Here is a 120345-nt window from a genome sequence, read left to right as displayed (position 1 = left end):
TTTAGAAGTGTACAGAAGTATTAAAAACTCAGTGTGCACCTACAGCATGGGTGGCTCCCTGGAACCCACCGGCGGTACACAAAAATATCCCATTGCATTGCCCAACACAGCTGAGGTAACGTCAGCTGTAATGCAGGTGGGCTAAAAATTAATTTGATTACACTGTAGGCGAGGGCCCACAAAAATTGCTGTATCAACAGTACTAATGTACATCCCAAAAATTGGCCATGGCCAGCCAAGAGGGCAGGTGAAACCCATTAATCGCTTTGGTTAATGTGGCTTAAGTGGTAACTAGGCCTGGAGGCAGCCCAGTGTAACGAAAAATTGGTTCAAGTTAAAGTTCCAATGCTTTTAAGCGCATTGAAACTTATAAAAATTGTTCAGAAAAATTATTTGAGTGAGCCTTGTGGCCCTAAGAAAAATTGCCCGTTCAGCGTGATTACGTGAGGTTTCACGAGGAGGAACAGGAGGAGGAGGAGGAGGAATATTAGACACAGATTGATGAAGCACAAATGTCCCCGTTTTGGATGGTGAGAGAGAACGTAGCTTCCATCCGCGGGTGCAGCCTACGTATTGCTTACGTATCGCTGCTGTCCGCTGGTGGAGAACAGAAGTCTGGCGAAATCCAGCCTTTGTTCATCTTGATGAGTGTTAGCCTGTCGGCACTGTCGGTTGACAAGCGGCTACGCTTATCGGTGATGATTCCCCCAGCCGCACTAAACACCCTCTCCGACAACACGCTAGCCGCAGGACAAGCAAGCACCTCAAGGGCATACAGGGCTAGTTCAGGCCACGTGTCCAGCTTCGACACCCAGTAGTTGTAGGGGGCAGAGGCGTCACCAAGGATGGTCGTGCGATCCGCTACGTACTCCCTCACCATCCTTTTGCAGTGCTCCCGCCGACTCAGCCGTGACTGGGGAGCGGTGACACAGTCTTGGTGGGGAGCCATAAAGCTGGCCAGGCCCTTAAAGACTGTTGCACTGCCTGGGATGTACATGCTGCTCGATCTACGCACATCCCCTGCAACATGGCCCTCGGAACTGCGCCTTCTGCCACTAGCGCTGTCGGCTGGGAATTTTACCATCAGCTTGTCCGCAAGGGTCCTGTGGTATAGCAACACTCTCGAACCCCTTTCCTCTTCGGGAATCAGAGTGGGCAGGTTCTCCTTATACCGTGGATCGAGCAGTGTGTACACCCAGTAATCCGTAGTGGCCAGAATGCGTGCAACGCGAGGGTCACGAGAAAGGCATCCTAACATGAAGTCAGCCATGTGTGCCAGGGTACCTGTACGCAACACATGGCTGTCTTCACTAGGAAGATCACTTTCAGGATCCTCCTCCTCCTCCTCCTCCTCAGGCCATACACGCTGAAAGGATGACAGGCAATCAGCCGGTGTACCGTCAGCAGCGGGCCAAGCTGTCTCTTCCCCCTCCTCCTCATCCTCCTCATGCTCCTCCTCCTCCTCCTGTACGCGCTGAGAAATAGACAGGAGGGTGCCCTGACTATCCAGCGGCATACTGTCTTCCCCCGCCCCCGTTTCCGAGCGCAAAGCAGCTGCCTTTATGGTTTGCAGGGAATTTCTCAAGATGCATAGCAGAGGAATGGTGACGCTAATGATTGTAGCATCGCCGCTCACCACCTGGGTAGACTCCTCAAAATTACCAAGGACATGGCAGATGTCTGCCAACCAGGCCCACTCTTCTGAAAGGAATTGAGGAGGCTGACTCCCACTGCGCCGCCCATGTTGGAGTTGGTATTCGACTATAGCTCTACGCTGTTCATAGAGCCTGGCCAACATGTGGAGCGTAGAGTTCCACCGTGTGGGCACGTCGCACAGCAGTCGGTGCACTGGCAGCTTAAAGTGATGTTGCAGGGTGCGCAGGGTGGCAGCGTCCGTGTGGGACTTGCGGAAATGTGCGCAGAGCCGGCGCGCCTTTACGAGCAGGTCTGACAAGCGTGGGTAGCTTTTCAGAAACCGCTGAACCACCAAATTAAAGACGTGGGCCAGGCATGGCACGTGCGTGAGGCTGCCGAGCTGCAGAGCCGCCACCAGGTTACGGCCGTTGTCACACACGACCATGCCCGGTTGGAGGCTCAGCGGCGCAAGCCAGCGGTCGGTCTGCTGTGTCAGACCCTGCAGCAGTTCGTGGGCCGTGTGCCTCTTATCGCCTAAGCTGAGTAGTTTCAGCACGGCCTGCTGACGCTTGCCCACCGCTGTGCTGCCACACCGCGCGACACCGACTGCTGGCGACATGCTGCTGCTAACACATCTTGATTGTGAGACAGAGGAGGAGGAGGAGGAGGAGGAGGGTGCTTTAGTGGAGGAAGCATACACCTCCGCAGATACCACCACCGAGCTGGGGCCCGCAATTCTGGGGGTGGGTAGGACGTGAGCGGTCCCAGGCTCTGACTCTGTCCCAGCCTCCACTAAATTCACCCAATGTGCCGTCAGGGAGATGTAGTGGCCCTGCCCGCCTGTGCTTGTCCACGTGTCCGTAGTTAAGTGGACCGTGGCAGTAACCGCGTTGGTGAGGGCGCGCACAATGTTGCGGGAGACGTGGTCGTGCAGGGCTGGGACGGCACATCGGGAAAAGTAGTGGCGACTGGGAACTGAGTAGCGCGGGGCCGCCGCCTCCATGATACTTTTGAAGGACTCCGTTTCCACAACCCTATACGGCAGCATCTCAAGGCTGATGAATTTTGCGATGCGGACGGTTAACGTTTGAGCGTGCGGGTGCGTGGCGGCGTACTTGCGCTTGCGCTCGAACACTTGCGCAAGCGACGGCTGAACGGTGCGCTGAACTACACTGCTGGATGGGGCCGAGGACAGCGGAGATGAGGGTGTGGGTGCAGGCCATGAGGCGGTAGTGCCTGTGTCCTGAGAGGGGGGTTGCATCTCAGTGGCAGGTTGGGGCACAGGGGGAGAGGCAGGGGTGCAAACCGGAGGCGGTGAACGGCCTTTGTCCCACCTTGCGGGGTGCTTGGCCATCATATGTCTGCGCATGGTGGTGGTGGTGAGGCTGTTGGTGTTGGCTCCCCGGCTGAGCTTTGCGCGACAAAGGTTGCACACCACTGTTCGTCGGTCGTCAGGCGTCTCTGTGAAAAACTGCCAGACCTTAGAGCACCTCGGCCTCCGCAGGGTGGCATGGCGCGAGGGGGCGCTTTGGGAAACACTTGGTGGATTATTCGGTCTGGCCCTGCCTCTACCCCTGGCCACTGCACTGCCTCTTGCAACCTGCCCTGCTGATGCCCTTGACTCCCCCTCTGAAGACCTGTCCTCCTGAGTAAGCGTTGCACACCAGGTGGGGTCAGTCACCTCATCGTCCTGCTGCTCTTCCTCCGAATCCTCTGTGCGCTGCTCCCTGGGACTTACTGCCCTTACTACTACCTCACTGCAAGACAACTGTGTCTGATCGTCATCGTCCTCCTCACCCACAGAAAGTTGTTGAGACAGTTGGCGGAAGTCCCCAGCCTCTTCCCCCGGACCCCGGGAACTTTCGAATGGTTGGGCATCAGTGACGATAAACTCCTCTGGTGGGAGAGGAACCGCTGCTGCCCAATCTAAGCAGGGGCCCGAGAACAGTTCCTGGGAGTGTTCCCGCTCCTGAGCAGGTGTCATTGTAGTGGAGTGAGGAGGCTGGGAGGAAGGAGGAGCAGCAGACAGAGGATTCGGATTGGCAGCAGTGGACGGCGCAGAACTGCGGGTAGACGATAGGTTGCTCGAAGCACTTTCTGCCATCCAGGACAGGACCTGCTCACACTGCTCATTTTCTAATAACCGTCTCCCACGTGGACCCATTAATTGGGCGATGAATGTGGGGACGCCAGAAACGTGCCTCTCTCCTAATCGCGCAGCAGACAGCTGCGACACACCTGGATCAGGAGCTTGGCCTGTGCCCACACCCTCACTTGGCCCTCCGCGTCCTCGGCCACGTCCACGTCCACGTCCTCTAGGCTTACCCCTACCCCTCAGCATGCTGTATTACCAGTGATTAGATTTCCCAGGCAGGAAATAAATTGGCGCAAGACTGCAGGGCAAATATAATTTTTGCCCTTTTTGGAAAACGAAAGGCCCCACTGCCTCTAGTGAATGAATTATCTAAGTTTAATAACTGTGCTGTGTCCCTGCTTATGTGTCACAGAACGTGAGGGTAGCAGAGTTATTATAACTCTTGGAGAGCAGGTATTTTTTTTCCCAATTAAGGAAAGCAAATGGCGAAGCCAGCAGTAAAGCGTAGCTGGCTGCGTATGATTTAGCAATGTTTTTCACACAGCTCACACGTGTCCACCGCCCGTAAGGACGGACAGAGGCTGGACAAATAGATTTGTTTTCAGTTTTTTCCCACCAACAGGCAGCACTGCGTATATTCTATGAACCTGAGAAGTTTAATAACTGTGCTGTGTCCCTGCTTATGTGTCACAGAACGTGAGGGTAGCAGAGTTATTATAACTCTTGGAGAGCAGGTATTTTTTTTCCCAATTAAGGAAAGCAAATGGCGAAGCCAGCAGTAAAGCGTAGCTGGCTGCGTATGATTTAGCAATGTTTTTCACGCAGCTCACACGTCTCCACAGGCGTAAGGACGGATACAGGCTGGACAAATAGATTTCTTTTCAGTTTTTTCCCACCAACAGGCAGCACTGCGTATATTCAATGAACCTGAGAAGTTTAATAACTGTGCTGTGTCCCTGCTTATGTGTCACAGAACGTGAGGGTAGCAGAGTTATTATAACTCTTGGAGAGCAGGTATTTTTTTTCCCAATTAAGGAAAGCAAATGGCGAACCTAGCAGTAAAGCGTAGCTGGCTGCGTATGATTTAGCAATGTTTTTCACGCAGCTCACACGTCTCCACAGGCGTAAGGACGGACACAGGCTGGACAAATAGATTTGTTTTCAGTTTTTTCCCACCAACAGGCAGCACTGCGTATATTCAATGAACCTGCGAAGTTTAATAACTGCGCTGTGTCCCTGCTTATGTGTCACAGAACGTGAGGGTAGCAGAGTTATTATAACTCTTGGAGAGCAGGTATTTTTTTTCCCAATTAAGGAAAGCAAATGGCGAACCCAGCAGTAAAGCGTAGCTGGCTGCGTATGATTTAGCAATGTTTTTCACGCAGCTCACACGTGTCCACCGCCCGTAAGGACGGACAGAGGCTGGACAAATAGATTTGTTTTCAGTTTTTTCCCACCAACAGGCAGCACTGCGTATATTCTATGAATAATAACGGTGTTGTGGCCCTGCCTATACAATTCTTTCCCTGCAGTATCAATGGAGGGTGCAATGCTCTGCAGAGGCGATTTTGAGAAGCCCAAAAAAAATGCAGCACAGCCAACAGCAGCCTGGACAGTACTGCACACGGATAAATATGGCCCTAGAAAGGACCGTTGAGGTTCTTGAAGGCTACACTCACTCCTAACACTCTCCCTGCCTATGCAGCACTTCTGTCCCTAATGCCAGGTGCAACGGTCTGCAGAGGCGATTTTGAGAAAAAAAAAATCCCACTGCTAACAGCAGCCAACACACAGCTATCAGTGGCCCTAATAAGGACCTTTGGGGGGTCTTGAAGCCTACACTAACTACCAATTCTTTCCCTACAGCAGCTCCGGTATAAACAGCACTGTCCCTCATCTAACTCACACCGCATCTGAGGCGAACCGCGGGAGGGGCCGACTTTTATATTAGGCGAACACCTGATCTCGCCAGCCACTCACAGCAGGGGGGTGGTATAGGGCTTAAACGTTGCAGGGGGAAGTTGTAATGCCTTCCCTGTCTTTCAATTGGCCAGAAAAGCGCGCTAACGTCTCAGGGAAGGAAGTGAAAGTAACCAGAACACCGCATGGTGTTCGTCACGAATAACGAACATCCCGAACACCCTAATATTCGCACGAATATCAAGCTCGGACGAACGCGTTCGCTCATCTCTACTAGCGATGCTAGCATAACAATAAGGGCTGCCGATAAGGGTGGGGCAGTTGTTGTAATGAATACTGTACAGTATGTAGAAGAGATTGAAAGTCAATTGGCCCAAACAGATGTATATGAAAAATTGGATGTAAATCCTACAGTGCGCTTCCAAAGAGAATTAAGGGTCATGTACAATGACGCCCTTTTGGAAGGGACTGTAGATGAAGCATTGGTGAAATTTCTTAATATTGAATTCCCTAAAGTCCCTATTCTGTATACGTTACCAAAAATTCATAAAAATCTGAGCCGCCGCCCAATTGTTTCCGGTTGTGATTCGCTGTTTTCAAATGCCTCAAAGTTCCTAGATAGGGTGTTACGGGAATTTGCTGTGGGTTCCACATCTTATATTAGGGATACGAGCCACTTTTTGGAGAGACTGAGAGGAGTTCAGATAACGCACAGCACCATGTTGGCGACATTTGATATCGTGGCTTTATATACATCAATTAAGCACTCCAGAGGTTTGGAGGCGGTTGAGCGTTATCTGAGTGGTTCGGATATCTCCACGCGATGTGTAGTGTTTGCCCTGTCGCTGCTGGAGTACATCCTCACCAACAATTATTTTTTGTTTGGGGGGGATGTACTACCGGCAGCGACAGGGCACCGCTATGGGGGCGCACATGGCTCCGACATACGCAAACACGTTCATGAGGGCGTTCGAGGAAGATCATGTATACACCTCTGGACATTGGCAGTTTGTGAAATCATGGTGGCGCTTCATTGATGATATTTTTGTTCTGTGGGAGGGCACTGTTGAGGAGCTGAGCTGTTTTCAGGGGGCCCTGAATTGCGTTTCACCTTAACGTGGTTGCATACGCGGATTCAATTTTTGGATGTGCTGGTAAGCAAAATAGGAGACACTTTGAACACAGACATCTATAGGAAGCCCACCGATTGGAACAATCTGCTAAGATATGAGAGCTTTCACCCCAAACCCATGATTGCATCCTTACCGGGCAGCCAACTCTTGAGAGTAAAAAGGATTGCGAATGAAGGGGTAGTGGAGGAAAGGTTGCAACAAATGTGTGACAGGTTCCGCCGGAGAGGTTATCCGGAATTGCTGCTGAGAAAAGCCAAAGTAAAGATGGAAGAGGCTGTAGTGACAGTCGCTCGGAAGGGTGAGAGAACTAACAACAGAATCCCCTGTGTTATGTCTTACAGCGACATGAGTTGCAAAATAGCGAATACACTAAAGAGACATTGGGATATACTACAAAGAGGCTGCAGTGAGATTTGTGAGCTTCGCTCTCCCCCTGTCATGGCATACAGGAGGGGGAGGAACCTCAAGGATATGCTTGTACGGACATTAATAGAGAAGAAGGGGAGTCCCGAGCAGGGATTGTTGCAGCCTTTTAGGCCTGGCAATTTTCCCTGCTTGGGATGCGCATGTTGCGGAAACTTAGTAAAAGGCAATTCATTTAGGCATCCATACACGGGTAGGGAATTTAAAATCAAGGGGAGGTTCACTTGCACCTCCTGATTTGTGGTGTACCTTATAACCTGCCCGTGTGGGCTGGGTTATATAGGGGAGACCACGCAAGAAGTAAAGCAGAGGATTTTCCAACACAAAAGTACTATCCGTACAAAGAAAAAAGAGTTGCCTATCCCCAAACATTTTTTAGAGACTTTAGGTTGGACGCCGGTACCCTTATAGATTGGTGGGTTTAGTAACCATAGTAATCTAGGGGCAATTTTAAGCTAGCCAGGTTAGAAACTACGTGGCATCAGGACAGATCGTTGTTGGAATTCTAAAAAAGCCCTAGATTGATCTCCGGCAGCACTTGTGACTGTTTAGAAACAAACACAAGCGTTTGTGCAGCACAACTGTAACCAATTGGGATGATATTCACCCGGTTACATAGTGTCACGAACTCGTAATTCACTATTGAGTGTGCAGACGTTAGCCAATCTATTGATCTGATGCATTCCGTACAATTAATCCCACTGGTCAGCAAAGAACCTAGGGGATTATAGTACGTATGAACCGAGAATCACGGATTTTGGCTGCATCTTTTGGTTCTATGCGTGTTGTAACATTGCTCCTGATGATTCGCGAGAGCGAAGAAACGCGTTGAGCAGAGCACGGCATTTGAGCACGGCATGTATATGGAACAGAACCAAAAAAGGAGATTATACGTCTCTCTTTTGTTCAAAATTTTAATATTTTCTCAAAGGACCATACCTTTTGATATTATATCTCTGTATATCCATAAACCAGCGTGAAAAAGACGCACAAACATCACTTAGTGTCTTCTTCACAAAAGCTGGCGAGAAACTATCCAGAGATCCAACAAAGAATCTGCAAATACTTCATAGCAGATGATCTCTAAAGACGCCTCATGAGATATACAGAGGGCAATATAACATATCCCTGTATATCCACACAACCAGCATAAAAACAGACGTATAAACTTCATCGAGTGCGCCTTTTTTACACAAGCTGGTGTGAAATCATCTTGAGATCTAACAAAGAATCTGTAGACAGTCCATAGTAGATTGTCTTGAAGGTGCCTTACGAGACATACAGAGATTAAAGGGGTTGTCTCGCGAAATCAAGTGGGGTTATACACTTCTGTATGGCCATATTAATGCACTTTGTAATATACATCGTGCATTAAATATGAGCCATACAGAAGTTATTCACTTACCTGCTCCGTTGCTAGCGTCCCCGTCGCCATGGTTCCGGCTAATTTTGGTGTCTTCTTGCATTTTTAGACGCGCTTGCGCAGATCCGTCTTCTCCCTTCGGCTCGGCTCGGCACCATCGGCGTTTTGGCTCCGCCCCCTTGTACGCGTCATCGCGTTGCTCCGCCCCATCACGTGCCGATTCCATCCAATCAGGAGGCTGGAACCGTCACACGTCATGGGGCGGAGCTACGTGATGACGCGTACAAGGGGCGGAGCCAAAACGCCGATGCTGCCAAGCCGAGCCGAAGGGAGAAGACGGATCTGCGCAAGAGCATTTAAAAAAGCAAGAAGACACAGAAATTAGACGGAACCATGGCGACGGGGACGCTAGCAACGGAGCAGGTAAGTGAATAACTTCTGTATGGCTCATATTTAATGCACGATGTATATTACAAAGTGCATTAATATGGCCATACAGAAGTGCTGAACCCCACTTGATTTCGCGAGACAACCCCTTTAATAAAAAGCATCACCTGTATATGTAATAAAAAGTTCTTTTATTAAAGCCTCCCCTTCCGTTTAGGATTTTAGGATATAATATTTAATTAAAAGTTACGTTTTATAAAAATAGAAATAAAACTAGGATTACAATGAATGAAGATTTTCACCCCAAAATGGATCCCCCTGTTTGTCTTATACTCAGAAACATACCCTGTTGAGGCCCTAGTCTTCTGTCTCTATGCACAACGGGGCCCAAACCTAAAGGAGCAGCCGGTGGCTTTCAGAACAGACATTTTGGTTGAAGGTGTTTTAGGCCCCACTGCCCACTTGCAGAGTTCTTGAGCGACCAAAACAATAGAGAATCCCCACAAATGACCCCATAATAAAAACTAGATCCCCCTGTTTGTCCTATATTCAGAAACGTACCCCATTGTGGCCCTAGTCTTCTGTCTCCATGCACAGCGGGGCCCAAACCGAAAGGAACAGCTGGTGGTTTTCAGATCAGGCATTCTGCTTGAAGGCGTTTTAGGCCCGATTGCCCACTTGTAGAGCCCTTGAGCGGCCAAAACAATGGAGAACCCTCACAAATGACCACATTTTGGAAACAAGACCCCTTAACAAATTTATTTAGGGGTGTACTGCATATTTTGACCCCACAGTTTTTGAATGAATCTAAGCAAAGCAGAAGGAAAAAAAGTATAATTTTTTTTTTTAGCAATTATGTCATTTTAAAAATAATTTTTTTTGTACACCAGATACATTATTGAAGACTTTCACCCCAAAATGGATCCCCCTTTTTGTCCTATATACAGAAACATACCCTGTTGTGGCCCTAGTCTTCTGTCTCCATGCACAACAGGGCCCAAACAGAAAGGAGCAGTGGGTGGTTTTCAGAACAGACATTTTGGTTGAAGGTGTTTTAGGCCCCACTGCCCACTTGCAGAGTTCTTGAGCGACCAAAACAATAGAGAATCCCCACAAATGACCCCATAATAAAAACTAGATCCCTTAACAAATTAATCTAGCGGTGTACTGCGTATTTTGACCCCATCGTTTTTGAATGAATTGAAGCAAAGCAGAAGGAAAAAATTATGATTTTTGTTTTTTTGGCAATTGTGTCATTTTAAAAATAGTTTTTTTTTGTATAGCATACATAGAAATGAAAGCTTTCACACCAAAATGGATACCCCAATTTGTCCTGTGTTCAGAAACATACCCATTGTGGCCCTAATCTTCTGTTTGGATGCACAACTGGGCCCAAACTGAACGGAGCATCAAACTTTAACTGTCTCCATTGGATAATGGCAATCACATGACCAAGGAACACTCACCACAGCCCCCCGTGACATCTTCAAGCTTTCAGCTACCTTTAGTAGCCAGGAGCAAGGAGATTTTAAATTTCCTCTTGCCCTGCCTAGCTTCTGCGCTTGCATCCATTTTGCGCCAAAGCTAGGAAAGGTCCACGGATAAGGATCCCATCAGGGTACATCACCGTTGGCTTTGGTTAAGTAATTTCACCTCCCCTCACGGATTGGATAGGTGAAACGTTAGCTTTTTAATTTTTACATGGCGATCACGTGACTGGGAACTGCGTACCGTGGCACCCTGTGAAATCTCCAGGCTCTTGGCTACATTTAGCTTTGGCGACAGGCGCGTGCACAGAAGCCCGGGTAAAGTCTGCGGATAAATCCGGGGGCCTTAGGCACCTAATTTCATCTGCCCTCATGGATGTGATCCATGAGATGAAACAAAGGTTTTTTCTTTTTTTTTTACATTTTTTTAAACTTCTTAAAACTTTATCCATACAACGACTCCCGGGGACAGCTCTCTGCTCTCGGCTAGTATGAGGCCTCCTGGCCCTCTGCGCATGCGCGTGACATAATGCGTTTGACACACATGCACACACGCCTACAGCAGGTCTGGGGAGGACAAGGAAGACGCTGGACATCGCGGAGGACGGGGAGGCTATTCATGCAGCATGGAGCTGTCACGTCCAGAGTCTGCATTCACAGAGGAAGCATGTTTTTACGTCCTCTGGGAATTAAGCCCAGCAGGCAAGGATGTAAAAAGGCAATTGGCTGGTCACTAAGGGGTTAAAGTGACACAGGTCAGATTTCCAAAATTTGTTTTGGTCATTAAGGCACACACAGGCTTTGTCATTAAGGGATTAAAAACCTCAGAAATTTCTTACATTTGATACATTTTGTACAAGTGTTTTTTATTGTGCCAATTTTATTGTCACATATTTTTACGTGTGTTCTTTTCAGGCATTTTTTCTGATAGAGAACTCTAAAGGCCCATTTACACCAGACTATTATCGCTAAAAAAAATCGCTAATCGGAGATCGTTTTAGCAATAATCGGTGCGTGTAAATGTGCGCCGATTGTCTGCTTTTCAGCTGATCGTTAAATTTTGTCCAACCTAAAAATCGTCACTCCCTTTTATCAGTAGTTCTCCACGGGGAGTGCTAATAGCATTGTTTCCCCATGGAAAACAAGGGATCTGAGCTCAGATAATAGCCTGGGCTATTTGCTGCTTTCAAGGAAGGCTTCATTTGCATACATAATTGGTATTTAGGTAGCTGAGTAGCTACTTAAATACCAATTAATTTTTATGCAAAATGATCGCTCATAGCTATCACACTGTCTTTTGAGCGATCTTTGAGCAATTATCTGCTGGTGTAAATGGGCCTTAATGCTGGTTTCACACGGCCCAGAACATAGTATGAAATTTGTGCATTGCATGACACACAAATCTCGTAAAAATATGAACCCCATTCATACACATCAGTGATGTTTTTCTGCATGGCACCGTGATACGATGCTATGCATTAAACACATTGCAGAACGTTCTATCTTCCTGCGATATCGCCCATTGTTTTCATTGGGGCCAGCGGCAGCAGCGCTGGTGTCGTTGAAAACAATGGGAAAACTCTGCGATCCTCTGCTGTGGTAGTGACAGCTGCAGTGGGGATGAAGGGAATCCCGTAAGTGATGCGAGGCTGTTTTCACATGAAAACGCCTCGCATCAGCGTGATATAGGGCTGTGACTCATAGTCCAATATCGCCCTCACTTGTGTGAATCTAGCCTAAGGAAAAATGCTTGCAGAAAATGGCATACCCAGATAATGTGTTTTGAAAAATGCACCAAAAGTTAGAAAAAACACCACAAACAACAACGCACTTTGGAAATTTACTAAGCTAATTGCGCCATAATTCTGTCTCAGTTTGCGCCATAAAAAAAAAAGAAGTATATGCCTTGCTAGACATTTATTGTGTTTTAGTTTCTGCAACCTGTCAGCCAAGGAGGCATAGCTTTTCAGGAAAAAGTTGTGGCTTAACTGCAACATTGATTCCAAAAGTGTGCCAAAAGTTTGGCAAACAATTTTGATACAAAATAAACCAACTAATAGGACCACCACTTTTATCATCCAACATGAGTCACTATGATAAATGGGTCCCCTTTTTACACTGTCTATCTGCCCCAGTTGTTTGTAGAGCATTTCAGCTAAAATCTGGTCATGATCATTTTTAAATACTACTACTACCACCAAAGAAGAGATGGCAAGAAACACAAGAAAAAAAAATGACAAATGGGAAAATAAAACACCCAATTAGTGCCGAATCATGTTATTAAAAGTCAACTGCTATTCCGTCCATGAAAGCAAGATATTGGTGAGAGAAAGTTCCAAAAGACCTGTGTTGCAGCTGTTCTGGGATTTTCGCCTTGCTTTCAGGCCGGACCAAGTGTTAGCAGTACCTCTGCCTTTCCTAGGGGTAAGGGGCGTGGTGTTGGGTGAGTGATGTCAGTTCTCACCTGTCTCTAGTTGCCCTGCCCTATATAATCTAACTTAGATCTGACTTTGGGGCTGGTCAAACTGTTACATCCTGAGAGGACCTGAGGGGTAAATAAACGCAAAGAAACACCACCATGCGACTAACGAAACAAAACCTAAGCTCAACCACGCAAAGCAGACATAGGACCAAATAAAGCCCATATATAAATACCACAGAAGCCACACAGTAGAGAACAGAAAAGGAAACCAAAAGGGAAAATCTATCCCTAAACAAAACCCCTTACCCAGGATAAAGCACAACCTAGTCAGCAAGGCCGATCGCCCTGATAAAGAGTGGACCCTCACGCGAACCTCGGCCACTACGAAGTCCCTACTAAGAAACACAGAAAGAAATAATAACCATGGCAAAGAATAACAACAACGGTACTTAGCTCCACAGCAGTTCACAGAAAGGAACAAAAGCTCCAACAATCAGCTGAGCACCTCAGCAGTTCTAGGAGGATACTAAAAGTTGACCTGCACTGAAGTCAGATCTAAGTTAGATTATATAGGGCAGGGCAACTAGAGACAGGTAAGCATTGACATCACTCACCCAACGCCACACCCATCAGCTCCAGGAATAGCAGAGATACTGCTAAAACCTGATCCGGCCTGAAAACAAGGTGAAAATCCCAGAATAGCTGCAGCAACTTCTGTGCCTTGACTGGAAGTTACAGAATTTTTCCTCCATATTGTCAATTTGTCTAATTGTTCATGACTTGAATGAATTGATTCATCTGTTTTGCCAGATTTCCTGGTCTATAAAATGATACAGGACTTTCTATTTACCGATTATTTTCATAAATTTATTCAGAAGGGTATATGCGCATTGTGACAGAGAAACTCAGGCACAACTCACAACAGACAGCACAAAAACACCCGCCTATGTGTTTTTTGATCTGCATGGACAGTGCAAATTCTATGTTCTATTCTCATCCATGAAAATGGAGGGTAATAGGAGATGCAGCGTTTTTTCTACCTGGACCATGTATGTATAGACCTATAGGCTATAATTGATTTCTGTGCTGTCTGTGGAATACACAAACACCATACAGACCGAAATTACACCTGTTTGAATGGGCCCTTACTATCACAAGTCCTGCAATGCATGTTAATGACTGGGAGATCAGGTGAAGTGGCGAAATTTCAATTGAACAAATTTATTAATTTCTATTCAGGATTTGCCAGCTATTAGAAAATAATGTATTAATGAATTTGGTAAGTTCAAAATTCTATTTTCTCGACTTTAGAGAATATATGTGGGTAATAGATGAATTTTGCTCTTCCATTGTACTCTATGGCCAATAAATTGTGAATCATTTGTCGAATCAAGGACCAAAAATAACATCTCCATCAAAAGAGCAAAGTGATGACTTTTGTCATCCAAGATGAGAAGTAAGGGAGCGGCCAATGAACATATAATGTACTTGTATTGCTGATTTCTCACTGATATTTACGTGAAATAAACTATTATTTAATTTCATTGATTTCAAACAAGAACTAAAAAAACAGAAGCTACTAGACAGCAAATTTAAGGAAACATAATGTGCGATTATTTCACTGATAATAGCAGAAGGTAAGCTGTGAAGATTCTGTTACCTTCTGTGTAAAACTAGACCTCCCTTCAGGCAGGGCAAACAGGTGTTTTCTTAAATGGAAGAGAACGTGCCCAGCAGTACTGGCACAGATGCTGCCGGGATACATGTTGTCATATGATAAGCCTGCTAGTTTGAAGCTGACCTTAGACAGAGTCCCTCTTATAAGCATTATCGGCACATATGGATATTGGAACATGACTTTGTGGCCTTCTTTGGCTGCCATATTAGTCATTGATGTCAGAAATGCGTACTTTCTGTGTTAAGGCCCATTTACACGGAACGATGAGTGACAGTTTGGGTGACAGCTTTGAGCGATCATCTTTGCAGAACTCTAAGTAGCTAATTAGCTACTTAAGAGTTAATGCAGGCCAGACGGGATAACGCTGCGATAGCTCAGAGAACAAAGCAGCTGTTTTGTATATGCAAACAGCTGCATTGTTCTCAGCGCTTTCAGCTGGTGTCCCGCTGAGAACTGCTAGTGGGATACGAACTGAAAGAATACTATCAGCATCGCCCGCTGAAAAAAAATCAGCGTGCAGCGCTGATAAGAGTCATCAGTGATTTCTAGCTTGCTAGAAATCACCAATAAATGAGTAGGGCATGATGGCCGCGCATTTAGACGCAGCGAATATTGATCAAAAGATGGCTTTTTAGCTAATTTTGATTGATAATCGTTGTGCTTAAATGAGCCTTTAATAATACACCTTGTTGTAAAATAACATGGGAGATGCCGAGATTTTTTTTCTTGCTCCTTTTCACTCTAAAACCTCTCTAGCCCTGGTCATGGTGAATTAATGTTTGAGGAGGCCTCTGGGCAAAATATTTTGTTGAGGACCCCATCCTTTCCCTGGAAGCTATAACCAAGTTGACTACCTATAACTGCCATATATAAGATAGAAACTCACATATGTGTGGCCCACTCCACTGAATTCAGTTGTAGTTGTGGGATCCAAACCAGCAGCTATCTTGCACTACTGAACAGGAAGCCACACACATGCATGGTCACCTCTTCTCAGCTGAACAGGATGCCTCAGTGATCATCAGAGGAACCTCGTTTACCTTATAGATTAGGGGCCCAGAGTTGAGCAGTATATTCACTACTACTTACATTTATGACTCAACCATACGTTGCGTCTACAGTCTCCTGCCAGATATCTCTGCCTGTTTACTTTTGCAGCACAGTTCCACCTTCCATAGTAAAACAAACTTCAAGTTCCACAAAGATAATAAACCCTAGAATATTAGTGCCAGTCACATGGTTATGCTCTAAAAATTGTGTGCTGCTTTGGTTAGAAACTTCATTTCAATATTTTTTGTCTCCAAGCCTATGTTCACCTCTGCACATCCATTCGGAGCCTCCAGCACAGACCTGGCATGCAATCCCGGATGAAGCAGCGCAGCATGCTGTTATTTCGTCTGGGAAAGTTTCTGCAGGTATGCCACAAGCCAGATGGAACCCCATTATAGTCAATGGGGTCGGTCTGGGGCTGTCTGAGTCTGACACTTCCAGTTTTTCTATTTGGCTCCTGGTCAGAGCCGAACAATACTTGTCTAAATAAACTTTGTGGTTACAAACATCTACAATGGGGGTACAGTTCTTTAATCATCAACAGATGAAGCAGGCTTTAGTACTGATGGTGGCTATATTCTTCACCTCTGTACTGCACTACTGTGAATATTTCATCACGATCCTGGAGTTTCTAGCCAGTAATGCTAATTCCTGCTATCCACCTCAATCCTGAACCAGCATGGCCTGGACTTATACTACTCAGAAGTAGACCTCAACACCGGTTTTCATTTGGCCATGAAGAGAGCAGGAAAGTTACAGTTGCTGAACCATGTGCCTGGCTTTATATAACGTTAACTCCTCTCACTAGGCTAGCTTTGATTGGCTGTGTGTGTGGCCAAAAATTGGCTTATTAATGCCTAGGGCTCATTCATGCGGGTGTATTTTCTCTCCATATACAAACTGAATACGGACAGCACATGCAGCCATTAAAGTAAATTTGTGTATTCACACAGGCTTGTTATGCAGATCGATGTTGTGCATTAAAAGAAAATCGCCGCTAATCATGGACCAGAATCACCAATTAATGTCTATGGGTGCATAAAAAATTCATGGTGAACATGCATTAGTATCTGTATTCACTGTGGGGTTTTCTGTGCACCCTGTTCTCTGTGGGTTGTGACAAAACTGACATCACTTGGAGTTTCCTGCTGTTTTCTTGTGCACGTGAAAAGAAAGATGACACACATGCACATAAAAAAAGGCGCATATGCACCAAAAGCACACTATAATACATCATACTAACAGGAGGACACTTCTGTGGTACTACAGTCCAATTCCCGGATACCACATATGCAATCAATCAGGGGTGTAACTGTAGGGGATGCAGCTGCACCCGGGCCCAGGAGCCTTAGGGGGTCCATAAGGCCTCTCTTCTCTGTATAGTAAGCCTAGCAGTATGAATGCATAAGGAAAAAGGATTCAAAAACAAGTCGGCTTCTTCAACCAAAACTTCCTCTTTATTATTCCAAGGTTATAAATGAACAGACATCCCGCTGCGTGATACGTGTTCATTTTTAACCTTGGAATGATAAAGAGGAAGTTTTGGTTGAAGAAGCCAACTTGTTTTTGGATCCTTTTCTCCTATACCTTCTTAAACCGTTTGAAGCTGGCGGATTATCAGGTCAGAGCTCCAACCACTCCTGCCACACTGCTGGGACATTGCTTGAGTAGGTGAGCCATACACATTGTTTGCTTTACTAGTACTATGACTAAAGCATTATAGTTGGGGGCCCTGCTACAGAATTTGCATTGGGGCCCAGGAGCTTCAAGTTACGCCTCTGCCATCAATGATTAACAAATAAGGATCCAGCAGTGTAGAAATATGAAGCGCACCAGCAATTGGTGGATATAAATTCAGATATAATGATGTATGTAGAAAAAACGAAGATCAGGACTTTGATTTAGAAAATCAGACAACAGACAAATAAGACTGGAAAATAGCATTGACCCTGAATTATAGTCTTCATGCAGATTTTTGAGACAGAAAGAAAATGATCAAGTCAACACTTCAACCAGTCAAGCCCAACCTTCAACATCGAGAAAAACTGACCAGCCTGAATCTATCTAAAGCTGACTATTCCCATCAGAGCAAAGTCATCTGTTCCCGTCAACTATCTTATGTATACTGGGGAGTAACAACTCTCCAATAATGGCATATATTGAGGCCAAGAAGGATTAGGCATGATAGATTTGAACATGCCCCATTCTTTGTTGTCATGGGAAATATACCTCTTTTTTTATTCGGACTCTTGATCCATTTAGGAGAACCTTGAATCTTTCTTTTTATTATTAGATTGACCCAATGTTCACTATGCGAACATAACATGTTTCAAAAGTGTTAGTTGTGAACTTCTAAATCTATTTGGTTAGGAGATTGTTTAGAGGGTCACTTTGTATTTGGAGCAGATATCTAATATAAAAAAGCCTACAGGTCTCTCTCTGTCTGTCTGTCTCTGTCTTTCTCTCAGTCTCTTTCTATCTGTCTCTCATTCTGTCTCTTTCTCTATGTTTGTCTGTCTTTCTGTCTGTCTATTACTCTCTCTGTCTCTCTATCACTCTTCTTCTGTCTATCGCTCTCTCTGTCTCTCTATCTATCATTTTCTCTCTGTCTGTCTGCCTCTGTCTTTCTCTCAGTCTCTTTCTATCTGTCTCTCACTCTGTCTCTTTCTCTATGTTTGTCTGTCTTTCTGTCTGTCTCTCTCTGTCTGTCTCTCTATTCCTCTCTCTCTGTCTCACTATCTCTCTTTTTCTGTCTATCACTCTGTCATTGTCTCTCTGTCTATTGCTCTCTCTATCTCTGTCACTATCTCACTCCGTCTCTCTATTGCTCTCTCTGTCTATCTGTCTCTCTATCACTCACTCTCTCACTGTCCATCGCTCTCTGTCTCTATTGCTATCTCACTCTGTCTCTCTATCACTCTTTCTCTCACTGTCTCTCTCTCTATCGCTCTCTCTGTCTCTATTGCTCTCTCACTCTGTCTCTTTATTAGTCTCTCTCACTGTCGCTCTCTCTCTATTGCTGTCTCTTACTTTTTCTATCACTGTCTCTCTATTGCTCTCTCTGTCTATCTGTCTCTCTATCACTCTTTCTCTTACTGTCTCTCTCTGTCCATCGCTCTCTGTCTCTATTGCTATCTCACTCTGTCTCTCTATCACTCTTTCTCTCTGTCTGTCTCTCTATCGCTCTCTTTGTCTCTATCGCTCTCTCACTCTGTCTCTCTATCGCTGTCTCTCTCTCTGCCTCTCTATCACTCTTGGTTGGGCAGTGTATGGTGCAGCTTAGCAGTGTTTGCTGTGTGTCTTAGCAACACTTCACTCATTCCAGCACATGCCTGAAGGGCAGCAGCGCCGCCCATAGACTTAACATTGTAACTTTCAACTTGCCTGACAGGTTCCTGAATGTATTAAACTCACATTTGATGATTTTACGGCACCGGTGAGCATGTGTGTCATCTAATGACACCAACATTATACAGCAAAGGGGTCAAAGTGTGGTGCAAGAAAAAGCATGTAAGGTTTATTTATATTAGATAAGTCTCTGAACGTTTGACTTATTTACGTCTAAGGGTGGTGTCACAAGAGCGTGTGCATACATAGGTGCGTACATATGTGTGCACCCTTGTACACGCAAAAACACACAGGTATGCACTGTCTTCAATGGAGCCGCGGCTGATGCACACATGTCCTATTGTTGCAGGCGCACGCCTGTAAAGCACAAACATGTGAACACACCATAGGGAATGCATTGGTTCTAATAGACGCGTGTTTTGTGCGTGCGTATGCCCGCACAAAAACACACTCGTGTGAAGCCACCCTTACAGTGAGCCATATCTGAAGTGCTACATCTATGGCACTTAGTATATCCATCTAGGAATGGAAATTTGTCCGATTAGCTGATTAGGGAATGCTGGGTACGTTGAATTGTGAATTCTCTTTCGTAATCCTGGGAATAATATCAGATATTCTTTATTATGCAAATAGATATCATTAGAGACTAGTCTGTATAGGCAATATAGTGGATCAAAGCATTGGAATCCAGCACTATTTCTTGCCTATGCAGCGAAGTATTCTTTATGGGGACTGCTATAACCCAATAGTTGTTGTTACTTTCCTCGTTTTGCATATAGGGATTACGATTCTATTCTGTTATCCTAATTATCCAGTATGTATACTCTTTAGATCCTCTCATTATCTATCCCTTAGAGCAGTGGTTCCCAATGCTGTGGGAGTATGTCAGCAAGAAAAAAATTTGAGGGTGCTCGAGATGTAAATGGCGGTCCACGTGAGCGGACCCCATTAAGGCAGGTCATCATCAACATTTAGATGTTCTGTAAGTGACATAATGCACCTTACATAGATTGTGTACATAATACTTATAATAGATATAGACATTACTTACCTCTTTCATATTTCATAAAATTGTTTATGTAGAGTTCACGCAAAACTCCTTGGGCTCTGGCGTCAGACAAAACAGACCCGCACAGTAGCTAATTTACCTATAAGGTTTCTACTTCACAACGTTTTCATGTGATCCTCCAGAGCCCAAGAAGTTTTGCGCAAGCTATACCTATCTGCTTTGTGGTAGGCTTTGTTCATGTGCAAGTTTTTACATGTTTTCATACCAGCAGCAACGCATTGCTGTTGCTTATCCTGCATTATTGAATATCGCAAGAAAGTGCATGAAAGCTTTTCCATCTTCATACCCCGTTGGAAGGGGTTTTAGCGTCAATCTTCTTACGAAAAAAGAAATCGATTGCAAATTACTGGAGGTGGAGATCTGAGAATACACCTCACTAATGTGAAGCCAAATATTGAACAGTTGCTATCAGAGCATCAGGCTCTGCATTAACAGCATTATCTGTGTATTCATTTTATGTAAGAATTTTATTATTTGTTTCGTCTCAAATCCAATTATTTACCTGCATTTTGTGTCTTTTCAATAAAGATCTGAATAAAAATTGTACGTTTTTCTTTTTTTTTTTACAGTTGTCCATGCTACAAAAACCCTATCTAAGTGAGCAGCACTGTGTCAGCTGGGAAAAACCCATTTGACTTTAATAAATTAAAGAAAATTTTACATTAGGCCAGATGCACACAGCCGGATTTGCATTGCAGAATCCAGAGTGGGCGCCTGCCTCTGGATTCCGCAGCAAATACCGCCCATAACACGCTTTTTCCTGCACACAACTGGAAATCAATTGCAATTCGTGGAGAAAAAAATCATAGCATATTGTATTTTTAAACAGATTCTGCAAGGATGGCTTCCATTGAAGTCAAAAGAAACCGTCCAACCCGCAGCCCTTCCAGAAATAACGTTTCAGAAGGGTCGCGGATTCCACGTCATCGCTAGGTGATAATGCAGGAAAAGCTGGGGTGTTAAGGTTTTGCATCTGGGACCTGTAGTTCTACAGGTTTCCTTGTGCACACCTTCACAGGTAGGGGTTAATGGAGCTGGCTGGGTCTGGTATTCTCCACCAGCCAATCCCCCTTGTCTGCAGCAGATAAATACCAGCAAACTCTTGTGAGAGATTGCTGGTCAATTTGTGCTTCCCTGTATCTTTGTGTAATCCCACTCAGAGCTGGTGTGCATGCTTGTCTGTAGTGTCCCTCTCTCCACCCCTGAAGACGGTCTGGACACCTACTGTCCCTCCTCACCTTGCATTCTGGGGTGCGTGCATTGTGTAGTGTGTGGTACAGTGACCACACAAGTGCAGGCGGCTCGCAGGTTTTCCCTTTCCCTGATTAGTAAGGGACAGGAGTCCTTCCATCATTGCCTGGAGAGGTAGAATTAGTCAGAGAAAATACTATATAAGTGTGTTTGCGGGTTTTAAATGGAAACGCATGCGTCCGTTCGTAGGAGTGGTGCTTTAGTGCATCCAGCAGACATAACATAATGAGCAGCCTTACCATTTGCTGCAGACCCCTGTGCGGTATGTACCAGTATTATTATTCCTTTCTTCTGCTGACTGCCTGGTGTCTGCACTAGACCCATACGGATAAGTCCTGTGTACGCTGTCAGCAGGAGGGGCTTCCATCCTTTTTTCCTCTGGGCTGTGCACTCTTTCTGCAGACGTCTGTGACTGAGGTTGGTTGTGAAAGGTGCAGAGGTTCTGCTTAGACTTGTACATTAATTTACTCTGTCCCATTTTTCCCTTATTTGCCTTGGTGTCAGGACATTTATAGATAAATCCTATACACGTGTGTGGTTTGGAGTAATTGGGAACAATTTTTATGCCCAAAGGGTCCAGAGGCCCTTTTTTGAAAGGGGAGATACTGTAAAGGTTGTGCATCTAGGACCTGTGGTTCTACAGGTTTTCTTGTGCACACATTCACAGGTAGGGGTAATGGAGCTGTCTGGGTGTGGTATTCTCCACCAGCTAATCCCCCTGGTCTGTGGCAGGTAATTACCAGCAAACTCTTGGGAGAGATTGCTGGTCATTTTAGTGCTTGATGTATGCTTGTCTTTGTGTCCCTCTCTCCTCCCCTGAAGATGGTCTGGGCACCTGCTGTCCCTCCGTCCTTGCTTTCTGGGGTGCGTGCGTTGAGTAGTGTGTGGTACGGTGACCACACAGGTTTCTCCCTATCCCTGGGCAGCTGCGGCCTCCAGACATCTTTTGTCTTGTGTGTGTGTCAGATGGGTGATGCCTGACACTGTTCCCTATGTCAGCACAGTGGCTGACTCTCTATTTCCCTGGTGTGAATACACTTGGACTGGCTATGGTTTTCCATCTGTATGCATGTGAGCTCTGGGTGGGGTTCCTGTTCACACCAACACAACCATGTGTGTTGGTGTGAACAGCAACGTGTTATGTCTGTGCAACTGGCCAGACATATTCTCTATGTGCAGTCCTGTTCTTTGTTCAGTGAGTATGAACAGTATCATGTCCTGATTGTTTTGGTGCATCTCTCCAGGTACCTGATCAGGGATAGCTAGGTCCCAGATGAAGACAGTGGGGCCAACCTTATCAGGACGATTACCCTGCTTTTAGGCAGGGGTGCCCCACTTTCCCTGATTAGTAAGGGACAGGGGTCCTTCCATCTTGTCAGTAGAGGTGCAATTGGTCTATGCAACAAATGATGAGAGTTGTTGCGGTTTTAAATGGGCACGTTTGCGTCCGTCCTGAGGGGGGTGCCTTAGTGTGGCCAGCGGACTTAACATGGGGTTTAAGAAAAAAGAACCCGGACTGTGCAGTACAGAAAAGAAGAAGAAATTACATGCTTGTACAGATGCTGGCAGGGTACAGCGTCAGATTCCGTTGAGGGCTCCCACATGCGGAATCCGACCCGGTCGTGTGCACCCGGCTTAGGCAGGTAGGGGGTCTATGGAAAACAAAAATATCGGCAAGTGGTCTATGGGGCAAAAAAGTTTGGGAACCTCTGCCTTTGGCTGCCTGTCCATGGTCGATATGTCACTGCGTTATCCACGGCGATAATCTGACCATGGGTAACACAGTGAATGCTTTCCATAGGCTAACTATGGAAAGCACAGCTCAACGCCCATGAGCAGAGAATCATAGCGATTCACCACTTGTAGGATCAAAATCGCGGCATGCTGCAATTTGCCACGATTCTCCGTGGTGAGCCTATCTATTAGATAGGCTCATTGCAGAGACCTGTCAGTGCTTCCCCCTCCTTCCCCGTGGCAGAATATCGCTAGCGATATTCCATCACAGCCGTTGACAGGCAGCCTTAGAAGATCGCTTCTCATTTGGATTGTGGGGATAGTCACTAGTCATTTATTTGTTAGTCCTAGCTCTTATTGTTTTTATATTTACATTAATAAAAGTTACATTTTGTATCATAGGGTTCTTTTTCTGTGAAGGGCATTTATACTTGTTAGATCCTTCTGCCTCTGTGATTTCTGAGCTAAAGTAAAAGGATTTTTTTTAAATAACATACCTATATAAAGTTTGGAAAATGCCTCAATAATTAGACTAATCACAGAAACGTATTTACACATTCTTTATTATTCACATCTATCAGGCTAACACATTTGTGGAGCCCCCACTAAATATCAGCATTTGTCTTCCCTACGTTTGGCACCATTACATTTTGCTAACGTTAGGTTTAATTAGGGAAGAACCAAGCATTACATTCCTCCCTGGCCTTACACAAATCTATTGTAGGTTTCCTTAACAAACGTGACATAAATGACTTTGTTGTGAAAAATATCTACACATATACAGTATTTGAACAGTGAAGCGCCTCGGGGGATTCGTAAATGTCACTTCTGTTTCTGAAAGCACTCTGCAAATGTTGACCAGAGGTACATGCATTTTTTATGTATTGTAATCTAAAACTTATTTTTACAAGAATTGCTAACGGTTATACTATCCCGCTGTGAAAGCCAATACAACAGGAACATCTAATTAGCCAGCTACCTGATAGCCTTGCCTATGGACAAAGGCATGCATCTTCAAGAAGTCGGAGTCTTAGAGATGGCCACATGGACAAACGATAGCCTTCCAAAATGCAAACAACTGACGAATATTGTCTGTCTGAATTAAATCCACTAAAACATATGGAAGCAAGCTATAATTAATATAAAAAACATGAAGAACTTATCAGAGAGCTGCTATTCAATCTATCAAGTTGGACTGGTCTGTCTTCAAATACTGAACTACTACTTTTAATTATTATACTATTATGAAATGATAAGTCTTGACAAGTCTGATTACACTAATACATGAGGAATGGTTCATGTACAGAAAGTATACCAGACCATGGAAGTTAATCCATTTGCAAAGAGGGTGTCATTTAGCGGGATCACTAGGGCATTATCATGCATCACATCCAAGATTTTGTTAAAATGCCAGACATTTGAATGCTCCCCTTCCCCAGTTTTGTCCTTCCTGGTCAGACCCATTTTTCAAATCTGATGCATCACTTTAAGTGGTAATAACATTGGAATGCTTTTACTTATGCAAGTGATTCTGAGGGTGTTTTTGTGACACAATGTACTTTATGCTATTGGTGAATTTGTGTGAAAACATTTTTGTGGTTATTTTGTAAAACAAATCCTGAATTCACAAAATGTTTGAAAAAAATTGCAATTTTTAGAACTTTAACTCTTACCAATCCAATGTCGGGCCTGCCCCGCCATGATCATTTTCCTCCACAGCTCCGATGTCAGGACAGGCCCGACACTGCAGTGCAGCCACATCGGGTGCAGATACACTCCTGCACTGGTCCTCATTGAGGACCCCCCGAGGAGAAGGCAGAAAGGGTTTTTAACTAGAGATGAGCGAACGTACTCGTTTAGGGCTATCTCGCAATCGAGCATCGCTTTTTTCGAGTAACTGCCTACTCGGGTGAAAAGATTCGGGAGGCCGGGGGGCAGCGTAGTGGAGCGGAGGGTAGCAGTGGGGAACAGGGAGGAGCTCTCTCTCTAACCCCCCCCCCCACTCCCCTCTGCAACCCCCCGCTCACCCCCGGCGCCCCCCGAATCTTTTCACCCGAGTAAGCAGTTACTCGAAAAAAGCAATGCTCGATTGCAAAATAGCCCTAAACGAGTATGTTCGCTCATCTCTATTTTTAACCCTTTCTGCCGCCTTCTTTACACATTAGATAGTGCTCAATTAGCACTATGTAATACACAGAGATTCTGGCCGGCGATCATGTGACCGCCGGTGTCACCTGACCCCCAGCGGTCACATGAACGCTAAGCCGGGAGGCTGAAGGGAGAATGCGGAAGTAATACTTCCGCATTCCGCCCAGCGATCATGTGGCCGCTCGGTGTCACCTGACCCCAGCTGTCACATGATCGCCGAGCCGGGAGGCAGAAAGGAGAATCACCTCCAATGGTGATGTGACCGCCGGCACCCTCCTGAACTCTGTCAGATCAGGAGGGTGAAGGGAAAATGTATTTTTTCTCCTCCATTCTCCCCAGCTCCAATTTATTTGGAGCTGGGGAGAACGGATGAGAAAAAAATAAATGGATTGGAAAGGGTTAAATGTTTCCACTTGTGACATGGAATCATGCCATGCAAATAACCTTTTCCATAAGTGGACTGTATGCTGGTACCATTTTGAAAGTGTGTGAGTATATAATTGTGATTTTTTAATTGCGTATTTTAGGAGCTGAGGTGTACAGTAAACTGTGACTCTAAAATTGCTTTTTATTTTCTTTACATGCCGTTGGCCTTGTGGTATAAATGATGTTATCATTATTATGTGGGCCATACAGAATCCAGTGATAGCAAATTTATACTGTTTTTTTTTTTAGATTTTACTACTTTAGGACAATAAAAGCATTTTTCATAGAGATTCTTTTTTTGCATCTCCAGGCAGACACGGGTGTCACTCTGCTCCTTCTGTATGAATGTACTCTTTTCTTCAATTTTCTATCAGCACTGCACTAGTTAACCTTGCTCAGTGTTTACAGCCTACCTGCAGCTTAATTGGTAAGCAACTCCCTATTTTTCAATCAATGCTCACTACAATTCGAGCTGTTGTCTCACCAGTTTTCTACTGACTGCGCTAAAGTGACTTTTATGATGTCTCACCTCTCCATACAGGCATTGGCCTGGGTGAACACTGTCTGAGACAGAGACGATCCTATGGTTAATGACCTAAGTATAATTGTGGAGATATTTCGGAGGGTGGTTGATGAGCCTGGTCATACTATTTTGGCTTCCTCCTCCCTGCTACGTCTACCTCAGGGTAGTGTCACCGTGGGGCAATACGCCATTAAGTTTAGAACCCTGGCCTCGGATTTGGGTTGGAACAATGAGGCCATGGTAGTAGCATTCTGGGAGGGCTTGGAAGGTTGCACCAAAGATGAATTGGCTGGCCAGGAGATTCCGACTTCCCTGGATGCCTTGATCTCCCTGGCCATGAGAATTGATCTTCCGTTCCAGGAGAGGACCAAGGAGTCTACCCAGGAGAAGAGGTCGATCTGCCTGGCACCCAAGTACAAGAGAACGCTTTTTGCCCCGCCTACTACCTTCTTGTCTAGTGACCCTGAGCCCATACAGGTTGATCGGCTCAAATTAACTGAGAAGGGGCGCATACACAGACACTCTAAAAAGCTGTGCATCTACTGCGGATTTCAGGTCATCATGTCGGTATCTGTCCTAGGTACAGACCAGTCCTCTCCAAGACTTTATCTACTTGTGATGTTGTCCATCTCCAGCATGCAGTTCTTTGTGTCTGCCTGTCTGGATTGGCATGAAATTTCATGCATCAGACCTTGGTGAACCACTACCAGATTCCTACCCGATGGCTGGAGATACCTCTGGTGGTGATAACTGTGAGTGGAGGTAACCTTTACGAGACCATTCAGTTTTTCACAGTGCCACTGGATCTGAAAGAAGGCACTCTCCAAGAGAATATTTCCTTGCTAGTTCTTCTGAGATCCATCAGTACCCTGTTACCAGGCCTGCAAAATCCCACCTTGAATTGGAGCTCTGGGAGTGTGTTACATTGGGAGTTATCCTGCTTTTCTAAGTGCCTGCTTCCAATACAACCTGTTTGTCACCCCTCGGTGCCTCAGAACCTCCAGGGTCTGCCAGAGATTTCTTTGTCATTACAGTATCCTGCAAAGGTGACACAGAAACCCCTGGTCAGCCACGACAATGCTTTTTCTCCTCTCCGCTAACCGAAAAGAAAGCAACGACTTGACGATGTCAAGCATTGATAGAGTTGTGGATGGCTTGGCTCTAGACGGGGTTCTGTCTTTAGGTGGACATTTCAAAGCCAGTTACGTTAGTTCTTAACAACAAGCCGTGAACCTTCTCCAGAATAGGTCCACTGTAGAGAATAGTAGCATTGAGCTTCTTCAAGATCTTACTTCATACTCAGAGTACGCAATTTCTGATGATATTTGTAAATCCATAGCCCCAGGAGATGAAGCCAGAGCTCATGGATCCAGGGGCAGGAGGTGGTGTTAGGTCTGCTACCTGTGTCTGCCGCCCTCTTGCTGTTCCAGGCAGACGCGTGGGTCACTTTGCTTCTTCTATATGAATGTACTCTTTTCTTCCACTTTCTATCAGCACTGCACTAGTTAACCCCGCTCAGTGCTTACAGCCCAGCTGCAGCTTAATTGGTAATTACCTCCATATTTAGCTGAGCTGGGAATCCTCCATCTTTGCCTTAGTATTGCTGTGTGTTTGTCTCAGACACCCAGCACATCGATATTATTGTATCTTGACTCCACCAAGAAGTACTGGTGATGCCCCCTGTATGTAATTGGCTAGACAGCTGGCTGGGCTGCAGGTCATGGCAGCTTAGTAACATTGAGCTCAGAGCTGCATTTATTTTAAATGCAGACAGCGGCCCCAGCTGAAGTCGCACATCCGCCAGTGCAAGCGCCTTCCCCGCTTCCGCTGCCCCAGAAGGCGGCACCCCCCTCTGTGTTTACGCACAGAGTGAGGTCAGCAGCAGGGAGGCCACGCCGCCGTGAAGAATCTTTCCAGCGGCGGCCGACAAGCTGCCCCCACCCCACATGTAAGTTTAACATCGACGGCAGCACCAGGGAGTCCACAGCGCAGGGAAGACAGTGACAGCCGCCGACCCGCAGACTGCAGGACCACTGCAGGGAGACCTCTGTGGCGCTGGACACATATGCTGACATGCGTACCCCATACACTGCAGTAGGACAGCAGGGAGGCAACAGCGACTGGGGACTGTCAGTAATAGGCAGCGTCCGCAGACATCAGGAGGACAGCAGGGAGGGCACAGTGCCAGGGGATAGGCGGGTAGCACTTGCTAACATGCCACGGCACTTCAGGCAGAAATCCACTGTGGCAGCTTCTAGGACCTTCAGCTATTCAGCCAATCAGAAGCTAGGGGTGTGCAGGGGCTTTCCTCTATGAAAGCCCTGTCAAACCCCTAACTTCCGGTGGTGTCAAGATACAGTAATACCCAGCACATCCAGGTCACCTGTCTCAGACTGTTTTGTCTGTTTGATCCTGTATCTGTTTTATCTGTATGTTATTTGCCTTGTGCTTTACCCTGTGTACGTTTCTCCATTTCCTTCCAGTCTGTGCATTGTTCCCATCTCTGTGGTAAGTCGGTCCTGTGTGCCCTGTGTTTAGCACATCATCCCTGGGTCCTGTCAGGCATAGTTAGCCCTGAGGTTTCAGCACGGGGCTGTTCTTCCTAGGATGCCTACCCTGCTTTTAGGCAGGGGTCTTTCCATCCTCCTCATCAGTTAAGAGCAAGATTCCCCTCTGAGATTGCTTTGCAGCATTACTTCTGACCTCTGGGGTCAGCTGCCAGCCACACCAGGTGACCGATGTATATGCTTATACTCACATTTTTGTTTTCCTTATTCAAATTTTGCCAAAGCTGAATAAAAACTGTGTTTCAAAAAAACAAAACAAAGACAGGCTGATTGGTTAGCTCAGTGGGTCCACTTTCGCTATCCGTAATGGTGTTCATTTGTACCATCTTGAGGTGCATACAACTTTTTGATCGCTTTTTATTTCATTTTTTGTGAGGCAGGATGATCAAAATCAGCAATTCTTTTAAGCGGCATTAGCCATATAGGATAAAGAACATATGTTATAGTACCAATCATTACAAATGTGTCTATACCAAATTAGCATTTTTTTTATTTGCATTTTTCTAATAGTGTTTTATTGGAAAAATTGCGTTCTTCAGATTTATTTTTCCAGGGGACGGGTTTACACATGAACAATTTTTTACCGTTTCTTTTTTTTTTTTTAGGACGTTTTGGACTTGAAGATGCGATCCTTTTTATTACCAAGGTCATATACTAAAATATTTATGTAGTGCAGGGCATTATCTGACATTATCACGTTCAGCACTTACAGCAAGTTCTATTACTGTCAGTGAAAACAGTGACCCTCACCGGTATATAGGAGACCCAGAGGACATGATTCATTCTCTGCTTGCGATGGCAACTGATTGGTACTCTGTAATCGGATCAAAGAAATACCAATGGGGTAAAGTAGGGGGCTCTCTTCAAACCCTCTAGATACCACTCTTTGCATTGATATCAGCATCCAAAGGCTTAAATTGCTGGGATTGGAGCTAACTGCATTCCGGTGGTTGTAGTGGGACTGTAACTGTAAGTTACAGCCACGATCCCACTCCAGTTACTGGATGCTCACTTTCTGAGGTCTGTGGTAGTCAGTGTCGTAAATGTACAACATGATGTAGGAACTATAGGACCACTGGGCCGAACATGTAGGGTGCAGGTCAGGAAAGGGTTATAGTTAAACCTCCACATTGCCCACATAAACATATAAAAATTGAGCAGTATAATAGGGTGACCTGACAAACTGCACACCTGTTCCCAGGCCAACTACTCTCTGCAAATGACCAGGTAAATTAAACACTTGCTACTAGATTCTCGGCAGATTATTGCTCATTATTTGCAGTTCCATTGGTGGGATACCACCATGTGATTGACTAATTTTTGGGAGAGCCTACTAACCAAAAAGAGATTGTATGAAGCAGACAACTTCTTTAAATAGGGTTGACTCATCAGAAACAACCCCCATTCAGCTTAGAGATGCCCTTTAACGTTATCAACTGGGACAATGTCATCAAAAAAAAGTACAGACAGAAAATGGGAACTAAAAAGGTTAGGAATAGGAGAAAACCAGTGTGGCTCAATAAATATGTAAATTGGGCAATAAAGAACAAACAGAAAGTATTTAATTACAAAACAGGAAGGCAGGAAAAATCTAGAAAGAAAAAAAATATTTAAAAAAGCAAATAAGAGCAGCAAAAGTAAAGACAGAGGAACTCATTGCCAAGGAGAGTAAATAACCTTAAGCTGTTCTTCAACTACATAAATAGTAAAAAGATTAAAACTGAAAATGTTGACCCTTTAAAAAATAATGTTGGGAAAATTGTAGTGGGTGAGGAGGAGAAAGCAAATCTAGTAAATAGTATTTTCTCAAGTGAAAATGACATATCAGGTGAAATGCAGTGTTATAAAGTAAACTCTCCAGTATAACCAAGGAGGAAGTGCAGAGCCGGCTTAAAAAGATTAAACTAGAGAAATCGCTAGGTCCTAATAGCATACAACCCCAGGTTCTACGGGAGTTAAAGGGGTTGTCCCGAGAAAGCAAGTGGGGGGTAAGCACTTCTGTATGGCCATATTAATGCACTTTGTAATATACATCGTGCATTAAATATGAGCCATACAGAAGTTATTCACTTACCTGCTCCGTTGCTGGCGTCCCCGTCTCCATGGTGCCATCTAATTTCAGCGTCTAATCTCCCGATTAGACGCGCTTGCGCAGAAGGGTCTTCTCCCTTCTCTTGGGTCTCGGCACGAGCAGCGTTCTGGCTCCGCCCCCTTCTACGCGTCATCGTGTAGCTCCGCCCCGTCACGTGTGCTGATTCCAGCCAATCAGGAGGCTGGAATCGGCAATGGACCGCACAGAGCCCACGGTGCACCATGGGAGAAGACCCGCGGTGCATCGTGGGTGAAGATCCCGGCGGCCATCTTGGTAAGGTAAGTAAGAAGTCGCCGCAGAGCGGGGATTCGGGTAAGTACTAAACTTTTTTTTTTTTTTAACCCATCCCTTGTGTTGGTCTCGCGCCGAACGGGGGGCCTATTGAAAAAAAAAAAAAAAGCCGTTTCGGCGCGGGACAACCCCTTTAAGTAATGTGATAAACACACCATTGTTTCGTATATTCAAGGACTCTATAGTGACAGAATCTGTTCCAATGCATTGGCGCATAGCAAATATGGTGCGAATATTCAAATGCTGAGATCAATAGATTTCTAATAGATGTGCCAGACTTCCCCCTCTCCAATCCATGCTGCAGCCGAGCTCTTTTTCTTGGCCGCTACTTGGAAGCTTCTGCCCTATTCCAGTCATTGCATTGGCTGCCCATCAAATACAGAATCCAATTCAAACTCACTACCCTCATTCACAAAGCTCTCCATAGCACTGCGCCACCCTATATTGCATCCCTCATCTCAATTCACCACCCAGCCTGCACCCTCTGTTCTGCTTACGAAATTAGATTAAGCGCCCCTTTAATTCTAACCTCTCTTTCCCGCCTCCAAGACTTCTCCAGAGCAGCAACAGTCCTCTGTAACGCACTACCCCAAACTATCCATGTAATCCCTGACGCACATAATTTCAGGCGTGCTCTTCAGGGAGGCATATCATCTCCTAAACCAAGCCTCTTTGTACTCCCCCTGATAACATGCTCCCTGTGCTACCGATTACAATCCCTGCTAGCCGCCATCAACCACCCAGCTATCATATTGATTTGGCCACTATATGGCTGAATTTGAGCATTGTCTATATGTATAGCATCCCTCACTCTCCATCTCGCCTTACCGTGCACATCTCCAACCATTTACCTTCTGTATCACCCCATTATTTGTAGTATGTAAGCTCGTTGGAGCAGGTCTCTCACCCCTACTGTCTCCATCAGCTGATTACTACATGTAACTGTGGTCTTGTTTCTGTTGCCCCTGTTTTGTAAGCGCTGTGGAATATGTTTGCACTATATAAAGATTATTATTATAGATGCTATCCTGGAGTACCTTAATGAAAATAGCTGTAGAACTCCATATCAGTATGTTTTTTTTTCCGTTTTTTAGGGGTTGCCTCTGACAAACCAATTTGATCAGATTGTATGTGAAGGTAACTTCTAGACTGGACTGGGGACAGTCATTCGTTCTTATATGTCTTGACTTTTCCCAAAAGTGTTTTATACTGTACAACATAAAAGGTTGGTATATAAAATGACAATGCCTGGTCTGGGTGAGAATGTGCGTATGTGGGCAACTAAGTGGTCCAGTGATAGAACCAATTAGGTTCAGATAGGTGGTTATTAATGGTACATATTCTGATTGGGTCACCATTACTAATTGGGTAACACAGGGGTCAGTTTTAGCCCCTATTCTTTTAAATATATTAATGACCCTGTAGAAGGATTGCATGGTGCAGTATCAATATTTGCAGATGATACAAAACTATGTTAAGTAATTACAAGACAGGACACTATATGGTTGCAAATGCACCTAGATAAGTTGGGAACTTGGGCAAAAAAGTAGCACATGTGGTTTAACATTGATAAATGTAAGATTATGTACATTGGTAGAGGAAATACATAAATATATGTCACCATTACACACTAAATGGGAAATCACTGGGTACAACTGACAAGAGATTTTAGTTAACTGTAAGCTTAACTGGAAAAACCAGTGTCAGGCAGCTGCTGCCAAGGCAAATAGGATCATGGGGTGTATCAAAAGAGGGTTAGGGTCACATGATGAGAACATTGTTCTTCCTCTTTACAAGTCTTTACAAAAGTGGGCAACTAAATTAATAAATGGAATGGGCAGACAATACACAGAGAGGTTATTATATACGTTAGAAAAACCGTCTGAGGGGCGATCTAGTAACTAGTATGTATAAATATATCAGGGGACAATACAGAGATTCCTCCCACCATCTATTTATACCAAGGACTGTGACAGTAACAAGGCAGCATACTCTACGTCTAGAGGAAAGTTTCTACACAGACACAGAAGGGGTTCTTTACTGTAAGTGCAGCCAGACTATGAAACTCTCTGCCTTGGGATCTAGTGATGGCGAATTTGATGAGTTTAACCCCTTAAGGACCAAGCATTGTAAATTCATGGCGCTTGGTCCTCGGCTTTAATTCCGTCCAATAGCAAAATGCGGCGCAGGATTAAAGCCTTTTCTTCTGCAATCAAGCAGGAACAGGTCAGGTCCTCAGCTGTCAGACACAGCTGAGGACTCAGAGGAGAAAGTAGAAACTGTTTTTAACTAGTTTTGCTTTCTCCTTTCCAGGCTACATAGCACTCGAGGAGCACTATGTACTACAAAGTGAAACAGTGCAGTCACAGCTTTCTTCCAACCAGGTCTCAATTCTTGTCACTATGTCATATTTTTACTTAGGTATTATTACTTAGCTTGTCAACTTTATTGGTCAGACGTTTAAGCATATGTTGCATGCAATTTAGAGGCTTTTGGTTATTTTCTGCCAGTTTTAACTGTACCAACCCCTCCCATTACTCCACCCCATTTTCATTACTTAGTACCAGATCACTGTTTACTCCATCTTCCCCTCTATCTCTGTGATTGCCCTCCCCTCTAGTCTAAACACTTTTTGGATCCCTGACTTGGCTTTTGCATTTCTTCTGTCCTGCCCAGTTTGGGTTTCCTCTGGTGCTTCTGGTATAACTTTTTGTATTTTTATTGAGCCCCAACAGCTACTGATATCTAAAGTACAAATGTATATTTTAGTTTGTTTTTTTGCTGTTTTTTTTTTAAAACTCCATAGAATAAAATGAATTTACGTGAATATTTTGGAAGTATTTTTATTTTGAAAATAATAAATATGTTATTTATAGAATTAACCTATTACAGAACTAACAACAAAGTAGGCTCAAAAAAAGAAGTAAATAACACTATTTCAACCTATGCAGTGTAAAACACTAAACACTCCAGCATTCTGTACACATTTATATAACAAGTTCAAAAGCAAATTGATATACAAGATGTGGAATAATGAGCACTCTCATAAGTAGGGGGTTCAAAAACAAAAACCCCTCCAAACCCCAACTCATCCAGCTGATGCGGCTGGTTGTGCAAAACATTTCATATTAAGAAAATGCTAAACCTTATAAAGGCTTATAGCTTGTACACTAAATATGTATATGGAAGAAATAACTACACCAAACTGGGTTGTGTGTATGCGATATTTACACACATATACATACACACATCCTTTTATCAGCCTGTGGAGCATTGTGTTATAGGTTGTCCAACAAAACAGTGAATCAAAATAGAACAATTCTAGTTGTGAACAAATCCTGAACATTCTAATGAAAAATTGCTTACAACATATATATATCGGACCATAGTACTTTCCATATTACCAGTTCAAAGTGAACAGTACAAAGATTTACAAAATGGGGCAAAATGTCTTCCTTTTCAGTTCCTTTGGTGTCTCCTTGCTGCTCAAGATTAGTGCTGACATGGGCGAGGAAAAAGGCAGATGCAAGGCACTGAAAAACATTTCACAATGCATCACAAGCATACAGAACTGACACATGTACACAGGGCATAGGAAGCATTAGGGGACGTTTCAGCTCTCAATTGGCATTACACTAACACATTACGGCTAGGAACATTTCATCTGGAAAACAGGAATTTGCTGCTGCACAGTACCTCAACTTTAGCTTATTGTAACCTTGGCTTAAGGGAGCACCAAAATAAAAGAATCCCATGGCTGGTAAGTTATATCACCATTAAGGTGCTAACATTTTATCAGATACTGTAAAACTATCATATACTGGAAATAGCAATATATATCATTGAAGATAGTTCTATACTTTTCCTTGCCTATGGACACACTTAACATTTTCATTAGCTCACTTTGGTCCTTTACAGTCATGGCTGTCAGATTGTACGGTCTTCACTCAAAAGGAAAACTCTACTCAAGTGACATTTTACGCTACGCCATGTTTTAAAGCTACGTAAAAAATAAAGTAAATTTGTAAGTTTGCTTTACTCATCATGTAACACTTTATTACAGGAGGTTTCAGTTGCTGCTCAGAGAGTATGGTAAATCCTTCTGGAAGGAAGAGCAGTGCATCATTGGCACTTAGATGACCATTACACACTTAAAAGGGGTACCCCCATCTTGGCTTTTCATGGCAGAGATGAGAAAACCTGGCCACTCGGTTCTTACCACCAAGTGCTTAGCGCAATGCTGTTTCCACAGCGCTCATTGAAGTGAATGAGAGCTATGGAAACGGTGTAGCACAGAGCGCTTTGCTGTTTCCGGAACTCGAGTTAAGGAAACAGCGTAGCGAGCTGTGCTAAGTGGTTTCTGCAGCTGACAGTCAGCGCTCAGCTCTTTCCATAGACTCTGGCAGGGTGACTGGTAGCCACCGCAGCGCTTTTCCATCTCGACCACGAAAAGCCAAAATAGGAATACCCCTTTAAGCTGGCCACACAACTTAGATAGCAGCTGAATGCTGATTCAGCCAACATCTATTCTTCCAAAGCCCACCCCCCATATAGAAGCATGTTTTGCTTGGCTGAGCATCCATGTATTCTCAATAAGCAGAGGGGAGTAAGCTACTGCCAGTTACATCTAGTGGCGGCTTTTCTCCTGTGAGAACGAAGAAACGGGCATATTAAAATCCAACATGGACAATCCCTCTTAGTACAGTTGGGACACTACTATGCTCATTAAATGGTTGGCTGGGTTTGACAGATATTAATCTAATGTGTACGGGCACCATGCTGTTAGGTCACATGTCTTCACTTGTCTCGTCCAAATGAAATCTGCATGTTTTTTAATGGGTATTGAAAGCAGCAATGTATGTGAATAGAGAAAATAGCAGGCAATGAATCCAAACAAACACAGGGAAGCAAAGCATTTTTAAAGTTACTCAATTCTAAAATATAAAATATGGCACAGACTTGGTACTCCAGTAGGGGAACAGAAACCCAGCAGCAAGGTGTTAACCGTGAAGCAGCAAGGTTTAAGTCACTGAAAGCTTTAAAAGATGTCTTTCCATTGAACTTTACTACCTTTAAGATCTACTCATGGCTAAACATATCAAGAACTACATCACGCCGCTCCAGCAGAGCAGATCACTCTAGTCTCTTGTGCAGCCGCTCATCATTGTGGTCGATCAGAACTATCCCGTGAACCTCTGGCCCAAATTTAATCCATCACTGTTGCTAGGCACAAGAATAGATTAGTACCCATGTCACATTACAAACAGTGGCATCTCTAGTTGCTTACCGACAGGCTAAATTCACTGCATACAAAATGGCTGCCTTTGTGTATAAATATTGGGTGGACAGGGCAATGTCACTTGAGGCAAAAGAGGACAGCATGAACTAGGAATAATATACTAATAAATTATTAAAGAAGGGAGGCAAAATGTAATGAGAGATGTGAAAAACACAGACCTCTTATTGCATAATTTAGTGTATAAAACACATGAGAAACCACCTCTACATCATTTTATCACAACTTACATCTAGAAGCAGCTGTCCTTCAGCTACAAAAACAAAACGTTAAAGGGCCACTCCAGCAAAAAAAAGTTTTTCCATCTCTGCCCCCTCACCCGATTGCCTGTCACACTCTATTGATCTCTTCTGTGTATTCCAGCCACTTCCCTGCAGTGCAGCCCCCATATCAGCCATCAAATTAATGCTGAAAAACTTCACATATATCCCATGATGCATCAGCACAGCTATACCATTTCTTTCTGCAGAGGAGATGGTGAAATTTGATTACCATTAATGGTCTTCTAAACAAGCTAAAGCCCATAGGTACACAGTCAAGAAGATGAGCTGTGATCTCTATCATAACTGTGTGATCATCATCAGTAACTGTGACAGGAATGACTGTGCTCCCTGCAGCGAGTTCCAGTGTAACGGCATCACAAAGATTGAGAAATTGACTAGAAAAGGAACACATAACAGATCTGAGCTGGGTAGAACTGAGATCACAAGTAAAAAGCATAACACTTATATATTGGGGGACATCTACATACTAAAATGAATTAAATCACTGGAGTTGCCCTTTAAAAAAAAAAAAAAAAAACAACTTCATTCAATTCATGTCAGTAACTGAAAACGTATGAGCAAAAATGCTGAAAACTAAACTGCTTAAAGGGGTTGTCCAGTACTAGAAAACGAAAACCAAGATGAGACAGGCATGGCGTTGTTTTTTTTCTCTAAGTGACAAAGTGGAGAAACCAGTTAACGGGCAGGTGAAACTCTCAAATATCAGCTGACCGCATACATGTGAGCGCAGATAGAAACATACATCTGTCAATTATTGCAAGAAAACTGCATACTGAATAACAATACACATTAAAATGTGAGCCTATAAATATTTTCTTTTTATTTGAAGTGTCATTTGATTTGTTTGAAGTTACTGTTAAGAGAATGACAAACACTTCTTAAGAATGAGACGAAAAAAATCATAAATACTGAAAAGAAATGGCCTCATTACTGTATATACAGTCCTGTAAGTTAGCCGGCAATCAGTCATTCTGGTGACGTGTACACTAGCTCGCTCTCATATTCACAAACAGACTGAGCAGTGACGGGATCAGCTGCCCAAACATCTAAGTACAGCAAATTTTAAAACAAGTCTGCTTTGCTTTTGTGATGGCAGAGTAGCATGCTTTGCATGAAATATTCATACGCTTCAAAATCTCTGATAAACTACTCTGTTCCCTCCTGTGGAGAGGGCTGCGTTATGCCAAGGTCCCTCTGTCCCTTCTTGTCTTTGCTTTGAAGTTCCTGCAAACTAAGGATAAGATTCCGGATTTCTTCACGCTTTGTCTTCATTCTTTGTTGAGGAAACCAATCCGTCAAGTTCATAGGAAGATCAAAACTCTGAATAGGGTTCTAAAATGGATTGAAATGTGACAGAGAAAAAAAATAAAGTAAGACTCCAGAATGTGCAGTAACTATTTAAGGATGTAAGACACACGATGTGTCACACCAAAATGTCTGTGTCAACATACAGTAATCCATTTTTAATGGTACACAGGCAGCGCAAATATTTAGTTATCACCGATGAATATGAGCAAGTTTGTGAAAACGGTCTAAAAAGAAAATCTGTCTTTGCTGCCCATAGCAACCAATCACAAGTCTGCTTTCATTTCCTAAAGTGTTCTTGAAAAATCAAAGCTGGGCACTGATTGGTTGCTATGAGCAACAAAGGCACGTTCTTTTAGTTTGATTTTTAGAAATCTGCTCCTATAAGCTTAGAGCGGACTGGTCAGATGTTCCAGATTCCTAAATCTAAGAGACAGCACTAAGGGGAGTAGTCCGTTGAGCCTTGGCTATGTATAGGTTTACAACACTTTTAAGTAGAAGGTTAAACAAACAAGTAACTACATCTTAGAGCACAGAGTGATCCTGTATGTCCAGCTTCCTCCACAGCATTTTCTCAATACACAAGGAGAATTAAAACGTTGACACATCACTCCAGGTGGGCACAGGAAGCCCCATTCATAGGCCAGTTTCACACAAGTGTATTATGGGTGCACTTCTGTCCTGGTCCTGGTCCAACCACAAGTCTCCTGATCTGAACTCAGAGCATCACAGAAATAAATAGTGTTCTGAGTTTGGGTCAAGATACCGGCAGTCAGGCCAAAACACCTTTTCATATGACAAGCACATAAATGCACCCGTAAGCACACTTATATGAATCCAGCCATAAGCTAACTTTGTGAAGCTAAGCAGCATTCTCTGGTACAGCCACCAATCAGTAGAGTGATAGGGGCAGTGCCGCTTGTAAAAACAGACAGAATGTTATATCCTGAGAAACCTCTTTAGGCCAGTTTCATATAAGCATATTACGGGTATATTTACGTGTCCATAATATAGACTAGTGTCCCGGCCTGATCACAGGTCTCCTGACTCAAACCCCGAGCATCACAGAATACCCACATAAATGTGACAGGAATATACTAGCCTCGAGGAAAATATATAAATTGTAATTGCCTATTATACACTTATTAAGAAATCAGTTCTGGTCTATGGCAATGCTTCGAAAACTGAGTATGTAATTGCCTAAAAGGGATTGTCTTCTTCTTACTAATTTAGTTACAGAATAGGAAAATATACAATTTTCTAATAGTCATGTAAAAAGAAAGTATTTAAACTACTAAAACAAAAAGAAGCATTAAAAAGCTTAAAAGGAAACAAATTATGTAAAAAGCAAATAAAGGCAGCAAAGTTGGAGGCAGAGAGAGTGAAAATAATCCCAAACTGATCAGCTGTGTAAACAGTAAAACATTTAGCCTGGGTTCACACAGGGCGGATTTGCTGCGGTTCTGCCGCGGTTTGCCGTTACATATCCGCACTGCGGCAAAACCGCTGCGTTCGCAGTGCAAATGTATTTGAGCAAAAAGCTGTTCTCACAGGACAGATTTTTTCCGTACTGCCGCAGTGCGGAAATGCAATTGCGGTGCGGTTTTTCAAGACGCAGCATTCTTTTGACTTTTCCACAGCGCTTTTTTGTCCATAGACCTTTATGGACACAGCAAAATCCGCACCAAGATACGCTGCAAAAGTAAAAAAAAAGCGCTGCGGGAAAAACCGCTTGCGTATTTTCCACGCGGAAAATACACAAGAAAACACGCAAGACAAAAATAACCTTTGAAGTGGTTTTGCCGCAGAAGTAGTTCTTCTGCGGCAAAACCGCAACGGAAAAACGCAGCAAACCCGCAACAAATCCGCCCTGTGTGAACCCAGCCTAAAACAGAAAGTGTTGCCTTTTTAAAAACAGATGAGGGAAAAAAAGTGTAGAGAAGGTGAGAAGAAAGCAAAGGTGTTAAATAGTTTTTTGCTCCAGTGTATTCACTCAGGAAAATGAAATATCTGGTGAAATGCAGAGTGATAAAGTAAACTCTCCACTAAATGTCATCAGTCTAACGGCTTTTACATGGAAAGATTATCTTTCAAATGGGCGATAATGATGCAGTCTAAACGCAGTCAACGACGGGTAATAACCGTTCACTTTTCGTTCGTAGTTCATTTTATGCAGACATAAAAATTATCGTTGCCTCTGACTTATCATTCAGTTTAAATAGCAATTGTTCAGTCGTTCTCATTCACTATGCAGTGAATGTGAACAACTGAATGATTTCTCGTTTGAAAGAGCCAATGATGTATCTGCCTGCATAAACAGGCTGCCCGAACGAACTATCTAACTTGGACCTCATTGGCTTGTTCAAACGAGAATTCAGCTTGTCTAAAGGGACCCTAAGAAGAAGTGCGGAGCTGCTCTAAAAAGATTAAAATGGACAAATAGTCAGGTTCTGATGGCATACACCTTCGGGTTCTAAGGTAATTAATGTAATAGACCATTGTTTCTCATATATGAGGACTCTATAGGGACGAGGTCTGTTCCACTGGATTGGTGCATACTAAATGTGGTGGATATTCAAAAAGGAGTCAAAAAAAGAACCTGGAAAGCACAGGCAGGTAAGTTTAACGTCTATTGTTAGTAAAATGGTTGAAGGGTTTCTAAGAGATGCTATCCTGGAGTACCTCAATGAAAACAGCTGTATAACTTCATATCAGCACGGGTTTATGAGAGATCGTTCCTGTCAAATCAACCTGATCAGCTTCTACGAAAAGGTAAGTTCTAGACTGAACCGGGGAGGGTCATTGGATCTTGTATATCTTGATTCTTCCAAAGTGTTTGATACTGTGCCACATAAATGGTTGGTCTATAAAATAAGAACACTTGGTCTGGGTGATAAAATCTTGCTGAAAAGTGTCTGTGCTTTATCGTCCAAAGGCAGGAGGGGTTTGATAGATACAGAGACCCCTGACTAATGCCTTAACCCCTTGAGTGGCGGGTTTCCTACCACCCTGTCGTGCCCACCAGGGCAGGTTTTTTAAAATGGTCTAATCATTGAATTTCAACAAATTTTGCAGTTGCGTCTCAAGAGCCATAACTTTCTCATTTTTCCATTGACATGGCCATATAAGGGCTTGCTTTTTGCGGGACAAGTTGTGATTTTGTTTAAACAGGGGGGAGGAAAAACAGAAATGGGGAAAAAAGAAAAAAAGGGGCCATGTCATTAAGGGGTTAAATAATGTATTAACTTCCTTCTCTGGGTCATTACGACGCATGGATACCACATGTGTGATTGTATTTTTGATTTTTTACAAAGTAAAGGGAGACAAGTGTTTTTATTTTTTTAATAATTTTTAACCATTTTTTATTTTTTTTTTATTTTTATTTATTTATTTTTTTTGTCCCTTTAGGGGACTTCCACAGGGACCCATCAGGACCCCCTGATCACATTCCGGGGGTCCGATGGTGACAGCCCTTTACATGCTGCAGTGACAGCCCTTTACATGCTGCAGTCACATAGACTGCCGCATGTAAAGGGTTAACACAGCAGAGATCGGAGGTTTTCTCTGATCTCTGCTGTAAGAGCAGGTACCTAGCTGTCCTCTGACAGACAAGCACCAAGCTCTCCCTGCCACAGAGACAATCGGCTTGCTTCTGACAAGCCGATGGTCTCTATGGCAACCTGTAAACAAAGCAGGAGATTGCCGGCATATCTTCTGCTGGTTTTTCAAAGCCCTTGCTTTGTTCTTTGTGGGTCTGTGCAGGCAGAGCACACTGTCACAGCTTGTGGCATTGTGCTCTGCAGCTCCCATAGTGATACATAGCCCGGAAATCTTCCGGGCTATGTCACTATGAGCAGTGGAGCTCGTCCTGGAAAATTTCCGGGCGTGCCACTCAAGGGGTTAAAGGGGTTGTCCCACGACAGCAAGTGGGGTTATGCACTTCGGTATGGCCATATTAATGCACTTTGTAATATACATCGTGCATTAAATATTGGCCATACAGAAGTTATACACTTACCTCCTCCGGTGCTGGCGTCACCGTCTCCATGGCGACGATCAAACTTCTTCTCTGGTCGCACGAACAGTCGGGCTTGCACAGACAGGAATCCCCTTCTGGAAGGTCCTTGCTCACGAGCTGCGTCCTGGCTCCTCCCCCTTCTCAGCGTCATTGCGTAGCTCCGAACCCGTCACACGGTGCCGATCAGCCAATGGAGAAGAACATCCACGGTGCACCATGGGAGAAGATCCTCAGTGCACCATGGGAGAAGACGGCGGCCATCTTGGAAGAGGAATTTTTATAACTTCATGAAACGATCTAACGGTGAGTAGAATCTCTCTGTAAAATCACTTTCCATGGGTAGATTATCATGTTTGCTTTAGGAGGGGGACTGGGCAGAGAAAAAATTTACAATTTTGCCACGGGACAACCCCTTTAATGATCCGGTAGTGTGGGATACAGCACACTGCTTGATCATAAAGAGAAATCTGCAGCCATACATAGCCTGGCTGCATAGTTCTTCCTCTCCCTTTCTGATCAGTCCCCCCAGCAGATTACTCACATATTTTCCCTGGGGTTCAGATCCATTTCTGTTCAAACTAGGACAGATAGTAGCAAAGATAAAAGTTCTTGCAGTAGCAGCAGGACCTCTGATGATGCTAGAAGCCTGTGATCAGGAAGCGGTTTTGGGGGGGGGAGGCTGTATTCATACATCTGTAGCAGAGCTGTAGGAGCTGTGTGCATGCACATGTAGCAGAGCTGGATGTGTGTAAGTCAATACTTCAGAGCTGTGTGGGCTGCAGAGCTGAGTGTGTGCTGTGCGCATGTACAATTTGCATGCCGTAGTGCTGTGTATAATTCGAATTTATGTGCTTGCACCACTGTTTGAATGGACGCACTAGATTTAATAGGAGCTGACCGTTAACCATTAACCCCAATTTCTATACTAGAGCACCAGAGTTTATGACGGTAGCTCCTTCACTTTGTTAGGCTCCCAGAGACATTTAAATTAGTATGAAATATTTTTTTCTGTTTTCTGCTGTCTAAACCTGGGGTGCATTTTACAGCCAGGTCCATCTTATTAGTCGGAAAATCTGGTATATGAATTTGGTATCGCTCTAGTCATACTGGCCCACAGGATAAAGACAACATGTCTCTTTTATGAACGTAGTAAAAATAAACACCCACTTTCCCCAAAAATATGGTGAAATGGTGTTTCCCCCGTACTCACTGCACTCCACTTCCAATACGTTATATGGTACCATTGAAAAACAGAACTCATCCTGAAAAAAGAAACAAGCCTTCATGTAGAGGTCACACGAAAAAAGGCGCATCAATGACCCTGGGTCATAAAAGGATTAAGGGACACCTAAACACAACATATTACTATAATCATAGGAAATTCCAAAATGCTCAGTCTTCACATTGTGCTGCGGAATCCCACATTGTTTTGCCACTCCGGTTGTAAAGAAATTTTGGATTACAAGGAATAAAGTGTATAAACAAAGTACTTGTTCATCAATCACTTGGAGCTGCTTCCAATGTCAGTGCACCTATATTTGTGACTGAACCATTTACTGAAAAGCCTAGCTCACCTCAAAAAAGCTCTCCACGTACTGCAGTACATACACTCCACAATCACTGAAGTTGTTCTGCTGAGGCACTCGGGGGTTGGAACCCTTCATGTAGTCTTTGGAAAAGCTTCTCTTCTTGCCTTTTTTAACTTCCCATTCTACTTCTAGGTATCTAAGAAAGAGATTTAATGTTTCATCAGAAAATTACTTCGTGTTTAAATCAAGCTTTTATGTTGTTATAAAGGTTTTTAATTTTACCATTATTTATGTTTAAAAAAATCCTTGCAGTTTTCACTTTGACCACTGAGCCTACTGATAGTCTGACACTTCCTGTTCTGCAGAGAGCACTTCACAGTAGTTACCTCATCATCATCACAGACAAAGGTATGGTACTTTTACAGGGGGCGACTGTTGGGTGCTTTAATGCCCGACAACAGTCCCAGTAATTATCAATCCTGTGCTTTTGCACAAAAACAATAATTGCCCACTGAATGGAGGCGGAGCGAGTGTAGGTCACTTGCCCTGACAGGTCCTGTTTTTACATGGGACAATAGTTGCCAGTAATCGCTCTTTTGAAGGATACCTCACACAACTGTCAGCTCGTGTAAAAGTACCCCAACAATGAAAGCTAAAACAGGATCTACCATTCAAAATAGGTGATCACCCGTTCCCTAACCTCTACACTGGTCAATGAGCATGCCAACAGATCTCTCCCATAGAAGTCAGTGAATTGGGTCCTGCCCATTGCCTCCTATGGCTGCCATAATGCATCTTTCCACATGCTTTTAACTGCTGCTCAGACTACATGGCAGCCCCCCTTAGTCATGCACAGAAATCGAATAAAAAATATACCATCAAAAAAATAAGAACAGATTAGAAAAATAATATGTATCAGTATCTGGGTTTAATTAGTAAAAAAAGATGATGCATTCCCTTTAAATGGGTTGCCCAATATGCAGGTTTTTTTTTTTTAGATGGCAGGAAAAGTTATGAAAAAAAGAGGCTGTACTCACCAGTTCCATCCACCATGTAGCAAATCACTGGCATCAGTGGTGTACAGCATGAGATAGCGGAGGCCAGTGACTGGCTGCAGAGGTTATATGGGCATGTCACCACTGCCGTAAACAACGCCCGTGGAGATGGAACCAGGTAATATAGCTCCTTTCTTTACTATTTTTCATCCCTTTAGGGACAACCCCTTTCAGCTAATTATTAGTCAGAATATGGACAACAAGCACTCACAATTAGCAAAAAGAAAAACGCACACAAAAAAGGACTTACTCTCGTAAGGTTTTTACCACAGTGGATCGAGAAGGGCCTCTTAGAGAATCCATGAGCAGTATACATGGTCTGAGGGGGAAAAAATAGCAGAAGTTGAACAAATAATTCTCAGCACTTTTTCAGGTCAGTTATTTTAGTAAAGTATTTTCTCAGCAATCGGTAGGCTGCCCCACTTTGTCGGGAACAGGGGTTCAGCCTCCTTTATTCTTGGGATCACCGAAGGTCCTAGAAATCATCCACAAACCTGACAACATACAACTAATTTCTTAGCGATAGACAATGTATATTCACAGTAGGGCTGGGCGATTAGTCAAGTTAATTTGTTTAATTCACTCGTTAAGAGCTCCAGAATTCAGAATTTTGTCTGAATCAGAAAAATGATTTTGTGAGTGGCACCTTGTGCTGTAGATAGAAGTGGGATCTGCTAAACTCTGCAGAAGAGCAAGTTTAGCCAGGCTCTCCACACTATTCCATGGACTGCTGGCAGGGAGCAGTAATGTCGCTGCACTAGCCATCCACAGGAGCTTCAGACTGCCTTTATGCTGGTCCGCCCCCCGGCTTGTAGGGAGCCCGCTACAAAAATGTGGCTACAAGCAGTGAAAGCAAGCAGTTCATTGCAGTCACTGTAGTACAGGCCAACGCTGTGCTGCTCTCTTGCACTTGGAGTACTTTACTTACAGCATGGGGGAGAAGTTGGGTGACGCAGAGAGCAGCGCAGCATTAGCCTATACTAAAGGAAGAGTGATAAGCTGCTTCTACTGCCTGTAACTACGAAATACACAAAAGGACAAGGCCATGGAAAGGGATACTATTACCCATCATGTGGGCACAGCAGGGGATACTATTACCCATCATGTGGGCAAAGCAGGGGATACTATTACCCATCATATGGGCAAAGCAGGGGATACTATTACCCATTATGTGGGCAAAGCAGGGGATACTATTACCCATCATGTGGACACAGCGGGGGATACTATTACCCATCATGTGGGCACAGCGGGGGATACTATTACCCATCATGTGGGCACAGCAGGGGATACTTACCAAGATAGGGTCCTGTCCTTAAGAGTGACTTTTAGCCTAAGGCCTCATGTCCACGGGCAAAAGAAGAATTAAAATCCACAGCGGATTTTAACTCTTCTCCCGCCCGTGGATCCGCATCCCATAGGGATGCATTGACCACCCGCGAATAGATAAATACCCGCGGATGGTCAATAAAAGTGATTTAAAAAAAAAAAAAAAAAAAAAGGAGCATGAAAAAATCTGGACCATGCTCCATTTTCGTGCGGGTCTCCCGCAGGAGACCTAAAATAAGCATATACTCACCTGCTCCAGATCTTCCCTTCGCCGCGGCTTCATCTTCTCTCCGTCGCGGACGGATCTTTTTTCTTCGGGCCGGCGCATGCAACCGACGTGCCATGCACATCCGCCGGGCCGAAGAAAGAAGATGCGGTCACGACGGAGAGAAGATGAAGCCGCGGCGAAGGGAAGATCCGGAGCGTACGAGAGGTGAGTTAATTCTTATTTTAAGTGCTCATGTCCACGGGGCAGGAGGGACCCGCTACAGATTCTACATGGAGAATCCGTAGTGGGCCCGATTTTCCCCATGGACATGAGGCCTGAGGGAATATTCACAGTGTCGTGTACTGCACTGTCAAAAACCATGTGGCAAAATTGCATGCCTTTGATTGTGAACTGCCACAGGTCTGCAATGCGGTTATTTGCTGCATGGGTCTTACAGGTGGGAAAAAAACATGCTTTACAGTTGCTTTACCTGTAAAAGCCACGTGGCAAACAGCAGCATCATATGTGTAGTTTGGGTGCTGGATTTTTGTTTCTTTGTTACTGTGCAGCACACTACCCATACAAGTGCTCCTGGCCATCTGATAAGTGGGGGTGCCCTGCTAAAAATTGAGAAAATTATATTGTATAACAAGCCCCATTCCTTAACCCCCTAATGCCACAGGACGTAAGTTTACATCCTGGCTGTGGGGTACTTAACACAACAAGACGTAACCTTACGTCACGTGCATAGAGTAGGATCAGAAGCTAAACCCGTGCCATACAGCAGCGTGAGCTGGCTGTTACCGATAGCCAGCCTCCTGCTGCAACAGCAGGGGTACAAAAGTACAGCTATCCCCGCTGTTAACCCCCTACATTCCGTGATGTATGTAGAGGCTTCACAGAGGGAGACGCACTCCTTATGTGAGGGCATCGGACCCCGCAATTTAAGTGCGGAGGGACGATAGGTTGCCATGGCAATAGGATGGCAACCCTGCCATCCTAGCTTGTTACCCATGATCGCTATTGTAAGCAATAAGGCATAGCAGTACAGAAGAATTATAGCAATCATAACTGTTATGGTTCAAGTTCCCTACAAGGACATTTAAAAAAAGTGTTAAAAAACAAAAACCCTTTTTTTATTGAGTATTTTTCCCTATTTGTATAAAAAAAAAATAACCCCACATATTTGGTATCATCATGTCTAACTACCTGTACAATAAATTGAACACACGGCAAAAACCCCTAAGAAAAACCACCCAAATGCTTAAGTGTACCAACCCACAGAAAAAAAACGTATCATTTCATTCATGCTGTATGATTAACGCTTAAAAAAAAAAGGCAGAATTGAGGTTCCCTTTCCTTGCTTTCAAAAAATAAATATATAAAAAAGTTGTACAATACATTACATGCACCCAAAAATGGTACTAATGAAAACTGCAGTTCGCCACTCACAAAATGAGCCCTTATGTGGCCGTGTCGACAGAAAATATTTTAAAAAAAAGTTATGGCTTTTAAAAAGTGGAGATGAAAGAAAAAAAAAAATTGTTGCATCCTCATGGCCAAAGTAGGCCATGCCCTGAGGGCTTAAAGGCAACCTGTCACACCATTAATTATGTAGTCAATTCTATTTATCATAATTGTCCCTTTTTAAAAAGGAGGGTGATCATAAATGTAAGCTAAAGACGCATAAACATGTACCGATCAGCACTCAAAATTCATTCAAATGAACAAATTTGAGTGATAATTGTTCATTATGAATGCAAAGAGAAAAAAAACCCGCTCACTTGTCATAAGTGGTTGTCTAAGATGACTTTTCAGTCCACTTGAAAAAACTTTGTTAGCTTCTCGTCCCGTATAAATTCTCCCCGCTCAGCACTTCCCATAGAAGGTGAAGCGCTGAGCGAGAAATGGATGAGAAGACCGCAAGCCCTCGGCAAGTCTTTCAGTATAAATGCTCTGCACAAGCGCTGATGACCTTCGCGGTGATGTTAGCACTCATGCAGTAGTTTAAAAGACTGTCGGCCCGTGTAAAAGGGCCTTTAGGGACAATGCTGATAATCTGTATATATTATGGACCAGCTGTGCATACAATGCCCTTTTATAAATTAATAAAAAAAAAAAAAAAGATTAAGGGTGCATTCAGACAACCATATATCGGCGTCTCTCTCTTCAGGGGGAGGAGGCTGGAAGAGCCGAGAGCAGTGCTCTGAGCTCCCGCCCCCTCTCCACCCCCCCCTGCTCAATTTTCAATGAGGAGAGGCAGGACGGGGGTGGAGCTAATCCCCGAAATTTAGCCCCGCCTCCTCTCATTGCAAATAGTGCAGAGGGGCGGAGAGGAGGCAGAGAGGGGGCGGGAGCTCAGAGCACTGCTCCTGGCTCTTCCAACCTCCTTACCCTGCAGAGAGAGACGCCTTATATCGGCCAGCGTGAATACCTGGCCGATATACGGTCGTCTGAATGCACCCTAAAGTTGAAAAATCGTCCACCCCTAATTAACAGTTATAGAAAACCTATATGCAATTATAGTTCCTCTTACCAACATGTATGAAAAAGGTAAATAGCTACAGAGTCAATTCTTTACAAAAGAAATTAAAAAATATGTCTGTACAAAATGAGCCAGCATCACCTCTTTCTTCTATCCATAAAGGGTTACCACAAGATTACTTCCCCCCACTTTCCTTAGCCAACAAGCGTCACCTGCCCTCATCTGTTAGAATCATCAGCTGCAATATAAGCACTTTAAGCAAGGCAGTTGCCAGGCCGGAGGAAAAGCTGCGCCTCTCTAAGGACCAAGTGACAATATACTTCAGGGACTGGTTGCAGATTGTCAACAGTCGAAAAAAAATACACAACAACAGTGGTTACATCAAAAACATTTTCAATTAGGCTGGGCTCACACGACTGGATCGGATCCTGGCAGCGGGAGGCCCGCAGCAGATTCCAGCCGTGAGTCCGGCAGGTGATCCTGCGTACTGCAGTAGCCTGTATGCATATGGCCACCTAGGCTTGCAGGTGGTCATGCGCAGTCCTTTTTTTTGTTTGTTTGTATATCCCGTACCGTTGCTTAGCGAGCCCATAGGCAATGTTAACTGCGTATGGGCTGCAGGTCGGATGGCCTCCACTGACATCAATGGAGGCTGTCAGCATGAATTCAATGGCAAAATACGCAATTCTTATCCACGAGTGTGAATGAAAAAAAAAAATCGAAAGTCCCATATAGTCTCTTATTGGACACATTTTTCTGTAAGTGTAAGGCTGTATAACACTTTAGTCTAGATGGAGCTAGTTTGGGGCAACAGGTGCACAATCCTTAGAACAACAGGGTGAAGGTCTTAGAAAAAGATTTAATGAACTCTTATCACAAAAAAGTGATCATCTTTACTGTAAGGGAACCATATGATGTGAAGAGACCCACGCCAGGCAAGAGTTCCTGTCTGTTAGCTCCACAGTGCACTTCTTGACATCTTATTGGCCATGTCCCAAGTCCCATCATTTCCTCCATATAGGCCAAGTTTCTTGTAATTTTTACATTATATTTTGTACTTTCACATTCTTGTTCTTTTCTATGATAAATCTTTCCGTTATCTTGTAAATGACTCGACTTGAGGCACTGAACTGTTCGTCAGGATCATTAGGTTCCCGTGCAGTGTAACACTGCACCCTGTCTAGGGGTCCAAGTACACCCTCAAAAAGAAATAAAATAAAACACAGATTTTCTGGTGGACCTTACGTTTTGCTCATAAAGGATTAAGCACCGAAGAGGATCATGTGGCACATGTGGTCTGTGAATCCTGTTTCCTAGGAGTCATAAAATATTCCAATACAATATTTTTCAAAGCCGCTGAATGGCTGAGAGAGATCATGCAGTACCATGTGACTGCACAGAACCAGTAAGTGTAGCTTTACTCACTAGCATAACACTACGAGGGCATTACACCAACGCTCCACATTAAAACAGATTTGCTATAGCGATGCAGGGGGTGGGGGAAATTGGTACAATCCCATTCTACACTATGTTGACATAAGCATTGGTACACACATAAAGGGTGATGAAATCTGATCTTATTCACCTTTTTCAATACAGAGTTGGACCATCTTTGGCCTCAGTGACTGGAGTAGACCTCTAAGGCTACCTTCTACCAAATCCCGATACATGTGTGGAGAAATTTCCCCCCATTCCTTGAGGAGGGCTTCAGATATTGATGCGAGGGATGATGTGCGTGCATGGATACGACATTCTAGTTCATCTCAAGGATGCTCCATAGGATTGGGATCTGGATTTTGGGCTGGCCAATAAAGTGTGCAAACATTCTGTTCCTCAAACCAGGCATCAACACTGTATGACATAGTGCTTGGTCATGTTGGTAGAGACACAGAACTGTACCAAAGAATTGCTACAGGGTAGGTAATGCCACATTGTCCAGAATGTTTCTGTACCCATTGGTGTTGCGGGTGGACTTCACTATAACCAATGACCCTAGTTCTTCCCAGCAGGAACACCCCCACACCATGACAGAACTTCCTCCAAACTTCACTGTTGGGGTGATGCAGTTGTGCCCAAATCACTCTCCATGCAAACACTACACCCAAGTGCGGCCATCTGATCGGAAGATCGTGTACTGCAATTCAGCTGCCACAACACTTGCTTCCACTTTACAGTCCAAGACTGATGCTCCAAAAGCCATCACAGACACCTCTGTGCATTCACTGCTGTGATGTCAGTATTGTGTGAAGCCGCTCATCCATGGTAACCCTTCGTATGCAGTTTCCTACAGATGTTTTTGGTGTTAATAGATGCTCCAATGGTCTGCAAGTTTTCCTGAGTGAGTGTTTCTGCAGATGAGGTGGGTGATGCCTTCACAGCTCGTACAAGGCTTCATTGTCCAAGCTCTGTCAGTTTACAAGGCTGTACGGTGCACACGCCAGAGGTTTTCCATTTCCAAATAACACTGAAAGCAGTGGACTTTGGAAGGTGCAAAAATACTGTAATGTCCCATTCTGATTGGTTGCTTAGATGACATCCCGCACTGGAAGTCTGTCACCTCTACACGTCATGGCATTCTGATGGTTTCTGTAATGGGATACGCCTGAGTGATACTCTCCTTCATACCTCATGCTTACACATCCGATTTACATATCTCCTTCCTAATGACAACACAGGATTGGTGGGGGATCCCAATATTTTTGTCAACACACTGTAAGAACAGCAAGTCCAAACCCCTATCTTTTGGTGCTGCGCTGATTATTCTGCTAGGCTCACATTTACAAGCTGAGTGTCTCTACTAAGTGAGGGGGACGGGCGGGGGGAATTGATGCTTTTACATCATAATTATAATTTTGCTTGGCAGTAGTAGAAATCGCCCTTGGTCTATGGTGCGCTCCATTTCTCTGCTTTTTCCTTTCTTCGGGCTCTGAATACTTTGGATACACAAATTAGATGCTTATGTGCCTATAGCAATGAAATGCCCAACTGCTTGTTTGAAAGTGTGGCATCTCAATACAACTTTTCCCCCAGTTTAAATTAAAGCAGTCAGTCTTCACGCAGAATGCATTATTTATGAGTGATGCCAGGAACAGCAAATCTCTACCTTTATTAGCAAATGCAAGAGTGGGGAGTAGCTGAAGTCCCAGAGATGCATATGTACAATGCGTCTTAATATGCTGTACTGATAACAAGAGTAGGTGCTCTCGGAGCCACAGGGACTACAGAAACATTTACTTTAGTAGAGTGAAAAATGCTGCCTGCATAAGATGCTCGACTATGTCATCTTATTAGTCCATAATTCAGATGAACACCAGAAAAGGGAATACATGTTTGTTAACAAACAAATGAAAAAGAAATGACTAGACTACCTGCAACTCAATTTATAAAATACCTGGAGTCAAAATATGGAAATTCAACTAAGCCTATGGTTTCTTAAGTCTCCTAGTTATTGTGTCTTACAATGCAGAAGTCTACAAAGATCTGTAAGCCTGCCAGTCTGCAAATCCTAACACTACGTCCTGCAGAGTTATATTATGGCACCACTCCTTTCCTGAGAGGTAATGGGATCCAGTGTGCAGTGGCAAGGAAGAACCACAGAGATTTCTATATAATGGGTGTCATATTTGTCTTGTAACATTCTCCTTCATATATAGGAAATCAAATTCCCAGTGGATTACCTGCAAATCCCAGCTGCAGTGTACAGAGAAAAGCCTGCTGAGGATCAAAGCTTGATTATTGTTTGAATGACCCCTTTATATGAGTGGTGGACTTTCACAAATCTGCTTTTGGAACCTAGAATGTCCAACTATGCCTTAGAATAATACAATCATAGAAAAATGCATATTTAAATGTACATTGATGAGGTTCTGTATTGACTTCCTTCTACGTCTCCTGTAGGGAAAAAAAAGAAAGAGAAGACAACCCCCCCCCCCCCCCAAAAAAAAACTTGTTTCCATTACTGGTCGAGGAACAAGAAGATGTCCCAACTCCTAGAAGCAGCTGTTAAAGTGGTATAATTATTCAGCTGACATTCACACTTCATATACAGAATTGAACATTTATGAAAATCATCCCAACAACATTCCAGCCATTATTCACCATCTCTCAAGCACAATTCTGCTATAATTCCAGCTGTATAGTGTTTAAAACACCTACTGTTTGCAGAGGGAGGGTTTGAGATGCCATTTTCCTGCTTCTGAAGTGAAATTGTCATCGAGGCCGCCATCATCGCTGCTTTCATCCTACAGAAAGAGGTCCATAAAATACTCAGTATAGGGACCATCACTGGAGCATAGTGCTCCTCACAATACACTTTAACAGTTGCTAATGTAAAGCCCTCAAAGGTAAATACAAAAGCATAGTCATAGCATACCAACCTATAAAAGAAAGCAGAGTCACAAACAAGTAATGAAAAGACAACTCAGCCCAATACAGAACTGAACAAAAATAAAAACTCAACATTCAGAGAGAGAAGACAAAGGCATTTTACAATGTATCCATTTCTAAAAGTACCTTAGCACAACAATGACCTGAACATATTCTATGTACTATGAAGTAAAAACTCCAACTGAAATGGAACCAAAAAGGCATTTAGGATGTTCTAATATAGGAAGACAACATAAGTAATTCTGAGCAGTCTTGCACTCCACAAGGATCTATTAATGGAGTTTAGATTGCTCCTATTCCCTGCCAGATGAAGAAATAACAGAAAGATATGTCAGAGAAGGTGTCATTCCTACCAGATTATCCTGATCATCAGAAAAATCTATGAATTCCTCATCACCTTTCTTCTGCTCATCTGGAGAGTCACTGTAGCTTATCTGTATTCTATGCAAACCATCTATGCGGGATGAGAAAAAAAACATTTATGGTTAGAGAGATTACACTGTAGATGATAGATTTAAAGAAAACAAAAGAAACAAAAAACTAAGGAACAGATTTATATACAGAGACCAGTCAAACCTTTCTGATGACAGGACACAGAAGGGACATGTTACAAGTAGGGGCTTCGCATGTCTCATCTTCCAAACCTGGTCGTGCTCTCAAAAGTGGTTTCTGTAATGCAGGCTGGTATTCCCATCTCAACCATTTTTGGCTGAAATGGGAAAATCCCTCTAAAAAGAACCACGTATATTTACTTTCCAGTTGCATGGGCCCTAATAAATTGAAGGGGTAATATTATATAAGATCCCTTGGACCTTCACATGTTCCTCGTCCAATGTTGTGTACCTGACCCTGTTCAGTAAATGTCCTGTTGCGGCCCTTTACGTTGGAGAAACAGGACAAAAACTGAAAGCGTGGATGAGATCGCATAGCCACACGATTAAAGAGAGAAAGACAGAATTACTTGTGGCCGAGCTTTTTTCTAGTCACGGACACAATATACAACATATGAAAGTTATTATACTTAAAGGCAATTTTAAGCCCCAACGTCACAGAAGAACTTGGGAATATAAGTTTAACACCACTTTTGGTACCATCAGATATGGTATGAATCTGAGGTCTTTTTCCATATCAGTGGAGATTATGAGATATGAGAAACCCAGAGCAGAGGTGACACGTTGGCCTGTTAATACCCTAACATCAATTTAGAGACTATAAACTTTCCCATTCCTTGTCACTGGACTAATTATTTACTGTTATGCTCAACCCTCCCTGGTATTTACCTAAGTGTAATTAAACCCACCATGTTTATGCCCTCCTATGTGAACATGTGTATATGTTTTAAAATAACTACATCTTTAGATCTGTTCCATTATGCCTGAGGAAGAATTCTGAGGTTGGAAAACTCGCTAGAGCATGTATTTTTTGTTAGCTATTAAAAGGTATCATATCTATAGGATCACTTGGTTTCTCTTACTAAGAATCATACTTTATTATGTATTATACACACAGCTACGTTGTTTTGTCAGGAAACACTACGTTATATAGGAGACTTAGAGCTCTGAATCAGGACAACTCGGCTTCAACACTTAGAATATAAATATATCTTAAGATGAAACCAGCACAAAATGTTGGACATACTTAGATAAATCATATGCTCAACCTTGATTTCCTGTTTTATTGCTTCCCAACCTGATGCCTCATTAGAAATATATGTAATCAGCCTAATCTGTGGCTGTTGCCAAGATAAAGTGATGTGCAAATGTGCATGTTAACTACTCAACTAACTGGAACATTTCTAACTAAGCAAGCGCAGACCAGGAAATTACTCCCTCTGCTGGTTATCTGACATAACTACACCTTAGATACTTGGAACAAACATGTATGGGATCATCTGAGACACAAACATTCACAGCCTATGAGTTTACACTATCTAGAGGCTCGTCTACAGCAAATGTGGAGCAATATGCTGCAGGATACCATACAGAACCCGCATGCCTCCATGCTCACCCGTATTACATCTTGTATCCAAGCAGAAGGTAGTACAACAGGGTACTAGAGTCTCCATGCCCGCCCGTATCACATCTCGTATCAAAGCTAGAAGTGGCCCAACAGGGTACTAGAGCCTCCATGCTCACCCGTATTACATCTTGTATGCACGCTAGAGGCAGTAGAACAGGGTACTAGAGCCTCTATGCCCATCCATATCACATCTATACGCTTGCAAATAAAACACACAGCTTTTTTTGTGCGACCAATATGCATGTGCAAAAACCACATGTGACCGAATCCATTAAAATCAATGGGTTCTATTCACTGTCAAATCACTCACTTCACACAAACATATTTAAGCATAAAAAAGAACGCAGCAGATTCTATTTTATGGTGTATTTCACTCGTACAGCCCTATTGTGCTCTATGGGTGCATATGAAATGCTATACATTGCGTATAGTACACAAAGCTGTTAAAGGGGTTGTCCCGTGAAACAAAGTGGGGGTATACACTTCTGTATGGCCATATTAATGCACTTTGTAATGTACATTGTGCATTAATTATGAGCCATACAGAAGTTATTCACTTACCTGTTCCGTTGCTAGCGTCCTCGTCTCCATAGTGCCGTCTAATTTCAGCGTCTAACCGCCGGATTAGACGCGCTTGCGCAGTCCGGTCTTCTTCTTTTCTGAATGGGGCCGCTCGTGCCGGAGAGCGGCTCCTCGTAGCTCCGCCCCGTCACGTGCCAATTCCAGCCAATCAGGAGGCTGGAATCGGCAATGGACCGCACAGAAGACCTGCGGTCCACCGAGGGTGAAGATCCCGGCGGCCATCTTCACAAGGTAAGTCAGAAGTCGCCGGAGCGCGGGGATTCGGGTAAGTACTGGAGGTTTGGTTTTTTTATGCCTGCATCGGGTTTGTCTCGCGCCGAACGGGGGGGCTATTGAAAAAAAAAAAACCCCGTTTCGGCGCGGGACAACCCCTTTAAGAGACAGAGCGGTGAATAAAAAAAAAAAACTAGTTATCCCGCGCATGACTGTGTACATGATATACGTGGTCATGCATAGTGCACAATCTCTGCCCTACACAGCGATATCCGGCTCATTCAGAGGTAAAACACTGTGTAATCCAAGAATGCAGCCGTCTGAATGAGCCCGAAGGATGACAGTAGTTGCACTGCTAAAGCCATTAGGAGAGTCAAATAAAATGGTGAAAGCACACTTGACTTTTGAGAAATACAAGACCACTTTGAAGTGCTATTGGAAGCCTAAGAATGTGCGTGAAATACGATAATGGTGAGTTTGGATCTGAACTACCAAGGACCCCTAGAAAATCTTCACATTCATGTGGACCAAGTAGTCAATCAGCTGGGGCTCAATGTCTGGTTTAATTGTACCATTCTTTTTTTTGAAGACCCGGTAATTGGCGTAGTGTACCTCGACACGCTTTGCCACGTATTTTACCGGCCATTTGTACACTTTGTATTACTGATGAGCAATTTTGCTTCAAGCAAGATGACGCATCACCACAGAGCAATGGGAGCAGCTCTTAATGACACTCAACTGGGACATTGGATAGGACCAAAGAGCGTTGTTGAAATACCTCCTCACTCCCCTGACTTAATACCCCATAACTTCTACCTGTGGGGAACCCTAAAGGTTGTGCTATACCATAGAAAACCAGCCAGAACGGCTGCAATGCAGGAAGAAACTGAAATGTTGTGCAGAACAACCCCTGCAGATAATGGAACCAATGCAGTTAATGCAGTAGCTCCCCGAAATCAGAAGAGATTGCAGAAGTCAAACATGACCTACAACAGGACGCAGAAGGTTCTTCAGCTGAGAATGCTAGCAAATGGAGCAATTTTTTCTTTAAAAAAATGAAAAATACAAATACGCTAAAGCTTTTTTTTTTTTTTTTTTGCAACCAAAGCCACAAGTGCATCCAGCAGATGGGAGAAGTCCTTCCATTATATTTCCAGCATATATTTGAAGCCATGTCTGGCTCTGGCCTTAAAAGAAGAAAAAAAAAATGCGGTGTTTTAACAACAGTGTGTGTGATAGTGGCCTAACCCTCCTCTCTCTATAGACTTCAATGGGCAGCATGTTAGAGAGATTATTCAGCACAAAAAGGTCATTTGGGGTAAATAAAGTGAATCACAGTTTTGCTAGTTATCTATTATATGAAGCACTAGTTGTCTCGCAGTGCAGTAACCATTTTATGTTGTTTCCCAGCTCTAAGCTATTATGATGTATATATCCTCATGATAGATAATCAATAGCTGAATGGTGCGGGTCCTTTACCCAAATAACCTATCCTAAGGTTCAGGAGAGAAGCATCTTATTAAGAAGCTGAACACTAGAATAAGGTATGCAACGTATGCATTAACGCCACTTAAATTGGCCAAAGGCAAATCCATACATGGCTTGGCTGTCTCCACAGATATTGGTGGGAGTTGTGGTCACACATCTGCACTGCTGCTTCATTCAATAAGGGTGGCTTTACACAGAACCACCACCTGAATAGTCACTCAATAGAGTTCAAACGACTGAATTTGAGCGATAATCGTTACATGTAAACGTGGGCATCCTGCACTGTTCGTTTGCACAATGATTTTAAGGTGAACTTAAAATCCATCGTTCAGCTGCTGGATCCATCGTTCAGTTTGCTTTAACTGTCAGTAAACTTCAGGCTGCTATCTCCGCGGGGAGTTGGTAGTTAACATTGTATTCTGCTGACAGCTGCAATGAGAACAATGCAGCTGTGTGCGCAGCTGGGCATGTGAATAATCACAAGCTGGGCTCTACAAACAGCTCCTGAAGTACCATTTACATGCAAATGAAGATGATAAAGTGTTAATGGCCATCAGTGGCTATTAACACTTTATGCAAAAAGATCCCTAAAACTTTCAATCATTTGAAAGATCTTTGCGTGAAAATGGGCCTTAAGTGATGGCTGTTCCATATAAACACAGTCATCAACTGGGTGCCGAGTGAGAATTCATTCACCTAATAGTCGCTGGCTGGTGTATTATCGTCCGGTGTAGACAGGCAATAGTCTTTCAACAACTAAATTCCACTCTCTCAATTGATCAAAACAGTCTAAATGCAGATACAGCATAATCATTAGTGCACCAACAACTAGCTGTAGCCACTATTTTGAGCAAATGTATCTGTATGATAGTTGTCCCGTGTAAAGTCACCTTGGAGGAGACTTGCTGGACTGTTCCCATAATCCCTGGGGGGTCCAGTATTCGGACCCCAAGCGACCAGATGCTTATTACCTATCCTGTGCCCTGGCGATAAAGTATACGTCCTTTAGGAAGAAACCTGTTTTTAACCTCCCTTGGCTTCCTGCATGAATACAATGTTTCTCTACATACAAGCAAAGGGAAGGAGGGGGGAGAGAATAAAAGTGCTATTTTCTTCTATAAACTCTGGATTAACCCGGCACTAAATACTCACCAACATGCTTTAATGGAGTTTTACATTCGTTTGCTATTCCATTTACATTTGAAGCACTAGAGTCCGTTTGTGGAAGTGAAGATTTCAGAGAGGCATTAGATTCCTGAAGTCCTTGATCGCTTTTTCTGAGGTTGTGCCTTCCTACACAATGGCTCCTACTATTCCCTGGGGTGTCACTGTCGTCTGTCCCGGAGCTTGTGTCACCTGAAGCAAGAGTTTGTTTTTTACTGGGCAATTTCTTAAGCGGTGACTTAGCAGATGAGCCCCCTTGCAAACAAGTTTCTGATTCAGCAGTGGGGACAGAGGTCTGCTCATCAGCTGCTTGTGCCATGCCTGCAGACAGACTACTAGTGTCTTGGTAGTACCGGTTAGGAAAATGCACCGATTCTTCCAGGCCGGGAAAACAAATTACAGCCAAAAACCAATGAGCACTGGAAGATAAAAAAAAGGTTACATGATACATTGATTTTTTTTTTCTCCAAACTTCATTTCATTTCTTCTAGTAAATCACTCGCTCTCGTCATTCTGCCAACAGGTTACAGGCTGCAGTTACAAGCCTATGGTTTATCAAGCAGCTTCACTAGAACGTTATGCTTATATAAGAAAATGGTAAAAGACAGTTCAGTAAGTATTTTTCAGCATTTACGTACGCTTCGTTAAGTGGGACAAATATGAAGTCCTTCTGAAAAATATCCACGTGTCTGGTCCATGTTTTTACTCTTCCGTGCCTTCTTTGTTGCAGTCTAAGAAGGAAAAACACCTCAGTATCTGCATTGTGATTGAATGTTACACCTAGTGCACACACGCTTCATGAATCAGTGCAGGATTATTTCATCCTTATGGACACAGTCTAGTTTGGTACTTAAAAGGAATGTAGAAAACAGGTCTTAGGAAGGGAGAATTCATAATCTCCGGGGATGCACAATGCTACACTGGTTGTAACATTGTAACTTTAGGCTCTGCCCCCTGCCTGCGGCTCCAGTTCTTCCCCCTCCAGTCATTAGAATTCATATGCATACCAGGGCGGGTGAAGAGGGCAGAGCCTAACACTACACTACCTACTACATGTACCACTGCTCCTTTCCTCCTCCGATCTGCACAGGATATCTCCCACCCTAGGATGATTTTCCACATGCTCTACTGACAGCAACCATTTTTTAGCATTCCTGGGTAACCCCCTTTAACCCTTTGCAATCCAATTTAAGATTCAGGGTTTTCTTGGGGGCTTTCTCTTGCTGCCATTATACAATGGCGCCATCTGCTGGCTAGAGCCAGTACTACAATATGTGACATGCTGAAGCAGCCCCCGACAACACAGAGGCCAGTAATTTACAGTAATACCCTGCCGGATGTCTTCCGACATCGGAGCTGTACAGCCTTCAATCAGAATGTCTTTAGACGTCAGACAGTGGATTGGGAAGGGTTAATGACAGATTTTTTCAGCTGACTTAGCTGCTTGAGGGCCTGTTTTTTACCAGCATTGTCTCAGGGTACATATAATGCATTTTTAAATTTAAAAAATGAGACCACTCTCCAGGAAATAAGCACAGAGGTAAACAAAGACCAATAAAACTGGAATGGTGTGGGCAGCCCAGCAAACTGTCAGGCTGTCACACATCTGCTTCAGAGAGGTGGATTTAAACCCTCTTGTCACAGGGACATCACAGAGGAAGAGCGTAATAGGAATCAGCCAAGGACTATGGAAACCTTGGTCAGAAAAGCAGAGTGTGCAAAAGAAAATTAAATCCAGCACTGTGCAGGCTAAGGGTCAAAGTGTGCATACAATAATAATTAGGACAAGAGTGTATTTCCTTCTGTGGGGGGTCCAGGAACCCAACCCCCAGTATGCAGGTACACCAAAAAGGGGATGGTGTCCACCCATATCATGAGTCTTGAATTGGGTAAAGTGAAATTATGTATTGAATTATTTAATAATCATTTTTAAGTGGTACGATGTATTTCAGAGATGGCACTCTCCTTTATCAAGAAAAATTCAGATAAAGATACAGCATGAGGAACAATTTATACTATATGTTACCTTGCACTAGTGGTTGTGGGTGGGGGGTATAGAGGGTGCACCACAAATTAGGAAAGGTTTTAGGTGAAAGAGCGTGATTTCATTCTCTATGGGGATCTCTCTCCTTCCATGATGAATATTAGAACGTTTACAGTACCCTATTCCGCATTTAACCTTTTCTAATACACTGTCTGACACCTTCTAACATTGAAGCTGTACAAGCTTCAATCAGAATGTAGGAAGACATCCGACAGGGTACTCTTACCGTCTATTGCCAGCCACTCCGCTGTCGGAGCCTCTCTGGCGCACGCACACTAGCTTTAGCCAGCAGATGGCACTGTTGTATAACAGCAAAAAGAGAAAGCCTTTTAGGAAAGCCTGAATCCAAAATTGGATTTGAAAGGGTTAAAAGAACCCCTTAAAAATTAGGCCATGGGGACCCTCATAAGGTAAAAAGGTACTGATACTGGGGCTAAAATATATTTTAAGGTTTTAATCTTATAAAATCTACCTTTAGGTGTTCCAGGAGCTCGTTTATAAGAAAGGGTTTCTACCTCAAAATCTCTCAATGTTTAGATTTTAAGTATGAACCTTGAATGCCATCTCCGGAATGTGTAGTACTACTTTATGTATATAATAATAAAATACCGTATATACTTGAGTATTAGCCGACCCGAGTATAAGCCGAGTCAATAAGCTTTACCACAAAAAACTGGTGAAACTTATTGACTCGAGTATAAGCCTAGGTGTGTGTAGGTAATATTTATATATATATATATATATATATATATATATATATATATATATATATATATATATATATATATATATATATATATATATATACATACATACATACATATACATATATATATATACATACACACACACACATACACATATATATATACATATATACATACATATATACACATATATATATATATATACACACACACACATACATACATCCACATACATACATACATACATACATACACACATACACACACACACACACTGTACAGTGTAGTATACAGACATATATCCACATATATGCACACATACATAGTATACAGACATATATACAACCATATTCCCCCTATATGAACAGATTACACATATATACACACATACATATTATACAGGCATATACCCTTAAATGGACAGACTATATACATACAGTAGGAGCTCCGGGGCTGCAGAGCCGCTCACCATTATCTCCTCGGGCCCGGCAGCAGCGCCTACCGGGGGATGGGGACTCCCGGCAGCGTAGAGGAGGAGAAGACTTCCCGGCTACTCCGTGGCTGTGCGGCAGGAGAAGGAGCCAGCGCTGTGACATTACTGAATGGCCGTGATTGGCTTATTGGGCGCCGGCTGTGATTGGCCGGCGTTCGATCCAATCACAGCGCCGACGGCGAGGGAATTGATCAAGCTGGGGAGAAGACTGAAGTAGCTTGCCGCACCGCTGGGTAGAGCATCGCGCCGGGGACAGCAACGCTGGCTGAGAGGCGAGTATTGCGGTTTTTTGTGTGTTTTTTTTAACATCTCACTCGAGTATAAGCCGACGGGGGCTTTTTCAGCACATTTTTCTGTGTTGAAAAACTTGGCTTATACTCGAGTATATACTGTGCTTTTAATTTCACATCACCCAATCAAGACTCCTGATACTAGCAGGTATTACATCCTTGTTGGTGTACCTGGATACTAGGGGAGTGGGTTCCTGGACCCTGCATAGAACTATTCTACTGTACTAAATTCAGTATTATATGCACATTTTGAGCGCTGGATTTCATTTTCCTTTGCATCGTGGGCCGAGGGACATAGCATGGGGGAGGAGTGGTTGGGTTGACAGAGTCCTCTCCCTCTGACTCCAGCATCTCAGGGGTTAAACAGCTGGGGTGAGCGTTAATCTCCTATCGCAGTCAGCAGCCACAAGTGATTGGTGGGCACGGTTCCTGTGCCTGCCGTACCACTATTGCATGATGGCTCTTGAGAAGTATAGATACTGCGAAGTACTAGAATGGTTTCTAAGTGGGGAGGGGTTAAGACCACTGGTGGGATTATGTTATTTTGGCCTTCATATTCAGTCCCCATTGCTTATTTAACATACTTTACAGTTTTATTACAATCTCTGTACAACGCTGCAAAGTCTAAACACGAATTAACAGTTGGGTTATAGTACTAAATATTACTAAAAAATGTAAAATCTACAGTAAAATATTGCTAGCATCTACTTCAATGAATCGAAAAAACATTGTCATTTTTCCTTACGTTAAGTTTGCAGTATCTTGAAGATTTCTCCTCTCCCTCTGATTAAGTCGCTTATAGAAAAAAGAACTAAAGATATGGATTTTGTCCGCTTTTTCTCTAAGTTTCTCCAGGACTAAATACCTAGTTCAAAAGAAAACAGAAATGTTAAAGAGACTGTAGAAGTTTACCATTATTATGCAAAACCTCCTTTAAAATACGACAGCACACAGACTGACTTGTATACAGAGAAGGGCGATTTTGCTAAAAATTAAAATCTCAATTTTTTTAAACTTCTGCACGATTCTTGACTTTAATCTTGCTTTTTTTTTTCTTACATGACTTCTGAACACACAGACAGCAGCTCTATTTAGCATAAGCAGAATTCACTACGAGTGCGCCGTTTAAGTCATAAAGTCTCACAACCTGCTTGTGATTTTTCAGTTGTTGTGCACTGTACCTTATAGACCTCACATTTCTGAACCTGTCTTGTAGGGCTGGCTAAATGTGCCGGGCAGCTGATACATCAGTTGATTTCTTACACTTAATATAAGAAATCAACAGCTGCCCATCATTACAGCACATTTACACCAGTACCGGGTGGCTGCCATACATGTTGATTTCTTGCATAACGCTCTTTGATCAGCATCCACTATCTTGTGTCTCCCCAAAAGAAATCAAGCAGATGTGGTGTTCGCGGCGGGGTTGATCAGCAGAACTGTGGCGGCAGCAAATAGGCTACCTTCTTTGGTAGTCAGGGGGTGGGCCATACATGCAGGAAGTTGAAAGTAACCAATCAATGGCACTGAAGATGCAATGTCCTAACTCTGCTGGAGGCGGAGTCAGCAGGGCGGAGATTCTCCACTCTGCTTTATGAATTGCGGCACTGACCCTGGGATTCTAATACATGATTTTTGTTATTTAACTTATAATCCATTTCTCGTCTGTGTCATTGCGGGACACAGCAAACCTTGGGTATAGCTACTGCTACTAGGAGGTGGACAATAAGCAAAGAAAGACAGACTTGATCCTCAAGGGTCTGAATAACAGGCAAGAAAGGCAAAAGAGGAAAGTACTGTGTGTTCTCCAGTTTGCTACTCAGAATTGACTGGGAAATATGCAGGAGAGTGATCGTATCACACCATTCATGGTAGCCAAAGGAAAGAGTTCCCACTTCAATTTGGAGCTTGGTGGGCCTTATTGGAGGGTTCCCAGTGGACAGGTACACCATATCTGTTGCTTGGCACAGAGATGTGCTAAAGGAAGAAGAGATAATGCCAATAACCTAGAGACCCATGCTGTCCCTAGTACTGGACAATCCACTGCTAGAGTATTATTTCCAAAAGTTAATATGAAGGCGTATGATGTCCATTATACCCTGGGGACATCAGAGGCGGAGGAGAATCTAGTTGCACACTAAGTGAAGTACTCAGACATGCTTAGAGTGGCCACCAATGGCTGGGGGCTATGCCCGTGGTGGGACAGTGCAGAACACCCAAGAGCCAAGCCTACCTTGTTGAATCATTTCGGGGGGAAAAGGGAGGGACCTTGAGCTGGATGCGGCTGACAGCCTATTGCTGAACTTCTGCTCTGGACCAGGTAGGCTTGGCTCTTGGGTGTTCTGCCCTGTCCCACCACGGGAATGGCCCCCAGCCATTGGTGGCCACTCTAAGCATGTCTGAGTACTTCCTCTAGCGTGCAACTAGATAGGAAGTCTGGCCTACCGCAGCTGCCTGTATAGGCCCAGAAGCTGGTACCTCAAGTAGGAGCACTGACCCGGCCTGAAGAAACCCTGCCCACATCAGTGTGCCTAGTAGAAACAGAGCCCACACAGGTGTGATTATCGTAAGATATGCCTGCACCATTGTGACCAGAGGAAGTCCCGCCTCCTGCCCTCAGCCTGTGAAGGCCAGAAGTTGGGGGTCTAAACTTGAAGCGCTGGCCCAGCAGAGTTATCAGGAACAGCGCTAAGCTAACAGAGGGACTTCGGAAGAGAAAATTGTTAGGAGGTCAGAAGTCCTCACCCCCAGTACAGGTGTGTGCTGATGGATGGGGGAGCGGAGGATCACAGGCCAAATGCATCCAGGTACTAGAGTTAGTGCGGTGGGCAGCAGAGAAAAGCCAGAAAAAAACTAAACAATTCGAGCACGCTTGCTTGGCTGTTTATTTAACTTATATAGTAGTGAATGGTAAAAGGTGTGCACATGCGATGCCACCTCTTCGTTCTATCTTTGCCTGATGAAGAAAGATGGGGTTGGGAGAAAGTATTTCAGTGTGTCAAACATTCCTTGTTTAAAGAAAGGTTAAAACTGCACACATTAAAAAAATAAATAAAGCAATAAATACATCTTACTTTAAATAGAAATCAATAATAACGTCATTTAAAAATTCTCCTTCGTTTAGGCAATGGAGATCTTCATTAGTCACAGAGATCCCACCTTTTGCAGGAGGCGGAGGATAAACAATCAATCTGAAAGGAAAAACATACAGTATGTGACAAACGTTCTTACAATGTTCCAGCTTCTTAAAGGGCTAGTAATCAAATAGAAAATACCCATAACACTCTGCTATAGAAGATTTGCAAATAGGGACAAGTTTATCAGAACTGGACTGGCTTGGAATAAGGTTGTGATTATGGATATCATATCACAAACGTGGCAGCTGACAAACAACTGTTTGAACAGTCTTACGCTATTAGCATAGCAAAGCTCTTCTCATTCCAGGTGAATGAGCGTTCCACTATGCAAAGTGGATGTGCACAATAGTGAAAGGGGGTGCGTCATCAGAAATGGCCTATTGTATAAATCAAGTTTTTAACCCCTGAGTGATAGAGTTTTTTTTGCATTTTCGTTTTTTTCTTCCTCCCTTTTAAGAAATTGTAACTCCTTTATTTATCCTTTGATGTAGCTGTATGAGGGCTTGTGTTTTGCAGGACGTGTTGTATTTTTCAACGGTGATATTCATTGTACCATATAATGTACTGAAAAACTTTTACAAATTTCTAAATGGAGAGAAGTGGGGAAAAAACAACATTCCGCCATCTTTCAGTGCATCTTGTTTCATCTTGTGAATCACACCAACTGCAAAAAAATTACATGATAACTTTATTCTAGGTGTCAGTACGATTACTACGCTACCAAAACTTGTATAGTGTTTTTTGTATTATTTGTACTATTTGTAATTTTTTTTAAAGATATTTAATTTTTTAAAACTATTTTCCATTTCCTGCGCACAATAACTTTTATTTTTCTGTCAACATAGTTGTAAGAGGGCTCATTTTGTGCGGTACTTTCTGTCCTTTCCGTTGGTACCATTTTTTGAATACAAAACAACTTTTTGATCGGTTTTTAATACATTTTTTCTTGGAGATAGGATGACCACAAAAAAGTGCATTTCTGGAGTTCTTTATATATTTTTTTTCAGATGACATTCACCGTGCGGGGTAGATCATGCATTACTTTGATAGATCAGACTTTTACGGACGCAGCGATACAAAATACGTATTTTTGCTTTTTTATTTAGATTATTTTATTGCAAATGTGGGTAAAGGTTTTTTTTTAATTAACTTTTATAACTTTTTTTTTTAATAATTAGTAAAACGTTACTATTTTTAACACTTTCTTTTAGTCCCTAAGGGGGACCACAACCAGAGATGCTTTGATCGCTCCTGAAGAATGATGCAATTCCATAGCATTACATCATACTGTATTCTGACAGGCAGCCTACTAAGCCACCCTATGGGGACGGCTTAATGGGCAGTCTGCCAAGACAGCCATGGGGCCTTTCAGAAGGCCCCCGGCTGCCATGACACCCGCACGGCTCCCTTAATTTCACCGCAGGGGAGCTGTACGGGACCCCCGAACATTAGTCAGGGGATTTAAATGCCGCTGTCAGAACTGACAGCGGCATTTAAAGGATTAATAGCCGTGATCGTCCGTGCGACCGATTGCAGCTATTGGCCGCGGGTGTCAGCTGTACTCAACAGCTGATGCCGGCGCTGTATGCAGGAAGATAGCGGTGCTATCTTTCTCCATACCAGTCTTGCAATGGCAGGAAATAAAAACACTATGGGGCCGTCACTAAGGGGTTAAATACAAATATAATTTACAGGCATTCTCCAGGAATCGACACAAAAAACGTATCAAGTCCCGGCCCAGGCTTTGCAGCTGTGGTCATGTGCTGTACCTTGTGCACATGACCACTCAGTCAGTCACAGGCTTCAGCGCTGTTTCTGCCATGATATAGGTGATGGTCACAGCTTATCTATTTCCCCTCCCTGCACAATGACCTCTGTACAAATCAGAGTATGTCTAGAACATTCTCCTATGGGGATTAAAAAGGCCCCTCCAGTCCACTGTTTCTATGGTCCAAAAGGCTTCTGTACAGTATAGGAATTATCATTAGACTGAGTGGCCAGAGTGAAAACTGAAAAATATGTTTTGTTTTTTTGGATTAAATATATACACAGTGATATGGAATATTAAAAACACCAGCATTCTTCTGATGACACATTCCCTTTAATAGAACAAGGCACGCCTGTTATGTATGTGGCTTTTACATCTGTACTACTGTAAAACACAGTAGAAGCAAAGGACAATCAAGAAGGGAGCGAAGAAACGCAATGAGGCCTCGCAGACTTTCAGGCACTGTCCTATTTACATGCGTTTTAGTGCTTTTTAATGCACTTCATCACCCATCACAATGATGGGGTGCGTTAAAAAGTGCTGTCAAAGGCTGTGACATACGTTAAAAAACAGCACTCAAAATTGCAGCAAAAAAGTTTTCTGAACGCATGTGTGAGAGTGGCCTTACACAGGAGAGGAGCAGTAAGCTCTTCTGTTACCTGCTGGGAATTTAAGTGGTGATCCGCTGGGAGAGTGGCTCTCAAGTGCAAGCAGCGCAGACGCAATCACTTACAGCCACTGTCATTATGTCATTAGCGCTGTAAGAGGGAGGAAAGCATAATGTTCTATGGTAAAGTGTTGAAAGAGTATTCTAGGTCATTTTTGTAGACAGTAATACTACTCTGACAGTGCACCCACTAGATGATCTATATCTATCTATCTACTAGCTGATATACCCGGCTTCGCCCCAGTTAATTTGATACAGGTGTTTACGTGGTGTTTGCACAGAAAATGTTATGAAGTCAAGGTTACTTTAGAGTAACCGAAGAAAAATATATGCATACATATAGAGGAATGTTAGATTCTCTTCAGGCTGCGTGTACCAAGGTCCCTCTGCAGAATGTGCCACCCCTCCCACTCTTCTCATTTAAAACCTAAAGAATGCTCGCAACAAATTTCACGCTTGTAAGACACCGAGAAGTTACATTACATAGCGGTGCACTTACTTTTGCAATTAGCATTGAATAATCGAGTTGTGACCCCTTTGATTTTCCTATTTAGGACCTAAAGAATGGTCATGCCAAATTTCATGTTTGTATGACACCAGGAAGTTAGAGAATTAGTAGGAATAGAACAGATCTCTATATTTTATAAAATATAAAATATAGAGATCTGTTCTATTCCTACTACCTAAAGAGCATCAAAACCACAATTGTGTTTAAGTGCTGCATGCCTTGAAACGCTGTGCTTAAGAAAGCTATGGATCTATGTTTATTAATTCTACATATTTAATTTGTTAGTCAGACCACACAGAATTTGAGATGACGGGAACATTGCAGCCTATAAACTACGGCCTTGTCTTAAATTTTAATTTGTAGTGAAGCTAATAAATTCCGTGGTTCTATTTTCAATATTTGAGCAGCATTTGCATTTCTCCTTTATCGGCATTTTGGATTAAACACAAATTAACTACTCCTCAAACTTTCCTGAGAATCCAGATAGATTCAACACTTTCCCTTCCTTCCTCCCTTATCTTGCTGTTTTTGGTGTAGCACGTCCCCAGCAAATACTGAGGAAGGGGCGCCCTAACCACAAAACACATTTACTTATGCTGGTTTTAAGAAAAGAGAGGGATTGAACTAATACCCTGGTTTTCTGTGTTTCTCTGAGAAGGTTGAGCCTACACCCATTTTTTTTTTTATATTTACTGACCGCATTATACATGCGTCCTCCAAGAAGATTGGGATGATCTTTGGGTGGTTACATCTGCTACAAATGTAGTGACCAAGAAGGTTCCTACACAGCGCTCTCTATATTAAGGTAGCTCAAACATTTACCCAGGGATTGAAATGGTTAACTATAGGTTAATCTGCCCAGTAAGGGAGTTAAGTATAATCTACATGACAACCAGCCTCTTTCCCATTGGTTACTGGCAGTTCTAACTCTCATTGGCCAGTTTGCCTTATAAGAAGGACTCATGGATTGGCTGAGAGACTGTAAGAGGGAGCCTGTGATTAAAGGAGAGAAACACTTACTGCTCTACCCTTTTCTCTTTTTGCTACTATCTTTTGACATATTCCTGAAAGTGTTCACTTCTGAAGGTAACTTTTCATATCCTCTTACAACATACAGCATAATGCCGGGCTCACCCAGTGTTTTACTGCCGCGGAGCTGCCAGTGATCTGGCCTATCACCGTGTATGTCAGCGAAATTGTACTGCACATCTCATGCACACTGTCATGCGCAGTCCACCAGCATTTTAAATTTATGCTTACCACGCCACTGTGCATGGATGTGCATGGACTCAGAGAATAATGAGCTCTCTCGCGCATAACACACCACAAAATAGAACACGCATTCTTTTTGGCATTCGCATATTACGCAATTGCTACACGTTAATGTGATCGGAACTGCATATCACAGTGTATTTGATTGCCTGCGAATTACTGCGTGTCACACAAGTGCACAGTGCATGCAGTAATTTTACGTTCGTGTGAGCCTGGTATTATAGTTTTTTTCTCTTGGGGGGAGAGGTGGGGTGCTGTTGGGTTACTTTTTATTATTTTTCTGTATAATGAATATACTAGGCAGGTATATATAATACTGGTTTTTGCTGTCATGAAATATATGCTTACTTTTCAATAGGGCCAATGAAGACATTGTGCGTTTCACCTTCTTCTTCATCATCATCAAAGAACTTCAAGTGAGCTGTGGAATTCCGCAACTTCATTCGAGTCTCTGATGTAACCTGTATGCAAGACAGAGTAAAATGAAACACAAATAGATAGAAATTTGGGACTGGAACACATGACATTTGTTAAATTTGCTGTTTTACAGACTGCTTATCCTGTTCACCTCTTTAGAACAATCCATTTAAATTCAGGAATCCTAAGCAGATATCCTATCCATAGGCTAGGGAATAAGTGTCAGAATCATGAGGGGGATGACTGCTGGGACCCTTTTTGATCATAACTATTGGCATCCTGTGTTTTCCTCACTATGAATGGGCGGTAGACAAGCATGTGCACTACAGCTCAATAGATTTCCATGGGATACAATATTTGCTGGTGATAGCGGAGCGCTGTACTCCATACATCTTTGTGGAACTGCCGAAGAGGAACAGAGTGGCTGTGCCGATAGGGAAGGGGTTTAAATCTTGGAACAGTCTCCCTTTAAAACACAACGGTCACTTCTTGATGCCTCCCTCATACCCTTTTAGGTTGGACACCAGCTGAAGTACAGTCACCAAACTCTGGTTCTAGTTGATCAAAACACCCCGATGTAACCCTTTATACAAGAGCATCTATCAGATCCCCGATAAAGTGCCCGTCTCATGAAAGGGAGACCTCGGTTTTCTTTGAATTTATATTGTAGATTGTGCTTTTGGGGTCTAAAAGAGCAGACAAAGGTTATTCAGTACCGATTTAAAGGTTTTCCTATAAAGGTAAGCACATCTTGAATACTTATGGCATATCAACAAGGACCTGCACCTATACCTGGAACGAGAGGCATTCAAACACATCCTGCCTCACCTCCCTGCTTGGTCACGACATTCAGGCTCAGATAGGTGTCTCTGTGTAATGGAAACAGCCACGGACCCTGTGCTACACTATTCCATTAACTCCCATAGAAGCAAATAGTAGTTACATTAATAGTAGCATAGCACGCTTTGTCCACATCTCACAAGTTCCACGAACAATGCATCATACTTTTTAAGCAACTCCCATTCCCTTCTATGAGAGTCATGGAAACTGAGTAGCTCAGGCTGCTCGGCTATTTCCATAAAACCCAGCCACCTCTCAGGACTTGGTTGCTGAGACAAGCAAAAAGGTGAAGTGACATTTGGAAGGGGAGGGTTGGTGGTTGGGTCAGAGGGCCCCTAGGTCTAGAGAGAAACAGCCTGTTAATATGCAATATATATCTGGGCAGGAATATCCCTTTAACCCCTTTGGACAGATCTGATGTTAATGTTGGACTGTGTAGAGTTAGGATGGATTGGGTTTGGGAGCTGAGCTGCCTGCTTAATATGTGGCGGGTGCAGGCTCTCAAATACAGCTGACATACAGGTACAGCAGCTGGGATTGGAGGTAGGTCAGGTTGTAATCTCTAACCCCTTTAGATGCTGCGGTTCGTGCTGACTGAAACATTTAAATGGCTTGACAGAGGGAAAATACTGTTCAGCTGCCATGGCAGCTTGGGGATTGTATGCTGTGGATTTTGCGCTAAATATCTAATATATTGCAATACAAAAGTATTGCACTATATTTTACAAGCGATTAAACGTTCACAAGTTGAAGTCCATTACTAGGACCAAAAACAAAAAGGTTATAAAAAGAACACAATTGATTAAAAAAATTTTATTTATATTATATATAGATATATATTTCATCTCCAAAAAAATTGGAAGTGATCGAAAGTTTTAATTTTCTTTAACAAAACTTCTTTTTTTAAAGTAGTAGAACATAAAAACCTGTAAATGTGGTGTAACTATAATCAGAATATATTTAACCTAGCATTTATACTGCATTGGTAACGCTGTAAAAACAAAAATGACCCTTAAAAAAATAAAGCACAATCATGTTTTATTCCGTTTCTCACCACTAAGAAATTTTTTAAGTATTTCAATGCATTTTATGAAAAAATACAACTCGTCTCATGAAAAACAAGCCCTCGTTACAGATTAAAATTTTTTAAATGTGAAGAGGAAAAAACTAAAAATGTCTGGTCTTGAAATAGTTAAAGGGGTTGTCCCGCGAAAGCAAGTGGGGGTATACACTTCTGTATGGCCATATTAATGCACTTTGTAATGTACATCGTGCATTAATTATGAGCCATACAGATGTCATTCACTTACCTGTTCCGTTGCTAGCGTCCCCGTCTCCATGGTGCCGTCTAATTTTCAGCGTCTAATCTCCCGACTAGACGCGCTTGCGCAGTCTGGTCTTCTGTGTTGAATGGGGCGCTCATGCTGGAGAGCTGCACCTCGTAGCTCCGCCCCGTCACGTGTGCCGATTCCAGCCAATCAGGAGGCTGGAATCGGCAATGGAACGTACAGAAGACCTGCGGTCCACTGAGGGTGAAGATCCCGGCGGCCATCTTCACAAGGTAAGTAAGAAGTCACCGGAGCGCGGGGATTCGGGTAAGTACTACCCGTTTTTTTTTTTTAATCCCTGCATCGGGTTTGTCTCGCGCCGAACGGGGGGGGCTATTGAAAAAAAAAAAAAAACGTTTCGGTGCGGGACAACCCCTTTAATGGCTGTATCCTATTTCTTTCTTAAACCAGAGAAATCGTTTTGCTGTCCATTTGCTACAGATTTTCCGTCTATACAACAATTTGTAACAGTAATTTCTCCGTAGCACTATAACATACAAACTTTATAAAGAAAGAAAGTGTCTGGATGTAATGCGTATGTCATAACATTAGGATTGCTGGGGGCCGATTTCTGGAAACCCAGGTGATCCCTAGAACAAAAAGGGCAGAAGCCCACTTGGGTCATTTCAGAAGAGTCAGAGTTTCAACTGTCATCTAAATGCATACTTTTCTCCCACAATTATGCATTATTGTTAATACGCAGCCTTTTTTTTACTCTCTCCTCTTTCCCCTTATTATGCAAACTGCCTAGCCACATAAAAAAAAACCTTGTTTGCAATTTGTTAGTCTTCTGTCAAATTTCCCTTTCGGCTCATTCACACAGGCGTATTGTCAGAGCGTATTACGCAAGCATATATCCCGTGTGTAACACGTAGTGAATGGAGGCATTAGGCTTTCTTTCTTCCATGCGTTGTGGACACAGCGTATCAACGCGCAGGAGAAATAAATCGCAGCGTGCTCTAGCTAGTTCTCTGTGCATTATAAGCAGCTCTTGTATGGGCTGAGGATGAAACGCTGTCTATACCAGCATGCATTGCGGAGGGCAGCATTCCCATATGCATCTACGCTATGAACAGAGCAGGGAATAAAAATAAATAAAATAATAATTAAAAATAAATAAATCACAATGCGCAGGTCTACGTCATTCTTAGGCATGTGCAGTGCCATACGTGGTCTCTCATGGCAGAGCGTATGGGCTGTAATGTGTACAGCGCTGTGGGAGATTTGCAGTGCTGTACACATATGCCCGTGTGAGAAGCCATTGTCTTACAAAGGGCTCATTCAAACTTCCAATCACTCTGCATACAGAATATAATGAACAACAAAACAAAAAAAACAAAAAAAGAATAAAAACATTTACACTTCTGGTTACGTGGTCCTTTGGAGTCGAAGGGGATTCCTGTGCATGATTGGTAAACGCAACAAGTCGCTTATTAGCTTCATCAAACACAATTCTTGATAGAAAGTTTGGAATTGAGTGTCTTTTTCCAACTTCAGATAGTAGGTTTTCAAAACAAATAACTTCGTGTCCAATCAAGGGTTTTTCAAAGATCATCACAATGTATTGTTCTTCTATACCTACAAAAGAAGAGATGGCAAACATTTATCAACAAAGGGCCCATTTAGAAGGTGTCTTCTGAGCGATAATCGTGGTGTGCATTTACATGGCAAGATGATCGCTCAAATGGCAGTTTGAGTGACAGTTTTGAGCGATCACTTTGAATATGTGTGTAAATGAAGGCTCACGCTGTATGCAGAAGACAAGCGGGACCGCTGTCTTCTGTATACTCCTGCTGTGTTCTCGGAGCGCTCAGCTGTATACCAGCTGAGTGTTCGTAACGGGGTATGCAGAACACAGCTGGAGTGCTGTCTTCTATATAATCCTGCTGTGTTCATGGACCGCTTAGCTGGTATATAGCTGAGCGCTCCGAGCGAGGTATGCAGAAGACAAGCTGGCACGCTTGTCTTCTGTATACAGCTGTTGTCTTCTCGAAACGCTCAGCTGGTACACTGCTGAGCGCTCCGAGCGGGGTATACAGAAGACAGCTGGACCGCTTGTCTTCTGCATACTCCTGCTGTGTTCATGGAGCGTTCAGCTAGTATGCAGCTGCGAGCTCTGAGCGGGATATGCAGAACACAGCTGAAGCACTGTCTTCTGTATACCCCTGTGTTCACGGAGCGCTCAGCTGGTATACACAGCTGAACGCTCTGAGTGGGGTATACAGAAGACAACTGGACCACTTGTCTTCTACATACTCCTGCTGTGTTCTACGAGTGGGATGCGAGCTGAAACAATATCAGCGGTATCCCGCTGAGAACTCAGCCCGCGGCACTGATAAGGCTCACCGTTGTCTTTCAGCTTGCTACAAGACAGCGATGAGCAAATCCTTAACGAAATCGGCACGAGGGCTGCGCGTTAGTCACAATGATTCTCGCTCAAAAGACAGCTTTTGAGCGATAATCGTTGTGTCTAAATGGACCTCAACACTACTATCATCACACCCACAATGAGGTCCAGTTGTAAACTATTGAGGACCTATTCTGAGGATAAGCAATAGTAGATTGGTGGGGTTCCATTGCCAGGAACCTTGCTGATCAGCTGTTTGCTGGGCCAATGTACTTGTGCACGGAGCCAATTTCTGCATGAAGCAAAGAGCTCCATTCATACGACAATGGTCAGACTTGGCATTACATGCTAAGTTCCCATTCACTTCTAAGCCATCATTAGTTTATAGCTGGAGAACCACTTTAAGAACTTATTCACATAACTGATATTGTACCATTAGTGTTTACCTCTGGTTTGTACATACACAACATCAACTATTACAACTTTCGGTGACCAAGAAGAAGTAGTAGGAATTCAAGCGAGAATCAAGTTCTCTGTGGTTTTCTCGAATGTCACTTGACAAACTACAGGTTGTTTAAAAGGCATTTTGCAGAAATCGTCCATTGTCAGAGCCACGATACACAGGGGTCGGAGGGGACGTCACTGCTCTGACTCCTGTGTAGTGGCCGGCGCTTGTAATTGCAGGAATAGCTTCCAATGATTTCAATGACAGCTGAACCTTCAATTACGAGTGCCCGCCACTACACAGGGGTTGGAGCAGTGGCCCTGACAGCAGGTACTACTTGGAAAACCCCTTTAATATGTTCTATGGTTTGTCTATGGGGCACATACTGTAGTGTAGGCAAAAAAATCTGTAACCTGTTGATGGGCTGAAGGAAATTTGATTTCCCAGCAGCTCACCTGATCTAAATAAAGAGAATAGGTGACTTCAAATAAAGCAGTTTGCACTTCTTACCATCGTGCTGCAAGCATCTATTCATTCAACAGAAGAGTAGTGTGTAAGATCTGCAGGAGCCTGCAACACAGCCTATATTGATATTCAGCAGTCTGTGCTGCTAGATCTGGAGTACAGGACATTATCTACAATGATTTCTATTATGCATTTTTTTAAAGTTTCACTTAAGGAACACTTTAGGGACTGCTCACATCTGTTTTCTTGTTTATGTTCAGCTTATGCGTTAAAATGGAGGCTGTGATCACCCACAGGCAATGATGGTATCAGTTTAATGGATTCATCATAAAAGGCTATAAAAAAGTTAATGGCATATCCATTAACCAGATGTCATGATAGTCAATAAATGTTAGATGCCATTGCTAAGCATTTGTTTAACTGATCCACCACCTATCTTCATTAACGTGGAAGGCCGACACCACTTGAAGCAGTAAGAAGGGCTCGTGATGCAGGACAACCTTGTCTCAATGGAAAACTGTGGACGACAAGGCCGCAAGTTCAGAAACCTGATGGATGGACATGATCGCCACCAAAATGACCATTTTCCATGACAGAAGACGAGCTGGGATGTCACGCAAGGGCTCAAAGGGGGGAGACTGAAGCACATCCAGTACCAGATTGAGGTCCCAAAAAGGTATAGGAGAATGTTAAGATGAAACAGGGTGCGACATGAGAGACCAACCTGCAGAAAGGTACGGAAGGTCAAAAATCATGGACCTTGCAGGGAACTGAGTGTCAAACCCATGTACAGATCCTCCTGGCAGAAACGTAGCGAAAAACACAGAGTGGAAGCTGCGTTGTTACCACTAAAGTAAGAAGCCTTTTTAGACACAATAGTAGATCTTCATCATGGTTTAATTGATGGATTCTGCAAATCCACAGGCACTTAGGACCGTAGCTTCAATCGTCATGTTGTTAAACTAAACGTGGACAAACTCACGTGGAAGAGGGGGTCCCTGTAAGAGATCTTTCTAAAGGAGGTAGGAGCCATGGAGTATCGATGAGTAGGTCTGCAGGATCTTCGCAGCATGTGCGGCCAGGCCAGTTCAAAGCGATAAGAATCACTGGAAGGCCTTTCATTTTGATCTTCTTGTGAAGATTTGGGATGAGTCAGAAGATATATGGAAAATGGAAGTCACGTCAAGGGAATTATGAGGGCATCCACTGCTCGGGCCAGGAGGTCCTGAGATGTGGACACAAAGGCTGATTTTGGACACAATCAGATCGACGTCCAGGTGACCCCATCTTCGACAAAGAGCTTGAAGGATGTTGGAATGCATTTCCCATTTACCGGGGTTGACCTTATCCCTGCTAAGAAAGGTCTGTTATCCAGTTGTTCACACCCAGTATGTGGGCAGTCGAGAGAGAAGCTTCTGCCATGACCGTGGTGCTGCAGGCCTCTCCTTGACGATTTATGTATGCAACAGCCAAACTGGGATGCCTATTATCTAAGATACGAAGTGTTCAAGTGATAGAAGGATGGCCTGAAGGTCTAACACGTTTATCAAAAGGGCAGACGCCTTTACAATTAGAGTGCCCTGGGCCATAAGTTTCTGCAGTGTACCTCCCTCAGCCTAGAAGGTTGGTGCCCATGGAGAGTACCTGACAGTGTAGAGTCAGAAAGAAGAGTCCCAGATGGATCTAAGGAGAGGCCAACCACCAAAGAAGTGAGCATTGAAGCTGCTGTGAAAGGCGAATTTCTTCGTCGAGAGAGTGCATGGATTTGTCCCACCGAGACTGAATGGCTCACTGGAGAGGCAGAGTGCGAAATTTGCCAAATGGAATCACCGTGAAGGAGGAGACCATCAGCCCCAGTACTTGTATGCAGTGGGAATGGTCATAGGGGGCTGTGTTAGTAAAGAGCGCACCTGTCTCTGGAGAAGATGCGGTTTCTGCAAGGATAAAGTACATGGGCCCATGCAGTGTCAAAGGAGAGGCCTAGAAAATACAGGCGTTGTAACGGTGAGAGGGAGGACTTGAGGAGGTTGATGATCCACCTGAACCGGAACAGTGTGTCTAGCATGAGGTGGAGACTCTTTAGTTTGTCTTAGTTGGAGCCTTCACCAAGAGGTCGTCCAGATAGAGGATGGTTGCTTTCCCCCTTGGAGTCGAGTCGAGTCATCATAAATGACAGAATCTTTGTGTTTACTCTCGGGACCCTGGCCAACCCGAATGAAAAGGCCATGAACTGGTAGTTTGAGGACTTGATAGCAAAGCCGAGGAATTGCTGACAGGCCTGACAAATGGTAATATGAAGATACACATTCTTGATGTCAATGGATGACAGAAACTTCCCCTGCTTCCATGGACGCAGTAACAGATTTTAGCAACTCCATGCAGAAGTGTCGAACCTTGACATACTGGTTCAACCTCTTCAATTCCAGAACAGATTTGACAGTGCCAACCTACTTGGGGACCACAAAGATTGGAATACAATACATTGAAGTGTTCTGAGGTGGGCAGCCACGCTTACTCTCAATGGACAGCGTGTGTATCGTATGAGCTAAAGTATTGGCTTTTAAAGGAGACCTGAAGGGTGTGTCAAGAACTCTATGGCGTAGCACAAGGAAACAACCTCCTAAACCTAGGCGTCTAGGATATGAGCAACCCAGGTCTCCTTGAATAGGGAAAGTCATCATTCCATCCTGGATGGCTTGGGTGGGAGCTGCTCGTCAAGTGAAGGATTTGGTAGAGGCACACTTGGAGGATTGTGGCTGGGGCCCCCTGGAAAGATGTAGTTTGTAGGAATGCCTTCGGCTTTGTTCCTGCGAAGATTTCTTGGCATCAGAAACCCGGGAGCAGGAGCGATAAAAGGAGCAAAACTGAGGTCTTTTCTTTTGTATAGATCTTGCACGGCTGGATCTATTCTGTGATAGATGAGACCAGTGTTCTCAGAGATAATCCCGTCCAGCCTGGTGCTGAAGAGGTGCGATCCAGAAGGGAAGATCTGTTAAGGATCTCTTAGAGGCAGCAACTGCAGCCCAGGACTTGAGAACACAGAGTTCGGTGTATGGCTACTGAAGCTACCAAGGCACATCAAGAATCTGACTGCATCAAGGGAGACTTCACAGAAATATTTTAACACCTGTCCTATCTGATGCTCAATGTCTGCCCATTCTCCCAGAAGAGAACCAGCAAGAACGCTTCTGCATAATTGGTTAGCCCATTCAATAGTGAAACTACTGATGTGGGTAAAAGCAAAAACAGGCTGAAGTGCCAAACCTACTGTCTCAAAAGAAGTCTTGGCCAGCGATTCCAACTTTTTGTCACACACATCCTGAAAAGACAAAGTGTCCATCATCGAAAGGGTAGTGTTTTGATTAACGAAATGCTGCAGGACCTGTGACTGGTGAATGTGACCGCTACTTGACTAAATCATCTGGGAATGGGATACATTCGCTTTGGTTTGGTGAAGCATTTGTCAGGAATGTTCCATCCCCTGGCTAAGATGTCTTCAAACTCCTACAAGGGGGCGATTCCTTCGGAGAATGTTTTGGGCGTCTGAAGGAACATATTTCTATGGATATTGTAGGTGTCCGATCCATCACCTGAAGGCTGTCCTTCGTAATGACTACCAGGCTATCAACCATATTGGAGATTTTAGATGCCGGCTCTTCGCCTAGGTCAGAATCAGTTTGCACAGAACAACAAGCCCGCAATCCAGCAGTGGTTTTTATGCTGACTGAAAGTCAGTGATTAGAACTTGTCAACGAATAGTGAGCGATAATCGTCCCAAGTAAATGGCCCATAACTTGCGGTGTGGAAGGGTCTATGACAGTGCAAGTGCTTTTATATACTGTACATACACAAACTATATGCAAATACTAATTAGTGGGTCACGTCAAGCAGAAAACGTGCTATTCTTAAGACAAACTAGTTTTGAATCCTGTTACTCGACATGTTCCTACATTACTTGTGCCAGTATGGACTGTAGTCTCAAACATGGGAAAACACATAACATAAGGGATTCAAGTGTAGGGGGTCCCTCTGCATACCCAGCCTCAAAACACAGCATAGAAGAAATAATCTGAAGAACAGACTTACTTGTAGCCTTGCAGTCATACCATCCAGGTCCATTTTGTCTGCTCATGTTAAACTGTAACCGCAGCTTATGACAGAGAGCCGGTGTACTTTGAAAAAACACTACGGAAAGTTTTCTTGCACAGCACCATTCACACTTTGTAAGCTCTGATGTTTTCAGTATTAGTTCTTCAGAACCACTTTCTACATGAGGCGCTATGAACAAGAAATACATACTTTTCAAAACTTGGATTATAAATTCTATACTTACTTTTTTGTTTTCAGTATTATACAGTACTTAGTGCAAGTGTCTAAGTCTAAAGACACCGAACTACTGACTACACCATTAGACTTTCCAAAAGCAAATTTATAAAAATGCCCCTATTGTGTAGATTAAAAATCTAACACTAAAATGTTTTAAATCTAAAAGTGACTATAAAGAAAAAATATATAGAAGTGCTGAAAGTTATTGCCTCTGCAGACCCATAATTACGTGTGAACCTTCTTCCCACAAAAATTAGACAGTGGGATCTGGCATGAATTATCTAATGTGCATTGCTATCTTAAAGGGTTTTTTGTCATTAAAACAAAACCCTGCCCCCCCCCCAGCTGGGCCCCACCTAAAACAACAAACAACTTACCTCTCCTGGGGCCCCGGGACGCAGTTGACAGCTGGCACTAGCATTGGCGGTGACTTCCAGGTAGACAGGATGGGCAAAAGCATGCGACCAATAAGAGGCCACAGAGTCACAGTTGGCGTTCCTGGAATCAGCACTTATATCTTGGCTGCCATGATGCCAGGAGTTTGGGGATGTGGCGCTGCGGCCTTTGATTGGCCACAGGCGTTACGTGTTACCACCCAGCTGGCCTACTCGGAAGTTACAGCCAATGCCGGCTGTCAGCTGCGTCTTGGGGTCCCAGGAAAGGCAAGTATACCCCTCATTTGTTAGTTTAGGCTGGACCCAGCTGGAGGATGGGGTTTTGTTTTAATAAAACCCCTTTAAAGTTACAAATACGTGAGGCGGCACTACTTAGAAAGTCTCTTTCAGACTTAGTGTTGTCACGCAGACTGTGAGTGAGCTCACATCACTCTCACTCAAGCCATTTAGGCTATAGATGCTGATATGAAAATAGATATCACATAATTACTGCCTGTCAATTTCAGACTGCCATTTTTTCTTCCTTTTTTTAGTGAGGGTGTTAAAGGGAGTATTGTTAAAAATGTGCTTCCATCCTACCCTTTCTCCCTTTTGCAGGCTGTATGCACTGTGATTGTTAATTAAAAACATGACATCTACACTCTTGGAGATTACGTGCTATAGATTCTCAAAGCCCTTTGTGGCATGAAGTTTGTGTTGACACATTTCATCGCAGAACCAGGTCAGCATACACCGTGCTGTTTGGAGAGCTTATGTGCAAAATAAGCAGGAAGCAAGCTTCCCTTTTTGCAAAGCCCTTCAAACATAGGACAGATTTACTATTGTAATGGCACTACTTTTCTCAAGCAAATTGTACCAGAAAATTGCACCACAATTATGATGTGCTTTAGACAATTTCACACAGTTATTTGGGTTTGTGGAAGGGAAGTAAGTATTTTTGCAAGAAAATAGGCATGGCTTCCCAGGAAAAGGTACATGGCCTATATGCACCAAAAAAAACATTAGAAACTAAGCCATCTAATAAGTGGTATAACGAAAGACAGAAGTGTCAAAAGATGCGCCAGATTTTTCATTCAGCATGAGTCACTATGATAAATCTGGTGCATTTTAAGACGGTCTATACTCGCACTATTACATAGTATTAGTAATTCTGTCCAACTATTGTGTGCAGCAGGATAAAGTACACAAAGTAGAGATCAGAAAAAAAGGGAGAGGTAAGTGCATATTGCAAAAGTTTATCTATTTGGCGTAAGTACTGATGAAATTGTTTAAGTTCTAATTCTAAAAATTTTTTCGGAAAATAACTATTGAGGACCTATCCTCTGGGCAGGTCATAAATAGTTACATCACCAGGGACCCACTGCTTGAGATCCCTGACGATGAGCTGAGCATCCAACCAACTGTCAATGCAGCAGGTCAGAAGTGAGTTTTAGGGCAATGAAATCAATAGGAGCTAAAGCCGGCCATTACACTTCCAGCTCTGATACAGGAATGGATGCAGAAGTGTAATAGCTGCTTCAGCTCCCGTTGATTTCGATGGGAGTGAAGCCAACTAGGGTACTTCAGCTCCAATCCCCTATAACACACGTCTAGCCCTCTGCACTGACAGCAGGCGGGGTGATTAGCTCATCAACGGGGATCCCAAGCGGTGGGTCTTCCGCAATTAATAGTTTTTTCCCAGGAAAACCCCTTTAAACGCCAATGGATGATCACATATAGATTTCCATATTAACTAAACTACATCTATGCGAAGGCTGATAAAACAAAGTGAATTGCTTACATTTGACTCTTATCCTTACGTAGTCTATGCAGAACTGGAAAAGAAAAAGTGTATTATTTAGACAATACTTATATTTATAAACAGTACACTTTTTTAACCTTTTGAACTTATTGTAGTACAAAACACAGTAGACTTTATGAATAAGTTGGATAACCAGAGCACCCAATTTACTTTACTTAGTGGACAGGCTATAAGAACATTTAACTATCAATAGAAATCAACTCAAAACATTAGGTGCCAGCAGCAAAATGTTAATGCCCTGGGCAGGAGAAAGAACTGAGATACATCACTTGCATCTATCTATCCCTCCACCACATTCAGTTGAATTTCGGTTTTTTTCCCCCAGACTTCATCATGGACATCATTAGAGATGAGCAAGTATACTCGCTAAAGGCACATTACTCGAGCGAGTAGTGCCTTAGCCGAGTATCTCCCCGCCTGTCTCTAAAGATTCGGGGGCCGGCGGGGAGGAACGGAGGGGAGATCCCTCTCTCCCAGCCGCAACTCACTGCCCCCCCGAATCTTTAGAGACGAGCGGGGAGATACTCGGCTAAGGCACTACTCGCTCGAGTAATGTGCTCTAGACATCATGTTAGGTAAGAGGAAGGGGCTGTCTTGACAGGATCAGCTCCCCTGAACTCACACAGCTCTTAGATCTGCAGTCAGTGTGTACACAATCTCCGACTCTCCTGACCCTCTATTTACTCAATCTGGTATGTACACTTATTTTATATTGTAGGCAAAGCATTATAATTCTAATTGGATTGATCTTAATTAACCGCTTTACTAAGTCTCACTTTTTCGGTGATAGAATAAATAGGTTAAAGAACTAGACTTGCACAGTGACTACTTTACTAAGTCTTGTGCATTTGCATGGTCGCAACATATATGGAGCTGGTATAGAGATCCTTCTAGGGTTTCAAAATGAAAGGCACGTGGGCAAAAATGGGCAAGGTGTCCCTGGTCTGAGCAGCATGAAATTGTTGATTGCATATGGTCAGCTTGCAGAGAGGATGTTGCGTACCGATTAACCCTACCCATTTAAAATGAAGACAAAAACATTACACAATAACCATGTAGGATCAAAATGAATGACAACTTTTTGAATTACAACAGAAACGTTCAGTTCATTTTTTGACATACAAGAAAAACGTGTTGCCATGTCTCTTCTCAGAATATGGGTCGCTTTACACTCACCACAACAGACTCCGTGATCACTCGATAAAGGGTCCCTATACGCAGATTCCGACAATCGAGGATCATGCTTTCGCAAGGTTTTACAGGAGATTGTGACATGTTGGTTGGTTCACTAGGCAACTCCAATTGGGAAACTTTACGACGCTTTACAGGAGTTGTAGAAACCGGATTGCCAAACTGTGAATTAAATTAAGACAATTAGTCCTGACAAGAATGTAACCAAGTAAAAGCTAGATGTTGCATCAGCATGCCTACAATCCTTCACTAGATACAATACACAAGCTCATGGCTTAATAAACAAACCTTGAGAATTAAACCGAAACGTTACATCTAATAAAAAAAGGATAGAAGACATGCCGATGTCACATTTGGTTTCCACTTGGAAATCTATTCACAGGATAGGTCAATCAATCACTCAACAGGTCTACACCTGGGAGGCAACTAGTGCTGCAAAAAGATAACAGAACACCATCTCATTCAAATGCTAGGTACACAAAATTAATTCTAGACCTAATAGAAAAAAAAAATAGAAATTCGGAGGAGAATATAAAAGTGCTACAGTACCTGATCCTTCATTCGTGCTTTCCTTGGGATGATGACTGGTTGGTCAGGCTCAGCTGGACTACTGTATTTGTTATCGACTAAACTATTTTCTCTCAGAGCAGCTTCTACTTTCCCAGAAGATGGAACAGGAGAGGAACAAGCTGAATCTGCAGGCCGGGGAGAGATGCTCTCTATCCTGCTTGTGCTTCCAGTGCTAATATTATCTTCATCATCACTAGACAGGATAACTGATGTAGAATGATTAAGACAATGTATTAAGTAGAACAAACAAATGAAACTTCATGCAAAAAACAAGATTAGGTCAGGGTCGGATTCCGACAGCAAAATCTCGCAGACCCACTGCTGGCCAGAGACCCTATACTCACCTGTCCGGATCCGCGGTGCTTCGGCCGGCGCCTATACGCAGTGCAAGGCATGAGGCTGCCGCCGCGCCGGCGATGACACGAATTCGTGGCGATTTCAAAATTGACATTTTGGAATCGCCGCAGATCAGTCGGCTTCCATTGACTCAGAGTCTAATTAAAGTAGGCGCAATTTCCACAGGAAACAAAAAAAATTCTGCTCTTTTTTTGTAACCCCTTAGAAATGGAAGATCACTATACAAGACATGACTTGGTTTCTGGAGGATGGGAGTGGACAGGCAGACTGTTTTCCTACTCTCCAACTATGGTTTCTAATTTTTCTTTACGTTTTTTCAACCCCACTTTTCAAGACATAGCTGTTGACATAGCTGAATGAGGACTTGTTTACTGTGAGAGGAGTTGTACTTTTTTCCCCCACTGGTACTATTTAATGTAATATACACTTTATTGAAAAGATTACATTTTTTAAGTGGGGTGGAGAAAAAAAAAAAAAACCAACTGTGCGGTTTTAATTTTTAAACAGCGTTCGTAGTGCAGTAAAACCAAAACGTGTTAACTTTGTTCTGCATATTTGTACCAATGCAGTAATAAAACCAAAAACAAATTAAAAGACTATAAAATTAAACGGGTTCTGTCATTAAAAAACAATACTTACTTATTCCTTCCCCGTCAATCTTCTTACCGCATCTTCTCCTGTATCCTGCAGTCCCGCAGGTCATCTCACCTCCAGTAATCCGATTCTTCTTCTTCCGGTGAAGTTACGTCCATTCCCAGGCAATCCTCCTTCCTGCAGGTCAATCAATGTACGTAGCGCTGTCTCGTGGCAATAGTATTTGAACACTCGCAGCGAGACAGTGTGCACGCATGGTCGCAGCAATAGCCCAACATTCCATGTTAGACAGTGAACATTACGTCACTAGTGACCTGTCAGAAGGAGAATGCAGAGAAATGGGCACTCCAAAACAGGAGGAAGATGATCAGGCCGGCTGGAGGTGAGGTGTCCTGCGGGACTGGAGGAGCCAGAAGATCAGTGAGGAGAGATGCGGTAAGAAGACTGCCAGGATTTTTTTTTTCTAATGCCAAAACCCTTTAAGTAAAAAAAACTAGAAAATAGCTATTCACACCATATTCTGAGACCCAAAACATTAAATTTTTCCCATTGATGGAGCACTGTGAGGGCTTGTTTTTTGTGGGGCCACCTGTAATTCTTGGTACCATATTGGGGTATATAGGGCTTTTGATCACTTTCTATTTATTTATTTTTTTAAAACTTAGCTTTGCACCAATCCTTTGTTAATCCTCCTGCATATATGTGAAAAAAGTGATGTATTCCCATTCCCCATAACAATAGTCTGTAACCCTACACAGTCTGATACGGTCAGCACTGATTGAACAATGTCAGAAAGTGTAGGGACAACTACTTGTGTGATAAGTACACAGTATCACCAACATACTTTCTGGACTCTTAAGGCCCATTTAGACAACGATTATCGCTCAAAAGATGACTTTTGAGCGACTTTTGAGCGATAATAGTTGTGTCATTTACAGCGCAAGGTGTCTCTCAACGATGGATTACAGCCAAGTGGAGGATGCAGAAGACAAGAGGGGTGTCCCCGATTGTCTTCTGCATCCAGCTGTTCTGTGCATGAAGCGCCCGGCTGTTATACAGCTGAGAGCTCTGAACTGGTTATGGGGAACACAGCTGGGCCGCTCTGTTCTTTATACCCCGCCTGTCACCAGGGAGCGGGATACAGCTGAAACAATAGTATCAGCTGTATCCCGCTGTGAATCCCTGATAAGGCTCATTGTTGTCTTTCAGCATGCTGAAAGACAATGATGAGCGACGGCTTAACGAAAACTGAACGATGTGTGTGCAGTTAGACAATGATTATCGCTCAAAAGACGGTCTTTTAAGCAAATTTTGGGCGATAATCATTGTGTCTAAATGGGCCTTTAAAAGTGTATTTACTTAATGCATCAAGACCACTGTGCGAGGGGGAAGTGTCTCATGTGAACAGATTCTAATTGCAGAATCCGCAGTCACCGTCCATGCGGAGGATCCATGGCAAAACGCAGGCACTGAAAAGCACGAACTTTCCATTTTTTACAGCATGCTCTATTTTGCCACGGACACTGCATGGATGGCCTTCATTAAAGTCAATGGAGGCATCTGACCCGCAATCCGTATGCAATTAACATTGCATATGTGCTGCAGGTACCCGCATTATGCTTATCGACGGTGCGGAGACACAAAGAAAGAAAGAAAACCTGTACTGTGCATGACCGCCTGCAAACCGCCGCAGTCATTCGCAATACAGATAAATCAGGTATGCAGAGTGAACGGTCGGACTCACAGCCAGAATCCGCTGCAGGCCCCCCACATGTGGAATCTGACCCGTTTGTGTGAGCCTAGCCTAAAGATGTTTCTTTACTGACTGAATCATTTTTGAGAATTTACAGACCGCATACAGACAGGGAAAGGGGCGCTACAGGCTACTGGAAGAGGAGGCTAATGTTACATTTCCCCATTTAAGCGTGGCCCCTTCAATCAACCGATCAGTGGGGGTGCAGGGAGATGGAACGCCACTGATCTGACATTGATGGCATATCATAAACATCATATTACTAGCTGATATACCCGGCTTCGCCTGAGTTAATTTGGTACTGGTGTTTATCTGGTGTTCACACGGAAAATCTTATGAAGTCGTGGTTACTTTAGCGATACCGGAAAAACATATGTTCACCATTTTGCATAGTTCTTTAAAGTAACCCAGGAAACACCACGGGGAAGTAACCATGCAACATTTCCTTGATATAAAATGACATCAGGAAGGGAGAGAATTAGATTCCATACGTAAAATTTCGACACTAATTCTTTTGCACTTAGAATTGAACAATCGAGGTGGGACCCATTAACTTTTCCTATTTATGACATAATCAATGCCCGTTCCAAATTTCATGTTTCTATGACACCAAGAAGTGAGAGAATTAGATTCCGTACGTAAAATTTGGACGCTAGTTCTTTTGCGCTAGAATTGAATAATGGAGTTGGGACCCATTAGCTTTTCCTATTTATGACAATCAATGCTCGTGCCAAATTTCATGTTTCTATGACACCGGAAAGTGAGAAAATTACATTCCGTACGTAAAATTTGGACGCTAATTCTTTTGCGCATAGAATTGAAATTGATATACCCGGCTTCGCCCGAGTTAATTTGGTACTGGTGTTTATCTGGTATTCACACGGAAAATCTTATGAAGTCGTGGTTACTTTAGAGATACTGAGGAAAAACATATGTTCACCATTTTGCATAGTTCTCTGCGTTACCCAGGAAACATCACGTGGAGGTAACCATGCGACGTTTCCTTTATATAAAATGACATCAGGAAGTGAGAATTAGATTACGTACATAAAATTTGGACGCTAATTCTTTTTCGCATAGAATTGAATAATCGAGTTGGGACCCATTAGCTTTTCCTATTTATGACAATCAATGCTCGTGCCAAATTTCCCGTTTCTAGGACACCGGAAAGTGAAAAAATTACATTCCGCATGTAAAATTTCGACGCCAATTCTTTTGCGCATAGAATTGAATAATCGAGTTGGGACCCATTAGCTTTTCCTATTTATGACATAATCAATGCTCCTGCCAAATTTCGAGTTTCTATGACACCGGGAAGTGAGAGAATTAGATTCCGTACGTAAAATTTGGACGCTAATTCTTTTGCGCATAAAATTGAATAATCGAGTTGGGACCTATTAACTTTTCCTATTTATGACATTTTCAATGCCCGTGCCAAATTTTAAGTTTCTATGACATTGGGAAGTGAGAGATTTAGATTATGTACGTTAAATTTCGACGCCAATTCTTTTGCGCTAGAATTGAATAATCGAGTTGGGACCCAATTACTTTTCCTATTTTGGAGATAATCTATGCTTGAGACAAAATTCATGTTTCTACGACATCAGGAAGTTGGAGAACTTTTGGCGAGTCAGTCAGTCAGTGAGTGAGTCAGTGAGGGCTTTCGTCTTTATATATATAGATAGATTCTTCTATTCCATTTAAATCACATCACTGTGGTTGGAGAAATTGGATCAGGAGATCACCCGCTGGCTTTTTTTCCCTTCTTCTTGAGAAAACCCTATTTTAACAATAAAATATAATACAAAATATGCTTACTTGTGTCATTTGTTTCCGACAATCTGCTACTTTTTAGTCTTGGACTTTTAGTACTCTTGGATAAATTAGCTTCCGCTGAAAGTCCAATTTTCCCATTTGCTGGGTATTGCTTCCACCTTGGAGAGTCAATTTTTAACATAGATTCCATTGTAATTTTGCTGAGGGAAGAGCCGTAAAAGTTCTTCGTATTTAATCCTTTGTTGATACACTTGTCTGTTACCACACTTTCATGTATTGATGGCCTAGCTAGGGAAGCAAGGGATTCAGAAGATGAAGCGCTTTGTCTGCAAAGTCTTTGTGCATCTCCACAACTTTGGCATCTTGTCTTACTTTTTTCTTTTACACAAGATGCACAATGTTGAAAAGGCTCAATCTGTTCTGTGCTCTATGAAGGAAAAGAAAAGAGTAACAAGAGTCAATTAGTTGTAAACCTGCAAGCAGACATTTCTGAAATTTTCGTTTTGATAATCTGCAAAATCGCAATGCATAGGAAGCTGACAAATTGCCTACCATACCCTTATGGGGAAAAAATACAGTAATGCAATGCATTCAGAAAGTGTTCAGAGATGGTCACTTTTTACATTTTATGTTATGTTATGACTAGGGATGAGCGAGTATACTCGCTAAGGCACTACTCGCTCGAGTAATGTGTCTTAGCCGAGTATCTCCCTGCTCGTCCCTAAAGATTCGGGGGCCGCCGCAGCTGACAGGTGAGTTGCGGCGGGGAGCAGGGGAGAGCGGACGAGAGAGAGGGAGAGAGAGATCTCCCCTCCGTTCCTCCCTGCTCTCCCCCGCAGCTCCCCGCCCCGCGGCGGCACCCGAATGTTTCGGGACGAGCAGAGAGATACTCGTCTAAGGCACATTACTCGAGCGAGTAGTGCCTTAGCGAGTATACTCGCTTATCCCTAGTTATGACCCTATGAAAATTTTAAAATAAAGTAATCCCCCATCATTCTGAACTCAATACCCCATAACAACAAAGTGAAATCAAAGTTAGAAACCTTTGCACTTTTCTTTTGCTTTTTAATGAAAAACTAATATTTTGCATTGACATAAGTATTCAAACCCTTTGGTATGACATTTGAAATTTAGCTCTGCAGGCCTCCCATTACTCTTAATCGTCGTTGAGATGTTTATATACCTTGATTGGAGTCACTTGTGGTAAATTCAGCTGATTGGACACTATTTTAAATAACACACCCCTGTCTATATAAGGTCTCACAGCTCACAATGCTATCAGTACCAAGACCAAGCCATGAAGAGGAAAGAACTGCCTGAAGACCTTAGATACAGGATTGTGTGGAGGCACAGATCTGGAGGCTACAAACATTTTTTCAGGAGCACAGCGGCCTCCATAATTGTCAAATGGAAGACATTTGGAACAGGGAGCACTCTTTCTAGAGCTGGCCAAACCACCAAACTAAGTAATTGAGGGAGAAAGGCATTGTAAGAGGATTTGGTCTGAGCTCTTAGACACAAAATCCCACACGGAGTTTGCTAAAAACCACCTAAGGGACTGTGACTATGAAAAACAAGATCCCCTGGTCTGATGAGACAAAGTTTTTTGGCCTCAATTTTAAGTGTTATGTCTGGAAGAAACTAGGCACTGGTGGTGGTGGCAGCAGCATCATCATGCTAATGGAGTGCTTATCAGCAGCTAGGACAGGGAGACTGGTCAGGGTTGATGGAAAGCTGAATGGAGCCAAGTACAGAGATATTCTTAAATGGCCACTCTTTTTTCATTAATTATATAGTTATCCCACAGTATGTATAAGTGAGCTAATGGTACCTTGGTTCGTTATTCCTTTCAATGTGAAATGCCTGCACTCTTTTTCCTCAGATGGTCATGTTCTTTCACTTTTAAGATTCTGCTTTATGAAACTAGTAAGTTTCTCAGTCTGTGTGATGCTATTACATTACGATAGAAACAGTTAGGCGCGGGACACAGGCCTTCCCATCACAGTTTCTGATGATGATCACACAGCTCCTTTCACAGTTATAATAGAGGAGATCACAGCTCATTCTCTGACTCTATACCTATGGTCTGTAGCTTAATTTAGGTGAACATAGAAGGTAATTATTATTTAAAAAAAAAACAAAACAAAAAAGTCCCCCTGCAGGCACAGATCGTATAGCCTCAGCAAATGCATCATGGGATTGATTTGAAATTGGAGGTAACAAATCTCACTCACAAGGTGGTGCCTAATAAGTATCAGGCAGATGGCTGTACAGCATCAAAATATACAGAGGACACCCCCAGAGTGTGACAGGCAATGATTAGGTGAGGCATGGAATACTGTGTTTCCAATGGAGTGGCCCGGTATTGAAGACCTGATCCACAGCACAAGTGACCTCAGACTGGCACAATAAGCACACAGCCAAAACACCACAGGAGTGTCATATGGGCAACTCTGTGAAGGTCCTTGAGTGGCCCAGCCTGTGCCTTGACTTTAACCCAATCAAACATCTCTGGAGAGACCTGAAAAGGACTGTCCACAGATAGCCCCCATCCACCCCGAGAGAGCATGAGCGGATCTGCAGAAAAGAATGGCAGACAATCCCCAAATCCTGGTGTGCAAACCTTGTGGCATCATACCCAAGAAGACTGGAAGCTGGAGACACTGCCAAAAGGTGATTCAACTAAGTATTGAGTACAGGGTGTGATTATCAATACAAAACGTTTGTCAATTTTAAAAAAATCTCCAAGGATACCAAACATTCTGTTTTCAGTCGTTATGGGGGTATTGAGTGCAGAATCGTTTTTGCTTTTCTTTTTTTTAGGGTTTTTTTTTTAATTAAGTGGAAGATTCTGAAGACTTTCCAAATGTATTGTACTTATGAAAAAATGGTTTACAAACACAGAGGGTGCCCTGATACCTTTCATACAGAAAGGCCTCCCTCACACAGGCATTGTGGTAAGGGATTGTGCACTGTACAATTCCATTTAGATGCTTTTCACAGTGTCATGGTAAAGCAGTTCTGTCGCCCCATCCACCCTCCATACCAAGGAAACGGTTTATGAAACCATATAGACAACTCCATTTTCATATTTTTGCTTATCAAGATTATAAGAACGTGCTTTAACCATATGTTTGAGCCACAGAAACCTATGGTTAGCTCTCGACGTCTTGCTATCCAACTATAACTCAATATTACTAAAAACCCTGGTGCGGAAAGGAACCCAAATGCATTCACACACATATTCTAATCTATTTATGATCCAAGTCTATTAACCAGATGTCTGTCAATGATAACCATCACTATGATGGGAGTGTGATCAGTGACCTGAAAAACAAGTCCACTATAGAAGCTTTAGCCAAAATCAAAGTTGGGACTAATTTTTCTTTCAGAAATGGGTTCTATCCTAGCTAAATAACCTTTAGTTTAAATACCAATTCAAACCTATTAACAAATTGATACTCAACTGAAATCTGTGTGCAAAACACAGTTTAACACGGACATACAAAGAAATACAGTGAAACCCCTTGCACTGAGTAAATTGTATTCTAGATGGGTGATACGCGTAATAAAAATGGCTAAAGGTCAATATTCTGCTGTAAATGTCTGAACTTCCACCAACAGTTTAGCCCTAGGCTGCTCTTTTTAGAGTTTTGAATGATCTGTACATCTATTAATTTATTGTCTAGTATCCACATTTCATTCATGATGAAATTGAAAGCCAGTCATAGAAAATTGGGTCTAGTTAAAGGGGTGCTCCTCCCTGAGAGGCGGTCTTTTTGGGGAGGTTTCACTGTATCAATTTTCATGTAACTTATAAGAAATACAACAATGAATGTTTATCACACACCTCTGTTTTTCCTAAAGACAACTGAGTAGTATGAAGTAAGGGAAAATCAGACGGATACAAATTGCTGCGCCGTGTCTGCTGTACCTTTCTCCTTAACGTGGGCTCTGGCTCCACCTGGGAATCATCCCCTGGGCCCTGCATGTCTTCTACAAAAACAGAAAGTAGTTACACTTTATGGCTAGATAGAGTGCTATAGCCAACAAGCCTGGCGTAAAAAGCCTATACCACAGCCAAAAGGAATGCTTAGAATTGTATTATAAAAGTTCAACAACTACTACTGTAAAATTTCATTTTTAGAAAATGACTGATTCTAAGTATGCATTTTTATTTTTACACTATGACCAAATTACTATTATTTTTTTTTATGAGTTCCGATCATGGCAGTCAACCACTTAGATGATGACTAGAGATGAGCGAGTATACTCACTAAGGCACATTTCTTGAGTGAGTAGTGCCTTAGCCGAGTATCTCCCCGCTCGTCTCTAAAGATTCAGGGGCCGGCGCGGGTGACAGGTGAGTTGCGGCGAGGAAGGGGGGGGGGGGGGTGGAGAGATCTCCCCTCCGTTCCTCCCCGCTCTCCCCCGGCCCCTGAATCTTTAGAGACGAGCGGGGAGATACTCGGCTAAGGTACTACTCGCTCGAGTAATGTGCCTTAGCGAGTATACTCACTCATCTCTAATGAGTGCATCTAAGCAGTAAGCCTGAGAAGGGCCTTGGCTACCCCACACACAAATTAGCAGGGTGCCGATGGGTTAGCATAGCAGTCCAGAGCCTAGAGAACAGACAACACTGAAAATCACATACTTCAATATTGAAGTATTGCAGTATTTAGCTAAAGGGATCGCAAGTTCCAAACTGCACAATTCTGTGAAAAAAAACCCAAAACACTAACACATCTGGACCTCATTAGGCCAAATAGCCATTTAAATTCTGGCATGTTGAATCTGCTGCACGCAAATGATCATGTCCTGTGTGTGCAAAAAGTACATTAAAATGCAGAGATACTTGTGCAAAACAACCTTGTTCATAGCACAAATACGTTGCGCATACGCCTGTACGCCGCCGCCCTAAGGCATGGGTTGTAAATATATATCTATTGAGCTAGCCTTGCGGGTTAAGGTAAAATTAGCAGATAAATACAGCTGAAGTCCTTACATATAAAGTCTAAAACAGCTGCTGGAAGTCGTAAATCACTTTCTATATAGAAGATAGGAGCTCTTTCAGTGTCCTGTAGAGAACACACAGTATACTAGTAAAATACGGAGCCGCCCGTTCTGGTACAGGTACATGTAGTACAGTACTATGTTGTAGAGAGACGCTAGCAGCCTGCCACAGTCAGTGTATGCACTTCAATAATACAGGTGGTTTACCAGTGAGAAGTGCACACCGATTGGCTGAACCGTCCGCCCAACACATGCTGCACGTATGCACTGCCTGCAGCATTATATGTTGGATTCAGTTTCAAGCTGCAATTGCCTATATTGTAACCTGAGGCCACCGTGACTTAAAGGGGGTTGTCAATATTGTAATATCTTGGTACAACCCTTATGACGTGCTGTAAAATGGGTGGGACTACAGCTGTAAACACAAACTGCAGCGGAGGACTGAGCACTAGCACAGAACACAGCGGTAAAGGGGGGCATATGACCATTTCTTATATATTACAACTCAGCCAACCCTTCTAAAAGGACTCGCTAAACTATGGGCTCACTCACACAGGCGTATTTGTCTGAGTATTACGCAAGTACTTTATGCGTGTAATCCGCAGAGCCTAAAGCCCAATGCTTTACATTTAGCCATTCAGACCTCAGTGTATTAAGTGTGTGAAAAAAAATGCAGCATGCCCTAATTTTGGTGCGTAACATGCCCGTTATAGTCTGTAGGTGCAGTAAATATGCATGTTACATACATACTTGCTGTATACTGTGAATGCAGACACAATACGGCCATGTGAGTGAGCCCCAAGGTCTCCACTATGGAAACGTGCATGGGATTACAAGCACTATATGTCCATAGTCACTCCTGTAAGTTTCAGCATGAATGCTTGAACATATTTAGTCTTTCTATATGTGATTATCTCTGAATAAGCTTACCCAGTCTTTGTGACAACCTAGTAGGATCGTCTACCTTCTGAACATGTGGTGGATATTCTTTCCTTTGCAAAAACAGAAAGTAAAACATACTTGGAAAAAATAAGTAGTAAACATGGAAATGACAAATTAAAAGTTAGGAGGACCACTTCATACACAAAACATTAACACAAATGGTTACAGGGAAACGGTATTTCATGCTTTACTTTCAGGCCAACAACTTACCTTTCTCGCCTTTCCAGACTGCTTAAAAGGTGAAAAAGAAAGACACAGTGTAAGATTTCCATCCCTACTTTTAAGACACTATAGTCTAGTAACTAAAATGTAGTTTCTAACTGTCTACATCACTCCTCAGAAACTATTGGCTGGATTTTATGGAGGGCACAATAGACTGAAGACAACACTAATGTATCCTCCAAAAAGAAAAGAGGATAAAAACCAGTTGAATAGAGGCCAAAATTTGGACCTCCGGTCTCCATTTGCATCATTAAAGTCAGTGATTCGACCTTGACTTCTGCTAGAATACCATGTTTGGGTTTTCAAATGGAAGCCAAGGATGAAAAGCTCAATGTAGAGCTTAAAGAGAATGTGTTACATTGAAGAACACTATAAACTAACTTATGGGGGAAAATTTACTAAGAACAGCATTTCCAATTGCCATATATACTTGAGTACTAACCGACCCGACTATAAGCAGAGTCAATAGGTTTTAAAACAAAAAACTGGTAAAACTAATTGAGTCGAGTTTAAGCCTAGCCATACTCAAGTATATACTAGGGGAAAAGAAAAAAACGCAAAACTCACCTTCCAGCCGCCGTCTGTGTCCCCGGTGCGATGGGTCTCCCCAGTGGTGCGGCAAGCTGCTTGAAAATTCTCCCCACTGTCATCTCCCTGCTCGGCTTAGAATTCCCCCGCCGTCAGCGCTGTGTAAGTAAGCGCTGTGATTGGATTGAGCGCCAGTCAATCACAGCCAGCACTTGATAAACCAATCAGTGATGTCATTCACTGAATGGCTGTGAATGATTGAGCGCCAGCTGTGATTGGCTGGCGCTCGATCCAATCACAGCGCTTACTTGCTGACAGCAGGGGAATTCAAAGCAGAGCAGAGAGATTACAGCGGGGAGAATTACAGAGCAGCTTGCTGCACCGCCGGGAAGATCATCGTGCCGGGGACACAGACGCCAGCTGGGAGGGGAGTACTGCGTGTTTTTTTTCCCACCTCACTCGATTATACTTGAGCAAAAACATGCAACTTTTTTATGCCCGAATTCTATCGTAAATGCTTTAAGAAATGTTCCCTGTGGTGCTGTTCAGGAAGGTGACACGGAACTGGGGATGTACTTGTTTTCATAATCGCCTGATCATGTGCTGTTTCACAGTGAAGTCTCCACACCACACGGAAATCTGACTCTTTTTAGACAACCATGTGGGAGCTCTCCCATAGAAGTCTATGGTAGAGCATGAACACGCTATCTGAAGAAAGTGTTGCTCTGTGAAGTACATGTGCAGAGTCTTAGTTTATGCAAGTTAGCTTATAGTGCTGTTCAGAGGCGACAAGTTCCCTTTAAAACACAGTCTGAACCTTCCATAAAGTGCAAGTATGTGATTTGAAAGAATATGTAGCTTGTACATGATACTGACGACACACTGATTCACACAAGTTAAGTATTAAATACACTGATCTGTTTTAAGAGTACCAGATCCCAAATGCATGGTCAGCAATTGTATGTTAGACGTTTATATTATAAATCTTACTCTATGTGTATCACGGTATAAATCAATATGATGTATAACTAATGATGGTCATCGCATAACAAACAGATATTAAAATCCATCTCTATTGAGCGTGATTTCTACATAAAAGTTTCGCCAATTGCTGTATTTTCTTCTGTAAGGCCACTCTCAGTAGTGGTTTTAATTAAAATAAAATTGAGGGGGAAAAAACTCAATACACAAATATGGGCAAAAAATGTTTACAAAATTTTTTTTTTAATAGATGTCTAAAGTGCTTGTCTTGCTCCCACAATTAAATGACCAAGCAGGAAAATATCCCAACCTACTTCTGTGCAGCAGTTTTCACCACCGTCCGGGGAACATTCGTGTGATGAAAAATTCTTCCCTGCACCATAGTCCCTGGGGAGACCGCAATCTTCTGGGTATTCTCTCTGCATGGACACAAATACATGAATTTGAAAAATGTGTTGCACACATGTAAGAGGTGCAAAGCTTTTAAATTACATATATAGTGTGTGCCACAGAGTGTGAAGGGGCAATGGCTTCCCTGAAGTCTGCACCACGTGCTGCAAGAAGCAGCGCAGAGTTAAACACGTTAAAAAGATCTTCAGAAGGGGAAGCTAATTAGATAACAGCAGTAGGGGTGCTATGCAGTGTTCTATACACAAAGTAGAGGAGATCTTGCTTCCCCCATCACTATTTCTCATATACAAAAAAAGCAGTGGCAGCATGGAGGACATTATACTGGAGTACTGAGCAGTGTAGATGCAATTGCACTGTGAGACAGTAAAACACTTATTAGCTGCAGCAACAAGAATGTGTGCATTTCTATGCTTCTCTCAGTCAACTGCTACTCCAAACCACTCTTGCCAGACTTCTATTGGCAACATATATTCTGCCTTGTCTAAGGCTGCAGTTGCAACCCTAGCTGCTGATCTATTGTCAACGCATTCTACCTCCTGCGCTGACCAGTGGTTAAAAAAAAAAAAAAGTTAAAGTTTCAGCTCCCCTCATGGATCAGATTCATGAGGGCAGCTGAAAATACTCACCGCCATGCTCCGTGATGTCCCACGGTGATCTGGACCTGCCATGGGGTTCTGCACATGCGCCGATGTGGTGCGCATGCACAGATGGCCAGAGAGCCTGGAAAATTTAAAATATCCCTGCACCTGGCTGTCAAAGATAGCCAAGAGCAGGGAGATGTCATCGGGGACCACTGTATGCGTCATCGGGGACCACCGGATAACAGTGATCATGCAAAGTTAAAAAATGTAAAAAAAAATAAATGTTTAAAAAGTTAAAGTTTCATCTCCCCCTACAGATCATATCCTTGAGGGGAGATGAAATTACATAACTAAGGTCCCCGAATTTGTCCCCCAATGGGATTTTTATCTGCAGACCTTTCCCAGCTTCGGTGCATGCGCCCGTCAGCATAACTTGTAATGCCGATGTAATTTACAAGAAGCCCTGGGAACGCTCGCCTTCCTGCAGTTCCAGGAGCAGCTTGTTGAGCGCCTTCTGTGCGAGACCGCCGCACCTCAGCAAGTTTACGAAGCTTCACAGAGCGCCACTTTTTACACCCCATCCCTGCAACTGAGGTAAAAAAATACCCCCCAAAAAAGCACGAGAGGAGGAGGGATAACCGATTTTATTGCCCCGCCCATCCCAACCAGGCCCCCGTAATTACCCCTGTCTTCGGACACACTACACAGTTTTCATTATTATTTTTATCTAAGATTTAGGGAACACCAAAAAGGGTGCAGGGGGAGGGGGATTATTTTTAGGGAGTCAATTTTTTTTCTGCACAAGTGAGCTATGGGGGGGCTGGAATTTATTCAGTTGTGCCGCGAAATCCAATGAGAGTTCCCTCCATTATAGACCTAGCCATGTGTCCTGTAAGTAGATTAGGGCCACAATGGGTATGTTTCTGAACACAGGACAAACAGGGGGTCCATTTTGGGGTGTAAATCCTCGCTTTCATGTGCACTATAGATAAAAAAACTGCCTTTAAAATGACATATTTGCAAAAATCTGACATTTTTTCTCCCCTAAATTGCATTAATTTCTGGAAAAAAAAATGTGGGGTGAAAATACTTTAAATACATTAAGGGGTGTAGTTTTTAAAAATGGGGTCATTTGTGGGGGTATCTATCATTCTGACACCTATGAGCCTTTGCAATCTTGGCTTGGTGTAGGAAAACAAAATGTTCCTCAAAATGTTGATAATCAATGTTAAATTTGTACATCTCCTAAATGGTTAAAAAAAAAATTAAGTTTTTCAAATGTGCGTCCAGAATAAAGTAAACAGATGAAAATATATATCTTAGCAAAAATGTGTACAGTACGTTTGCACATATTTGAGATATTGCAATTGAAAATGTAAAAAAAAAAAAGACAATTAAAAATTTTTTCCCAATTTTGGAGCTTTAAATAAATATACACAAATTCTAATCAGACTATTGTTACCACCTAAATGAAGTACAATATGTGGCGAAAAAACAATATCAGAATCACTAGCATATGCAAAACCTTTACCGAGTTATTCTATGTTAAAGTGATACATGTCAGATTTCCAAACTTTGGCTTGGTCTTTAAGACACAAACAGGCTTGGTCACTAAGGGGTTAACTTACTATCCAAAAATCTAGCAAAGACACAGAAATAAGCGAATTAGCTTAACATGTGTACAGCCATAGCAGCAGTACACATTCTAAAATACTTACCCCAGTTTCTTGCTTGCTCCCAACATGTTCAGTCCAGTCGCATTGCCTTTAACAGGTCTTAAGTAAAGTGCTTTGCCTCTTCTATCATGTATCCTAAGGGAGTCTTCTGGACCATGAATAGTTCCAGGCCGTAGTTGACTGGACTGTAAAAACAAGGAAATATACAAAAAGGAAAATTAGATTTTTGAAGTTACCATAAAAAAATCTCTTTCCCATCACATTCATTGGGGAACACAGCTGAAGACCAGGGTATAGCTACTGCCACTACTGGGCAGATACTAAGCAAAAAAGTGTTAGCTCCTCCTATTAGCTATACCCTTCCTGCAGTCACCGAGTCAACCACTTTGTATGCAAGCAGCAGGTAGGATAGAAAAGGCTAAAACAGTTAAAGGTGAAAAAGTAATACAGTTTACAACCACGTTCAACACCCGGGAAAATGCTTCAACAAGGAGGTCAATCTCGGGAAGCTGTGGAGATTGCTTTGGGTGGGTGCTGTTCCCCAATGAATGTCACGAGAAAGAGATTTTACGGCAAGTACAAAAATCTAAATTTTCTCGTCCAATACATTGGGAGGGACACAGCAGAAGACCATAGGATGTTGTATGCTTTTCCCCACCCCATGGGACTGCTCTACAAGGACACATGCAGTCAGTTGATAGCTGTTTGCAAGATTCTTTGACTGAGAGAGGAATCAGCATATGCAAAAATGTACACAGATTAGAACTTTGGCAAAGTTTGTATAGAGGCCCACGTGGCGGCCTTACACACCTGAAGGGTGGAAGCACCATATCGTGCCACCCAAGAAGCACCCAGTGTTCAAGTCAAATACACTAACACAGAAAGGAGGTTCCCTGCCCTTGGCACGGTAGGCCTCCGCCACTGCTGACCTAATCTAGCGTGATGTCTCGGGCCATATGGCCCGAAAGAAGACATCTGGGAGAGATATATACTCAAGACCAAGTTCAATTTGTTAAGAGCGCATTTCCTTGGATGAGTGCCAGAAGGGGCAATAAGAAGGCAAGCCGATGACATTGATGTGGAAGACTGACATCACCTTAGGTAGGAATGAGGGTATGGGATGCAGGACCACCTTGTCCTGATGGAAGATGGTTTGGCTGACAAGGCTGCAAGCTCCGAAACCAGGCAGACGGAAGCGATTGCTACCAAAAAGGCCACTTTCCAGGACAAAAGACAAGCCAGGATGTTGCATAACAGCGCTAGGGGTATGGAGGGATGGCATGATTAACCACTTGTAGCAAGGTATGGCCAACTTTTAAGCCAGGGGGCAGAATCAGCAACACCAATATTTGACCCTTCAGGGAGCTGAAGCCCAGGGCCAATGTTCAGGCCCTCCTGAAGGAAGGACAGAAGACGGGATAGCAAGAGATGCCTAAGAAGGAAGTTGCATTGATTGCACCAGAGGAAAAAAAAAAAAGTCTTTCAGACACGATGGTAAACCCTGGAAGAGAAGGGCTTTTTAGCCTTCATCGTAGTCCACAAATTCACAAGCTCTCAGGACCACGGCTTCAATCGGAATTCCACTAAACGAAGCGTGAACAAACTCGGATGGAAGAGAGATCCCTGTAAAAGAAGATCTTCAAGAGAAGTGGGTCCCGGAGTGTTGAGGAAATCAGTGTACCATGCAGGTCGAATGCAATCTTGAGTGAGAAGAAATACTGCGAGGCCTTCCATCTTGATTGTCTTCCTGCTCAGAAAATCGGCTATTCAATTGTCTACATCAAGAATGTGGACTGCCAAGAGCGCTAAAAGGTGATCTTTGGCCCATATCAGGATCTACACTACCTCTGCCATGACTGCAGAGCTGCAGTCCCACCCTGATGACTCATATATGCTACGGGTCCAATCAGACAACGCAACAGCCAAACAAGGAGATCCGTTAGCTGGGGTGCGAAGTGTGGAAGTGATAGAAGAATGGTCCATAGTTCCAACACGTTCATCAGAAGGGCAGACTCCTTTACAGTGCAAGTGCCCGGCGCTATGAGTTTCCTGCAGCGTAATCCCGCCAATTCCACAGCAAAGTAGGCTGGTGTTGGTGGAGAGTAAAGAATCAGAAAGTAGCGTCCCAGATGGATCTCCCAGCAGAGAAGGGAATGTTGAAGCTACCAAGGTAGGCAGATCTCTTGATCTAGAGAGTCCACGTATTTGTCTCACCAGAAAGAATGGCACGCTGAAGAGGCCGAAAATGAAAATGGCGGAATGGAAACGCCTCAAAAGAATGAGACCAGCAACTCCAGCACTCTCACGCAGAGATGAATGGTCACGGGAGTCAGATTACAGGGAGGACACCTGCCCCCGAAGGAGATGTAATTTGGGGGTAAGGAGTAGGACACGAGCACATGCTGTGTCGAATGAGAGACCCAGAGAGTCCAGATGATGCAATGGCAAGAGGGAGAACTTGGGGTGGTTGATTATCCACCAGGACAAATTGTCCAGAATTATGTGAAGGCTCTTTAGATTGCCCGACTAAGTTGAAGTCTTCACCAAAAGATCAAGATAGGTAATGGTCATGGCGTGGAGGAGAACCAACAGAATCTTATTGAAGACTTGGGGGGGCCATGGCAAACCCAAATGAAAGGACCATGAACAGATGGCAAAGAGGAGGAATCTCTGATGTGTTTTGACAGATAGGAATATGAAGATATGCATCCTTGATGTCGATGGATGACAGAAACTCCTCCAATTCCATGGATACAGTGATGGACCTTAACAACTCTATGTAGAAGTGTCTAATTTTGACGTTTTTCCAGAACAGGTCTGACAGTACAATCCTTCGTGGGGACCACAAAAAGTTTGGAATAGAACCCTTTAAAGGATTCTAAAGGAGAAACAGGGACTATTATACTCTGACAGGATAGTGTATCTATTGCATGATCCAAAGACTTGGCCTTTGAAAGAGACACCAGAAAAGACAGAAAATTCTATCGCGTAGCCCAAAAACATGGCCTTCCCGAGCCCAAAGATCTGAGATGAGCGATCCAGGTCTCCCTAAGTAGGGTAAGTCGTCTCCCCCACCCTGGATGGCTTGTGTGGGGGCCGCTCTTCACATGTGAAGGTGGACTTGGAGGATTGTGGCCAGGGCGCGTGAAAGGACATGGTTTGTAGGAGGGCCCATGATTTTGGTCTTGCAAGGATTTCTAATTATCGGAGTTCTGGAGCGGCGAAAAGAAGAAAACGGAGGCCTTTTCTTCTGCACAGGTCTCGAATGGCTGAGTTTGTTTTACGATAGGCGAGAGTCCTCAGAAATAATCTTGTCAAGTCTGGTGTCAAAGAGGCGTGATCCAACAAAGGGAAGACATGTTAATGACTGTTTAGAGGTGGCATTTCTGGGCCAGGATTTGAACCACAGAGTCTGTTGAGAGGATACTGAAGCTGCCGAGGCGTGAGCCAATAGTTTGGCCATATTCAGGGACCAAGAGCACAGAGAAGAAGGCGGGAACGATTGAGCATGCTGATCATGGGTGCGCACGAGGGGGATAGGAGGAAAGGCAGAAGGCCTTCCCCCAACCAGTGTAAGCCTTGATTAGATACTGCAGGCAGCTCAGCCCTTAACATGGCTAGGCTGAAGCCGGGGCCCAAGTTAGTGGTGGAGGACTGGAAAAGCAATATGGCACTCTGCAGCAGAGAAACACACGGGAGGACTGCAGATGTAGCTGTGTCGTGAAAATAACAAGCCCCAGTGGAGAAATGCTCACCTTCCCACCGTAGACCACAGAGCTCCAGCAGTGTGCACCTCTGTGCTCGTCCGCCTTTGGAGTGGAAGGAAGTAGTCAAATTACTCAAATTAATGGATCACCAAGCCTCCTTGCTTAATGCCAGTCTGTTCACCCTTCTTGGTGCGGTAAAAGGGAGAGTCCAGTGCCAGCCTGCATTCCCAGGTCCAGAAAGGTAATAGCTGAAGACTGGTAAAGAGATCTGTCTCTTATGGACAATAAGATAAAACAGTTTTTCTTGATGCCCGCAAGGGTATAGCTGGTCTTCAGCCTCCCTGCAGTGGGCAACAGCGGCGGACACGGGGGGGGGGGGGGGGGGGGGGAGCAGCGCTGGCAGCAGCACACCGCTGCTTCACTGTGACACAGTGAGTGAGTGACGGAGGAGGACCGGGAGACAGTGCACAAGGCTGCAGGGGAGCGGGTACACAAAATAAGCAGGGGATGGCAGCTGCACACCGCTGGCTGACAGTGGGTGAGGGAGGGAGTAAGGGGAACGGGGAGGGGCGACACAGCATCAGCAGGGGATCGCCGCCAGCACAGCGATGCGTGACTCTCTGCCTGGCATGGGAGGTTAGGGTGAGGGGACATTTAAGTGTTGGGGTTATATTATTTGCTGGAAATCCTTCCATGTTAATGAAGCCATCTGTGACATGGAAGCATTAACAGCTACTAATGTAATCCCTAACACTGAAACAACCCCTAACCCTAACCCTAAACCGCCATCCCAGCATGAATTTCATCCCCAAGCTGCTAGGACCTTCGAGGGCCTGGCTGCACACAGCCAATCAGCTGCGTGTGGCCATGCAGTGGGTGGATACAGCCCATCACTAGCTCTCCACCCATTCTGCTGGTGGTGACAAGATGCAAGAATACCGCTTAGTTTTCTGCATGCATAAACTGAATGACGAACACGAAGCGATGCAAGAATCTGAACGATTTATCAGCCTGTGTAAAAGCATATCATGCATCCATATAACAAAAATCAGTAATATGCCAAATTTGTATTAGGCCCAATTCTCGTGGCAAAGAACAGGTTCTCGCTTTAAGTATGTGCATCATATAACTGATTAAAAGCTAAAGTAGAAAACATATGTGGCTGAATTATGCAATACTAAAAAGCCATGACTCTGGAAATGCAGTCATTTGACCATAACAACACTGGTTACTTACCTTCTGTTCTGCTGCTTTTGTGGTCACCCCATCACTTTCATTTATATTGAGCAAGTTAACTTCACTAACAAAAAAGATAGAAAAAGTATGAGACAGTAAGCCTAAAGTCACTGAACTTTCTATAAAACAGATACTTAAAAGCATAAAAAAATATTAAAAAAAGAAGAGTGGTGTTTACTGTGCAGTAACTGCCCCTTTGCCCATTAGACAGGAGTGACCTAACTACGCCAGCGATTGGTGGTGGTGAAAAACAGAGGTGCCATTCATGAGGAGGCCCACGAGGCCCACCTCATAAGGTATTCAGGAGTGGTATGTAAAAGTCTTTGCCTGGAAAACTTTACAGGGTCACTGGCTAGAACCATACCGCTAAAGGAATCTTTCAATATAACAAAGGGTTCCAATTCAATAAAAGCAGGCCAAACAGCCATCCTGTCTAATATGGATTGCTAACATGGATGAAGAATCTAAAGCATTAACAACCCACAGATTTTTGAAAAGGACGATCTGAACCGTGCTAGGAAAAATGCAAGCAAAATGGTCTTATGTCTGACCTTTCAACTCTGAAGAGAATATAGCTGTAGTGAACTAGCCATTATTAGTTAGGCTATAAAGGACTCACTTATGGAAAAACTTTGGTGCATTTGGTTCTAAAAACATTAGATGGAAAAAAATGAAAAATCACCTCTAGATGCATTGATACATTTTCACAAAATATATAATGTTCAGTCTTACATTCTACAATAAGGAAACAGGAATACCAGTATCAGTTTAAGGCCTCCGTCACACAGACGCTGTTTTCAATGGAGCCTCTCACACAGCCTCAGACAGACCCTCGAAAAGCGCCGCAATTTTTGAACGTAGTCTGTTCTATTTTGGGGCGTTTATTGCTCCTCATCAATGATGAGGAGCGCTTGAAGAAGGCAGTGGCCGCAAACAAAAGTAAATCACTGCGCTTTCAGCAAAATCTGTCTGAGGGAGGCTTAAAACAAAAAAAGTTTGATACTGTGTAAGCCAGTATAGCAAAATGTGATTGATCTCAGCAAGGGAAACCAAGTAATCTTGTGGATATGAAGCCTCTTGATGGCTAACAAAAAGATGTGTTATAGCGAGCTTTCGAACCTACTTAGGGTTCTTCTTCAGGCATAATCAAATAGATCTAAAGAGATATTATTATATACACATATGCACAAACATGCTGTGATTAATTTGCATTTAAGACAGTAGCAGAACAGGATGAGTAGAGGAGTAAATATTCAGTTAGTCTACTGATAAGGAATGTGAAAGTTTTATGGTCCATAAATTGGTGTTAGGGGGTCACCAGGTTTGTGTGTTATCACTGCTATAGATTTCCCATAATCTCCAATTATGCATGAACCTACTTGAAACATTTATTCCTGTCTTGAAGGTGGTTATAAAAACTTGTAATCCGAAATTCTTCTATGGCATTGAGATTTGAAGTTGCCTTTTAATATAGTAACTCATATGTTCTATGTTGTGTCCGTGACTAGAAAAATGCTCTGTCACAGGTAATCCAGTCTCTTTCTTTGTGTGGTGATGAGACCTCGTCCTCGCTCTCAGTTTTTGTCCTGTTTTTCCGACATAAAGGCCCCCAACAAAACATTTACTGCACCGGATCAGGTACACAACATCGGATGTGGAACATGCCAATGTCCCCGGGATCTTATAGTCCTGCTGTGTGTTGGGGATTTGTATCCTGTCCACAGTCAGTATATGTGAGCAGGTCTTACAGCTCCTTACATTACAGGGATAAGTTCCTTTTTGTATGTCAGAAAGCAATGCACTCCTGATTATAAAGTTCCTCAAATCTGGATCTAGCATAGATGGGGAGAGGATGGGAATATGGTTTTCAGACGGTCATCCTTGTGTAGGGTATGATGCAGATTCTTTGCAGTTTTCCTAAGTACCCCTAGCTGTGAATTGTAGCTCACTACTAGAGGCACACATCCGTTTCCTTCCTTTTGTGTGTATTTGGAGTAGTTGATTTCTGAGTCACCTGGTGGCTCTGGTGATTTGGTCATCAATCGAGGTGGGATGGTAGCCCTGATTTATAAATGTCCTTTTAGGATGGTATAAATGTTCATTCTTGTCTGTTGGGTTGGAGCAGATCCGGTTGTATCTAATGGCCATTTTTGATGTGTTTGGGATGAAAAACTGTCCCATGTCTGTATTGAGTTGTTAGAGATTTTTATGGCGGTGTCCAAAAAGCTGATTTCTTTATACAAGTAGCTCAATGTCAGGTTTATAGAGGGGTGGAATGCATTGAATCTCTCATTGAATTTTATTAATTCTTGTTTGGTGTTAGTCCAGATGATTATGATGTCATCAATGTAGCGGAAGTAGGCCAATGGTTTGCTGGAGCAGGAGACTAGAAAGTCACTCTCCAGTTTTGCCATTAAAAGGTTGAAGGCTAGCATATCGCGGTGTCATTTTCCTGCCCATGGTAGTTCCGGTGACTTTCAGGAATCTCTCTTTGCCAAAGGAGAAATAGTTGTGTGGGAGGATGAATCTTGTAAGTTAATCACACCATGTCTGTGCCTTTTCATGTGTATGTGTATTATATATATACACCTCTTCAGATCTATTCTATTAAGCCTAAAGAACCACACCAAGTAGGTTTGAAAGCTCGCTATATCATCTTTTTGTTATCCATTAAAAGGTATCATATCTACAAGATTACTTGATGTCTTTTGCTGAGAACAATCACACTTCGTTTATATCCAGGTATGCTCCATTTTGAGCTGCCATATTCCTGCGTGTCTCTGTTACTGACAGCTACTCAGGAGTGAAAAGGACCAAGTTATAAAATACCAGGAGAACATTTATCAAAACGAGTGCGAGAGAGAACAGCAAGCAAACTTATTCCAGCTCTCTTTGCTTCAGCGGCCTTCTGGAAAGTGAAAAATTAAGACCTGACTGGTTGCTATGAGTATACTCCACTTTTCGACTGCTCTAGTTAAAGGAGTTTTCAGGTATATTTTTTTTTCACAGCAGGAAATGGTCTTTAAAAAAAAATTCAACACCCTCCAGTTAGTTGTCCCACCCAGAGCAATGCAGGAGCCCTGCTCCCTGTCGATCTGGTTCTGGAAAAGGTTGTAGTGATGGTGTGCTGTTTGGTGGCTTCAGTGGCAATACTACCATGAATGGACACAACCACTGAATGCTGTGAACTAGCCAAGTGGCCATATCTGCAATGCACAGAATGTGCCTGCTGTTGCTTCTTCCAGCATCGGAGTGGTGGCATTTGGGCTTCTGCTCTGGACCACGGGGATGGAGGGGCCCAAGTAACCAGTGATTATTGCCCAGAGTTTGAGTTACTCATAGAAAACCCATTAAAAAATCTCCCCCTATCTAGTCCATTAAATCTAGGTCCTATGATCACTTATACTATTTAAAGAGTTCTTTGATAGAATGAGGACACATTGGTAGGATATGCTATCACTTAAAGGAATGTGTTAGCTACTAGCCAAAATCATGACCTCATAGGAGCTGGAACCCTGAATCTTATGATGTGACAATTATACCTACCCTACTCCTTGGCCTTTTCCCTGTTGTCCGCTCTCATGATTGCTGCTGCATATGCCCGGTGCAGAATGCACAAGCACATACAGCATGAGAGGACTAGTCCTATCACTTTGTACACAAGCCTATGTAGTCCGCAGGATGCATGCAGCCACAGCTATGAGAGCAAACAGCAAGGAAAAGCCAAAGAGGGCAAGTATAATCATTGCATCCCCAAATTCAACATTTCAGCTCCTAGGAGCCTATATGTTTATGGAAGTCACAGGAGTGACAGATTCCCTTTGAAGGAGTTTGTCCCATGACAGCAACTTATTGCCTATGCACAGGATGATGGATAGCTTGCTGATCAGTGTGTGGGGTCCAACTGCTGGGACCCCCACCGATCCTGAGGACGCAGCCCTAGTGCCTGCCAAGATGTGGGTAGCATGTGCACCTCCACTCCACTCACTTCCGTGGGACCACAGGAGAAAGCCAAGTTTAACTGCTTGTCTATCTCCTATTGAAGTGAATGGAGGGGAGGTGTGCATGCGCATCCTCCACTGCTTACAATAGGAGACATACCAGCTGCATTCTCAGGATCAGTGAGTGCCCCAGCTATCTGACCCACACAACAATCATCAAATTATCCTTTACCTTGTAAGTAGGAGATAGTTTACTGTAGTGGGAATATACTTTCAATAAATGGTAAGAATCCACAGCGTTGATAAATAAACAATATCAAATGCTTGGTGAAAACAGCAGCACCCCGACATGAAAAGGGTATTCTGGGACTTAATACCAATCTGGACCACTAGGCTACGGTCAGCGCTTTCCGCTTCCTGTGCAGACTGCAGTAGCAGCAGTTCCAGGAATCAGTTAAGCTGGGGAATGGATCTCCGTAGGTCATCAAGAGAAGAGATAAACAGTCCTGGAATACCCCTTAAAGTGCTGAAGTGGAAATGCCATTCTTACGCCTTTCAGTCAATAAAGCTAATCATGATCCACAGAGCTGTACTTACTCTTTTTCAACATCACCTTCACTGTCTTCCCGGTTTCCAAAACTCCAGTTACTTATAAAACCTGCATCTTTCTTGGATTCTGCTCTATCCAAAGCTAAAACAAAGCAGAGCCAATCCATGTCAGAAACAGCATGGATATTACTAATTGCTTAAAGAATACAAAACGGAATGAAACCATATTCAGTGCCGGGAACAATAATGCCCATTATGTATGAAATGAGAAGATTGTACTACATCACAGGCTTCCATGTTATATAACAAAATAATATTTGTTGGTTTACTGAAATGAGACATTCCATAAGGAAGTGGACTGTCGCTCATGCAGAGTACCTAGATTGCCTGTCAAGCCATGGAGTACATGTTCTTGCTCTACTGAACCCCCTTTAAGAAGGTATCTGGCAGGGTAATCCCCCTATCATCCTCATTGAAAGGGACCAGATCACCAATTTTGTTTTTTACGAATTAAACATTTTCCATTATTCTTATCTGGTTTTATCTGCTTTAATTTCCTGATTGTATCATTTTTTATTGTGTTGCCTGTACATGACCATGGGGGCGGCCATCTTTCATGAGCCACATTTAACAGCATTTAGAAAATATGCTTTATTTTAAGGCCCATTTAGACAACGGTTATCGATCAAAAGATGGGTTTTGAGCGATAATCGTTGCGTGTAAATGTGCCCATCTTTCACTTTTCTGCCGAACTATGGATTTTGACTACAGTATGAAATCCACCGTTTGGCAGAACAGCTTATAAGACGGACCGCAGGCTGTGTTCTGCCAGCTGATAACATTGTCTCAGCTGTCAGCCCCTCAGCAGAACAAAGGGAATTTAATCAGACAACAGCAGTAGGTCTGTTCTCTGAATACAGCTCCCGGCGGCTCATACGGTACTAATTGGCACTAATAGGAATTAGTACCAAGTAGTAGTTTTATGCAAAATGATCGCTCAAAAGTCATCTTTTGAGTAACCATCTTTGTGTCTCAATGCACCTTTACAGCAGCTTCATGAGTCATTCACACAATGACCCATTGACTTCTATGGGACACTGAACTAGACTTGCTCTGTGACCTGTGCTAGCTCGTTGTGCAGGGAGGGGAGTGGAGCGCCACAGCCTGTTGTGATTAAAAAAAGGAAAAGATCACCAACAATTCTTACAATATGTTTAACGCAATAATGGGATTTAAATTAGACCATTTTCGGATTACACATTCCCTTTAAAAGGGACATTTCTGTCAAATTTGTTTCCTAACAACTAGCTATACGTGACAATTATATGTATACTCTTTGTAATGGCCGTTTGGTTTTCAGTAAATCCCGGCCAGCGTCTTGAATATCCTCTGTGTGCATTGTTAGCATGACTGAGAATTACCTAATATCCTCAGCAGATCAACCAGGGAGGAGCTAGGGTTGGCGACTTATTAGGCTAGCGTACCTCCACTAAGTAACAGTGTATTTCTGTCCCATAGGATTGAGTATGAGAAAGCGATGGGGATTATAGATGCAGGTAACATAAGGATAAAACTGAGTAATCTTGCTGTCTCGGGCTGAGTACCTCCTTGACAGGGAGCTACCTGTGTGTCCTGGGCTTCAGTCCACCCTCATTCCCTTTGCCCGAGTCCAACATACACCTCTGTCTCCATACCCAGGTTAGGGATAGTGGCATGGTTAAGGTCCAACAAAGGGGCAAACTATACAAGTTTTGTATTGTACAAATCACACTGACCCGTAGAATAAAGTTATCAGGTCATTTTTGTTGCAGTTTGTGCGCTGTAGAAACAAGACGCACTGAAAGATGGTGAAATGTCATTTTTTTCTCAATTCTCTCCACTTAGAATTTTTAAAAAGTTTTTCAGTACATTATAAGGTACATTAAATAGTACAATTGAAAAATACAACTCGTCCCGCAAAAAACAAGCCCTCGTACAGCGACGTCGATGGATAAATAAAGGAGTTACGATTTTTTAAAAAGGAGAGAGGAAAAAACGAAAATGGAAAAAAAGCAAAAAAGCTCTGTCACTAATGGGGTTAAACATTGCCAAAAGCCAACGCAACACTAAAATTATTAGGGTTATGCTCCTTTTAGACGAGCCGATTCTTATCTGAATGAGCGAGTGACGTCACTGCTAACTCATTCGCTCGTGCAGCCGGTTTCAACAGGCAAATACATCGTTGGCTCGTTCAAATGAGAATCATTCAGTCCCGTGTAAGCAACCACAGGACGGAACGCTTGACGTTTAACCCCTTAGTGACGAAGCCAAAACGTTTTACATTTTTCCGCTGGCATAGCTGTAATAAAAGCTTGTTTTTTGCTGGATAAATTGTATTTTTAATGGCCTCATTTTTAGGTGCACATTACATTGTATAATTTTTATTGCTTTTGGGGTGAGAAAAAAAAAAAGAAATTCCACCATTTGTTTTTTGGATGTCATTTTTGGAGCCTTCAATCTGCAGAATACATAATGTGATGACATTACTCTGGAGGTCAGCACGATTCCAGCGACACCAAGTTTATGTAGGTCGCGCCATTTTTCTATATACCTTTTTATTAATGTGCTTTTGTGCTGCCGCATTCCAAGAGCCACAGCATTTTTATTTTTCTACCAACGGAGCTCTATGAGGGCTTGTTGACCACGGAATGAACGCAGGTCTTCATTTATCCCATTTTTGGGAACATATAACATTTTAATTACTTTTTATTCTTTTTTTTTCTAGAGGCAGGATTCACTAAACCTGCAATTTTGGCATGTTCATTCTCTCTGAAGAAATCTTTGTTAGACGTTATAGTAATGTTTCCTTGTGCAAATAGTGAGTTTTTAACACTTCGCATGCCTATGTATTGGTCATCTGTATTCCCACAAATTGCGCACTGCTACTTGGTTAAAAATAATCCTCAAAATGCTGCAGTTCTCAGACAACGCTCCCTCTTCTCCCCAAAGACTTCTCCAGTCCTCCCTGGTGTTTACGAGTGCTGCCTCACCTTAACTATCTCTTCCCTTCAGTACCAGCTATACTGGCGAGGGAGGAACAACGCACTACTACATATGTTGCCTAAGGCCTCATGACCATGTCCGGGTCGGATTCCGAATGCGAAATCTCGCAGCAGAATGAGACCCGGTGCCCCTCAGAGACCCTATGTCTCACCCTGCAAGCTGGTGCGTAAAAACAGTGCAGCAAATGACGCGCCGGCCCTGGGCTGCGACGCAATTATTGCTGTACTTCTGCAGTGCTTAATGCGGAAGTATCGCGGGACAGACGGCTTCCAGTGACTGCAATGGAAGCCGTCCGCGCGATTTTCCACATTGAATAGAACATGCTGCGATTCTCCACGTGAGCAGAAAATCACCATTGATTTCCGCTTGTGGGCATGGGAAGAATTGTTTAACATAGCAAGTTTATAGGTGGACATTGCTGCAGAATTTGCGGCAGGTGTCTGGCCGCGAATTCTGCAGCGATAATCCATCTGTGGGCATTCAGCCTCAGCTTCTATCGCCAACAAGGTACCTAGAACCCAGGTCGGTCCTATTTGGGACCGTCCCCTCAAGAGCACAGGTACTGTCTACATCTTTCAACAGCACAGGACCATATAGTATGCATACATGACAGGACCTGCCATGCTAACTCTAAGGCCACCTGCACACGGCGGGTCGGATTCCAAAAGTGGAATCTGCCCCCGGCAGCAGCAGTGTCTGCGCGTACCAGTCTTTCTTTTTCTTCATCTGTACTGCGGATGGTTCACACGGCTCGCCATCAGACATGCACAGTACAGATTTTTTTTTAACTCCCGCTTTTCCCTGCCTATCTATGACGCGGAATCCGCGACCTTTCCGCAATGTTGACTGCGGGAGGGCCGCGAATGGGATGGCTTCCATTGACTTCAATCAGAATGCGCAATAAAAATGGAGCATGCTGTGATTTTTCCTCTGCGAGCAGAAACCGCAGCTGGTTTCAGCTTGTGTGCAGGAAGAGTCACTTTTCTATAGCCTGTTAAAGGCGGTATTTGCTGCGGAAGCAAGCGACCTAAGGGGTAGGATAAGATGGCATAGGAGGCATTATCAGTAGATGGGATATCTTCAAGTAACCATGGGGAACAATAGGGCTCTGAGGCACAGGTGAAAATAGCATTACTAATAAATCCCTGCAGAAAAACACTGTCCCATTTCGTTGACTGGACAACTCCTTTAAGGCCGGCTGTACACAGTCGCATTTGCATTGTGGAATCTGAAGCGGGCTTCCATCTCCAAATTCCACAGCATGTTATAGAAAAGCGTTTTTTTCTATACACAAGCGGAAATACAAGCTGAATACAATGTAATCAGCGCTCCGATGGAGAATACAGCACCATGGACAGCAAACACAGCATGCGGTCTGTGTCATCTTCTCTCAAGCTGAACAATGGCTTTTATGCTCACCTAAAAATCATGAAAGAAGTGTGAAAGATGGGATCATTTACACACAGCAATTATCACTCAAACAATGGCTTTTGAGCAAATTTTGAGCAATCATCGTTTCGTATAAATGGGCCTTAAGGCCTACCTTACACAGACGTTTTTATAAACTTTTAGCGCTGTGCTTTCAAAGGCCGTCAGAGGCCCTCGTTGTTTTCAATGGAGCCTCTCACACTGGCTCAGACAGCCGCTTGATCGCGGCACTTTCCAGCGCGGCGATGTTCATGTGGAGTCTGTTCTGTTTTGGATGTTTAGCGCACCTCATCAATGAGGTATGCTAAAGTGTGCGAAAGTAGGATTTCGGAGCTTTCAGCAACGCCTGTGTGAGGGAAGCCTGAGGGTGCTGTTACGCGGGATGATCTGTAGGGCAACAGATGTCTGACAGACCGTCCCAGTGAAAATCATTTCTGTGCCTTTACACGGGAACAATCATCGCTGACTGAATGGAGGTAGATCGAGCTGGTTCCAGCCGCCTCCATTCACGGTAAGTAGGCAGTAATCGTTCATAAGTGACACCGAATGATACGTTGATCATCGTTCAGTTAGTGCATGCATTTACACTGAGCTATAATAGTTGCATTGTAAAAGCACCTTGAGGCCACTTTCACACAGCTGAGAAAAGTACGCACAATGTGTGTTGTGAGACGCACGAATATAAACCCCATTCCTTTGAATGGGGTCATATACATGAGCATTTTTCCCCGTATAGCAGTGTGAGGTTTAAAAAAAAAAAAAAAAAAGGGATCACAGATACAATAGTTTACCCCATACAGTATGCAGCTCATCGTCTGTTTACATGGGGATATTGGATTTACAAGTGTTTTTTCCCTACATATTGGCTCATTCACACGAGTGTATATAAGCCATATAGTACGTGTGCATTATTTGCGTGCATAATATGTTGTGAATAGAACCCATTGATTTCAATAAATTCGTACACACAAGCGTTTTTTGTTTTTTTTATCACGCGATGTTTGAGCTTGAGAAAAAAAATATACAACACGTCCTATCTTTGTACATATTACGCGCAGCAAGGCCCCCTGTCCACAGCCGTGACGGAATATCGCTAGCAATATTTCACTGCATAGAGGAGGGGGGAGCACCGACAGGTCTCCGCGGTAAACCAAGAGAGAGGCTAATCTAATAGAGAGGCTCACTGCAGAGAATCGCAGCATGCCGCGTTTTGAATCCTGCAAGCAGAGAATCGCTATGATTCTCCGCTCATGGACATCAGGCTGCGCTTTCCATATTAAGCCTATGGAAAACATGTCATGTGAGGTCCAACGGGCGATTTATTGCTATGGATTTCGCAATGCAAACTCGCCCGTGGACAGCGAGCCCAAGAGCCCATTGAAATCAGATTTGCACTGACATCACCAGTGTTGAGGATTATCTCACCAAACACAAAGCTGGCCAAGAACCCCAGCTAGCTGCCGGCAGAACCCTCTTTGGCTGAGCGCGCTGGTCCTATAACTACCGCATTACATCTCAGGCGAGCGTGCATGTGTTCTCATTGGGGAAAAGGAATCATCTCTAACAGACACCGCCAATAGCAGCTTATTTCCCATGAGAACAAAGAATCACATCGTTCTACCATGGAAGGAGAGTTAAGCCCCCTTTACACGGGCTGACAGTCTGTGAAGTGACTGCATGGGTGCTGACATCACGGCTAAGGTCGTTAGCACTCGTGCAGGGCATTCAAACTAAAATACTTGCCGACCGCTCGCTGGCTTCCCTTCTGCTTCTAGTCACACAGCATGACAAGCCAGCGACTGCTAACGAGGTCATGTAAGCTGACAGAAAAGTCAACTTAAACGACTGCTAACGACAAGCGATAGTTTAAAGGCCCATTTACACGCAGCGATGATTGCTCAGAAATCGCTAAAAAGCGATCGTTTGAGTGATAATTGTTGCATCTCGTGCACTGCTAGCTGATCGTTAAATTTAGGTCAACCTAAAAATCGTCCTGCGGTTTTATGAGTTCTACGCAGGTATTGCTGATAGCATTGTTTCCCGTTGGAGAACAAAGGAGCTGAATGGGGATAAGAGCCCTTGAGCTATTAACTGCATTCAGCTAAGGCTTCATCTGCACACTTAATTGCTCTTAAGTAGCTACTTAATAGTTTATGCCAGATAATTGTTCAAAGCTGTCACTCAACTGTCGTTTGAGCGATCATCGCTCCGTGTAAATGGGCCTCAACTCTCACACTGAATGATTATCGCTCACTTCGGATGTTTGGACGGATTTTGAGCTATAATTGTTGCGTGTAAAAGGACCTTTAGGCCGGCTTCACATTTATGGGAAACACTGCATAATTGCGCTGTGGAAAGAACACATCTGGAACTAATTAGCCATTTCAATCGGTGAGTCTGTTTGCCAGCGCTGCTGGTCAGGTGATGAGTGCAGCGCTGCTGGTCACTTCCGCAACACCTGACCAGCAGCGCTGCGCTGACTAGAGGGTACCTGGGGAAGGAAGCGCTGACAGCTGAAGACTTCAGAGGTGAGCGCTGTGTCTTGTGAAATCAGCTGCAGGTACACAGCTGACGTTGAGTCTAAATCTGCACCGACAGATTGTTGTGAATGCAGAAATGCTACGGAATTGGCCACGGACACTCGGCAGCACTTCTGCCCAATGTCAATATACCCATACCTGGGACGGTTAGGGCTAATGCCCATGGATGGATATATGCTGTGTTCCCTGCGGCGGAATAACGCAGTTATTAGGTTCTATTGAACTTAATAGATCGGTCCTCACATGTGGGATTCTGTATCTGAACAGCTTGTAACGGTCTCTGCAAACAACGAATCATCGCTCTGTGTAAAAGCACATGAACGGCCGCCATTCTTACAATTCAAAGATGGTTCTGTGTGCTTATCTCAACCACAGCCGCTGTATGTAACGGTACCTCAATATATCCGCTAACTTAAAGGGGGTCTGTCACTAAAAAAAATGCAAAAATTCTATACTTACCTATTCTTTCCCCGTTAGTCTCCTAACCCAATCTTCTCCTCCCCGATCTTCTCCTGACTCATGCAGTCCCCAGGATCCCCTCACCTCCAGCCGGATCTCCTCTTTCAGTCAGTGATGAAGCATCCATTCTCTGCAGTCTCCTTCCTGTAGAGTAATATACGCTACATCACTAGTGACGCAACGTTCACAGCCTAGCAGGGAGTGCCGAGCTATCGCAGAGACTGCACGTGCGGGGGGGTCTCGCTGCAAGAGTATATGAACACTTGCAGCGAGACAGCATGGCGTTTCTTTCTAGGCAGTGAACGCTCCGTCACCAGTGATGTAACCTGCACTGCCCTGCAGGAAGGAGACTGCACAGGAAAAATGCTCCATAACGAGAAGAGGATCCGGACGGCTGGAAGTGAGGTGACTGAGGAGACAGGAGAAGATGCCATAAGAAGACTGCCTGGGGAGGAATAGGTAGGTATTGATTTTACTTTTTTTTTTTAATTAATGACAAAACCCCTTTAAGAACTGATGGCTGGACAGTCATATATACTGCCCTGTAGGGGATGTTATCCATGGTGGAGAATCCAATGGAAGTTTGTTTCCTGAAGTGGATTCGCATCCGAGCTGCTGCTGATGGCCCAACAGAGACTGCAGGGATCCACATCAAGATGGAACACGTCTCTTCTCTTGTAACCCCAGACAGGGCTTTATCCGGCCAGGACTACCATCCAAATGAATGGAAGGCACTAAATCCCATGGCCCTAGGGATGTGTCAGGGAAGAGCGGGGAACACAACTTCAGTAAGAGTACAGAGGGGCCTGGAGGGCTTTCTTGAGCGATACAATATTACACGTTTTAATCAGTGATTACTAGAGAAGGGTCAGTGATCCATGTATATTATCACACGGGGGGGTCTCGCTGCAGGACCTCCATGTATATTATTACACAGGGGCTCTTGCTGCAGGACCCCATGAATATTATTACACAGGGGATCTTGCTGCAGGACGCCATGAATATTATCACACAGGAGGGGGGGGGGGTCTCGCTGCAGGACCCCTCCATGTATATTATCACACAGAGGGGTCTCGCTGCAGGACCGAATGTATATTATCACGGGATGGGGGGGGGGGGGTGTCTCGCTGCAAAACCCCATGTATATTATCACACAGGGGGGTCTCGCTGCAGGACCCCATGTATATTATCACACAGGGGGGGTCTCGCTGCAGGACCCCATGTATATTATCACACAGGGGGGGGGTCTCGCTGCAGGACCCCATGTATATTATCACACAGGGGGGGGGTCTCGCTGCAGGACCCCATGTATATTATCACACAGGGGGGGTCTCGCTGCAGGACCCCATGTATATTATCGCACAGGGGGTCTCGCTGCAGGACCCCATGTATATTATCACACAGGGGGTCTCGCTGCAGGACCCCATGTATATTATCACACAGGGGGGGGGGTCTCGCTGCAGGACCCCATGTATATTATCACACAGGGGGGGGTCTCGCTGCAGGACCCCATGTATATTATCATACAGGGGGGGTTTCGCTGCAGGACCCCATGTATATAATCACACAGGGGGGTCTCGCTGCAGGTCCTCCATGTACATTATCACACAGGGGGGTCTCGCTGCAGGACCTCCATGTACATTATCACACAGGGGGGTCTCGCTGCAGGACCTCCATGTACATTATCACACAGGGGGGTCTCGCTGCAGGACCTCCATGTATATTATCACACTGGGGGGGGCTGCAGGGCCTCCATGTATATTATCACACTGGGGGGGGCTGCAGGGCCTCCATGTATATTATCACACGGGGGGGGGGTCTCGCTGCAAGGCCTCCATGTATATTATCACACGGGGGGGGGGGGGGTGTCTCTATGCAGGGCCTCCATGTATATTATCACACAGGGGAGGGGGGTCTCGCTGCAGGGCCTCCATGTATATCATCACACGGGGAGGGGGGGTCCTCGCTGCAGGGCCTCCATGTATATTATTACACAAAATAAGAAGGGTTCCGGCTGCAGGTCCCCCAAGTATATTACACAAGAGGGTCTCGCTGCAGGGCCCCCGTGTATATTATTACATAAGGAGGTCTAGCTGCTGGGCCCCCCATGTATATTATTACACAGGGTGGTCTGGCTGCAGGGCCCCCCCCCCCCCATATATATTACTACATAAGGAGGTCTAGCTGCTGCCCCCCCCCCCCGTATATTATTACACAGGGGCTCTTGCTGCAGGGCCCCCAAGTATATTATCACACGGGGGGTCTGGCTGTAGGGCCTCCATGTATATTATCACACAGGGGGGTCTGGCTGTAGGGCCTCCATGTATATTATCACACAGGGGGGGGGGGGGGGGGTCTGGCTGTAGGTCCTCCATGTATATTATCACACAGGGGGGGGGGAGGTCTGGCTGTAGGTCCTCCATGTATATTATCACACAGGGGGGGGGGAGGTCTGGCTGTAGGTCCTCCATGTATATTATCACACAGGGGGGGTCTGGCTGTAGGGCCTCCATGTATATTATCACACAGGGGGGGTCTGGCTGTAGGTCCTCCATGTATATTATCACACAGGGGGGGTCTGGCTGTAGGTCCTCCATGTATATTATCACACAGGGGGGGTCTGGCTGTAGGTCCTCCATGTATATTATCACACAGGGGGGGTCTGGCTGTAGGTCCTCCATGTATATTATCACACAGGGGGGGTCTGGCTGTAGGGCCTCCATGTATATTATCACACAGGGGGGGGTCTGGCTGTAGGTCCTCCATGTATATTATCACACAGGGGGGGGGGGGTCTGGCTGTAGGTCCTCCATGTATATTATCACACAGGGGGGGTCTGGCTGTAGGTCCTCCATGTATATTATCACACAGGGGGGGTCTGGCTGTAGGTCCTCCATGTATATTATCACACAGGGGGGGGGGTCTGGCTGTAGGTCCTCCATGTATATTATCACACGGGGGGGGGGGGGGGGGGTCTGGCTGTAGGGCCTCCATGTATATTATCACACAGGGGGGTCTGGCTGTAGGGCCTCCATGTATATTATCACACAGGGGGGTCTGGCTGCAGGACCCCATGTATATTATCACACAGGGGGGTCTGGCTGTAGGGCCTCCATGTATATTATCACACAGGGGGGGGGGTCTGGCTGTAGGTCCTCCATGTATATTATCACACAGGGGGGGTCTGGCTGTAGGTCCTCCATGTATATTATCACACAGGGGGGGTCTGGCTGTAGGTCCTCCATGTATATTATCACACAGGGGGGGGTCTGGCTGTAGGTCCTCCATGTATATTATCACACGGGGGGGGGGGGGTCTGGCTGTAGGGCCTCCATGTATATTATCACACAGGGGGGTCTGGCTGTAGGGCCTCCATGTATATTATCACACAGGGGGGTCTGGCTGCAGGACCCCATGTATATTATCACACAGGGGGGTCTGGCTGTAGGGCCTCCATGTATATTATCACACAGGGGGGTCTGGCTGTAGGGTCTCCATGTATATTATCACACAGGGGGGTCTGGCTGTAGGGCCTCCATGTATATTATCACACAGGGGGGTCTGGCTGTAGGGCCTCCATGTATATTATCACACAGGGGGAGGGGGGGTCTGGCTGTAGGGCCTCCATGTATATTATCACACAGGGGGGGTCTGACTGTAGGGCCTCCATGTATATTATCACACAGGGGGGTCTGGCTGTAGGGCCTCCATGTATATTATCACACAGGGGGGTCTGGCTGTAGGGCCTCCATGTATATTATCACACAGGGGGGGTCTGGCTGGTAGTCCCCCATGTATATTATTACACAGGGGGGGTCTGGCTGCAGGGCCCCCCCCATGTATATAATTACATTTGGGGGTCTGGTTGCAGGGCCCCCTATATATAATTACATTAGGGGGTCTGGCTGCAGGGCCCCCCATATATATGATCACAAAGGGGGGGGGGGGTCTAGCTGCAGGGCCCCCACATATATTATCACACAGGGTGGGGGGGGGTCTGGCTGCAGGTCCCCCGTGTATATTATTACACACCCGTATTATTACACAGGACCTGCATACAGTATAGAGCAGCACATAAACATGGCTGCATGCAACGGTAGGGCTATACGTGTTCTCTGCAGGGCTACACAGAGCAGCTGTGTGCACACCGCCATAGTCGCCTCTCACAGCCCGGAGAGAGCAGCACAGGCCCGGCTCTCACCTTCTAAGAAGCGGCTGTCCCCGCCGCGCGCCATCTTCCTCCTTACTCCATGACGACCGACGGAACGGGGATGAAACGGCTGCGAGGCCGAGAACCGAGCAGCGGCGGCGACAACAGCAGCGCTGAGAGGCCGCGGAGTCAGACAGGCCTCGGCCGGGAGAGGAGGCCGCAGCTGGAGTGATGGGAGGAGCCTGACACACACGGAGCCGGGAGGGGGAAGATGGCGGCACCGCAGCGCCCCCTGTAATCGGAGGCCCCGCCGGCATGCACCTGCAGGGAGGCCGGGAGAGGAGCGGCGACGCACCGAGTGAAAGCTTTGCTCTCCCGCGTATAACCGGTCACTGCGGTCTGCCTGCGAGGGAGGACGGGCTGCTGCAGCGGAGAAGGCTGCGGTAACACACGGGTCCGCCATCAGTACCAGCCGGGGAAACACACGGGTCCGCCACCAGTACCGGCCGGGGAAACACACGGGTCCGCCTCCAGTACCGGCCGGGGAAACACACGGGTCCGCCACCAGTACCGGCCGGGGAAACACACGGGTCCGCCACCAGTACCGGCCGGGGAAACACACGGGTCCGCCACCAGTACCGGCCGGGGAAACACACGGGTCCGCCACCAGTACCGGTCGGGGAAACACACGGGTCCGCCACCCGTACCGGCCGGGGAAACACACGGGTCCGCCACCAGTACCGGCCGGGGAAACACACGGGTCCGCCACCAGTACCGGCCGGGGTAACACACGTGTCCGCCACCAGTACCGGCCCGGGAAACACACGGGTCCGCCACCAGTACCGGCCGGGGAAACACACGGGTCCGCCACCAGTACCGGCCGGGGAAACACACGGGTCCGCCACCAGTACCGGCCGGGGAAACACACGGGTCCGCCACCAGTACCGGCCGCTTGCACACACGGGTCCGCCACCAGTACCGTCCGGGGAAACACACGGGTCCGCCACCAGTACCAGCTGGGGAAACACACGGGTCCGCCACCAGTACC

The 120345-nt window shown here is 43.9% G+C and overlaps 1 protein-coding gene across 7 annotated transcripts; it reads right to left on the bottom strand.

Annotated features, from left to right (window-relative positions):
- Positions 1 to 37421: 37421 nt before the first annotated feature.
- SENP6 (SUMO specific peptidase 6) lies at positions 37422 to 119521 on the bottom strand. Of its 7 annotated transcripts, none has more exons than XM_066604717.1 (25): positions 119349 to 119521; positions 107727 to 107820; positions 103189 to 103252; positions 98288 to 98430; positions 95892 to 95996; positions 94057 to 94077; positions 93835 to 93896; positions 91742 to 91887; positions 88264 to 88318; positions 87934 to 88179; positions 83391 to 83617; positions 82827 to 83003; positions 81630 to 81663; positions 79215 to 79406; positions 73232 to 73449; positions 69635 to 69747; positions 65009 to 65125; positions 62680 to 62799; positions 59039 to 59131; positions 58389 to 58819; positions 53288 to 53388; positions 52704 to 52789; positions 44780 to 44848; positions 43520 to 43670; positions 37422 to 37954 (listed from the first exon to the last, which is right to left on the bottom strand). In XM_066604717.1, exons 1-25 carry the CDS (start codon positions 119380 to 119382, stop codon positions 37769 to 37771), a joined length of 3285 nt encoding a protein of 1094 aa, XP_066460814.1. In that variant the 5' UTR covers positions 119383 to 119521; the 3' UTR covers positions 37422 to 37768. The 7 variants fall into 7 exon arrangements, with proteins under 7 accessions (XP_066460814.1, XP_066460832.1, XP_066460779.1 ...); XM_066604735.1 differs by having other exon boundaries at positions 91826 to 91887; XM_066604682.1 differs by having other exon boundaries at positions 87934 to 88318.
- Between the last annotated feature and the right edge of the window lie 824 nt (positions 119522 to 120345).

This window comes from Eleutherodactylus coqui, chromosome 1, assembly GCF_035609145.1.
Source record: "Eleutherodactylus coqui strain aEleCoq1 chromosome 1, aEleCoq1.hap1, whole genome shotgun sequence".
NCBI classification, from domain to species: Eukaryota; Metazoa; Chordata; class Amphibia; order Anura; family Eleutherodactylidae; genus Eleutherodactylus; species Eleutherodactylus coqui.
Note: the sequence above shows the minus strand (reverse complement) of the source record. Positions and strands in the feature narration are given on the sequence as shown.

Coding starts and splice junctions, on each gene's coding strand:
- SENP6 (XM_066604682.1), bottom strand. CDS start 119,382: ATGGCGCGCGGCGGGGACAGCCGCTTCTTAGAAG. Junction 69,748..73,231: donor AGGACCACGTAACCAGAAGT/GTAAATGTTTTT, acceptor TCTTGCATACAG/GTTACATCAGAGACTCGAAT. Junction 37,955..43,519: donor ACGTGGAGAGCTTTTTTGAG/GTGAGCTAGGCT, acceptor AATCCATTTTAG/AACCCTATTCAGAGTTTTGA.